Source organism: Bubalus kerabau, chromosome 2 (genome assembly GCF_029407905.1).
Source record: "Bubalus kerabau isolate K-KA32 ecotype Philippines breed swamp buffalo chromosome 2, PCC_UOA_SB_1v2, whole genome shotgun sequence".
NCBI classification, from domain to species: Eukaryota; Metazoa; Chordata; class Mammalia; order Artiodactyla; family Bovidae; genus Bubalus; species Bubalus kerabau.
The window spans coordinates 103,984,297-104,128,024 of record NC_073625.1 but is presented as its reverse complement, the minus strand read 5'-3'; the positions used below and the strand labels follow the sequence as shown (position 1 = coordinate 104,128,024).

General features: G+C 39.1%; 3 protein-coding genes and 1 pseudogene across 9 annotated transcripts; 2 read left to right on the top strand and 2 right to left on the bottom strand.

The window, feature by feature from the left end:
- Positions 1 to 35,672: 35,672 nt before the first annotated feature.
- Positions 35,673 to 51,252, top strand: NEPRO (nucleolus and neural progenitor protein). 5 transcript variants are annotated; one of them, XM_055568157.1, is made up of 9 exons: positions 35,673 to 35,841; positions 40,119 to 40,258; positions 42,619 to 42,698; positions 43,068 to 43,199; positions 43,905 to 43,982; positions 45,176 to 45,537; positions 45,777 to 45,838; positions 48,234 to 48,493; positions 50,612 to 51,252. In XM_055568157.1, the coding sequence occupies exons 1-9, from the start codon at positions 35,739 to 35,741 to the stop codon at positions 51,066 to 51,068; spliced, it is 1,674 nt and encodes a 557-aa protein (XP_055424132.1). In that variant the 5' UTR covers positions 35,673 to 35,738; the 3' UTR covers positions 51,069 to 51,252. The 5 variants fall into 5 exon arrangements, with proteins under 5 accessions (XP_055424132.1, XP_055424131.1, XP_055424134.1 ...); XM_055568156.1 differs by having other exon boundaries at positions 40,104 to 40,258; XM_055568158.1 differs by lacking the exon at positions 35,673 to 35,841 and adding an exon at positions 36,574 to 36,593 and having other exon boundaries at positions 40,104 to 40,258.
- GTPBP8 (GTP binding protein 8 (putative)) lies at positions 48,487 to 68,832 on the bottom strand. 3 transcript variants are annotated; one of them, XM_055568162.1, is made up of 6 exons: positions 68,420 to 68,832; positions 65,991 to 66,089; positions 64,175 to 64,305; positions 63,073 to 63,172; positions 60,821 to 60,939; positions 48,487 to 48,871 (listed from the first exon to the last, which is right to left on the bottom strand). In XM_055568162.1, the coding sequence occupies exons 1-6, from the start codon at positions 68,753 to 68,755 to the stop codon at positions 48,784 to 48,786; spliced, it is 873 nt and encodes a 290-aa protein (XP_055424137.1). In that variant the 5' UTR covers positions 68,756 to 68,832; the 3' UTR covers positions 48,487 to 48,783. The 3 variants fall into 3 exon arrangements, with proteins under 3 accessions (XP_055424137.1, XP_055424136.1, XP_055424138.1); XM_055568161.1 differs by lacking the exon at positions 48,487 to 48,871 and adding an exon at positions 53,994 to 55,171 and having other exon boundaries at positions 68,420 to 68,824; XM_055568163.1 differs by lacking the exons at positions 48,487 to 48,871; positions 65,991 to 66,089 and adding an exon at positions 53,994 to 55,171 and having other exon boundaries at positions 68,420 to 68,827.
- Positions 68,833 to 91,837: 23,005 nt separating this feature from the next.
- LOC129643518 (cell surface glycoprotein CD200 receptor 1) lies at positions 91,838 to 134,907 on the top strand. Its single transcript, XM_055568155.1, has 9 exons — positions 91,838 to 92,029; positions 92,422 to 92,738; positions 114,125 to 114,205; positions 122,871 to 122,927; positions 126,808 to 127,125; positions 127,245 to 127,496; positions 131,145 to 131,250; positions 131,799 to 131,844; positions 133,034 to 134,907. The coding sequence occupies exons 2-9, from the start codon at positions 92,672 to 92,674 to the stop codon at positions 133,172 to 133,174; spliced, it is 1,068 nt and encodes a 355-aa protein (XP_055424130.1). The 5' UTR covers positions 91,838 to 92,029; positions 92,422 to 92,671; the 3' UTR covers positions 133,175 to 134,907.
- A 5,756-nt stretch (positions 134,908 to 140,663) lies between these two features.
- LOC129644458 (putative teratocarcinoma-derived growth factor 3) lies at positions 140,664 to 141,227 on the bottom strand (annotated as a pseudogene).
- Positions 141,228 to 143,728: the final 2,501 nt, after the last annotated feature.

Here is a 143,728-nt window from a genome sequence, read left to right as displayed (position 1 = left end):
AAATGAGGACAATGTCAGAGACCTCCAGGACTATATTAAACGCTACAACATTTGAATCATAGGGGTCCCAGAAGAAGAAGACAAAAAGAAAGACCATGAGAAAATACTTGAGGAGATAATAGTTGAAAACTTCCCTAAAATGGGGAAGGAAATAATCACTCAAGTTCAAGAAACCCAGAGAGTCCCAAACAGGATAAACCCAAGGCAAAACACCCCAAGACACATATTAATCAAATGAACAAAGATCAAACACAAAGAACAAATATTAAAAGCAGCAAGGGAAAAACAACAAATAACACACAAGGGAATTCCCATAAGGATAACAGCTGATCTTTCAATAGAAACTCTTCAAGCCAGGAAGGAATGGCAAGACATACTTAAAGTGATGAAAGAAAATAACCTACAGCCCAGATTATTGTACCCAGCAAGGATTTCATTCAAATATGAAGGAGAAATCAAAAGCTTTACAGACAAGCAAAAGCTGAGAGAATTCAGCACCACCAAACCAGCTCTCCAACAAATACTAAAGGATATTCTCTAGACAGGAAACACAAAAACGGTGAATAAATTCGAACCCAAAACAATAAAGTAAATGGCAACGGGATCATGCTTATCAATAATTACCTTAAACGTAAATGGGTTGAATGCCCCAACTAAAAGACAAAGACTGGCTGAATGGATACAAAAACAAGACCCCTACATATGCTGTCTACAAGAGACCCACCTCAAAACAGGGGACACATACAGACTGAAAGTGAAGGGCTGGGAAAAGATTTTCCATGCAAATAGGGACCAAAAGAAAGCAGGACTAGCAATACTCATATCAGATAAAATAGACTTTAAAACAAAGGCTGTGAAAAGAGACAAAGATGGTCACTACATAATGATCAAAGGATCAATCCAAGAAGAAGATATAACAATTATAAATATATATGCACCCAACACAGGAGCACCACAATATGTAAGACAAATGCTAACAAGTATGAAATGAGAAATTAACAATAACACAATAATAGTGGGAGACTTTAATACCCCACTCACACCTATGGATAGATCAACTAAACAGAAAATTAACAAGGAAACACAAACTTTAAATGATACAATAAACCAGTTAGACCCAATTGATATCTATAGGACATTTCACCCCAAAACAATGAATTTCACCTTTTTCTCAAGCGCACATGGAACCTTCTGGGTTCCACATCCTGGGCCATAAATCTAGCCTTGGTAAATTCAAAAAAATAGAAATCATTCCAAGCATCTTTTCTGACCACAATGCAGTAAGATTAGATCTCAATTACAGGAGAAAAACTATTAAAAATTCCAACATATGGAGGCTGAACAACACGCTGCTGAATAACCAACAAATCACAGAAGAAATCAAAAAAGAAATCAAAATTTGCATAGAAACGAATGAAAATGAAAACACAACAACCCAAAACCTGTGGGACACTGTAAAAGCAGTCCTAAGGGGAAAGTTCATAGCAATACAGGCATACCTCAAGAAACAAGAAAAAAGTCAAATAAATAACCTAACTCTACACATAAAAGCAACTAGAAAAGGAAGAAATGAAGAACCCCAGGGTTAGTAGAAGGAAAGAAATCTTTAAAATTAGGGCAGAAATAAATGCAAAAGAAACAAAAGAGACCATAGCAAAAATCAACAAAGCCAAAAGCTGGTTCTTTGAAAGGATAAATAAAATTGACAAATCATTAGCCAGACTCATCAAGAAACAAAGGGAGAAAAATCAAATCAATAAAATTAGAAATGAAAATGGAGAGATCACAACAGACAACACAGAAATACAAAGGATCATAAGAGACTACTATCAACAATTATATGCCAATAAAATGGACAACGTGGAAGAAATGGACTAATTCTTAGAAAAGTACAACTTTCCAAAACTGGACCAGGAAGAAATAGAAAATCTTAACAGACCCATCTCAAACACGGAAATTGAAACTGTAATCAAAAATCTTCCAGCAAACAAAAGCCCAGGTCCACACGGCTTCACAGCTGAATTCTACCAAAATTTAGAGAAGAGCTAACACCTATCCTGCTCAAACTCTTCCAGAAAATTGCAGAGGATGGTAAACTTCCAAACTCATTCTATGAGGCCACCATCACCCTAATACCAAAACCTGACAAAGATCCCACAAAAAAAGAAAACTACAGGCCAATATCACTGATGAACATAGATGCAAAAATCCTTAACAAAATTCTAGCAATCAGAATCCAACAACACATTAAAAAGATCATACACCATGACCAAGTGGGCTTTATCCCAGGGATGCAAGGATTCTTCAATATCCGCAAATCAATCAATGTAATACACCACATTAACAAATTGAAAAATAAAAACCATATGATTATCTCAATAGATGCAGAGAAAGCCTTTGACAAAATTCAACATCCATTTATGATCAAAACTCTCCAGAAAGCAGGAATAGAAGGAACATACCTCAACATAATCAAAGCTATATATGACAAACCCACAGCAAACATTATCCTCAATGGTGAAAAATTGAAAGCATTTCCTCTAAAGTCAGGAACAAGACAAGGGTGCCCACTTTCACCATTACTATTCAACATAGTTTTGGAAGTTTTGGCCACAGCAATCAGAGCAGAAAAAGAAATAAAAGGAATCCAAATTGGAAAAGAAGAAGTAAAACTCTCACTGTTTGCAGATGACATGATCCTCTACATAGAAAACCCTAAAGACTCCACCAGAAAATTACTAGAACTAATCAATGATTGTAGTACAGTTGCAGGATATAAAATCAACACACAGAAATCCCTTGCATTCCTATACACTAATAATGAGAAAGCAGAAAGAGAAATTAAGGAAACAAGTCCATTCACCACTGCAACGGAAAGAATAAAATACTTAGGAATATATCTACCTAAAAAACTAAAGACCTATATATAGAAAACTATAAAACACTGGTGAAAGAAATCAAAGAGGACACTAATAGATGGAGAAATATACCATGTTCATGGATTGGAAGAATCAATATAGTGAAAATGAGTATACTACCCAAAGCAATTTATAGATTCAATGCAATCCCTATCAAGCTACCAACAGTATTCTTCACAGAGCTAGAACATATAATTTCACGATTTGTATGGAAATACAAAAAACCTCAAATAGCCAAAGCTATCTTGAGAAAGAAGAATGGAACTGGAGGAATCAACCTACCTGACTTCAGGCTCTATTACAAAGCCACAGTCATCAAGACAGTATGGTACTGGCACAAAGACAGAAATATAGATCAATGAAACAAAATAGAAAGCCCAGAGATAAATGCATGCACATATGGACACCTTATCTTTGACAAAGGAGGCAAGAATATACAATAGATTAAAGACAATCTCTTTAACAATTGGTGCTGGGAAAACTGGTCAACCACTTGTAAAAGAATGAAACTAGATCACTTTCTAACACCATACACAAAAATAAACTCAAAATGGATTAAAGATCTAAACGTAAGACCAGAAACTATAAAACTCCTAGAGGAGAACATAGGCAAAACACGCTCCGACATACATCACAGCAGGATCCTCTATGACCCACCTCCCAGAATATTGGAAATAAAAGCAAAAATAAACAAATGGGACCTAATTAAACTTAAAAGCTTCTGCACAACAAGGAAACTATAAGCAAGGTGAAAGACAGCCTTCAGAATGGGAGAAGATAATAGCAAATGAAGCAACTGACAAACAACTAATCTCAAAAATATACAAGCAACTCCTCAGCTCAACTCCAGAAAAATAAATGACCCATTCAAAAAATGGGCCAAAGAACTAAATAGACATTTGTCTAAAGAAGACATACAGATGGCTAACAAACACATGAAAAGATGCTTAACATCACTCATTATCAGAGAAATGCAAATCAAAACCACTATGAGGTACCATTTCAGGCCAGTCAGAATGGCTGCAATCCAAAAGTCTACAAGTAATAAATGCTAGAGAGGGTGTGGAGAAAAGGGAACCCTCTTACATTGTTGGTGGGAATGCAAACTAGTACAGCCACTATGGAGAACAGTGTGGAGATTCCTTAAAAAACTGGAAATAGAACTTCCCTATGATCCAGCAATCCCACTGCTGGGCATACACACTGAGGAAACCAGAAGGGAAAGAGACCCGTGTACCCCAATGTTCATCGCAGCACTGTTTATAATAGCCGGGACGTGGAAGCAACCTAGATGTCCATCCGCAGATGAATAGATAAGAAAGCTGTGGTGCATATACACAATGGAGTATTACTCAGCCATTAAAAAGAATACATTTGAATCAGTTCTAATGAGGTGGATGAAACTGGAGCCTATTATACAGAGTGAAGTAAGCCAGAAAGAAAAACACCAATACAGTATACTAAGGCATATATATAGAATTTAGAAAGACGGTAACAATAAGCCTGTATACGAGACAGCAAAAGAGACACTGATGTATAGAACAGTTTTTTGGACTCTGTGGGAGAGGGAGAGGGTGGGGTGATTTGGGAGAATGGCATTGAAATACATATAATATCATATATGGAATGAGTTGCCAGTCCAGGTTCGATGCACAATACTGGATGCTTGGGGCTGGTGCACTGGGACAACCCAGAGGGATGGTATGGGGAGGGAGGAGGGAGGAGGGTTCAGGATGGGGAACACGTGTATACCTGTGGCGGATTCATTTCGATATTTGGCAAAACCAATACAATAGTGTAAAGTTTAAAATTAAAATAAAATTAAATTTAAAAAAATTCTCATCAAAGTGTGTACAGAGGGAACATATCTCACCAAAGTAAAGGCAATTTATGACAAATCCACACACAACAAAATGGTGAAACGCTGAAAGTCTTCCTGTAACAGGAGGGAAAGGGGCAGGGCACAACTTTTGAAAAATGACATAGCCCAAGGACAACATAAACTGATTAGAATCCAATGGGACCAAGATGGCAGACAAGACTCGACCTTGATGCTGAATCAGCAAGTAAAATGACACACCCAGAGGTGCCATGACAGTTCCAAGGCTCTGTTAAAAGACCAAGGAGCTGGTGGTGGCCCAAATCCAAGAAATCTCCGCCCCTTCACCAAAATAGCTGGAATAGTCCTCCTGCTCACTAGCTCATGAAATTACCCAGCCTATAAAAACTAACCATGCCATCTTTCACAGCCACGGCATTCACCCTCTGTGATGGCCTGTACTCTGCAGAGTGTGCTTCTCTCTGTATCTGAATAAGTCCACTTCTTACCTATCATTTTGTCTCTCACTGAATTCTTTCTGCAATGAGACATCAAGAACCTGAGCTTCATTAGGTCCTGAAACCAGGTAATGTGGGTTTTGGCTGGGTTTGAGTTCCAGCCACTTGGGTTGAAGTCCTAAGCAGGGTTTTGGCTGGGTTCGAGTCCCAGGCACGTGGGTTCAAGTCCCAATCTGTGGTAAACGGTTTCATTCCCACTAAAGTCAAGAACAAGGCAAGGATGGTCACTCTCACTTCTTCCGTTCAACACTGAATTGGAATTCCTAGCCACAGCAATCAGTCAAGAAATAAAAGGTATCCAAATTGGAACAAAAGAGATAAAACCATCACTATCTGCAGATGACATGACAGTCTATATCAAGAACCCTAAAGTCTCCACACAAAACTGTTGGAACTAAGAAATGAATTCAGCGAGTGAGCAGGAAAAAAGGTTAATATACAGAAATTGGTTGGCTTTCTATACACTAACAATTAAGTATTGGAAAGAGAAATTAAGAAATAATCCCACTTAAAATTTCATTGGAAAAACACCTAAGAATATATTTAACTAAGGAGATGAAAGGCATTTATGCTGAAAACTATAAAACACCAATAAAGAAAATTGAAGATGACTCAAGGAAATGGAAAGATATCCCATGCTCTTGGATTGAGAGAATTAATACTGTTAAAATGGCCATATTACTGAAAGCAATCAACAAATTTAGTGCAATCCCTATCAAAATACCCATGACACTGTTATAGAACTAGAACAAATAATCTTAAAAATTATATGGAACCACAAAAGACCTAGAATTGCCAAAGTAATCCTGAGAAAAAAAGCCAAAGCTGGGTATAACACTTCCAGACTTCAGACCATATAACAAAGCTACAGTAATCAAAATAGCACAAAATAGACACATAAGCATTAGCACAAAAATAGACACATATTTCAGTGGGACAGATTAGAGAGCCCAGAAATAAACACATGCACCTATGCTCAATCTATTTCAAAGGTGGTAAGAATATACAATGGAGAAAAGACAGTCTCTTAAGAAGTGGTGTTGGGAAAGTTGGACATCTACATGTAAATCAATGAAATTAGAACATTCCCTTACACCATACAAAAATAAACTCAAATGGTTTGAGTTTCTTTGACATAAATCATAACAATATTTTCTTAGATCAATCTCCTAATGCAAAAGGAAGTAAAGCAAAAATAAACAAAAGGCGTCTAATCAAGATTAAAAGCTTTTGCACAGCAAATGAAACCATCAACAAAATGAAAAGACAATGTACAGAATGGAAGAAAATTTTTGCAAATGATGTGATGGACAAGGGGTAAATATTCAAAATATATAAACGTGTATACAAATCAACATCAAAGAACAAACAACCCAATACAAAAACTGGGCAGAGGACCTAAACAGACAGTTTTCCAGGAAAGCAGATGGCTAGCAGGCACATGAAAAGACAACACCACAAATAAATTAGCATTAGAGAAAGGCACATCAAAACTACAGTGAGGCATCACCTCACGCTAGTCAAAATGGCTATCATCAAAAAGTCTACAAACAATAAATGCTGGAGATGGTGTGGAAAAAAGGGACCCTGCAGACACTGTTATTGGAAATGTAAATCGGTGAAACTGCTATGAAAAACAGTATGGAGGTTCCTTAAGGAAACAGAAATAGTACTACCATATGACTCAGGAAGTCTACCCCTGGGTATATACCCAGAAAAAAGCAAGAGGTCTCATTCAAAAAGAGACATGCACCCCAACGTTAACTATTTACAATAGCCAAGACATGGAAGCTCTTTTATAACATAATCAAGTTTCCTTGGTGACCTGCATGGGCTGCACTTCTATTCCTTCATGCTGGGGGAATGCGCATGACCTTCAAAACGTTTCAAATGCTTCTCAGCACCAGCTCTGCCCTGAGCAGAGCCACGTGCCCTGGTAGGTCTGAGGCAAATACATGTTTTCTGGGCTGAAAATCAGAACTGTGTTCCTCAGTGCAACTTCTAAATACATGGGCATAGAAGAGATGAACATAAACCCTTACACATGCTTGGTCACTTCTGTCTCAGCCCAAGGGTGGCTCCGCTGGGTCTGCTATTGGGCCTTAATGTGTTACCAGTTTAAGAGAAACAGCAAATCTACACCCTGGGCGCTGGATGGAGACTGGTCGTGTCAGGATGCTTCCTCTTCTTGGGGTCAGCTTTGGTAGGAGTTTGGGCCTTGTGCTTGAACGTGGCCTCCCCCTGACTGCCCTGGCCAAGACCCAGCTTGACCCTGCCTGAGCCAGCCCCCTCTGCATAAGAAAGGAGATTGTAGCCAGTGAGAGGGGTGTAGGGTAAGAGACTCAGCTAAAGGTTTCTTTACCACAGTGTAGACACTGTGGTTTTGTCGGAATCACGTCCAGGTTTGTGTGCGTTTGGTTTTATGAAAAACCCAGGGCCATTTGCCCAGGAGTGAAATGAGTTGACCCAACTCAGCCACAAATGATATTTTGGCTAAAGATAAGCTCCTGTAGGGAAGAGGGAAACCTCCCTTCTTTACCTTTAAAGGCTCTTGAAGGTTTGTGTGGTCAAAGAGGACGAACACTGGACACCTGGGTCTGCTGCTCCTCTGCCACCAATGAGCTGTGTGACTGAAAGCTGGCCAGTTCGCCTCTCTGTGCTCCAGTTTCTTCACCTCTGAAATGAGTGGTGGGGGGAACGGATGACCTCTCAAAGCCCTTTCAGCTCAAACATTCTATGATTCTACACAGGGCTGTCTATGTAATTTGCAGGGCTCAGAGCAAAATGAAAATGCAAGGCTTCTTGCAAGGCAAGAATTTCAAGACAGCAAGAGCAGAACATGAAGACAAGCATAGGATCCTTCTAAGCACCGGCCCCTGTGTGCCTGGCCAGATGGTGTGCTCAGGAAGCCAGCCTTGATTCTATGGATGACCCTACACTACCCTTTTCTGATGCAGCATCTGCTTAATATAGTGGGAAGAATATGGGCTTTGAAGCTGGAAAGACTTGGTCTTTACCAGAAACTAACACAATGCTATAAATCAACTATCCTTCAGTAAAAAACAAAAAGAAAGGCTTGGTCTTTAATCTTGGCTCTGTGCACTAGTGTGTGACCTTGGGTTCCTCATCTAGTTGCTCCTTGCCTCAGTTTCCTTGTATGTAAAACAGACAAATCACACCCACCCAGAAGGAAGGTTGTAAGCATGTGTTGGGATTCAGTAAACAGTGTTGCAAGGTACTGTTATTCACATTAAACTGAATTCGATCTGAAGGAGGGTTTCATGGAGCTGTTGCTTTCTAAGGCAAGGTTATGTGCTGCTAGAGAGACTGTCAGATTCAAAACAGACTTTCTTTTGGCCAAAAAAAGTCTCGAGTGGTTTTGTTTTTTTTTTTTTTTACAGTAACTGCATCTGCAGTGCTGTGCTCCCTGGACCACACACTCTACGATTTAGGAAGTCATTCCATTCCCAACTGTAAATTATCTCCTGGGCCTGTTACTTTTTTCACTCAGTTCTCCATCCTCCCACTCGTTCCCCCTACTATTCAGGACTGCATATGGCTTTTGAGAAAACCACTTGAGTTCCACATTTGTTTCACGGCTATTCTTGTTCTCATTTGCTTTTACTTCACATGTATCCACACGTGCAGTTTTCCTCTAATCTCTCTCCTGAGGCCTCTCTCTGTTCTACTTAATATATTGGAAGCCCAAGTCAGCCTCCGCCAGGGGAGGAAATATCATTTATTCACATAACCATCCCCTCATTCATTCACTCACTCATTATTTTTTGAGCACTGATTGTGTGTGCTGGCCATGTTGCCAGGCACTAGGGATACAGAGATGAATAATGACCTTTGAGAAGCTTAAGAACTGATGGGGAAGAGAAATGAATGAAACTTGAAATACAACAAGGTAAATAGTTTCATAAAGGTTGCAGGTCTGGGGGTAGGGGGAGTATGACTCCCATGAGTTCAGTTTCCATCTGGGTGAGCCACATAAGGAAACATTTGAGCTAGGTTTGAAAGGTAAGGAGTTTTTCAGGAAAAGATACAACCATCTGAAAGGAATCCTCAGAGCTCACTGTTGCTTTGCCACCCCTTCCCTTGTCTCTAGTCATTTCCCTGACACAGGCGCCTCAGGATTGTCCTCAGGTAAGCCCAGCTTCATAGACTGGGCATGCCTGGGTGCACGGTCTCGCCCCCTTCTCTGATGGATGAGAAAGTATGGAGGTGTGAAGGAGGTATGGAGGATAAGAAAGTATGAAGCCCCTCCACCCTCCTGTTTGCCCGAGTCATGCAATTCCTCACTCCTCCCCACTCTCTCAGAGGAAGAGGTCTCTTCTCCCTCCTCCGAGACTCTAATAGCATCCCACCTCCTCCAAGATTTTATTACGTTTTCGCTCTCATAACTTCAAAATCTCAAACTCTCAAGCTCCTTCCCTTTGTCAACAAACAGATTCCAGTCTCATACAACCTAAAAACAAACACAACCTTTCTGAACCTTGCTATGCCCTCAAGCTATTGTGGTAAACTGCCTTCCTCTTACTGATACACTTGTTGAGGAAATCGGTTTCTTTTATCTCAGTCATTACATTCTCACTGCTCTTTCACTCCTCAGTTCAGTTCAGTTCAGTCGCTCAGTCATGTCCGACTCTTTGCGACCCCATGAATCACAGCACACCAGGCCTCCCTGTCCATCACCAACTCCCGGAGTTCACCCAGACTCACGTCCAACGAGTCAGTGATGCCATCCAGCCATCTCATCCTCTGTCGTCCCCTTCTCCTCCTGCCCCCAATCCCTCCCAGCATCAGAGTCTTTTCCAATGAGTCAACTCTTCGTATGAGGTGGCCAAAGTACTGGAGTTTCAGTTTTAGTATCATTCCTTCCAAAGAAATCCCAGGGCTGATTTTCAGAATGGACTGGTTGGATCTCCTTGCAGTCCAAGGGACTCTCAAGAATCTTCTCCAACACCACAGTTCAAAAGCATCAAGTCTTCGGCGCTCAGCCTTCTTCACAGTCCAACTCTCACATCCATACATGACCACTGGAAAAACCATAGCCTTGACTAGATGGACCTTTGTTAGCAAAGTAATGTCTCTGCTTTTCAATATGCTATCTAGGTTGGTCATAACTTTCCTTCCAAGGAGTAAGCGTCTTTTAATTTCGTGGCTGCAGTCACCATCTGCAGTGATTTTGGAGCCCCCAAAAATAAAGTCTGACACTGTTTCCACTGTTTCCCCATCTATTTCCCTTTCACTCCTCACCTCCTACTAATCTGGCTTTCAGCCCCTCTACCCCACTGAGTCTCATCTCTCAAGAGGCAACAGACCACCAGATCAATGAATCCACTGACCTATCTCCAGTCCTCATTCTCACCTACTCACGCAGCACTGAAACCCTAATGTGATTTATTCCAGGGCATTGTGCTCCCTGCCTCCTTCCTTCCCCCTTTCCCCCAACACCCCCTCTTCTCTTGTCGCAGACCCCTTCCCTCAGTCATCCATGTTGCCTCTTGGCCTCAGCTACAAGACTGACTCCCAAACCCTGTCACTGGGTTCCCCTGCCTCTCTAAGCCTCAAGCTCATCTTTCCAACTGTCTCTGCTATATTTCTACTAGGACGGCTCCCTGACACTCAACTGCTGCACTCATTGTCCTTTCTCTGAGTCTTTATATTTTGGTGAGTGTTGCTGTCATCCCAGCACCCAAAACCAGGATCTGAATATTATTTACTCCCATTTTTCTCTCTCCCTTGTCTCATTTCCAGTTAGGTATCAAATCCTGTACACCATCATTCTGAAATCACTCCTGACATCTTCGTTATTATCAAAGCAATGGCTTTACCTTACCCTTGTACTACTGTGGTTGCCTGGTAATACACCTCCATTCTTTCCCAACCCAGGTGAATTCATCTTTCTAAACCTTCCCCATGATGGGCTGCAATCCCCTTCCTTTCTTTAAACACTTATATTTGTCTCAGGATATCAACCACGTATTTTAAAATAACTTCTGATTTTTCTATTCAATTAAACAAATTCTTGATTAGTGCCTGGTATGTACAAGTCCCTTGATGAGCAGCTGCAGAAAGAAGAAGATAGAGTCTTTGCCTTCAAGAAGCAGAATCCAGCTTTAAGAGAAGACCATTGGGAATGGGACAGAGAATGAGAAGAACTAGAAAGGAAGAGAAAAAGGCAATGATGAAATGAGAAATTACCATGAATGTTTGAAAAATGGTGAGTAATCCAGATTTGCTGAAGCACAGAAGTCTAGTGAGGTCCAGTCTAATTTAATCTACTTGATAAGCATGAAAATCCATGTATTCCTTTAGGAAATATAGAGTAAATGGTATAACTTAGGACTTCAGCTTGTTTGAGTGCTGTGTGTATTTGGTGGGGCACACACATGCTGTGCTGGGTAATGTAGACATATGGACCTTGCTCTTAAGAAACTCACTCTCTTGACAGGAGGGGATGATTGCAACTCCACGTGGTAGACATCATTAGTACTAGTAGTGAAATTGTGTGCAGTCCCTCTGGCAGCCAGGGAAGGGAGGGAAATTATGCTGGCATGAATTGTAAGGAAAATTATCAGAAAGGTAGCATTTGATTACAGCTTTCAAAAATGAGTTTGTCAGTGACCCATGATGCACAAGGGCTGAGCTTGGGTAAAGGTGGACTAGGTGCCTCTGAGACTGTAACCAGAAACGGATCACTTTAGCTTACAGTTAGGTATGAGTTTTCCCAAAAGCCTGGCTCTGGTCCAGGACTAATATATGGTGTTTGTGAATAGAAATCTTCTAAGCCATACTCAAGTTGGAAAAACTGAGTTTGTATTATCATTACTTAATTCAGTACCTTTCCTCCCACACTCTTGCATTATGAATTCCTCTCCCACTCAGAATTGGGTTTTATTACCACTTCATGATCAGGAGGTAGATGGTTGGGCTGGAAATCACTCAGGAAACACAGAACTTCCTAAGCCTAGTTTCAACCTAAACAAAGGTTCAGTTCAGTTCAGTTCAGTTCAGTTGTTCAGTCCTGTCCGACTCTCTGCAACCCCATGGACTGCAGCACATCAGGCCTTCCTGTCTATCACCAACTCCCAGAATTTACTCAAACTCATGTCCATTGAGTTGGTGATGCAATCCAACCGTCTTGTCCTCTGTTGTCCCCTTCTCCTCCCACCTTCGATCTTTCCTAGCATTAGGGTCTTTTCAAAAGAGTCAGTTCTTCACATCAGGTGGCCAAAGTGTTGCCATTTCAGCTTCAGCATCAGTCCCTCCAAAGAATATTCAGGACTGATTTCCTTTAGGGAGGACTGGTAGGATCTCCTTGCAGTCAAAGAGATTCTCAAGAGTTTTCTCCAACATCACAGTTCAAAAGCATCAATTCTTTGGAGCTCAGTTTATAGTTGACCTCTAACATCCATACATGACTACTGGAAAAACCATAGCTTTGAACAGACGGACATTTGTTGGCAAAGTAATGTCTCTGCTTTTTAATATGCCATCTAGGTTGGTCATAACTTTTCTTGCAAGGAGCAAGTGTCTTTTAATTTCATGGCTGCAGTCACCATCTGCAGTGATTTTGAAGTCCCCCAAAATAAAGTCTGCCACTGTTTCCACTGTTTCCCCATCTATTTGCCATAAAGTGATGGGACCAGATGCCATGATCTTCGTTTTCTGAATGTTGAGTTTTAAGACAACTTTTTCACTCTCCTCTTTCATTTTCATTGAGAGGCTTTTTAGTTCTTCGATTTCTGCCATAGGGGTGGTGTCATCTGCATATCTGAGGTTATTGATATTTCTCCCAGCAATCTTGATTCCAGCTTGTGCTTCCTCCAGCCCAGCGTTTCTCATGATGTACTCTGCATATATGTTAAATAAGCAGGGTGACAACATACAGCCTTGATGCACTCCTTTCCCAATATGGAACCAGTCTGTTGTTCCATGTCCAGTTCTAACTGTTGCTTCCTGACCTGCATACAGATTTCTCAGGAGGCAGGTCAGGTGGTCTGGTATTCCCATCTCTTTCAGAATTTTCCACAGTTTGTTGTGATCCACATAGTCAAAGATGTTGGCATAGTCAATAAAACAGAAGTAGATGCTTTTCTGGAACTCTCTTGCTTTTTTGATGATCCAGTGGATGTTGGCAATTTGATTTCTGGTTCCTCTGCCTTTTCTAAATCCATCTTAAATGTCTGGAAGTTCACAGTTCATGTACTGTTGAAGCCTGGCTTGGAGAATTTTGAGCACTACTTTGCTAGTGTGTGAGATGAATGCAATTGTGCGGTAGTTTGAGCATTCTTTGGCATTGCCTTTCTTTGGGATTGGAATAAAAACTGACCTTTTCCAGTCCTGTGGCCACTGCTGAGTTTTCCAGATATGCTGGCATATTGAGTGCAGCACTTTTCACAGTGTCATCTTTTAGGATTTGAAATAGCTCAACTGGAATTCCATCACCTTCACTAACTTTGTTCGTAATGATGCTGCCTAAGGCCCACTTGACTTCACATTCCAGGACATCTGGCTTTAGGTGGGTGATCACACCATTGTGGTTATATGGGTCATGAAGATCTTTTTTTAATAGTTCTTCTGTGTATTCTTGACACCTCTTCTTAATATCTTCTACTTCTATTAGGTCCATAGCACTTCTGTCCTTTATTATGCACATCTTTGCATGAAATGCTCCCTTGGTATCTCTAATTTTCTTGAAGAGATCTCTAGTTTTTCCCATCCTATTGTTTTCCTCTATTTCTTTGCATTGATTGATCACTGAGGAAGGCTTTCTTATCTCTCCTTGCTACTTTTTGGAACTCTGCATTCAAATGGGTATACCTTTCCTTTTTTCCTTGCCTTTCACTTCTCTTCTTTTTTCAGTTATTTTTAAGGCCTCCTCAGACAACCATTTTGCCTTTTTGCATTTCTTTTTTTGGGGGGATGGTCTTGATCCCTGCCTCCTGTACAATGTCATGAACCTCCAGCCATAGTTCTTCAGGCACTCTGTCTATCAGATCTAATCCCTTGAATCTATTTCTCACTTCCACTGTATAATTGTAAGGGATTTGATTTAGGTTATACCTGAATGGTCTAGTGGTTTTTCCCACTTTCTTCAGTTTAAGTCTGAATTTGGCAATAAGGAGTTCATGATCTGAGCCACAGTCATGTCCTAGTCTTATTTTTGCTGACTGTATAGAGCTTCTCCATCTTTGGCTGCAAAGAATATAATCAATCTGATTTCAGTATTGACCATCTGGTGATGTCCATGTGTAGAGTCTTCTCTTGTGTTGTTGGAAGAGGGTGTTTGCTATGACCAGTGTGTTCTCTTGGCAAAACTCTATTAGCCTTTTGCCTGCTTCATTCTGTACTTCAAGACCAAATTTGCCTGTTACTCCAGGTGTTTCTTTACTTCCTACTTTGGCATTCCAGTCCCCTATAATGAAAAGGACATCTTTTTGGGGTGTTAGTTCTAGAAGGTCTTGTAGGTCTTCCTAGAACCGTTGAACTTTAGCTTCTGTACTGGTCAGGGCATAGACTTGGATTACTGTGATATTGAATGTTATTTGCCCACAAATTATTTCCTAAAGTACAGGGATGAAAAATGTTATAGGGCAGACCTTTCATTCAGCTCAAAGAACATAGGTTACCAAAGACTCTATACTAGTGGTGTTCAACACTTTGAGTTTGAAGGACATTTCCAAATACTAGAATTTTCGATGGCACACCTAAAGGAATTAAATGGAACCCATTGTTTCACCATACAATGTCACCATTGTTGACAGTGGCATTCATACATTGAAGTTAAAAAGATATTATTAATACAACCTGTGTTACCTGAGAGGAAGGTCACAATTGTAAGGTCAGACAATTCTTCTACTATTTTGCTCAGGAAGTATATGTTGCAGATTAGGATTGCCAGATCAAAATACAGAACACCCAATTAATTTTGAATTTTACTTAGTGAACTTTCTTTTTTTTTAGGATAAGTCTTTGTCCTATGATAAATTTATTAATCTGAAATTCAAATTTAATTGTACATCCTCTTTTTATTTGCTAAATCTGGCAACACTACCCCAGAGAGAGTGTGAGATGGGAATCTTCATTTATTCAATCAGTCTCTGTTCACACGGGCTTCTCTGGGTTGAGCAGCTTGCCTCTCTGGTTATGACTGTTGTTAAAGATGCATACAACATGGTCCCTTGACACTACACAACTTTGTCAGCTAGTGTTCAACTGAAGAAATCATGATTTGCTTTCATGCTGGAAGGGGAGAAAGATTATCTGAAATGGACTCACTAAGAGATATTGGTCTCTGATGTGGTAACTTTCTTAAGTATTCACTTGACAAATACTGAGAATCTTAGGCACTTCAGACAGAATGAAGAACTGAAGAGCTGCTTCTTAGAACAAGGAACTTCACATTCCTGTCTTGTGATGCCTACATGCTCATGGGAAGAGATTTTCAATGCTGATTTTAATATCCTTAATTTTTATCCTAGAGTTGCCCTGAGTTAGATGTGACTCCATTTATTGACTTTACCACTCTTGAGTACATGCGTGCTTAGTCGCTTCAGTCATTTCTGACTTTTTGCAACCCTATGGACTGTAGCCCACCAGGCTCCTCTGTCCATGGGATTTTCCAGGCAAGGATACTGGAGTGGGTTTCCATGCCTTCCTCCAAGAGATATTCCCGACCCAGGGATTGAACCCATGACTCTTATGTCTCCTGCATTGGTAGGAGAGTTCTTTACCACTAGCACCACCTGGGAAGATCACACTTGAGTACCTTGTCAGTGTTTGAGTATATCTGCTTACTGCCTGATCATGTTTTCTTACACATTCCTGAGGCAAAATTCTTGCTATGCCAGAATCTCCCAAAGTAGATTTTATGAGAACAGGCAGTAATACATACTGGTATAAAAGAGAGAAAGCTTTTAGGAGCATGATCCTCCTGAGAACTTTTTGTTTCTTGGCAAGTGTGCATGTGTGTTTTTGTGAGTGTATCTGGATGCACAGATGATGTGTCTCTTGGAAATTTCGGGCATAGAGAGACTATCTCCTTTCTAAGTCAATCCTAATTTTAAAGAACATTTTTTGACCAGTTTAGTCGCAAAAGCAAACACTTGAAAGATTTCAGTAACAATTTTTTGAGCAGGAAAGATGGCCCCTGCTTGCAGCTTGGTTCAGTGGCAGACACTGAAATGTGGCTTGGCTCTGTCCCTTGGCTTAGTACTAGGGTGTTATGTTCCACTAGAGGCTCTGGTACCTTCTCAGAAATGCGCCAAATCAGGCACAGACTTGCTGGCAGCCACAGCAGAGGGATTTTACTGATCCATGCCCAGCTCTCAGGAGGTAACTGGCAAGAAAGAAGAAAGCAAAACAAGCAACCAAATCCCTATACACCTTATAAATTTGACTTGGAAATTTTGCCTCAAGGCTAATTCCACTCTCTTTTTATATCTGTTTGTTGGGAGCTCATTTCTCATTTTTTCTCTAAACTCTTCCTTTTGACTTGGAAATTTTGCCTCAAGGCTGTCAAAGAGTAGGAATAATAATTTCATTTTCTTCAAGACCAGTTCTTGGGCACCGAGTCTTTAATGTAGAAAAAAATATGTCTGATTATCAACTTTTAAAAAAAGTCTTGCCATTCCCGGGGTCAAGTGACTCAGCTCCTTGAAAATAAACTTGGTTTATGCCACTCCTGACCAAAGCTAAGCCTTCAGGTCACATGATTTGTTTCCAAGTTAGGGGTAAAGGCTTGAAATCATGTGTATCTACTTTGCTGTAAGACATTGCTTTGATTATTTGAATCTCCTCTGCCAGGAATAAGTCAATTTGTCTCCATTCTGTCTGAAGTTGTAAAGCTGGGATTCCACTGGCGAGTTGGAATGTAGATTAAGTTCTGCTTGGTTTCTTAATGAAGCCAGGAGCCCTCAGAGAGTAATCTGGTCACAGCTTCTTGCTGCCCTCTGGTGGAGAGATGAGATATTGACGAAGCCACTACTGAGAAATTTGATTTCTCAGCAAAAGCTGTCAAGGTGTATATGCAAATGTCGATGGGAAAATAATTACACTTAAAGCTGTTAAGTAATACTCTATTGTGAAGCTAAATGTTATAATAAAAGTATATACTGAATGGAGTTTAAAAGGTTGCTCTATAAGAGTCTGATTTCTCAATAATGGGAGCTTTAATTCCATTATCTTTTTATTTCTGCTTGTTGGGGACTCATTTCCCTTTTTTTTTCCTTTAAACTCTTCCTTTTCATCAACCATCACTTTATGTATCTTTACATGATAATTATAAGATTTTTGTAAGGGGTTATTTTTACACATTTCCAAAAAGTGAAAATCAGTATTTGACCAGGAAAAGTATAATCCTTATATCCTCCAGACTTTAAACTGGGATTTATACCTATACATTCAGATCAAAATCCAAACCAAAACTCACTTCAGGAATTCAAATGAAACATGTTAGTCTTATATCTTCCGAAAGTTCTAAGTACAAGTGAGAGGCAATCTCCTTAAGACTTTTGCATGAAGTACTTTTAAAAAATATGCTTTCTTTTTACAGACCTAAAAATGCCAACATTTTCAAAAAGTATGATCAGGTGGAAGCATGCTTTTTTTTTTTTTTTCAAGTAAAAAGAGCATGTCGTTTTATTAAGTGTTGGTAGATTCCCCTCCCACATTTTTTTTAAACACCATGCATAACTCTCACCAAGACAGGGACTTTGCAGACTAAATTATTCTAAATAGCTATTTAATTAATGCCAAAAACACAGAATAAGATTTCAACCTGCAGAGGACCCTTTGACATTTTTTTAAAAATTAAAGCAAGTGAAAAATTACATGATGATTTTTATAATAGCAACTATATTTGAATCCTACTAATGGTGTTATTCATTAGACTCTTCTTCAGGGGGTGGCTTTAAACTGATCACTTGGGTTTCCTATATCACTGCCACTGCTGCTGCTGCTGCTGCTGCTAAGTCGCTTCAGTCGTGTCTGACTCTGTGCGACCCCGTGGACTGCAGCCTACCAGGCTTCTCCGTCCATGGGATTCTCCAGGCAAGAACACTGGAGTGGGTTGCCATTTCCTTCTCCAGGAAGGATGCTTTTTAAATTAAAACCTGTGATAGGATGCCTTTTATAATCAAGGAAAATTTTTGGAGACTATAGTATGGCTCATTAACACAATATGAATATGTATGCATGGCCTTTCAAATGTGTTCCAGTGACTTCTAGAGCTATCATGTTTCTTGAATTGAGAAATTCTTAATGCCAGGCTAGTACTTGGTTCTTATTGAAAGGCTTTTTATTCATTACTTAATTCATTCAGTATTTATTCTACAATATTTACTGAGAATCCATGTGCCAGCAGGAGGGAAGATATACAATCCCTGCATGAAGTTGCTTACAGAACTCATGACAAACGTCTCAAGAACAAAGCAGACGGCGGTCATAGTCAGTATCATAAGAGCGGGAGGTAGAGAGAAAGAAAGATGGAAGTTCAGAAATGGAAGAGGTAAGTTCCAGCTTTGGGGGGAGGAGAAACAAGGGGCCTCTGAACTAGAAATTAAAGGGCGAATAGAATTTGTACATAAAATTACTCTAGATGACAGAAATTTATTCTAAAGGAAGAATTTTTCTCAGGGAAATAAATTATACAAAGCTAATATGTGCCATTCAGGTGAATTTTACAACATAAGAATTATTAACAGTTCAGATACTGTCAATTCTTGATCAACCTCTGTCTTTGGTGTATGAGAAAATTCTGTTCTCTTCCTCAGAATACTATTCTCTCTTCTAACCAAAAACAGTAAAACAAGAGAGGAGGAATAACTGTTTTGTTTCCTTCCCTCTGTCCCTACCTTTTCCTTAATTCATCAAAGCTATTCATTTGATAAATACTGTGCACTTGTTCTTATGCCTACTTCTGCCAAGTCCTAGAAGGCAGCAGTTAACAAGCACACATGATCCTTTTTCTGAAAAAGCTTTTACTAGATGGAGACAACAATGAAGGGATTCACCCTGGGTGAGAAGAGGATCACCTTATCCATTGTAACTGGGGGAATGGAAGATAGGATGGTTGGAGGGAAAAGGGAAATTGTAGGTTTGACATTATTAAGTTGCTGCTGCTGCTAAGTCGCTTCAGTCGCGTCCGACTCTGTGCGACCCCAGAGACAGCAGCCCATCAGGCTCCCCTGTCCCTGGGATTCTCCAGGCAAGAACACTGGAGTGGGTTGCCATTTCCTTCTCCAATGCATGAAAGTGAAAAGTGAAAGTGAAGTCGTTCAGTTGTGTCTGACTCTTAGTGACCCCATGGACTGCAGCCTAACAGGCTCCTCCATCCATGGGATTTTCCAGGCAAGAGTACTGTAGTGGGGTGCCATTGCCTTCTCCGTTCTTCCCCATAATTACAGAAAATTCAGATAATAGAACTAATAAAGGGTTGGACATTGGCCAGGCAAATGTGATGGAAGTGTAACAGGGAGAGGGGATTGATAACACTGGTGTGCAAGGGACTGGGAGTATCTAAGCTATATATAAAGAAGGGTGGAGGTGGAAGGGTACTGATGAGAAGAGAGTAAGAGATTAAGGAATGGTGATCCAGTGGGGCTTAAGATCAGATTTGTAAGGAGTGACTTGAATGAGAAGGTTGAAAAGATAAGACATTATCATCAGAAAGAAATGTCTGAATTTGTGACATCAGATATGGAATAATTCTGGATGGCAGCAAGATTTGGGATATGACTTGAGAGTATGTGGCTGAAGTGAAGCGGATGTGAAGGTTACTGGAGATGAGGACAATGAAGGAACTGGGATGAAGATGACCTGGATGGAGAACTAAAGTATTCAGGATCACTCGTCAATGAAAGGGAAAGTGAATGGTGAAAGCACCTCCTCCCCACCCTAGAAGTCTGTAGCATTTCCCCCATCATCCTAATCTGACATCATGTCTCCCTCAGAATCCTGGGTCTCATGTGATCATGCCGTATGGCCACCCTTGCCGATGCCCGGAGCCCTGCTTTTCCTCCACTTTTTTGCTCCCATCACACCAGGGGCTCCACTGCTGACAGATTTCAGCTTCCACTTCCCACCTGGTGCAGCAAATGTTTCTAGGGACAGGGAAGGGTACAAGCTCCAACTCTGGCTGCCAGAGCTTGTTGCGGGTGAGGGTAACCCAAGCTGCGGGAAGGTGTGTTCCTGCTCTTTTGATCTTAATGGTGGAATGCACTTTTCTGTAACAATCCTGGAATCCAGAATTGTCCTCTAGAGAACCAATGGCTGGGACATCATGATTGGTTGGAGGAAACTGGCTTTGGTGGGCTGGTCCTAATCATCTGCTTTACCTTCACTTTAGGGGAGAATACATTCAGTTTCCAAGGATGGACTTAGGAATGACTTTTCTAAATTAGGAATTATCTGTGTTGAAATTGTATTCTGGTCCCTAAATACTTCAGAAAACAGAGTGGCAAATATAATGCTATCTATCAATGGACATTTTTTTCTTTACATTTCTATGAGCTTCTAGGAGTTGAGAGAGCTTGATTGTCAGTCATGATGCTAAAAGAGTGTGTTGAGTTTATAATTTAGATACTTTAACATTTAAACATATTATCATGTTATGGAAAAGATTTGTGTTCACTGAACATAATTCTGAAAATAAAAAGAATAGAAAACTGTACTTTCACCAATCAGAAATAAAAATTATTAATATCTTGGAATCATTTTCACTCCAGATATACATTTCCCTTTGCCCCTTCCCTGACTTGGAGTCATATTGTATACAAAGTTTTATCATCTCTTTCATTCATTTAACGTGAGCATTTCCCTGGGTTATTGCCTATCCCTAAAAAGTGATTGTGGCAGATTCTCCTAGCTGTTCATCAAAATTTATTTCCTTCTCCTTGGGCATGCAGCTAGGCTACATTTCCAGGCTTCTTTGCAGTTAGGTGTAGTTGGTGATGCCATCCACCCAAGGGGACAACAGAAGATGAGATGGCTGGATGACATCACCGACTCAATGGACATGAGTTTGAGCAAGCTCTAGGAGTTAGTAAGAACAGTGAATTCAGCCTGGCGTGCTGCAGCCCATGGGGCCCCTAAGAGTCAGACAGGACTGAGCAACTGAACTGAATTGAAAAGAATAGGAATGAATGTAATGTGTGCTATTCCTGGGCCAATGCTTTTAAAAGGCAAGTGTGTCTCCTTTATGTTATCTCTTCTTTCAGCTAGATGCAGAAGATGATAAGGCCTGAGGGGAATTCAAAGTCAAGGGAAGGAGGGAGACTACAATTTTGAATAATCATGTGTTGAATACAGTAAGGGTGAGAATAAACATCTATTGTGTTTGGACTATTATATATTTGCGAGTCTTTTTGTTACAATTTTGCCTACTCCATTTCTCGCTGTATGGATGTACCTTAATTTCTTAAGAGAAATGTTTATTAAAATGTACCAGGTTGTTGAAAATGAACCCAGTGACTGAATTGGGTCTCTCTGGGTCCACATCTCTTTGAAATATGCCTTTACTGCTTTTTCTAACAAAAGCTGGTGTCTGTTTCCGCATTCCTTGAATTTATGCTGCCCTTCTGACTTGTTTTGACCAACAAAGTGTGGTGCAAGTGGCATCTGGGAACTTCTGAGTTCAGACTCTAAGAGGTCTGACAGCATCTTCTTTTGCTCCTCATGGATCCAGCTGCATGTAAAGAAGTTCAGGTTATCCTTTAGATAGAGTCTATACAGGGGGACGGGTCCTAGAGGATGAGATGCCTTGTGGATAGAGAAACCACATGGAGAAGAAACAAGAACCCAGAAATATTGTGAGCCCTGCTAATACCATGAGAAAAGGGAGACCCAACCATCCCAGCTCACCTCAGCCATTTGAGCCATGCCAATGGGAGTGCCAGACTTGTGGGGCCTTTGGGGTCCTCCAAAGCTAGTAAAGCCCCCAGCCAACACTATGTGGATGAGAGACAAGACATCCCTTCAGATTTGTAAGCAATAAAGTGATTGAGTTACGAATATGTTGACTGCTAACCATCAATAGATAACTGATACATGATGATTTTATCTTTCTAGAGTTTTGTCACTGTAAATGACTCTCAGGAACATCTTTGTACCAGCTTCCTTGTTTATCAAGAGATTCTATGGTGTTGAACTTGTTTAAGTCTGGAAACTGAGTAAGGAGTCATGTCTCCTCTCCATTTGGGTGCTCAAATTAGGTTTCTGGCCACTGCAACAAAAATGAAGTACTATATTTTTTTGACTTTTTATTTTTTACTGGGGTGTAGCTGATTAACTGGAGAAGGAAATGGCAACCCACTCCACTGTTCTTGCCTGGAGAATCCCAGGGACGGGGGAGCCTAGAGGGCTGCCATCTATGGGGTCGCATAGAGTTGGACACGACTGAAGCGACTTAGCAGCAGCAGCATAGCTGATTAACAATGTCGTGACAGTTTCAGGTGAACAGCAAAGAGACTCAGCATTACATATACATGTATCCGTTCTCCCTCAAACTCTCTCCCATCCAGGCTGCCACATAACACTGAGCAGAGTTCCCTGTGCTATACAGTAAGTTCTTGTTGGTTATCTGTTTTAAATATAGCAGGGTGTACATATCTATCCCAAACTCCGAACTATCCCTTCCCCCATTCTTCTCCCCCACAACCACAAGTCCATTCTCTAAGTCTGTGAGTCCGTTTCTCTTTCGTAAGTAAATTCATTTGTATCATTTCTTTTTAGATTCCATATGTAAGGGATGTCATATGATATTTCTCCTTCTCTGAAGTAATATTTTAATAGGCTGCAGTCTGTTAAATTCCTATAGATACCATGATCAGTTAGCTACTACTAAAGATTCCTGCTAGTCAAAACAATTTGGTTAACATTTTGTCTCTATTGCCCATTATAGTAAATGCCCTCACCTTGCCTCTTATATTTAATTGTTGCCACCTGGCCTTTGTCATTCTGGAATCCCATCATCTTCACTGAAATCAGGGAGCCAGTTTCAATGGTGGTATCTTTTACCATCACCATAGCCTACAGAACAGAGAAGGCAATGGCACCCCACTCCGATACTCTTGCCTGGAAAATCCCATGGACGGAGGAGCCTGGTGGGCTGCCGTCCATGGGGTCGCTGGGAGTCGGACAAGACTGAGTGACTTCACTTTTGCTTTTCACTTTCATGCATTGGAGAAGGAAATGGCAACCCACTCCAGTGTTCTTGCCTGGAGAATCCCAGGGACGGGGGAGCCTGGTGGGCTGCCGTCTATGGGGTTGCACGGAGTCGGACACAACTGAAGCGACTTAGCAGCAGCCTACGGAAGACAGTCATCACAGAACTTTGTGAGGACATTGAGAGCCTGTCATTAACGCCTTTCTCAATGCCTCAGTGGAGGGAGTGACCTCTCAGAGGACGTAGTTGAGGGTGGGTATGCAAGCTGATGATTATATATCTGCTCCACCATTCCAATCTCTCTGAGTCTTTGGATTCCTTCTTCTACATTGTGCCAGGAAAAATCTAGCACAATTTTATCTTTATGGAGCATAGGCTATAGTTGGGTTCAAGTTTCTGGCAACTAAAAAAATCATTAGACACACTTCTAACTGTAAGAGCTTTAGTAACTGATATAATGACCCATATCAATACATTTGGTTTAATCCAGTGTAGAGTAACCATGGGAAACTCTCTGATTCTCTGTGACTTGAGCTGAGAGCTAATGATCTGAGGCTGGCATTTCTTATAGAAGCATCTTTGCTGCCATAACAGTCATCTGGTCCCCTTAGGGCCACAGAAGGCATTTCATCACAATCAACCACAGGTATTAAGCATGATGTCAGAACATATCATAGATACTCAAACCCTATTTCCCCTTGTTCAAAGCTAAGGGCATGCTCAAATCAACCTCAGAATCCCATTTTGAGAGGCTGTTTCCTAGGACTACTTCTTGTTCCATGAATCCTGCTAATAAAACAGAATCATACTATTCACCAGAGAGAATATAATGAGTTGGTTAAATGTTTAAGAACTGTAAAGCACACGTGTAACACTGAAGTAACACAGAGATAACTGCTGAAAACAGTTACAACCCCTGGAGCTGGAGTAAAAAGAGGATTAGGATTACCAGTTTGGGGTTACCAGAATTTAGACTTTTGGAGGAAGGGATCTGCAGAATTGGGACCCAGATCTTTGACAAGAGAGCATCATCCAGGTGCTGCTAGTACCACTGAAATGTCAGTTCTGCAAGTGTGTAAAAATGAGTCAGGGACTAGAAGCAACGGCCATTATTGGGGATGAAGAGCTGCTGCTGGGCGACATTGTCAGGAATAAGAAGACAGGAAGGAACAAGTCCCTTCTCTCTTCTTCCTGCCTTCCAATCTCCCTCTAGTGGTCAATTATCATTATAACTACCAGCTGGTAAAGATCACGTGGTCTTGCAGAATCCCAGCCCCAGCATCCCACAACAATGCACGGGATTGGAGCTGAGAAACCATAGCTGGATGGGCCAAAAAGTATGTGTCTGAATATACTGGCATATGCACACACACACACACACACACACACACACACACATGTGCACACATATACTAAGAGTTTGATACACTCTATTTAGCATTAAAAATAATTTTTTCTCATTACAATAGCAACACAAATTTATTTCCTTTAACTAGAAAATACAAATAAGCTCATAGATGGAAAAAAAAATCCATCTTACTGCTGAGAAGATAATCATTGTTAATACCTTGATTTAGATCCTTCCAGACCTCTTTCTCAATGTGGATATATATTTTTTCATGAAATCACATTGTACATAGTTTTCTAAACTGCTTTAAAATATTTTAATGTATCATAAAAAATTGCTCACATTAATACATACTTTATTTACAACAGTAGAATCCAAACTGTTCCTAGGAAGTGTCTTATGAGGTACTTCTAGGAGTCTGCACAGGAGGACTTTATGGGAGGGTGCTGAGTTCTCCCTTGCACCCTAAACCACTGCAATTCTTCTTTTATTGTTTTATACATTTGATTTCTATGTCAAGATTTTTGTGGGGAAAAATTCCCACTGCCAAAATAGTAGAAAACCACTGACTTGTGTGAATATATCACTTTTCATTTCCATGATTATAACAAAAAAGGATAACTTATCTAAATTTTTTTTCTGAAGTCCTAGAGGGACACAGAATTGATGCTTTTAAACTGTGGTGTTGGAGAAGACTCTTGAGAGTCCCTTGGACTGCAAGGAGATCCAACCAGTCCATTCTGAAGGAGATGCCCTGGGATTTCTTTGAGGGAATGATGCTGAAGCTGAAACTCCAGTACTTTGGCCACCTCATGTGAAGAGTTGACTCATTGGAAAAGACTCTGATGCTGGGAGGGATTGGGGGCAGGAGGAGAAGGGGACGACAGAGGATGAGATGGCTGGATGGCATCACTGACTCGATGGACGTGATGGACTCGTGGTGGACTCTGGGAGTTGGTGATGGACAGGGAGGCCTGGCATGCTGCAATTCATGGAGTCGCAAAGAGTCGGACACGACTGAGTGACTGAACTGAACGGAACTGAGAGGGACACAATGGGACACAACACATTTTACTCTTATCTGTTTGGCAATATCTTGAAATTATTTTAACCTGTATTTCTTGAATTGCTAATGAGATGAACAAGTTTCTATCTATTTCAATGTAGTTTTTGTCTGTGGCAGTCTTTTTTTGCAAACTCAAAATTTTAAAAGCATGGCCCCATATACTTACTTTCTCCCTAATATACAGAGCTCATGCCTCTCCCTAATATACAGAGCCCATCCCCCATTTAAAGGAAGCTCTGCTTTTATTTTTATTTTTTTTGCTGGGTTTAGATCCAACACTTGCTGAATCCAATTTACCAGAGACACTTTTATTACTTTTTTTGAAATTTTTAAAATATAAATTTATTTATTTTAATTGGAGGCTAATTACTTTACAATATTGTATTGGTTTTGCCATACATCAACATGAATCTACCACGGGTGTACACGTGTTCCCCATCCTGAACCCCCCTCCCACCTTCCTCCCCATACCATCCCTCTGGGTCATCCCAGTGCACCAGCCCTGAGCATCTTGTATCATGCATCTAACCTGGACTGGCAATTCGTTTCACATATGATATTATACATGTTTCAATGCCATTCTCCCAAATCATCCCACCCTCGCCCTCTCCCACAGAGTCCAAAAGACTTCCACACATCTGTGTCTCTTTTGCTGTCTCGCATACAGGGTTATCATTACCATCTTTCTAAATTCTATATATATGCCTTAGTATACTGTGTTGGTGTTTTTCTTTCTGGCTTACTTCACTCTGTATAATAGGCTCCAGTTTCATCCACCTCATTAGAACTGATTCAAATGTATTCTTTTTAATGGCTGAGTAATACTCCATTGTGTATATGTACCACAGCTTTCTTATCCATTCATCTGCTCATGGACATCTAGGTTGCTAAGGAAGCTCCAATTTTAAATATCCACTGCTCATCCAGAATCCATCTCCCTGCCCTCCACTCTTGGTAATGATTGCAAATTCTTCTTCACTGACACCATAGGAGCTCTCTTTCTGGGGCTCCCTCATCTTTCTGTTGCATGCTAAGTTGCTTCAGTCATGTCTGACTCTTTGTGACCCTATGGACTATAGCCCTTCAAGCTCTTCTGTCCATGGGGATTCTCCAGGCTAGAATACTGGAGTGGATTGCCATGCCCTCCTCCAGGGGAATCCTCCTGCCAAAACTCAAAAATACCATGTCTAAAGCTATCTTTATCTTCCTGGCTCAGAGAATCAAGATTCTGATCTTTAAGACAACCCCTCTACCTGAGCACTTGAGCCCACCCTTGCTTGTCTCCTCTGGGACCTAGTGTGGTGTCTGGCAAACAGCTGATGCTCAAAAACTGCTGAATGAATACTTAATGGATCTTCCTTCAGCAGTTCTCTCCCCTTCATCCCTTTAGTAGGTCCAGCTTCTCTCACTCTTTTGGCCCCATTTCCCTTAGCCAATTCAGGTGATGAAGTCATTTCCTGTCTGTGATGGTCAGTTTTATGTGTCAACTTGACTAGGCTACAGTACCCAGTTATTCAATCATGCTAGATTAGGTGCTGCTATGAAAATATTCTGTTTATGTGATTATCAGCTGCAATCAGTTGACTTTTTGTAAAGGAGATTATCCTGGGTAATCTGGATAAACTTGATCCCATCAGTTTAAAAGCCCTTGAGAACAGAACTGTTTCCCTGAGGACAAAAAAGAGAAGAAATTCCATCTGTAGACTGAAGCTTCAGCTCCTGCCTGAGTTTCTAGTCCGCCCTTAGTTATGGCCTGCCCTGTGGATTTTAGGGACTTTCCTGGCTCAGATGGTAAAAGCATCTGCCTACAATGGGGGAGACCCGGGTTTGATCCCTGGGTTGGGAAGATCCCCTGGAGAAGGAAATGGCACCCCACTCCAGTACTCTTGCCTGGAAAATCCCATGGACTGAGAAGTCTGGTAGGCTACAGTCCGTGGGGTCACAAAGAGTCGGACACGACTGAGTGACTTCACTTTCACTTTCACATGGATTTTAGATTTGACTATCCAATCCCTACAGCCAATTTCTTTCCTATTGCTTTTTTTTTTTTTGACTGGTGAGACCCTGACTGATATACTATCCTTAAAATTAGAACAAAACAATACACTGCTTATGTATTCTTACCTTGAGAACCCCATGAACAGTATGAAAAGGCAAAAAGATATGACACTGAAAGATGAACTCCCCAGTCAGTAGGTGCCCAATATGCTACTGGAGATCAGTGGAGAAATAACTCCAGAAAGAATGAAGAGACAGACCCAAAGCAAAAACAATGCCCAGTTGTTGATGTGACTGGTGATGGAAGTAAAGTCTGATGCTGTAAAGAACAATATTGTATAGTAACCTGGAATGTTAGGTCCATGTCAAGGTAAATTGGAACTGGTCAAATAGGAGATGGCAAGAGTGAACATCGATTTTAGGAATCAGTGAACTAAGACGTACTGGAATGGGCAAATTTAACTCAGATGACCATTATATCTAGCACTGTGGGCAAGAATCCCTTAGAAGAAAAGGAATAGCCCTTACAGTCAACAAAAGAGTCTGAAATACAGTTCTTGGGCGCAATCTCAAAAACAGCAAAATTATCTTGGCTCTTTTCCAAGGCAAACCATTCACTATCACAGTAATCCAAGCCCATGCCCCAACCAGTAATGCTGAAGAAGCTAAAGTTGAAAAGTTCTAGGAAAACATAGAAGACCTTCTAGAACTATCACCCAAAAAAGATGTCCTTTTCATCATAGCGGACTGGAATGCAAAAGTAGGAAGTTAAGAGATACCTGGACTAACAGGCAAATTTGGCCCTAGGAGTTAAAAATGAAGTAGGGAAAAGGCTAACAGAGTTTTGCACCGGTTAACGCACTGGTCGTAGTAAACACCCTCTTCCAACAACACAAGAGAAGACTCTACACAGATGATCAATACTGAAATCAGATTGATTATATTCTTTGCAGCCAAAGATGGAGAAGCTCTATACAGTCAGCAAAAATAAGACCAGGAGCTGACTGTGGCTCAGATCATGAACTCCTTATTGCCAAATTCAGACTTAAATTGAAGAAAGTGGGGAAAACCACTAGACCATTCAGGTATGACCTAAATCAAATCCCTTACAATTATACAGTAGAAGTGACAAGTAGATTCAAGGGATTAGATCTGATAGACAGAGTGCCTGAAGAACCATGGGTGGAGTTTCATGACATTGTACAGCAGGCAGGGATCAAGGCCATCCCCAAGAAAATGAAATGCAAAAAGGCAAAATGGTTGTCTGAGGAGGCCTTACAAATAACTGAAAAAAGAAGAGAAGTGAAAGGCAAAGGAGAAAAGGAAAGATATGCAGAGTTTGAATTTGAATGCAGAGTTTCAAAGAATAGCAAGGAGAGATAAGAAAGCCTTCCTCAGTGATCAATGCAAAGAAATAGAGGAAAACAATAGAATGGGAAAGACTAGAGATCTCTTCAAGGAAATTAGAGATACCAAGGGAACATTTCAGGCAAAGATAGGCTCGATAAAGGACAGAAATGGTATGGACCTAACAGAAGCAGAAGATATTAAGAAGAGGTGGCAAGAATACACAGAACTATCCAAAAAGTTCTTCATGACCCAGATAACCATGATGGTGTGACAACCCACCTAGAGCCAGACATCCTGGAATGCGAAGTCAAGTGGGCTTTAGGAAGCATCACTATGAACAAGGCGAATGGAGGTGATGGAATTCCAGTTGAGCTATTTCAAATCCTAAAAGATGATGCTGTCAAAGTGCTGCACTTAATATGCCAGCAAATATGGAAAACTCAGCAGTGGCCACAGGACTGGAAAAGGTCAGTTTTCATTCCAATACCCAAGAAAGGCAATGCCAAAGAATGTTCAAACTACCACACAATTGCATTCATCTCACACACTAGCAAAGTAATGCTCAAAATTCTTCAAGCCAGGCTTCAACAGTACGTGAACTGTGAACTTCCAGATGTTCAAGCTGGATTTAGAAAAGGCAGAGGAACCAGAAATCAAATTGCCAACATCCACTGGATCATCAAAAAAGCAAGAGAGTTCCAGAAAAGCATCTGTTTTTTTCCAGAAAAGCATACTTCTGTTTTATTGACTATGCCAAAGACTTTGTGTGGATCACAATAAACTGGAAAATTCTGAAAGAGATGGGAATACCATACCACCTGACCTGCCTCCTGAGAAATCTGTATGCAGGTCAAGAAGGAACAGTTAGAACTGGACATGGAAGAACAGACTGGTTCCAAATCGGGAAAGGAGTATGTCAAGGCTGTATATTGTCACCCTGATTATTTAACTTATATGCAGAGTACATCATGAGAAACACTGGGCTGGATGAAGCACAAGCTGGAATCAAGATTGCCAGGAAAAATATCAGTAACCTCAGATACACAGATGACACCACCCTTATAGCAGAAAGTGAAGAAGAACTAAAGAGCCTCTTGATGAAAGTGAAAAAGTTGGTTTAAAACTCAACATTCAGGAAACTAAGATTACAGCATCCAGTCCTATCACTTCATGGCAAATAGATGGGGAAACAATGGAAACAGTGAGAGACTTTATTTTTTGGAGGGGCTCCAAAATCACTGCAGACAGTGACTACAGCCATGAGATTAAAAGATGCTTACTCCTTGGAGGAAAAGCTGTGACCAACCGAGACAGCATATTAAAAAGCAGAGATGTTACTTTGTCAACAAAGGTCTGTCTAGTCAAAGCTATGGTTTTTCCAATAGTCATGTATGGATGTAAGAGTTGGAGTATAAAGAAAGCTGAGCGCTAAAGAATTGATGCTTTTGACCTGTGGTGTTGGAGAAGACTCTTGAGAGTACCTTGGACTGCAAGGAGATCCAGCTATTCAATCCTAAAGGAAATGAACCCTGAATAAAGGAAGTGAACCCTGAATATTCACTGGAAGGACTGTTGCTGAAACTGAAGCTCCAATACTTTGGGCACCTGATGCGAAGAACTGACTCATTTGAAAATTTGAAGGTGGGAGAAAGGGACGACAGAGGATGAGATGGTTCGATGGCATCACCGACTCAATGGACATGAGTGTGAGCAAGCTTCAGGAGTTGGTGAAGGACAGGGAAGCCTGGCATGCTGCAGTCCATGGGGTCACAAAGCGTCAGACATAACTGAGCGACTGAACTGAATTGAGTACACTGCTTGATCCTGCATCTCTCTTTTATTGCATAGACTCTGTCTTCCCTTCTAAGCTTCTAAAAACATTATCCTATATTCATCATCTCTACTCCCTCCCTTATAAATTACCCTTTGAGCTAAAGTCCCATTTATTTAACGGGTGAATTGGACATACCCTGTGGGCAGTCCAATGGGCAATCTCAAACTCAGTTATCTCATGATTCCTGCCACCTACCTAAAATGGTTCTTTTGGGTGCCACATCTCAAACTCAAGCAGTTTGGAAGTCATACTAGATGTTTAAATACCTAAATACTAGATATCTAAATAAGTCATCTGTCCATCTTCAGTCCCAGTGTTTGAATTCAGGCCTTAATCATGTCTTGCTTCAGCTTTTGTAATAGATCACATTATTATGTCCCTTCCTCTAGTCTCATTTTCAAATCCATTTTCCCAAGTGTGGCTCTTCTGATGCAAAGTGACCAAAATTGCCAAGCCTAAGATTTAGTAGCTCCTTTGCACTTTCCACAAGGGATCCCTAATGCAGACGACCTTCACAAGGACCTTTTAAAAAGCATAGATTAGAATCTTACTCAGACCTAATGAATAAAGACTACCCAGGTTATCACAATCAGCCAGGTTTGGGAATCACCTGCCTCCAGGGTAAATGCAAATTCTGTCTGTGATCTGACACCCCTACTCCTAGCTTCATCCCTCAGGATGCATCATGTTCCAGCAATACTGATTCAGCGAGGACTAATGGTTCTTCCAACCCATGTTGTTACCATCTCTCTATCAAGAATGTCTTCTCTTATCTGCTTGGGAAAGTTCTACTTGTCCTTCAAAACTCTACTCAAGCATCATCTAGTGTCTTAGTAAATATCAACAAACTAGTAAAATTGTTTATGCTAAGTATGCACAGTTCTCTGTATATAAATTTTCACCTCAATAAAGCTGTTAAGAACTTACTGAGGTCCTACTAAATACCACACTCTGACCTAAGGATTGTGATAAGCTACAATGGTAGAACTACCTTCAGTAAGCTCATATGTTATTGGAGGAGACATACAAATATAAAATATAATGCAGTGAGGTAAATTCTGTGAGTCTGTAATAGGCTAAATAATGCCCCAAACAAGATATCCTCATCCTAAGCCCCCAGATCCATGAATACATTTGTTTATGTTGCAAAATATTGTAGATATTAAGTTAAAGATTATGCGATGAAGAGAATATCCTGGGTTATTTTGGTGGGCTCAATGTGATCACTAGAGTCCTTTTAAGATGAAGGCAGGTGGAAGGGTGAAAGGAGATTGGAAGATGCTATGCTACCAATTTTGAAAATGGAGGATGGAGACATGAGTCAAGGAATGCATGTGGCCTCTAGAAGGTGAAAAAAGAAAATGAGCTCTCCAGTAGAGACTCCAGAAGGATCCAGCCCCGCCAACTTTAGTCCAGTGAGATCCATTTTGGACTTCTGGTCTCCAGAAATGTAACTGTGTTGTTTTAAGTGATCATATTTGTAGTCATTTGTTACAGCAGCAATAGGAGGCTAATACAGAGGCCAACACACAGCATATGTACATAAAGGAGTCCATAAAGAGAGTCTCTACATCAAGTTATGGAGTAAGAATGGGATGTTCAGAAGAATTACCCAGAGGTAATGACATAAGATCTTAGGGAGATTGTGTTTCAAGGAAATGATACAGAGTAGTAAGTACAGAGAGCATGTAAAGGATTTCAATTTGGCAAGGCTATTTAAACAGTAAAAATGATATTAATTTTTCTAAGAGTAAATACTGTTTGCATGCCAGGCACTCTTCTAAAGCACTTTTTAACTGTGAGCACTTTACAAGTTTGTATTTATCTTCATTTTATCTCTAGGAATACTAAGATTTGGAGGGGTTAGTTTAACTATCCTGAGATCATAGAGCTAGCAAAGGGCAGATCTAAAATCATAAACTTGTTGGTCTGTCTTCACAACCCATTAGCTGCCTCTCTAATGTGGTGGGGTCCTTAAGTAAGGCGGCAACAGGGTGAAGTGAAGTGAAAGTCACTCAGTACTGTCCAACTCTTTGTGACCCCAAGGTCTATACAATCCATGGAATTTTCCAGGCCAGAATACTGGAGTAGGTAGCCCTTCCCTTCTCCAAGGGATCTTCCCAACCCAGGGATCAAACCCAGGTCTCCTGCATTGCAGGTGGATTCTTTACAGCTGAGCCACAAGGGAAGCCCAAGAATATTGGAGTGGGTAACCTATCCTTTCTCCAGGAGATTTTCCCAACCTAGGGGTTGAACTGGGGTCTCCTGCATTGCAGGTGGAAACTTTACCAACTGAGCTTTCAGGCAACAGCATAGCTGAAGTAGATCAAGTATTAGAAAGATACTGAGGTGAGGATCAGCAGAGCTTGGAATATCTTGTTTTGGACATTGACAGAAGATTGGGTTGATGGAGAGTCAAGCAGCCTCCAATTTTCTGTGATCGTGGTTTTGTTACTGAAACGCAAATTCATGTGTCTAATGCACAGTGAGGCCAAACAATACCAAACGTTGGAGTTTGGAGTAGAGAAAGGTTTAGTTTTATTGCAGGGCCATGCAAGGAGATGGTGGTTCATGCCATAAAATCCCAAACTCCCCAAAAGCTTTAAGCAAAACTGTTTTGTAGAAAAGGAGAGGGAGGGGCATGGTTGGTTTCAAACTTCTTGGTGTCAGATCTTTTATTCTGGAGGTCAGTCACAGTCAGGTAAGGAGTCTCCTGTAAACCTCCACCAAACAAACGTTACTCTCTGTTATGACAATAAAAGGCAAAGTCTCAAGACTCAACCTTCACCTTCTGAGGTCCAGACCCTGGCTAAGAGGAGGGGGTTCCTGCACCTGCTGGCTACCCTACCCAGGAGCGTTTGTCCACCACCCAGTCTGGGTCCTCCCACCAGTGCTGAAGAGGTAGCTCTCAGCTAGCAGCTCCCTCAGGGCCAGGTCCCCAGATCCTGAACAGCAGTCATCACTGAGGAAGCCAGGAGCCCAGGATACAACTGGCCCTCAGACTCTTCAGGCCACCCAAACATCAGTTAGGGGGCCCAAATCCTGCAGAATGTAGCCCATGCAGATGGCTGCTGCTATTATATCTCAGAGAAGAAGACAGGGCAGAGGTTCACCACCACTCTGAGGCCTGGGCCCTGCCACTGGGCATAGTGAGGGCTCTGGAGCCTGGGGGACACAACCCCTAGACTGTTCCCTGCCTGCCCCTCCCCCAGTTCATCCACTGGCCCAAAGCAGGGTGAGCTGGACCAGCCCCATGGAAGAACAGTATCCGCCTCTTACCTCACTTTCTACCTGAGGACCACACTCCACTGACCCTTGGCTAAATCCCTTCACTAAGGGTCACTCATTGACGGTTATTTGTTGGGGGAGCTCACTGCAACAACAACCAAAGGCCTAGCAAGATCACTAATGGTCACTCATTGATAGTTATTTGTGGGAGGGGCCCACTATGGCACTAACCAATGACTGAGCAGGACCACTGCAGAGTGTAATGGCACACAGCAACCCCATGTGCTAAGGGCTCCACTCCATTATAGTTTTGTTGCTGCTTCCTTGACTAATGTCAGTTACAAGGTGGCTCTAGTGGTAAACAATCTGCCTACTCAGGCAGGAGACCCAAGAGATGTGGGTTCCATCACTGGGTTGGGAAGATCCCCTGGAGAAGGAAATGGCAACCCACTCCAGTATTCTTACCTGGAAAATTCCATGGAGAGGGGCCTGGCTGGTTGCAGTCCATGGGGACACAAAGAGAGGGACACGAGTGAGTGACTAAACACACACACACACACACCCACCCCATGCTTGACTAACTCTAAGTTTTCGGTGTTGCAAACGTACATTTTGCATAAGGCTCTTTATTCCATTACTTCCTTTTCTCCTAATGGCTGAGGTGCAGATGGGGGTGGATGCAACTCAACTACAGGTCTTACTTTTCACGTCTGTAAAAGGCCCTGAAGTATTTCCCAAACTATTGCGCCTCAGAGTCCCATGGGGAAGCATAAACACAAGGACAAAGCCTCAACCCATTCCGGGATTCTGTTTGTGTAGTACCGGAATGCCCCCAAAATCTTCCAGGTGATTCTGATACACTACCATGTGGATGTGAGAATTGGACTGTGAAGAAAGCTGAGCGCTGAAGAATTGATGCTTTTGAACTGTGGTGTTGGAGAAGACTCTTGAGAGTCCCTTGGACTGCAAGGAGATCCAACCAGTCCATCCTAAAGGAGATCAGTCCTGGGTGTTCATTGGAGGGACTGATCCTGAAGCTGAAACTCCAATACTTCGGCCACCTCATGCGAAGAGTTGACTCATTGGAAAAAAACCCCTGATGCTGGGAGGGATTGGGGGCAGGAGGAGAAGGGGACGGCAGAGGATGAGATGGCTGGATGGCATCACCGACTCTATGGACGAGTTTGAGTGAACTCTGGGAGTTGGTGGACAGGGAGGCCTGGCGCGCTGCGATTCATGGGGTCGCAAAGAGTCGGACACGACTGAGCGACTGAACTGAACTGAACTGAACTGAACCACGTGTTTCAGGTTCACCATACTTAGTCCACGGCTCCATGAAAGACTCCGCCCAGGGCCCCAGCCCCGCCCCCGCCCCATCCTTTGCTCTCTACCTCCCCGTGACGTCGGCTCATCTCCCCTCCTTCGGTCCCTCCATTTGGTCTGGCCTAGCTCCGCCCCTTCCACTCCCTCTCCTGCCTCCTAAGATGGCTACGCTGTTGCCGGGCCCGGAGCCGTGGAACCGGGTGAGGATCCCTAAGGCAGGGAGCCGCAGCGCAGTGACCGTACAGAACCCGGACACGGCGCTAGGTGAGTGAGGCGCCGCGCTAGGGGCGCAGGCTTTTCCGGAGGAGGCGTGGAGCCGGCGCACGTGCGCGCTGGGCGGGACTTCCGGAGCCCGCGGGACACTGGGAAGGGCCGAAGGGTCAGGGGCTGGGGAATTTGCCAATGAGTCTCATGGGGGCCCCTGGCTTTACAGTTCTTCGCTGCATCCACCGTGTCTATCGCAGGGCCTGGCAGGGGCACCGAAGGCTCGCGACCCAGCACCGCACCGAAATGGGGGAGGGGGCGGACACAACTGGTGTCAGGGAAAAGTGCTGCCTGGGAACCCTGCGTTTCACTCAGCCACCAAGAGGCGTGGTTAGCCCTCCGTCTCTGCCGCGCTCTGCCCCTGAAGGGCTGTGGGTCGTCACTCAAGCGCTCTGCAATTAAGCCGCAATTTTCCTGGGTCCCTCGTTCCTTATCTGTAAAATGGGGTTAGTTTTCCCTACCTATCACGAAGTTTTTGGGAGGATCTAAATGATTTCATTTAGGAGAGCGTGCTCTATCAATGTTTGAATGGCATTGCGATTATTAGGTAGGTGGCGCTAGTGGGAAAGAACCCACCTTTCTTTAGGTGGAAGTAAGAGGCACAGGTTTGATCCCTGGGTCCGGAAGATCCCCTGGAGGAGGGCATAGCAACCCACTCCAGTATTCTTGCTTGGAAAATCCCATGGACAGAGGAGCCTGGCAGGCCGCAGTCCATAGGGTCGCACGACTGAACTGACTTAGCACGCACACAGGTCAGTAAGAACTGGGTTGAGGGATTGAATCCTGGCTTTTCCCTCTGCTGGAGCTGGGGTGAGCAGTGGGGAATGTCTAAAGTTTCTGGGCCTCACTTATTTTCATTTGGGAATAACAATAGTACTTTATTCATAGAGCAGTTCTGCTGAAAGAGTATTATAGAGTAACAGTATAAAGTATTATTAATATAAAGTGAGTATTATAGATTAACAATATAAAGTATTATTAATATAAAGTAAAATGAGTATTTGGAACAGTGCCTGATATAGTAAATAATGATCAGTTCAGTCCAGTCCAGTCGTTGAGTTGTGTCCTACTCTTTGCGACCCCATGGAATGCAGTAAGCCAGGCTTCCCTGTCCATCACCAATTTCCGGAGCTTACTCAAACTCATGTCCATTGAGTCGGTGATGCCATCCAACCATCTCATCCTCTGTCCTCCCCTTCTCCTCCTGCCTTCAATCATTCCCAGCATTAGGGTGTTTTCAAATGAGTCAGTTCTTCGCATCAGATGACCAAAGTATTGGAGTTTCAGCTTCAGCATCAGTCCTTCCAATGAATATTCAGGATTCATTTCCTTTAGGATGGACTGGTTGGATCTCCTTGCAGATGATAGCTGTTATTAAGTATTTATAACTTATCATCACATTCCCCTCTCCAACCATCCATCCTGCCCCATTTACAGGTTAACGTTACCCCTTCCTCTGTTCAGAAATACTTTTAACAGGATTCCTGTTAGGCATGGAAATTCACCAAGTCTCTCCCCCCCTCAAGGCAGCTCATTTCTGGCCTCAAATAGTTGGGATAGAAAGAAAGTTCTCTGTGTTGTGTAAAGTTTGCCTTTGTGTTACTGCCACTTAGGATGCTACTGCTACCCTTAAGAGGCATAGAGAACGCTATTAACTCTTACATTCACAGCTTTTCAGACTAGGGGGCTGTTATCTTGTTTGGCCAAATAAGCACCCTGTGTTTAGTCAGATATAATTTCCAGTTGTCATAGTGATTTCTCTTTTCTAAATATATTCTTAAAGTGGTATTAGAGAAGTACACAAAAGTGTCCCACCTTCAACATACTTAAAGTGGTTCAGTTCAGTTCAGTCACTCAGTTGTGTTTGACTCTTTGTGACCCCATGAACCGCAGCATGCCAGGCCTCCCTGCCCATCACAACTCCTGGAGTTTACCCAAACTCATGTCCATGGAATCGGTGATGCCATCTAAACATCTCATCCTCTGTTGTCCCCTTCTCCTCCTGTCTTCAGTCTTTCCCAACATCAGGGTCTTTTCAAATGAATCAGCTCTTCCCATCAGGTGGCCAAAATATTGGCGTTTCAGCTTCAACACCAGTCCTTCCAATGAACACCCAGGACTGATCTTCAGAATGGACTGGTTGGATCTCCTTGTAGTCCAAGGGACTCTCAAGAGTCTTCTTCAACACCACAGTTCAAAAGCATCAATTCTTCAGCGCTTAGCTTTCTTTATAGTCCAACTCTCACATCCATACATGACTACTGGAAAAACCACAGCCTTGACTAGACAGACCTTTGTTGACAAAGCAATGTCTCTGCTTTTTATTATGCCATCTAGGTTGGTCATAACTTTCCTTCCAAGGAGTAGGCGCCTTTTAATTTCATGGCTGCAATCACCATCTTTGGTGATTTTGGAGCCCAGAAAAATAAAGTCAGCCACCGTTTCCACATCTATTTGCCATGAAGTGATGGGACTGGATGCCATGATCTTCGTTTTCTGAATGTTGAGGTTTAAGCCAACTTTTTCACTCTCCTCTTTCACTTTCATCAAGAGGCTCTTTAGTTCTTCACTTTCTGCCATAAGGGTGGTGTCATCTGAATATCTGAGGTTATTGATATTTCTCCTGGAAATCTTGATTCCAGCTTGTTCTTCCTCCAGCCCAGTGTTTCTCATGATGTACTCTGCATATAAGTTAAATAAGCAGGGTGACAGTATACAGCCTTGACGTACTCCTTTTCCTATTTGGAACCAATGTGTTGTTCCATGTCCAGTTCAAACTGTTGCTTCCTGACCTGCATATAGGTTTCTCAAGAGGCAGGTCAGGTGGTCTGGTATTCCCATCTCTTTCAGAATTTTCCACAGTTTATTGTGATCCACACAGTCAAAGGCTTTGGCATAGTCAATAAAGCATAAATAGATGTTTTTCTAGAACTCTCTTGCTTTTTCAGTGATCCAGTGAATGTTGGCATTTGATCTCTGGTTTCTCTGTCTTTTCTAAAACCAGCTTGAACATCTGGAAGTTCACGGTTCACGTATTGCTGAAGCCTGGCTTGGAGAATTTTGAACATTACTTTACTAGCATGTGAGATGAGTGCAATTGTGTGGTAGTTTGAGCATTCTTTGGTATTGCCTTTCTTTGGGATTAGAATGAAAACTGACCTTTTCCAGTCCTGTGGCCACTGCTGAGTTTTCCAAATTTGCAGGCATATTGAGTGCAAGACTTTCACAGCATCATCTTGTAGGATTTGAACTAGCTCAACTGGAATTCCATCACCTCCACTAGCTTTGTTTGTAGTGATACTTCCTAAGGCCCTCTTGACTTCACATTCCAGGATGTCTGGCTCTAGGTCAGTGATCACACCATCGTGATTATCTGGGTCATGAAGATCTTTTTTGTACAGTTCTTCTGTGTATTCTTGCCACCTCTTCTTAATATCTTCTGCTTCTGTTAGGTCCATACCATTTCTGTCCTTTATTGAGCTCATCTTTGCATGAAATGTTCCCTTGGTATCTCGAATTTTCTTGAAGAGATCTCTAGTCTTTCCTGTTTATTGTTTTCCTCTATTTCTTTGCCCTGATCACTGAGGAAGGCTTTTTTATCTCTCCTTGCTATCCTTTGGAACTCTGCATTCAAATAGGTATATCTTTCCTTTTCTCCTTTACTTTTAGCTTTTCTTTTCACAGCTGTTTGTAAGGCCTCCTCAGACAGCCATTTCGCTTTTTTGCATTTCTTTTCCATGGGGATGGTCTTGATCCTTGTCTCCTGTACAATGTCACGAACCTCCGTCCATAGTTCATCAGGCACTCTATGAGATCTAGTCCCTTAAATCTATTTCTCACTTCCACTGTATAATCAATCATAAGGGATTTGATTTAGGTCATACCTGAATGGTCTAGTGGTTTCCCCCACTTTCTTAAAGTGTTTGGTGTACCCTAAATGACTGCAAAGTATTCATATGAAAGATTCTTAAAATCACAATAAAATGTGATATGATATACATATATATATATACATGTTTAATAGATGTTTTCTTAATGATTTCATGGACTTGATATCATCTGTCACCATTTTCCTTCCTTCCTATGTCATTTCTTACATACTTAGAAACGTTTAATTATGTTCTTACAGGTGAAGCTGATTGTGGTGGTATTGATTTCTTTAAAACAGATAAGGAAAGTTGCTTCTTTCAGTGTATTTTTTGTATAATATACTTAATGTAGAAATGCATGTTAAGTCTTATTACTAAATATCTCTGCATTAGACCTTTGCATTGCAGCTATAATTAAAGAATGCTGTCGCATTACATTGTCACTGAAGAGCCGAACCTTAGATGCAGAGACAGATGTATTATGTGCAATCCTTTACAGCAATCACAACAGAATGGGCCGCCATAAGCCCCATTTGGCCCTCAGACAGGTAAGGAGAGAGCCCTGTATTTAAGATAAAACATTTTTACTTGGTGAAGATGGAGATCACACTGCCACTTAACTTTTGTTATTTATGGAAATTGAAGTAAATTACTTGTGATTTACTTGGGCTTTCCTGATAGCTCAGTTGGTAAAGAATCCACCTACAATGAAGGAGACCTTGGTTTGATTCTTGGGTTGGGAATATCTGCTGGAGAAGGGATAGGCTACCCGCTCCAGTATTCTTGGACTTCCCTTGTGGCTCAGCTAGTAAAGTATCTGCCTGCAATGTGGGGAGACCTGGGTTCGATCCCTGGGTTGGGAAGATCCCCTGGAGAAAAGAAAGGCTACCCACTCCAGTATTCTCGCCTGGAGAATTCCGTGGACTGTCCATGGGGTGGCAAAGAATTGGACACAACTGAGTGACTTTCACTTCACTTTCACTTGTGATTTTTAAGTGTTAAGCCCACAATCACATGTGAACTTTCATTTTTTTTTCCCTGAAAGCATTTCAAAAAACAGTCTGTATTAGAAAAGAACTATGTTTGATTCTTTCCCAGTCTTGTTTCTAGTAGGTAGATAATTATGAAAAATTTTCATTATATACAATCTATAACAAATTACCACGCCTTTGTCTACTTTAAAGATGGAGTGATTTGATCAAAACAAAGTGTTGGATCAAGAAACAATTTTCCTGAGCATAATCAAAATCCCCAAATCATAAAAAGAACAAAGTTGCAATTTATTTATTGTGGTGGTAAATAATCTAATTGGGAATATATTAAATGAGTATATAACAAGTTGTGTGAAGTGTTTTGTGTATCTTTTGAAGTTTAAGACAAAATTGGGTCCTTCTAGCTCAGGGATTACATACACAGAATAGAACCTTCTAAGTTAAGTTCCATATATGCTCATTTATTTGCTCATTTATTTTATTAATTCTCCAAGTATTTTTGAAACTTTCTATGTGCCAGGCACTGTGCTTTGTGCTAGGTGTATGGCATAATCTCCAACCTTAAACAGATTCATTTTCTTTGGTAAGTTTTTCACACACATTACTTAAAGCAAAAAAGATGATTTCTTCACCAAAGAAAGATTTGCGATTATGGTTTTTCCTAAGTTTTCTTCTCTGGAGCAGGTTTTATCTCCTTCTGAGTCTTTAACTCCAAAACCAAACTTGTTATCTCAGATTGAATATACATATTTCTCCTCCGGGCTTCCAGGTTGTCAATAAGTATAGTCAGAAAAATTTGGTGTTCTGTTTTCTCTGCTCTCCCATCCGGTTAACTGATCAATTAACACCTTCTCTGCATCTAGTCCCTTTTAGTTCTGGCTAAACTAAATTTTGAAACCTTGTCAATTTTTTGTTGTGTTGTAATTCTGACTGATCTTTCCTTCTTCAGTCTTTCCTCTACTGTGGCATGTTCACGTGTACCAAATCCTGGTTAATCATCCTAAAACACAGCTTAATTTTTAATGGTTCTCCATTGTCCCCTGAATAAAGAGCAGACCTCCTAGCTTAACTTAGCAGATCCTTCCTGATCTGGCCTCTTCAGTTTTCTTAGCTCAGGCTTCTCTGTGGTCTTCATCATCATATATGTTGTATTACAAGCAGCCTGAACTCTTTGTGAGTCTTCCTACTCACCACATTGGTTCCCTCCTCTGAGCCTTTGCTTACTGGTTCTGTATGTTTACAATGCCCAAGCTCTCCATCACTTGATCCTCATGTCTGCAGCACTTACGGACAGTAAAATTTAGTACTTAACAATTTACTATCTTGTTTTAATAGTTTCACTATTAGAAATCATGTTACTTCAGAAAAGTTTATTAATACAATCTTGAGAATAATCTTACATTTACTTTGGTCCTCTTTATAGCATCAAGCACATCCTGGCATATAGTAAGAAAGAAAGAAAGAGAGTGAAGTTGCTCAGTTGTGTCAAACTCTTTGCGACCCCATGGACTATAGCCCGCCAGGCTCCTCCATCTATGGGATTCTCCAGGCAAGAGTACTGGAGTGGGTTGCCATTTGCTTCTCCAGGGGATCTTCCCGACCCAGGGATCGAACCTGGGTCTCCTGCATTGTAGGCAGACGTTTTACCATCTGAGCCACCAGGGAAATCCAGTCACTGGTCATAACCTGATCTGAGAAATTTATTTGGCTGCATAAATTTCAAATTTTTAACCAGAAGCAACTGCTTTGGGCTACCGGTTTCTTTACCCTAAAATATGGCATTCTGTGTATTTCTATACTTTGTATTCAGTGTATTACTATACTTTGAAATTTTGAATTTGTTTTCATGTTCACATCAGTGGCTTTGCCTCTGTTACACATAAATATGTGAATTTGAGCTGGTCTTCCCCTTTCAGGTTGAACAGTGTTTAAAACGTTTGAAAAACATGAATTTGGAAGGTTCAATTCAAGATCTCTCAGAGTCATTTTCTTCTAAGTAAGTAGTCTAGTTGCTTTGTAATGGGCTTTGTGGTGGGCTGGAAACCCAGTGTCTTACTGTAACCTCTCTTTAGACTTCCTTCATTATTGTTTGAATATAACCAATTATACCTTAGCTGTACAAATTTTATTTTAATAAAGGGCCCCTGGTATTTGTGGTAAGCTCCCTCTGTTGGCTTGTGGGAAGGAATAGTGTGACACTGAAACCTGGGTGATGATAAACTATTTGAAACATAAGTGTCAGTTAATTTCAGTGAGTCATTATTAAACATAACTACCTCAATTGAGCTTAAAGCAATTCTGTACTTATTATGTAAGTGTTTTATATTTAAGAATGAAAGTAACATATTTTTCTATTTTTGTCAAGTGAAAATCAGCCTATAAACACCAAAGCATGTGTCATCCCCAGCCAACCGGTGGTGGAACTGGTGTTGATGAAGATTCTGGGGGCCTGCAAGCTGCTGCTTCGCCTGTTGGACTGTTGCTGCAAGACATTTCTGTATCCTTGAATCATCTAAAACACGTTTTTCTGAACTTCAGTTGTTTGGATGTATTTAATGGGCTTCTCAGGTGGCTCAGTGGTAAGGAATCCACTTGCTAATGAAGGAGCCACAGGAGATGCAGGTTTGATCCCTAGGTCAGGAAGACCCCCTGGAGGAGGAAGTGGCAACCCACTCCAGTATTCTTGCCTGGGAAATCCCATGGACAAAGGAGCCTGTTGGGTTACAGTCCACGGGGTTGCAGAGTCAGACAGGACTGAGCAGGCATGCAGGGATGAATTTAATAGTATTTCTGTTTGAAAGCTAGGGAGTATGTAATTTTTCATATTTTCAAAGTAGGAGTTATAATTTATGCAAATTCTTAAAATTTTGCTCTTTGGTCTTCTCTTCCTGAGAAGTGCCTGAAATAGCCATTGCCAGGGATTTCTACCTTTATTTAAAATGTATTATCCTAAAGGCATTGACAGTTAGAAATTCTTAATCTTAAAAGCTAATCCTTAGAAACCAAATTTATTAATGAAACCTCTAGCAGAGTATATATTACTTTTTTTTAAAGCTTCAATGACTTAAATAGAACATATTTTAAGGCTTGAACACCTTCAAGAAAATTCTGCATTCTGTGTGTGTGTTTTTTTCCATAAATGTAACTCAACAAAACATAAATTCCTTTGATTCTGTTTTCCAACTTTAACTTGATTCTTCAGCTTGACTGTGAAACATCTAGGTTTGCAAGAATTCATTATTTTGAACCTTGTGATGGTTGGGCTCGTGAGCAGGTTATGGTATGTATGTACGTACCTTTGAAATCCTTCATTTCTTTCTCATTTCTCTAACTCAGACTAGGTTTCTTATTAGTAGTCTTCATATTTGCTTTTCCATGGGATGTTGAAAGTGCAGAAATTCTGTTTTTTCATTTGATCAGAGTTTATTTGGGATGGATTGGGAAGCTAAGTGTTGATAGTTATGTCAAAAGACTAGGCTTTGAATCTGAATCCATGAGATCACTTCCACATTAAACTAAGCAAAAGAATTCCTAGGATTAGCAGCTGGAATTAAAAAAAAAAAAAAGGTTCCTCTAATCATTCAGCTGAGCCATTTAAAATGAAGGTGTTCCTGGGCAGTCTGTATCATTCATTAGTTTCTGCCACTAGATTTCTAATACTTAATGGCAATGACCTTCCTTATGTTTTCTAAATTCCTTTCTTCCACATGAACCACCACTGCTTTTTGAGCCATAGCTACTGACGTAAAGAACACTGGTAATACGAGTTGCAAACCAAAGAGAATTTCCCTTGCATCTCACAATATATATTATGGAGCTTATCTGATGGATAATCAGATTCAAAATCTGCCCATTTGTGATTAGCTATAATTTGAATGGAAACAAAAAAAGAAAAAAATTCTTTCTAATCCTTCATTTTCTATCTTAATCTGGATATCTCAAGTACTATTTTCAGTCATCCTGTTTTTTATTCTGCTTGTTTTTAGAGCTAACAATGTTAGAACTACTTATCATATGTTAGTATGGTTATCATGTTAGTAATGTTAGAATTACTAATCAATGTCAAACCGTATTATTCTTCCCTACAAGGAAAATAGCTTTGATTTTTTAATTTTAATAATACATGCTTATTTGAAGAAACCTTTAAAAATAGAAAAAATTCAAAGAACCTGAAATTTGCCTAAAATCTTATCCTCTAGATAAAACCACATTTAAGATTTTGGTGCACATCCTTTGAAATATCTCTCCATGTAGTACTGTATTTGGTTTTATATAACATTTTGTCCCTGGATTTTTCTGTATAAGCTGGACTAAATCTAGCTCTTTGCAAGTATCCACTGTAGCATTTTTTTTTTTTTTAATCTATAGTGGCAGACTGATAGGTGTTATTTTCAGCTTTGAATCTGTTAGTTATTATGTAATCTGCAAATTACAATTACTGGCTAATTCATGAGCTCCTACTTCTTTCCCTAGGGTTCTGTATAAAGACGTTTTAAAAAAGCTGGTTTCCTTATATGAACCATTGTTTGGATTACTTCAAGAGGTCTCCAGGATTCAACCATTGCCTTATTTCAAAGGTTTTACCTTTCCGTCTGATATTGTTGAATTTTTAGGAGAGCCCTATTTTGAAGTCTTTAAGAAAAAAATGCCTACAGCTTTTGTAGCTAAAGGAGTAACTAAACTGCTAAATAAACTATTTTTAACAAAAGAGCAATCACAGAGGTCAGGTGAAGAAACTTTACTTAGAATTTCTGAAAAAGCTAAACAAATGAAGATCAATATACAGAATAACATGGATCTTGGACAACCAGTAAAGAGTAAGAAAATCTTAAAAGGTAATTTGCTTTGATATGGCTCATACTCTTAAACTCTCTTAATTTTAACTCACATTATCTTTAGAGAAGTATGGTATTAATAATGTGTGTTTTCTAAGCTTGAGCATGTTAAGTTATTTCTTTCTGTTGTAGCTTCATAGTTCTTTGCTTGCTCAACTCCCTTTGTTGTCATGTACTTAAGAATTTGTTGATTTGAAAATAGTATGCCTAGTTTTTTTATCTGTGATCTATCTCCACAGAAAAGTCATCAGAATTTGATGTGAGAGCTTTCTGCAAACAGCTGAAACAAAAAGCTATTCAGGTTTGTCTGGCTTATTTTAATATAGCTTATGATTTCTGCTAAGTGTAGATGCCACTTACCAAGGACAGAGGCTGAATCTTACTTCTGGTTTTATCCCCGGCTCTAGGCATAGTGCCATCTTAGTTCTCAGTCTGCTTCTGAATGAGTAGAGGCATTTCCAAGGGATCTGAGTGCATCTAGTTAATTCAGTTAATAGAATGCCTTCAGAAACATTTTACTAAGGGTTTTGCTAGAATTTTAAAATGATCCTAGGATCCACCATAGGAGTGGATTATACTGCAGCTTAAGAATATGGGCTTCGAAGTCAGACAGATGGTTTGAGTCCTGGCTTTGGTTTGTAGTAATTTGTGACCTTATGTAAGTTTCTTGACCTGTCCATAGCTCCATTTTCTAGAAACAGTATGCACTTCATAGGGCTGTGCCAGTTTTAGTACATGTGAAGTATTGAGCATAGTCTCAAGTGTGGTAAGCACTTACTTGGTGTTAGATGGTAGGTACTTCCATCGTCACTATCATCATCTTTTATCATGAGGCTTCTGTTTCTTTCTATCAGCATTAGAGCTGTCAGTGTTGACCTCTCCTCAGCCAATGTCTGTAAACTCTTGTGTGTTCTGGATCTGACACGGATAAGAAGTTCTTTTACTCTCTCTCTTTTCAAAGTTGTTTTCTTCATGGGCTATTTCTTCCATTCTATTCAAAAATTCTTTTCTAACAAGTCAGTACTTTCTTGAAGGTTTACAAGGATTCCAGCTTGCATTTATATTTTGTCCAGTTTACATGTTCTGGAGGAAGATGTCGTCATCACCATAATACTTATACTGCATTTACTCTTTGCCAGGCATTGTTCAGAACTCTTTATATGTGTAAACTCTTATAATCCTTGCAAAAGTCCTGTGAGGTAGGTGCTGTTCTTTCCATGTTTCAGATGAGAAAATTAAGGCAAAGAAAGGACAAGAAATTTGTCCAGGCCAGATAGCAAATATGGGGCAGAACTGGGATTTGAACCAGGCAGTTTGGTTTCAGTCTTTGTCATTTAATATTATTTGTTGTTGTTCAGTCGCTAAGTTGTGTCTGACTCTCTGCAACTCTATGGGCTGCAGCACACCAGGCCTCCCCGTCCTTAACTATCTCCTGGAGTTTATCATTACACCAGTCTCCAAATAGTTTTATTACCTCTCTCAATAACTATAGCTCTCTGTGGCTCCTGAAACTTTCTGCAGTCCATCACTTGTTCCTATGTGAGCTGGTTCCAGCATCCCTCTTATTTATGACCAATCACTATTTTATTTTTAGCATTTAGCACCAATATGCTTAGGGTGTTTTTAGGTCAAACTTTTATGGATCACCAACACAAAGATTGATAGGTCTCTACCTTCTACTACTATTACTTGTTCTTCTCGAGAATGAGAAATTTGCAAGAAACTAAGTTTTGAACAGAAGATGGAAGCAGACCTAGTAGGTGGCATATTTCAGTAAACAGTAGTAGTTGATAAAATGCAAACTTGACTTCATACAGAAAAATGAAGTTGAAGAGACAGAGGTGCCACATCAAAAGATGGTTGAATTGGAATTGGAAATATTGCTCAGTTAAACATTTTTAACATACATTCAGCAGTCATCTGCATTTCCACATTTATCAGTAACATTTATTGATAAATGACCCTTCCTTGAGGAGGTGATGAAAAACAAGCTGTGGTAGTCCAGCATTAGAGGAAAAGGGCTTTTCAGTGATTTTGTCTCCCACCAGATAGACTTTGATCAATACTTAATTATGTGGAGTTTTATTCTTATGTGTAGGTTAAATGGGCTTCCCTGGTGGCCCAGTGGTTGAGAATCCACCTGCCAGTGCAGGAGAGGCAGGATGGATCCGTGGTTGGGGAAGATCCATGGAGAAGGAAATGGCCACTCCGGTCTTCTTGCCTGGGAAATCCCATGAACAGAGGAACCCAGCGGGCTGTAGTCCATGGGGTCACAAACAGTCAGACATGACTGAGAGACTAAACAACAGCAACACAGGTTAAATAAATATGTATGTAAATATTTATATTGTTACTTGTGTACAACTGAATTTAGCTATAGATGGGATCTGTTGTAGCACAGAGGGGGAAAAATCGTATTAGTATCAGTGAATAAAAATTTTTTTAAGCAAAAGGAAAGGAATTCCCTGGCAGTCTAGTTATTAGGACTCTGTATTTCCACTGCAAGGGGGCACCATTCTGATCCCCAATGCCAGGTGGCACAGTCAAAAAAAATTAAAGCATAGGGAACTGGAAAAAACTTTTTTCTTCTTTTAAAAAGATGTATTTTCAAATATCGATAGTGTATATCAACTTCTCTCTCTCGTTATATGTCCGTAACAGATCCAATATATTTTTTTCATCATTCCATATTTCAGGAGAAGAGCTTTGAGTTTAAATGTTCTCCATCCAAACTAAAGGCAACCAACCATTCTTCTCAGAAAGCAATAGGAACTCCCTGTGTAAAAAGTCTTGTGCAAAGATTCCGAGAGGCTGAGACTTTCACACAACTTTCTGAAGAAATCCAAATGGCAATTCTGTGGTGTAGAAGCAAAAAACTGAAGGCTCAGACTGCCTTTCTGGGTAACAAACTTCTTAAAAGTAACCGTCTTAAACATGTGGAAGCTCAAGGCTCTAGGTAGGTATATTATAAAAATTATATTCCTTTACTTCTTCTGTTATCTTTTAAGGCAAAAGTATATATATTCAGCCTTTTTAATGTCCAGTACCCTGGGGACTAAAATTGGGGTATATACTCAAAGTGCAGTTTTGTTAGCTACTTTTATTGGGCAGAGCTAAATGTATATATCATTGGGAGGAAGTAAATTTGGTCAATTGGATTTACTCTTCACCATTCCATCCTTTTATTCAAAAAGTCTATGGTATGCTAACCTGCAGATACAACTACATGTAAGACAGATTTAATCCTCATGGAGTTCTGCCTCTGGTAGGAGAGATGGCCTGTCTGCCCGCAGCTTCAGTGGGATGAGGCTGTGAGAGCAGAAGATGCTTCCTCCTGCAAGGCCACACACCAGAGTCAGTGTCAAGTAATTTCCATTCACAGGAGCTAGACTCTCCATGTATTGCTTCATCCTTTTGTGATGCTTACATTCATAGCACTGCTTAAGGATGGTTATCTTTGTGAGCCAATATTGCTTGAAACCATACATGAAGTTAGATATTTTAGGGCTTTATGTTTTTATTGAACAAATAATAGATGCCTGTGGTAACAATTTGAGACACAAACGGCCATAAAGGTCCTCATTCCCCCTTGACAGGGGCGATCACTGACCACTTTTTGCGTATCCTTCAAGAAACACTCTGTGCATCCACCATAATTTCTTACTATATTTATGGACATGTATCTATTCAGGGCTTTATAATGGTTTCCATGGATGTCATTTGTCACACCTTGTTAAATTTTCTTTTAAAATTTATGGAAAAACAATACCTGTTTTAGTAAAAAATATGATATATACTGAAGGTTTTATAGCAAGTTTTGACTAAAAGCTATGGGAGAAGTTAAGGGTTTTTACGTTACACTCTAGAGTGGAAGCTCAGCCTAAAATGGGGCTGTTCTGTTCAAGATTGTGTTTAAACTCAGGGGTAGATGAGGCAGAGATGCTAATTGAAAGTTAATCCAGAGGGTAACAAACTGGTGGTTATTTTATTAAGCCATTATTCTGCACCCCACAAAAATGCAGTGCTCTTTCATTCTGCCCTGTTTTGATGTTTTAGTAACATGTTATATTTGTACCACATTTTAAGTTTACTTAATGTCCACAATAACTCTGTGACACAGGTGGTGGTATTCACATTTTATAGATGAGTTATAAGAGGATTTTACTCAGGGAATTAGAGCTGGAGATCTTGAACTCAGTGCAGATCCTCTGATTCTTCTGTTTTTTCATCTATTTCCATGTCAGTTGGGAAGTCCACCTACCTTCTCCTCACTTAAAAATTACCACTTATAGTAAGACAAAATTGGTTTGGAAACAGAGATCATGGATTACTGTGTTAAAATGGGATTCCTCAAAGTTCCATATTGGTTTAAAAAGGAAGAGGGTACAGTAGGAGGTACAGACTCATGCTAATCGTTTGCATTCTGACTACCACAGGGAGGCAGTTAGCAGGGTGCCAGTGCACCTTGTGGCAGCGTATCCTACTCAGAAGCAAAGTGCCTAACAACCAGCCACTTGAGTTCCGAATCCCCCCATTTGAAGATAATATGAATGCTGTCATTTTGCCTGTGCTGGCATCCCTGTCTTCTCATTTTACATAAACTCCCTCTTCACTTTTATTCCTTTTTCCTTGTTCATTTCCTGTTATTATATTGAATATGAAGTCGTTACTCCAGAAATGGGGTGATGCATCCTAGTAACTTTTCTATTTGTAATTCATCTTTTCCCCAGTTCCAATCCTATTGCATTATGAATAGATTAGCAATTATCAGGAAGTAGCTCTGGCACTGAAATATGGCAGTATCTCACCATTCAGTTGCCTTGCTAGTTGAAGGAGCTACTTTACTGTGGAAGTGTAACGGGGACACATTTGCCCACAGTCTAAATCAGAGGGAAGTTGTGCTCTGAGAACAGACTGGATATGAAGCTCCTATTTCCATGTTTTTCCTTATGATTCTGGAAATTGTACAGAGGCATAGGACATATATTTTAATTGGAAATTGGTAAAAAGGAGACAAAATTTTTGAGAATGTTTTTCTGCATCTTAACAATCTAATTTCTTCTGTTCTTTAAAGTTTGCCAAAGAAGCTACAGTGCATAAAAACATCTATTTGCAACTGCCTTCTTCACGGCTTAGGTATGAAAACTTCAAAGCATCACCTGAGACGAAGAAGATCACAGAATAAATTTTCACTGCAAGGAAGGAAACAGAGAAAGTTGCAGTCGACACTTTTAAAGGAAATCCAGCAGCCCCCTCAAGGGACTCAGAGTGCTACGGATGTCATTAAAGGGAGACTCTCAGATTCTACTGTTCGTAGGACTGATCTGTACCCTAACAATAAGCAAGTGAATAGGAGAGTTTCAAATCCTGTCGTACAAACTAAGGAGACACAAACTCATGAAAAGCTTACAGAAAGCAATGAAAATGAGACGGATTCTTGGACAATGATGCAAGGAAATAAACATAATACATCAGAAACCACTAAGGAGACAGATGACATTGATGATATTTTTGCTTTAATGGGAGTTTAGAGGCTCATATGTGAAACTTTTAACCAGTTGCTCCAGTGTTCTGCTGCTTTAAGTAGAACAGCTGAGATGTGGAAAGATCTGGAAGTGCCACTTGGACTCAGAGGAGCTGCTTTAGTACAGCACTGTACAGCAGTTCATTTTAGTTCAATAAATGCTCACCATAGCTTTGTGTCATTTAATCGACAGATATTTGACTATTAGTCAACTTTTTACTTAAGACCTGAGTAATTAGGTTTGTAAAACTTTTAGGTAAATGGGATGCAGGGGTGGGAATCACCTAGGTCACTTTGACCTTAATGGCTCCACTGTAGCTAAGTGCTCTTCTGAACACCAAGGTTCGTAGCTTTTAACAGCTGTACTGCCTGTCTTCTGTATGTTAGAACTGATCATCAGTTTTGCCACTAAGTGTATTAGCAGGCAATGGTTACAACCATTATTTCATTTGTTAACCTTATCTCATAGGAGGGCATATTAAAATGCTTTTGGAATTGTCCAAAAGTTTGTAGGGGACCTTGTTTATTTGGGTGCTAATTGATTGATTCCAAATACAAATTTTTTTCCAGAAAGGATATAGAGTGACTTACGGTTATACACAAAGTAGAACTAGGTGAGAAAGTTAAAAAACTAAGGAAACACAAAATCAATCAACCTAGAGAGGCTAAAAACAGATTTATAATTGGTGCTGATGCTATCACCTGATATTTGTATGTTGCTCATACAATTGCTCTGAGAAGGTAAATCCTACATATTTTCAAATAATGATGCGAAGTTTGAGGTTTCGTTCAAATATTCTAGCTTTCTTGAATTAGGTTAATAAGCTATTTTTCAAGCAGGTTGTAGGCTTAAGTTTTATGTTTATATATATTAAATAAGCTATTTTTCAAGCAGGTTGTAGGCTTAAGTTTTATGTTTATATATAGTAATTTATACAATGCCCTAGTACATCCTGCATCTTCCTCAGTCATCCTACCGTTCTTAAAGTTTCCTTTTTGTTCTTTATCTGGCCTTTTTCTTTCCTCGTCTGTTTTCTGTATATTTTCCACTTACTTACTGTACCAGTGGTTCTCAAACTGTAGGGATGTCTTGAGAATCACTTGGTGGGGTTGTTTAAAATGCCGATTTTGAGTCCCTTCCAGAGATTGATAATCATGGCTAGGGGACAGGATCGGAAATCTGCATTTTAATACGGGGCTCAGGTGATTTTGATGCAAGTAGCTCAAAATGCAGTTAGATAAACACTGGTTTAGCTCCCTTTCCTGAAGCCTTGCTAAGTCTATCTCTAGTCACTTTTTATTAGTTTATATTTTTCCTGGTTTCCTACCAAGTGGTACAGCTACTTGGTACTTTAAAACATGGACAATACCGAGGAAGTCTCCTTCATGACAAGTCTAAAAAGAGCCATCAGCTTCTAAGATTCAAGATCCAATCCTGCTTCTGCTTTTATGTGCATGTGACACTAATCATGTGCAAATAGCAGGCTTCTCTGGGCTCAGATCCTCCATCTGAAGTAGTATTAGTGTTCAATAATCATCAACCTGTACAGCTAGAAGAGACTTTGGAGATCACCCTTCATTGTATACAACAGAGTGGTTTAGTGAATTGTCTAAGGAGGTGAAACTGGATAAGAATATAAGTCTAGCATTTTTTTTCCTATTTAATTAATGTTTCTTTGGTATATGTTTATCTCCTTTGCCCATCTGCCCCTTAAAATTCTGGGAAAAACAGTAAAGAGTTTCATGTGTCCCTAAGTTGGTAAAAATAAGGAACATAGTATTCTATTTTCCCCAAACAAATTCAGATGTTTTAAGTTTTAAAAGTGAAATCTTAAATTTACAAAACCATAACTTATCCAGTAAATTAGATTAGAAAATAACTGTTAGCATATCATAGTAAATACCAATTGAATCCCTTCCGGTGGCATTAACACACTCTGGTCACTTGTAAGAGCAGTGTGGTAGGCCTCTCATGTGTCACTTCAAATCTTCTTGGCCTCTTGCTGCAGCCACTACTATGATAACCAGTCTCAAGCAGGACTGGACGGCTACACCTTGCCTTCGCGCCTCTGACAAGCTACAGGACTGCTTGGCATTTGGGCATACACAACTTGCTAATCCCCCTTCAAAGACAATTCAGAGGCACATTTCGTAAGGTTCCACAGATCCCTCAAGATCAAGCCCTAGAGCTATGTTGTTTCCAACTCAGTGCATCCTTGACTGGCTTTCCTTCTATCTATTTCATTTCCCCTTCATTCCTGTTCCCTGGAATCACATCCCCAATAAACTACTGGACACAAGCTTTTGTCTTGGACCCTCCTTTTAGGAGAACAAAAGCCAAGGCTAAGACAAGCTGGAAAGTAACACTGGCAGGCGGAAAGATGCCTTTTAAGATAATTTTGTTGTTACTATCAATCAATATATATTTTACTTGGTGAATGCCCATATTAAAAGTTTTTTTTAAATCACTGATGGTTAGAATAAACCAGTAATATTAACTATAAAACTGAAAACATATTCAGAACTGAATTTTCTAAAAGTCAAAAAGTTGTTTTATAGCATTAATTTTTTATCCAATGCTATTGCTATAACATTTTAATATACAGCCTCACTCTGAAAAGCTAAACCACTTGTATGACCAGGTCAGTAACACCTTCATAAAAATATTTTCCACTAACATTAGTCCAAAGTAAGGCTTTATCTTTCCATTCTGAATCCTAATGGGAAGATTCCATTTATAAACTATCCCATCAACTGTTTTTTCTTGCCCTGTGCAAATCAACTTTCATACCTAAAACTTTCTTCTTTGGTCTTAATGTAGATAAAATGTTACTTCCTCCATGACAGGATGTATTCTGTGATAAATCTACCCATGAGTTTTGCTATATACTTGAATTGGTTTTGCTTTACAAATATATAGAATAAATAGATGTTCTTTTCATATTTTAATTTTCATAGCTTCTGAGGTAGAGTTACAAAAGAAGTTCAGAAACATCCAAAGTATAATAAATATCAGAACTGGAACTTGAATTCAGGTCTGATTCTGAACCCTGTGAAAGTGACTGACCTCAGTCTGAAATAAGTGGTATTTCCATTATGGACTGATTGAAATTTTATCAAGAATAATTTTTGTTATATTCAAATGATGTCTCCAAAAAAATGATGTTATAGCCATACATATAAAGACCCTGATGCTGGGAAAGATTGAAGGTAAAAGGAGAAGAGGGTGGCAGAGGATGAGATGGTTAGATAGCATCACTGACTCAATGGACATAAATTTGAACAAACTCTGGAAGATAGTGAAGGACAGGGAAGCCTTGTGTGCAACAGTCCATGGGGTGGCAGTCAAGACACAACTTGGTGACTGAACAACAACATAAGAATTTACCTTCAACCCATCTATCAGTGCTTAACAAAAAAGTAGCCCCTTTTTACCTAGTGCATTGTAATATTTAAAAAAATAGAGTAATAGATATTCCTTTAAAAGACAAAAACCCAATAATATGGCAAACCGTCATCTACACACAGTAGGGGCTACCCTGACGGCTCAGACAATAAAGAATCTGCCTGCAATGCAGGAGACACAACTTCAATCCCTGTGTCAGGAGGATCCCCTGGAGAAGGGAATGGCTACCCACTCCAGTATCCTCGCCTGGAGAATGCCGTGGACAGAGGAGCCTGGCAGGCTACAGTCCATAGGGTTACAAAGAGTCAGACTCGACTGAGTAAGTAACACTCTCACTATCATCTACACGGTAGGAAACAGATTTTCATTTTATGGACTTCTATATGGTCTTGTTTGTCAGTTTGTTAAAAACTGCTGGTATCTCTTCTAATGAACAGCATAACTCAATCATGTATAAACCTTTCTGCCCCTATAGGCACAAATTCATTCTTCCTTTGGAAATATGCAGGTTTTAAAGCTGAAGTGATCCTTCTGCAAGTTACAGATACACAACATTTAAAACAATGCTGAAATTCTGTCTTTAACTGCAGTTGGCACAAACAATTTTGAATCTTCAGCTAAATTGGAAGCCAGTAGTCTTAAGATTTCCTGTTATATCTGCTATAAAGCATCTCAGCAGATGGATTCCAGAATAGGTCATAGCACTGTGAGGGGGAAAAAAAAAAAGATCATTTTCTTCCTTACTTCAGAGGTAGTAACAGATCTGAATTCACCTAACTTAAAATCTATTTACAAACTCCTGTGAGTTCTGGGTGTGAAACAGGATGTCTTAATTTGTCCTACCTTTCCTCTCTTCCTCAGCACCTCTTGTAATATTTTAAATCTGGTGATCACATCATCTGATCTATTTCCTTCATGATTCTAAAAACTTCGTATCTGCTATTTTGCTTTTTATTTTCCAGACCAAGTTATTATTATTGTGGTATAATTGACATACAACATTAGTTTCAGGGATACGATGATTCGATATTTGTACATAATGCAAACTGATCACCACAATAAGTCTAGTTAACACCTGCCACCATTTATAGTAAACAATTTTTTTTTTCTTGTGTTGAGGACTTTTACGAAATCCTCTTAGTGACTTTCAAATATGCAATACAGCATTACTAACTGTGGTAACTATATTGTATATTATACCATCCCCATGGTTTATTTTATAACTGGGAGTTAGTACCTTTTGACCTTCACCCATTTTTCTTACCCCCAAGCTCTGCCTCTGGCAACCATGAATCTCTTCTCACCTGAGCTTGTTTTTTAATATTCCACATGTAAGTGAAATCACACATTACTTGCCTTTCTCTGACTTATGTCACTTAGCATAATGCTCTCAAGGTCCAGTCATGTCTTTTCAAATGGCAAGATCTCCTCCTTTTTGGTGGTTGAATAGTATTCCATTTGTGTATACATGATGACCCTTGAAAACTGTGGATTCAATCTGTGTCTAATCTGTGTCTATCCACTTACATGTGGATGTTTTACAATGGTAAATACCACAGTGGTACATCCAGTTGGTTGAATCCAGGGATTTGGAGGAAATATGGCTATGGCAGGTTAACTATAAGTTATACTTGGATTTTTGACTGGGCTAAGGGTCAGAACCCTTAACCCCTCACATTGTTCAAGGGTCAGCTGTACAGTACCACATCTTCTCTGTCCATTCATCCACTGAGGGACACTTGTTTTCAAATTCTGGCTATTGAAAATAATGCTGTAATGAGCATGGGGGTACACATATCTTTTCAAATTAATGTTTTCATTTTCTTCAGATATATATCCAGGAGTGTAATTCGTGGATCATATGGTAGTTCTAATTTTAGTTTTTTGAGGAATCAATACTGTTTTCTTTATGGATGGCACCAATTTACATTCCTACCAAGAGTACACAAGGATTCCCTTTTCTGTATATTCATGCCAATACTTATGTCTTATCTTTTTCATAACAGCATTCTAACAGGTGTGAGGTGATATCTCACTGTGGTTTTGATTTGGATTTCCATGATGATTAGTGATGTTGAGGATGATTTCATGCACCTGTTAGCTATCTGTATGTCTTTGGAAAAATGTCTATTCAGATCCTGTGTCTATTTTTTAATCTTTTTTTTTTTTTTTTACCATTGAATTGTATGAGTTCTTTATATATTTTGGATATTAACCCCTATTAGAAATATGACTTGCAAATATCTTCTTCCTTTGATTAGGCTGACTTTTCATTTTGTTGATAATTTTCTTTGCTGTGCAGAAACTTTTAGTTTAATATAGTCCCACTTACTTTTGGAGTCAGATCCAAAAACTCACCACTTAAGAGTGATGTCAAAGAGCTTACAGCATAATTTCTTCTAGGAATTTTATGGTTTCATGTCTTACATTCAAGTACTTTTCCATTTTGAGTTAATTTTCATGTATGGTGTAAGATAGTAGCCTAGTTTCATTCTTTTGCATGTGTTTGTCCAATTTTTCCAGCACCATTTATTGAAGAGACTGTCCTTTTCCCATTGTATATTCTTGACTTTGAAAATTAACCACTCATATATGCATGGGTTTATTTCTGAGCTCTCTATTCTGTTCCACTGACCTATATATTTGTTTTTATGCCAATACCATACTGTTTCATTACTACAGCTTTTGTGACACAGTTTGAAATCAGGAAGTGTGATACCTCCAGCTTTGTTCTTTCTTAAGATTGCTTTGGCTATCCAGGGTCACCTGTGGTTCCACATAGATTTTCAGACTATTCTGTTTCTGTGAAAATGCCATTGGAATATCTTCTATTTTGCTTTTTATTTCCCAGACTAAAATTCTGATCTCTTTAATTTGTTCTTTTTGTGACAAAGATTAAATGACCATAATAATACAGACTTTTCATGATTAAAAAAAAAAAATCACTGCCACCATTATTGTGTCTATTATTGATCTGTCTTACTGTATCTATCCATATCCATATCCGTTCATCCATTTGTCAGCATGGAAGTGAAAACATGGTTTCTTGGGATACAGACTTTTATGAAGACACTATGACTTTTATGGATGCAGGTATGGTGTATATGCGGAGAAGGCAATGGCACCCCACTCCAGTACTCTTGCCTGGAAAATCCCATGGACGGAGGAGCCTGGTAGGCTGCAGTCTATGGGGTCGCTAAGAGTCAGATACGACTGAGCGACTTCACTTTCACTTTTCCCTTTCATGCACTGGAGAAGGAAATGGCAACCCACTCCAGTGTTCTTTCCTGGAGAATCCCAGGGACGGGGGAGCCTGGTGGGCTGCCGTCTATGGGGTCGCACAGAGTCGGACACGACTGAAGTGACTTAGCAGCATGGTGTATATGGGGGCTTCCCTGGTGGCTCAGAGGTTAAAGCATCTGCCTCCAATGTGGGAGACCCAGGTTTGATCCCTGGGTCGGGGAGATCCCCTGGAGAAGGAAATGGTAACCAACTCCAGTATTCTTGCCTGGAGAATCCCATGGACGGAGAAGCCTGGTGGGCTACAGTCCACGGGCTTGCAAAAAGTCGGACACGACTGGGCGACCTTCACTTACATGGTGTATATGTGTATATAAACAGGTAAAATATTCTCTGCTGTGTTGCTAATGCTCTTTGATAAAGCTGCCTCCATACTGATTCTCAATTATAACTGAAGTTACACATGTATGGTTTAAAGAAGCGATACAAGTTGGATAGTCTACACACTAACTATGGCACCATGAACTCATTTGCAACATTTTTGTCAATTCATGATTTTCTTTGTCCTAAGAATCAGTTCTCATTTGCATGAAAACCACAGAAGCAATTAAATTGTGTCTACTTATATACTTCTTCCATACCAGTTATAAAAACAGACTGATCCCAGCATCAAACTTTAGGGGCCTTTCATCAGTTTTATTTCTCTAACTCAGTTGGGGTAGAGTTCAGACATGAAGGTGAGCACTTAAACTGTTGCTAACAGGCTTAAAGGCCAAACCTTGCTGGACTACACGTCTGCCCACACTTCCACCTTTCTCCTACCAAGATCATACAGGAAGAGGAGGAAATAAAACCTGTCTTATTTTATAGTAAGTATTCTATAACTAGATCGAATTCCCTTTTGGAGGATGTACTGGGGGTTGGTCAAGGAAATAAAAGCAAGGAGTATAAATAACTCTACTATCTGAATTGGGTCTGACAACTTCCTGTATGTGGTCAGTGTGGTATCCTGAACGTTGAAGTTCTTGAAAGCTAGCACCTCCTGTATGTTTCTCAATTCGTAAGACCTTGAGTACTGTGTAGCTTCTGCAGTACCTTAGTCACTTAGTATGGTGGCACAGTGATTCAAAGGTCATGCAGCAGAAAATGTCAGCCTATCTAAAGAAGGGAACACCTCTAAGAAGTATGGAGAATCTGTTAGTTCAGGTTGTTGGCCTGACCTTGCCATTGACTGACTTTTAGGAAGGAAAGAAACTAATTTTATTATGTGGTTAATATGTGTACATCAGTCACAATATATTTTATTTAATCCTTCTAACCATCACATTTTTCCTCAAAAAATGAAATAAGTTGCTTTAAAAGCTATTGCCAAGAAGTAGAGGAACCATGCAAAACCATGGCTGTCTGACCCTTGAGGTCCATGCTCTTTCTATATCAGCAAATGCTTCTCTGAAACTCCCTTCACTTCTCTGACCTGTAATGTATCTGTGAAACAGAGATGCTTACTTTGTGGATCAATTAAGTGTTTAGAATGATCTAGTGACATAACCTGGAGAAGGAAATGGCAACCCACTCCAGCGTTCTTGCCTGAAGAGTCCCAGGGACGGCGGAGCCTGGTGGGCTGCCGTCTATGGGGTCGCACAGAGTCAGACACGACTGAAGTGACTTAGCAGCAGCAGCAGCAGTGACATAACCTCCCCCAAGACCATCTGTTTTCAGATGGCTCTAGTTGTTCTTAATGTCAAGCCACAATAGAACTTGACTGAACTGAGAGTATACAGCTTAAAGCAGTATGAGACTACTGTTTGATCACTCCCTTGTTTTGAACACTATAATTCTAACACTGTAGCTCAAGACAACCTTGTCAGTTTTTCCCCAGCCTCATTATATTATTAAACTCAGCCTAAATGGCAACCCACTCCAGTATTCTTGCCTGGAGAATCCTATGGACAGAGGAGCCTGGGGGGCTACAGTCCACGGGGTCGCAAAGAGTCGGTCACGACTGAGTGACCTTACTTACTTACTTACAGTCAACAAAAACTTTTTTTTTCCCCAATAAATGCAGCTGTTAGGCCATAATTTGCCCATCTTGTGTTTATTTTACCTTTTTAGCTTAAGTCTCACTTCCTTCTTATTAAACATTTAAAAGAAAGCAATTATTTTTCTGAGACAATGCTCAGGGCTCCAAGAAGAAACAGGATTTCATTCGTGCCCATAGGAGTTTCCACTGTATCTATCAGACACAGACAAATGAACAGGACAAATACTTAAATGTAAGTCAAGGGGGAAAAGCATTTTGTAGAAATGAATGAAGACAGACTTCGACTGCATATTCATACAGACAATTGTGATCTGGATCAGTAGGAACTAGAATGACTGCTTAGAGGACAGTTTCATGTAATTTCTTGTAGGAACTATCATAGTGCCTTCCACAAAGAAGTCAGAGTCAGAAAATTACACAGGAGTGGCACTGTATTTCTGCTATAATACAGGTTACTTACTGTATCCAAAGTGTACACTGAAAGTAAAAACTCATGTTTCATTGCTAAACCACATCTAACAAAAATTGCTGGCTCAGGAAATAACCATCCTGTCTGCTGCTGCTGCTGCTGCTGCTAAGTCGCTTCAGTTGTGTCTGACTCTGTGCAACCCCATAGATGGCAGCCCACCAGGCTCCCCCGTCCCTGGGATTCACCAGGCAAGAACACTGGAGTGGGTTGCCATTTCCTTCTCCAATGCATGAAAGGGAAAAGCTGCTACCAATGCTTAATTCTAGCTTATATGAAGCATTTCTTTCTTACATATGGTCCTTTAAAAAGAAAATTCTTATCCTTTACAGCTTAATGTGGTCTAGGGTTGAAACAGGCTGAAGTAGAAAAATCATGAAGACACTACAGGGAAGATTCATCAAGAATCTGAAGACAGAAGAAAGAATAGAAGGGAGGAAAAAAAGTGTTGATACAACAAAGCCAATAAATTATGGCTAAGTGCAGAGTCTTCCAAACTCCTCTAATGTTAAAAGGATACCTCAATTTCAGAAACACTGATTTAATGCTAAAGGTTGTTAGCACATAAAGTTATATGTTAGTACATAAAGACAATTCAACTCTTACCTTACAGGGAACAACTGAGGAAAACATCCTCGTGTTTTAGTGTCAACAAATTTCTGGATCTGAAGCACTTGTTTTAAAAGATGTCCCTTGGAAGATTTGTCAATTTTTGTTAATACCATCTGTAGGAAAACAAATATTTAAGCATTAGAAATAAAGTACAGTTGACCCTTGAGCAACATGGGATTAAACTGCAAAGGTGCACTTATATGCAGATATTTTCAACAGTAAATACCACAATATTACATGAACTGTGGTTGATTAAATCCATGGATATGGAGCTGCCAATATGGAGGAACCATCAATACAGAAGAACCTTGAATAGGAAAGGTAAGTTAAACTTGGATTTGCGACTGAAAGGAGGGTTGGCGCCCCTAATTCCCATACTGTTCAAGGGTCAACTGTTATTTCATAATATACAGTTTTATACATTTTAGTTACAAAATTTCAATAACAACTAGGTGACCTATGCAAGTTTCTTAATTTCTCTGTACTTGTTTCCTCATCTATAAAATAAAAGCAATACCTTCTAAAGGAGCTGCTATAAAGATTAAATAAATTAATATATGCAATATATAAAGCATACACTATGTGTTTGCTGTTTAACCACAAAGGGCCATAATATCTTGGATTCAAGACCAGTGAAAAGAACCCTGGGGCCATATTTGCCGTTGCTATACACCAAATGTTTCATGTGATCACTATTTATTTTGTGGTCTAAGACACAGAAGTATTATTAGGTTGATACACATAAAACTGCTGATTTATAATCATTTTTGAAATACTGAATTGTTCTACCCTATATGTTAAATTTAAAGGAAAAATTAGAAATCAGGCTATTTGTAGGTTGTAGCCACTGTAGTTATATTCCAACTTAAATAAAGTTATACTCCAAGTAACCCTAGAATTTACTAGGGTTAACAGCAAATATAATACTTTAAATAATTTACTTACTCAAAGACAATTATATACTAGAAAAAGGTCAAGGTGTGATGATTACAAAATTAATTAAAAAGTAAAAACCTTGATGTATTTTTCAGAAGTTTTCCTGGGAAATTTCTATAAAATTAAATTTCTTGACTAATCATTTATGCTAGTTATAAAAATATATACATGATTAAAATAAAATATAATGATTATAAATCAACTATACAGCATAAAAAATATTAATGGCAGAAGGAGTGAGAAGCAGAAAGTAGAAGTCTTTCTTCATAAAGAGAAATATGCCGATACCTAATTCCTCTATCACAACTTCTTTTACAATGAAAAAGGCTAATATTTTCTTAAAGTTAAAACTGAGGAAAAAATATGATTTCACAAAATGATATCTATGATATCAAATTAGGAGTAAATTATCAAATTATCAATAAAACTGGTTGGGGAAATTTTGGGCTTTTTTTTTTTACTATGTAGACTATGTTTATCAACCTTTGGCTCCTCATAACTATAAATTATCTCTAATGTTTCAAAGGGCATTTGCAAACCCCAAGAATTCCATAACTCCACGAACACAAACAGCTTTTTGATGGTAACATGGTTTGATTTGCATTAAACTGCAAAACCACTACATTTTAGTGGTTTTCTGACATTTTTTGAAACTAAATTATAAGTTCCTCTCTGAGGAACTTGAAGATTGCCATTTAATCTGAAAAACATACAAAACAAAATTGGTAGGATACCAACCTACCAATCTGTATTCTATTCTAGGGTAAACAACAGAAAGAACTGGTAAGATATTCTCATAAGAAATTTTCTTTTCCTTAAGAATATAAACATCCTACCTTTGTATGCTGGAGCCTACTAAACTTTTGTGATGTTCTTAAATTCCAAATTAGCAAATTTTTCAGTTGTAGTTTCATTTATATTCTGATAAGTACTATCTGTCAAGCTGCTGTTAAAGAGCTACTAAGGAGTTTTAGCAAATATTTATAGTCATTTAAAAAAGAAAAAACAAACAAACAAAAAAAACAAAACAAGGAAAAGCATTTTTAATCACTAGATGAATAGAAAACTGACTATAATTTTGAGAATTTAAAAGCTAGGAGAAGAAAAAAAAAAAATAAAAGCTAGGAGAAGGAAAGGGAATAAAAGTACCACAGAACTTATTTTAATACTAATGGCTAATAATTGAAAAGACAGTTTAAAAGGTACTCCTTTATCTTTTGAGGAAGAGAGACCTACTCATTTATTAAAAAGACAGACACACAGGGAACTCATATTTCTGAGTGCAACCATGAGTCAAAAGAAATACTTACCACATAAGGTAATGCAAATTCTTCACACATTTCTATGGCAATATTGTCTGCTTTTTGAATTCCCACAACACTATCCACTAATAAAAATGTTCTCATCAAACTGTAGGAAAGCAGAAATGAAGATTAACAGCAAAGAAAAATATACTTATTCATTTCCCCCACCTCAACCTTCACTATACTAAGAAATTGTCTTTTGAAAAATTATCAGATCAAAATTTAAAAATTTCTTTAGGCAAAAGGAATTCTCAATTTACCATGAAGTCCATCCTAGTTCCAATAGGTCTCAGTGTTGGTTACGTTCAATAGCTAGACTCATTAATATTATTTCAATAGCATATACTGAACATATGACTTTCTGCCTAGAACTGGATACAAAGATGAATGAGCCCCTTCTTCTAAGAGACTGAATTCTAGTGGGAGAATGAAACAGGGACCCAGTTAACTATAAGTTACCATAAAAGTGTCTAAGTCTTCAAATATTACTTTAAAAGACTAGCAGATGACAAAACCAAACACATTACATTTTGTATTTTCTTGTGTAAGTATTTTATCTTAGCTTCTATGTAAAGATACAACAAGCAAATTATTTATAAAAATTTTTTAATACTTCAAAAGTTTAACATTAATTTTTCCATATATTCTGCAATGCTTGAAACATAGACCTGCTACCTGGCTACCTATGGAGACAAATAAAAGTAGTATTTATCGCGGCTGTGGTGTCAGAAGTAGTTTAAGAATAACCAGAATTTACTGAAGTTTATTTAAATCTGGTAAACACCACATGAACCAACAAGTTTCATTTTTAAAAACAGCCAGCTAAGAGTTTGGTATAAAAAATTTATAAAGTCTGCTGCTGTACTACTTATAGTTTCAATATAGGAAAACAATTGAATTTAAGTTTAACCTAATTTACAGGAAAAAACACTAAGCAGATAGTGTATACCTTCCTCCGAAATAGTATAGAATATTATGAGAATAAAGTATACTTTCTAGAAAAGTTATTTGATAAAACTGAAGGGTTCATCATGTGTAGAATGTTCTATTCATGCAAATATGTTTAGGGGTTAAATATAACAATTATAAGATAAAAAAAGCTTCTTACTTCTTTCGTTCTTTTAGGTAGGTTTCTACCATGTCAACAAAATCTTCAGGTGCTCTATAGCCATAACCTGGCATGTCCACCAATGTAAAGTATTTTCCAACTTTGTAAAAATTAAGTTTCTTTGTATGGCCCTGATAAAATAAATGTAAAAATAAGTTTCTTAAAATATGTCCTTTATATATTTCATGACTCAAAATATTTTCTGTTCAATCAATAATTACTTATTAAAAGCATAAAAGTATTCTGTACATAACCCTATGCAGATGACGATACAGGAAAAAGAAACAGAAGAGAAGCGGCTGGATATAAACTTAGATGATTCTACTTCCTCCTTCCAATTCATTTTTTTTTAAAGAGAATCTATATGATTTAAGAACTTCAAATTCCATATTAGAAATACACAGGCAAAATATTTTCAAGTTTTCCTATTTCATTAGTTCTCTCTCAGTGAAATCATTAGTTCTCTCTCAGTGAAAAAGTTATACTGGTCTAAATAGTATGGCTGCATTAGTCAATATTCTCTGATGAATAATATATTTCCACTTTAAAGAATTATTTCCACTTTAAATGAATTATGGCACAAACAGGATAAATTAAATGCTTACTGTCAGTCATACAGGTTTTCATAAAAACTAGATGCAAACTTTGTAGCTAGACTATTACTTGCCTAAAATCAATTTGCATGTTTTATTAGATGGGTTTGGTGCTTTCATTAAGCCATTTTTTAAAAAAGCCTGTACAACTGTAAAGTACCTGTGCAACTACAATTAATATAAAGATGATCAAAATAGTTTATTCATGTGGTTTTCTGTCCACGGACATTTATTAATTAGAAAAGGAAAAATTATGACAAACAATTTTAAAAGTCAATTGTTCAGAACTCAGGAAGGTTTTATAAATGATGCTTAGGTTCCCAGGCAGCTTGTGCATCTATCTATAGGAAAATAACCTTAGAATTTACAGATTAGAAATGTCAAGAATATAGTTCTTCCATTGTCTCCTCACAGCAGAAAGGAAACACCCCTACCTAGAAGTGAGAGTTGAACTACGACAGACATTTGATGAGGCAGGGCACAAGGGAGTAAGGATAGGAGGGTTAACAAGTGACTACAATCATCAGCGGTAGTATCAGGGAATCAACTACGTGAAGAGCCTGGGAGCAAGAAAAGATTAGTGACGCCTCAGGGAAGGGCTCTAATGTAAGGAAATGGGGGCAGTGAGCCCTGGGTTGCTGGGAACATTTTGCCAAGGATAGATAATAAGGGGAGGGGAACTGGGGTGAGGAGAAGGTTCCTTAAATATTGGTAGAGTCTGTATTATGGAAAAGGAAGCAGAGGAAATGAAAAATGACAAAAATCTACCACAGCAGACGGACAGGGATATTAGGCACATAAATTTGGCCCTGGGTAAACTGGGAAGTGCCTGATTGGTGTATATATATGAGTTGGCTAGGTATAAAAGATTATAGGAGGAAAAAAATACACTTGAAAGCTGTTACCTTTAAAAATCCATGTAAAACTAGATGAGCATTCTCATAGAAGCAAATATAGAATGACAATGAAATAACTCTTGAGAAAAGACTGGACCAAGGATAATTTCTTCAAGATACTGGCCAGGTTACTAAAATAACTTCCGTTTTCTTCAGAGAAATATGCAGGCATTAATGAAATGTCTTACATTAGCACTTGTTTGAAAGAAATCACTTTTCTAGGACCTTAGCAATTATGGTTTCTAACCTCCGCCCCTCCCCCCCATATTTATTATTCATCTTAGTCAATTCAGAGGTAGTTCAGATATGTTTTAAATTTTGACATACCGGTTTTTTGGAGACTCTAACTTCAACCTCTGGGGCAAGTGAAAACAAAGCCTTTATTAGAGAGGATTTTCCAACATTGCTTCTGCCTATAAAACACACCTTATACAAGCAAAAACAAGATAATTGAGTACTAGTTTATATGTGTGTGTGTGTGTGTGTATATATATATATATATATATATATATATGTAATCATATACTGTACTGGGTTGGCCAAAAAGTTCATTTGGATTTTACTGTACCAGCTTACAGAAAAACCCAAATGAACTTTTTGGCCAACCCACTATTAGCTGTAAAAACCTGTAAATACTATTCAGTCTTGACTAACCATAAAAAAGTAGCTTATGGTTAGTCAACCTTCAAATGTTAATATACAGCTGTTATATATTAAATGATTTCAATGTGGCAGGTGCTGTTTTAAAAGCTCTTGTTATTTTCTTATTTACTCTTTACAATATCCCTATGAGACAGATAATATTATAAATTATCTCTCTCATAAACTGTAAAAGTTTTTTCACTTTACAGGCGAGAAAACCTGAGGCAAAGAGAGGCTCAATACCTGGCCCAAACCTATACAGCGAGAAAGTGAAGAAGCTGGAAACTGAACTCTAGACATCTATATCTGTACCTGTGCTTTTAATTACACATGCCACTCAAGAACATCTGCAACATTTATTAAGAATTCCATATTTTCAAAGCTTTTTGAAGTTAACAATTACATGCGTTTCAACAAAACTGGCTCTTAAGTCACTCCTGTTTGAAATCACATTTCCCCACAAACTCTCAAAGTACACCATTACAACATTATAATTATTTCTTTCTCTTGACCTTTCTTGTTCCATTTAAGCTTTTCTCCTTTAGTGTGAGTGTAGAAAGCAACAAAATATTTCTGAGACTAACCCACTCCAGTGTTCTTGCCTGGAGAATCCCAGGGATGGGGAAGCCTGGTGGGCTGTGATCTCTGGGGTCACACAGAGTCGGACACTACTGAAGTGACTTAGCAATAGCAACCATTAATACACATGGCTTTGCTTTTTAAAAGTATTGAAGAAGGTACAACCAATCAGTGCTTCTAAATGAGGGCGGTAGCGCCCCCTGGGGGTGTTTTCGAAATTTGTAAGGGCATTTTTTATTAACATAAGGGCATTTTTTGGTTATTAATATAACTGGGTGGCATTTAGTGAGCAGGAGCCAGCAATGTTATTTATTTTGCAAAACTGTGGTCAGTCCTTCAAAATAAATTGATTTGGATGCTGTATAAATTTCAAATGTCCTACCAGATTAAATCGGATAATATAGATTAAAAAAACTAAATTAAAAAGAAATTACACAAAAGTCCAGTAATTTAAAAATGGAAAAGCAATGCTGTCACCAAATCATTAAGTGATTTATGTACTCTTAAATTATTGTAGAGTTCGAGTGGAAAAGTTCCAGAGCAATGGTGCCGTTATCACAAATAACGGAGATCTGGCGTGGTGCGATTCATGGGGTCGCAAAGAGTCGGACACGACTGAGCGACTGAACTGAGCCTTCTTTTAACAGACAGAACAAAATATTAAACTGTAGGACATGCATAAAATGCACACTCACTGAATTTCACTGAAGCTGTTTTAGAAAATCTTACAGATTATTGCCATCTATATATGATTTTTTTTGCACATAATAGGAAATTCAGATTGAGTGAAAATTATGTACTGATAAGGATCACTTCATTTGTAAAACTACTCTACTTTTTGTATTCTTCACTTTTTCCAGTTTGTCTCGGCATGTTTTCCCTACTTCAATTAAAAACAAAAATGATAAATGTTTTAATCGCCTTCTAAAGTCTTTCATATTCACTACCAATATAATTGGGCTTTCCTTGTGGCTCAGCTTGTAAAGAATCTGCCTGCAATGCTGGAGACCTGGGTTCAATCTCTGGGTTGGGAAGATCCCCTGACGAAGGGAACGGCTACCCACTCCAGTATTCTGGCCTGGAGAATTCCATGGTCTGTAGAGTCCATGGTGTCGCAAACAGTCGGACACGACTGAGTGACTTTCACTCACTTACTCACCAAAAAAATCAAACCCATATCTGCTTGCTTTGTTACAATAATGATACCGCGTCCATACAAAGCTAGTAAATCTCTCTGGTTTGCTGATAATGCAGGCAGGCATGCTAAATTGCTTCAGTCGTGTCCGACTCTGTGTGACCCTGTGGACTTCAGCCTGTCAGGCTTCTGTGTCCAGGGGATTCTCCAGGCATGAATACTGGAGTGGGCTGCCATGCCCTCCTAAGGGATCTTCCCGACCCACGGATCGAACCTGTGTCTTTTATGTCTAACTGCATCGGCAGGAGGGTTCTTTACCACTTGCATCTCTAGTTGATAATAGGTTACAGCAAAATCACAGCCCAAGCCCTCAGTACCCGCAGGCGGCTGCGGCGCTCACCTCCGGGCGGTGAAGGTCCGGGGCGTGGTCGAGACGCACCGCCGAGGTGAGGTACTCGATGCGGTTTCGGGCGGAGGCCGTGAAGAAGCTCTCCGCCCGCGCGATGTCCTCCAGGCTCGGGTGGAAGATATTCAGGTGAAGGTCTGGCCTCGAGCCCGGGACGAAATGCCCATGGAGTTCTTGCAGCGGGAAGACCAGCTTCGTCAGCTGCTTGCTCGGCAGCCGTAGAACCTCCGTGAAGGCCTGGAACGCGCTGAAATCTCGTCTTCCACTCCCCAGTTCTGTTCCCATCGCAAACACCCTACCCACGCTCTGCCGCAGCCGGTGCGCTGCCATTTTCCTCTTTTAGAAGTCCGACCTTAGGACCTCATTCCCAGAATCTGAAATGCGCGTGCGTGACCCGGCTCCCGCTAAGCCTGCTGGGAATTGTAGTTTCCAATGGCCTCTTTGGTTCCCGCAGAGATTCTTTGTGTACCAAGAGCTGGAGACAGGTGTTGACCGCAGCGGGGGAAAAAGTGGCTGGGTGCTTTTCACATTCTGGCCCTGACAACTGGGCCTTTGATTTGTATGTCGCTTTGCGGAGGTTGTTTAACTTTTTCAGAGCTGAAAAAACATATCTGGCTGTGTGAACCCTGAGGCCCAAGTGAAGAAGAAAACGTGCGAAGCCCTGATGGATTTCAGGGCGGTTTACTCTTCACAAATTTCTGGTTGTTGGAAAAACACTTGCGCAGAAATGAAAAGGGCGGGTGAGAAATGTTCAAAAAGCACATGGTTTTCAGGGTGCAGACAGTTCGTACTTCATTCCGCCTTCTCTAGAGCTGCAGGAAATGTCATTAAAATTTAGAGATTTCTTACAGAGTAAAACAAAACAAAACAAAACAGTTTACACAGGTGTTCAAGAGTTGTTTCACTGAAGTTACGTAGTGCAACCCACTCCAGTGTTCTTGCCTGGAGAATCCCAGGGACAGGGGAGCCTGGTGTGCTGCCGTCTATGGGGACGCACAGAGTCGGACAAGACTGAAGCGACTTAGCAGCAGTAGCAGCAGAAATTTCTTAAAGCCATTCAGACTCTTCAATGCTGGAATGGGAGATAGAGCGACCGTGATAAAATGACTATCTGAAAGATATTTCTACCTAAAAGACGATGGGTCTTCTAAAACCTTAGCAGCAAACAGCATAGCAAGGTTAGCTCATGATCCCTTGAGCGATTCCTCAGGTTGTTCATTGACTATTCAGGGCAGTTCTTGAGTTAATGTCACACAAAAATTAGTGAACAAGATCAAGTTCAAAAATGACTTTGTTGTTTCAGGCAACAAACTAGCCTGAAATTGCTGGCCGGCTAATTTTTTGTTGATCTTTGCATTAGGCTTTAAGGCTTTCCTCCATCCCCTAGACGCACGCCTCCATTAAGAAAATACTTTTTGTAAACATCCAGACGTTTTGGATATATAAGTTACCATGTTTGTAATTTAACTCAAAATACTGTTCTAAAGCCTTAAACATTTTTAAACAATGTATTTGAAAGTCTTTCTGTATCAATACATACTTAACATAAATGATTGTTTTTAATGGAGGCATATTATTCCATTTATTTCCTTATGTCTTATTGATCACTAATTAGGTTTTTGTTGTTACAACAGTGCTACAATGAGCCCTCATAAAGAGAGATTTTTTCACACTTGTGGAAGTAGGACACATCCCTAGAAGAGGACTTGATTGGTGCATAAGTTGTGTGCATTTCTATTTTTCATATTTCTGTGGAAAAATTATCTTTTAAAGAAATTGCAATGGAAGTGAAGTAAAGTCGCTCAGTCGTGTCCAACTCTTTGCAACCCCATGGACTGTAGCCTACCAGGCTCCTCTGTCCATGGGATTTTCCAGACAAGAGTACTGGAGTGGGATGCCATTTCCTTCTCTGGACTAATTCCTAATAACAAAATATTATAGCATCAAAGTAGGCATTATAAAAGCAGGCTATTATAATGTTGTGTAATCATGCCATACATTCTTGAACAAATTAAAAAAACATTTTTTAAGTTCATATATTCCTGATTATTAAAGAGAATAAATATACTTTATAAAAATCATGTTTTGTATTAGATTATTCACTTTAAAATGATTTATAATAACCGTTTAGTTATTGAGAACATTGACCTTTTATCTGTCATGTTTTTAAAATATTTTCCCCAACTTTTTAACTTTTGACTTTTTAATAGGATTTTGATTGTAGATTTTTAATTTGTAAGTGGCCAAACTGAATAGTCTCTTAAACATTCTAAGCTTTGTGTTATGTTTAGAAAAATTTTCTGGGGTTATAAACAAATTAACCTATCTTTTATTCTAGTGGTTTAAGTTTTTTCACAGTTAAATGTTTCATACAATTGGAGTTTGTTTTAATAAAAAGAGTCTGCTAGGAATTCAGCTCTATTGTTTTCCAAATGGTTAGCCAGTTGTCTCAACAATACTTATTAAATAGTCCATCTTTTTTTCACTGAATATGTATGTTGGTACATTTGCAGACAACTCTGAACTTTGAGGGCTTCCCTGGTGGCTCAGTGGTAAAGACTCCACCTGCAATGCCGGAGAACTGAGTTCAATCCCTGGGTTAGGAAGATCCCTTGGAGAAGGGAATGGCTTTGCATTACAGTCTTCTTGCATAGAGAATTCCCTGGACAGAGGAGCCTGGTGGGTTACCGTCGATGGGGTCACAAAGAGTTGTGCATGACTGAGCAACTAACACTTTCAACACTGAACTTTGAAAGCGCTTTCATATGTGCCATTTCATTTTTAACCTTGGGATCCCAGGTGTGGAAATAAGCCCAAGCATGAAAGACTTTTGCTAATTCTTATAAGGGTTTGAGAGGTATTCTAGGAAGCCTGCATGGGGCATTCATTGCCATGAGGCCTGCTAGTCAGAGGGAGAAAGCTAGAAATAGGAGGAATTGGCATAAGGGAAATAATTCCATTGTAGAGCTGCAATGGAAATCTTGGGGTACACAAGGAATTGTTAGGGGAAACACTGACTGAAACCGCCGCCTGACCAGGCACCAGAGTAACTATTTGCATGAGTTATTTTATGATAGGAGAGCCTGATGATAAGGAACATGGAACTAACAAGAATTCATCAACTGGAAGAATTCCGGTAAAGTCAAAAGTCAGTAGGAGACACCAGCCCATATGTCCTATCCTCCCAGGAGCTTTCTCAGTGAAATCCGTCTTGGCTGGGTGATGCATGGGCCACCAGGAAGAACCCTGTCAGAATGATTGGCCAGAGACAATCTAGAAACTAATCTCATCACCATAAAACCCGAGATTGTGAGCCACGTGACAGAACAGTCCTCCTAGCTCACTTGCCCTTCTGCTTTCCACTGGGTGCACCTTCCCAATAAAATCTCTCCCAATAAAATCTCTCGCTTTGTCAGCACATGTGTCTCCTCAGACAATTCATTTCTGAGTATTTGACAAGAGCCCACCCTTAGGCCCTGAAAGGGGTCCTCCTTTCTGCAATAGAATTCTCAAAGTCCAGGAATGTCAGACCAAATCAATATTGATGGGGATCCAGTCTGGCAGATGGATGTTGCAACAGTATTCCCTGTTTTCTGGCAACATTCTGTCTCTGATTGTGGGCAGTACCTTGCCAGGTGGTCTGTCTGGCTGAAGTAGTACCCTGGCTAACAGTTTTGAATTGGGAGTCAGAATCAAACTTCCTGGCTAGGCAGGGTGTCATATGATTCAGAAGAGGATTTAAGTCCTTGTGGGGAAAAGGAGTGTGGATTAAGAAACCAAGCAGCTACTTAGTCAGCAGATTGCAGAGACATAACTAGGATGTGAGAAAGGGCTTAAATTGACCTAGAGGCATCCTAGAGAACTGTGGAAAACCCACCCTTGATCTAGTTCCACAGCACAGAGGTCAAGACATACTCACTAAACTGTGGTAGCCCAGCGAAAGAGAAGTCAAAGTGTTCGTTCCTTAGTCATGTCTGACTCTTTGCAATCCCATGGACTGTAGCCCACCAGGTTCCTCTGTCCATGGAGTTCTCCAGGCAAGAATACTGGGGTAGGGAGTGATTCCCTTCTCCAGGGGATCTTCCTGACCCAGGGATTGAACCCAGGTCTCCTGCCTTGGGTGTGGATTCTTTACCATCTGAGCCACCAGAGAAGCCCATGGTAGCCCAGGGAAGTTGATAAATGAGGCCTGTATTCATGGTCTGTACTGTTCTATACTCTTTCCTGTGTAATACTGTAGTGTAAATTATTTGACACTGAGAGTGATAAGGCACCCCTGCTCAATTCCATCATTTGTTCATTCATCAGATATTCATGCTAAGCACTGTACTAAGTGCTGGAGATATAAGACGGAGTAAATGAAACAGAAAAGTTTCCGTTCTCATATGCTATGATCTTGAGATAGTAAGATAAGTAAATACAGGGTATATTGTTGTTGTTTAGTGGCTAAATCATGTCCAGCTCTTTTGCAACCCATGGACTGTCCCACCAAGCTCCTCTGTCCATGAGATTTCCCAGAGAATACTGGAGTGGGTTGCCATTTCCTTTTCCAGGGGGATCTTCCTAACCAGGGATCAAACCCTTGTCTTCTTCATTGCAGGTGGATTCTTTAAGCCACCAGAGAAGCCCAGAGGGTATATTAGATAGTGATAAATGCTTAGGAAAAAGCTAAAGCTGGGTAGGGAGGTTAGATGTGTATGTGTGTAGAGGCATAAGAATATTGCCATTTTAGTGTGATCTTCACTGAGAAGGTGATATTTGAACACCGATGTTAAGGAAGTAAGGAAATAACCACGTGATTTCTTGGGGGATGTATTCCGAGTGAAAGTGTGAAGGCTCAGAGGCAGGAGTGTGTATGACTTGTTTAGAACAGCGAGGGGGCCAATGTGGCCAGGATGTAGTGAAAAGATGATGCTGGCAGTGACTTTAGCTATTACTTTCAAACTTTGGCTTTGATACAGAGAGTTAAAGTGAATGTATATATAAGAAACTTTAGCTGGTTGACATCCCTTGTGTAGATATCATCTACTCTGCTGCTGCTGCTAAGTCACTTCAGTCGTGTCTGACTCTGTGTGACCCCACAGATGGCAGCCCACCAGGCTCCCCCGTCCCTGGGATTCTCCAGGCAAGAACACTGGAGTGGGTTGCCATTTCCTTCTCCAACGCATGAAATTGAAAAGTGAAAGTGAAATCGCTCAGTCGTGTCCGACCCTCAGCAACCCCATGGACTGCAGCCTTCCAGGATCCTCCATCCGTGGGATTTTCCAGGCAGGAATACTGGAGTAGGGTGCCATTGCACATCCACTCTATGTGGTTCTAATTGGGTTATCACTAACAACTCCACACTTCTGATCACAGGAGGTGGGATTTGGCCATACATACACCGTGTGTGTTATGACAATAATGATTATTTGAGTAATGTGCAAGCAATCCCAACTGAGCTGGTCATTATGTTAAAGTTAGACAGGCAGCTGGCTCTGCCATTGAGCTTCGTGTTATAATGCTGGAATTGAGGCCAACACTCATGATGGGTGCTCTCCACTGCTATGTGAAAGATGCCTATAATGCTTTAAGAGGGAATGAAGCTGACACAGAAAGAAAAACAGTACTGAGAGATGGAGATGGAGGCGGCATGACTCCTGATGACCTATGTTGAATATCATGTTCTCTGTCCCTCTGCTCTCCAATCACAGAAGTCAATACGTTCCTCTCCTTGTTTTTACTGAAACTGATTTGACTTGGATGTGATGGCAGCCATGAGTCCTGTTTAACAGACTATTTTAAGATGATATGTGGTTTCTTGTGTAAATCCAGAGCCATCAGACTACCATGCATGATAGTTTGGGTGCTCTATGTAAATTTCAATCTATTCTAGAGGAGTCATGATGAAGCTCTAGGCTTAGAGTGCCTGTGCCTGCCTACAGGTTAAGTCAGTTCAGTCGCTTAGTCATGTCCGACTCTGCAACCCCAAGGACTGCAGCACACCAGGCTTCCCTGTCCATCACCAACTCCCGGAGGTGACCGTGCAGGTGAAGCAGGCCAAACTATTACTCTCCCTTGAAATAACAGCTGAACTTTAGGAGTCTTAAGAATCTCCCTTCCACTCACGGTATTTCCTCATCCAGTGGTTACTTATGATCTTTGGTAAAGGTCAGTAATCTGGTTATGTTGTGAAAATTAACAGAGTTCAGGATGTGTTTATGGTCATCCTGAAAAAAAAGTACCTTCTGTTTGACAGTTTAGGAGGTAGTTCACCACAAAGTTAACAAGATTTTACTATTTAATATGACTTGGGAAGGTAGTACATACTTAACACACACTCCTTAGAATCGGCCTTTATTACTAAAACCAATCTGACTGAAATGCTATCATGTTTATCTAATAAGAATGGAAAGAACATAGGCAGAACAGTGGGAGGGTCTTACCATTAGGACAGGATCATCTCAATTGTTCCTTCAGGATGTCTCTCTATAATGAATGGCCATTGGATCCAGAGTGATCTCAATTTATGTCCAGGTCCTGTAAGTGTTAAGTTTAGGGAATCCATCCAAGATATGAAGAAGGCAAGCACTGTAGGCAGAATCTGTGACATTAGAGAATTAGTAAGCATAGAATATATACATAGGTTAACTCTTATTCTAGGCTAGAAATGGTTTGAAAGCTCTAGCAGAAGCAAGGGCAGTGATTCTAGAAAAACTTCTAAACTTACACAGAGAGAATGGATTAGGTTGCAGTGTCCAATTTACACAAGACCTTTCCCCACCATACTTCTCCCCTTGTTTTAAACAACAGTAATTAACATTTATTGTTTGACTGTCATGCCAGGAATTGATCTAGGTTCCAGGAATCAAATAGAAAAACATGCTTACAATCTAATTTGGATCTCAAACTCTTTTACTAGGAAGATGTTAATTTATGATGTTATACTCTCATTATATGAATGAGAGTAACATGGAAGAACTTTCCACATGTAACTTAAGTTGGTTGAATTATAATAACTACTGTCTGAGTGAATGCTATAAGTTAAAAATGCATTTAATTATTTAAATAATATTTATGTGTAACAGCTGATTAAAAAATTAAATTAGATATCATCAAATATGTTGACAAAAATTTATGGCACACATATGTAACATGATGTATGATTTGCCCACCTAGTTTCCTAAAGGAAAGGAAAGTGAAGTGGATCAGTCATGTCCGACTCTTTGCAACCCCATGGACTGTACCCTACCAGGCTCCTTCATCTGTGGAATTTTCCAGGCAAGAGTGCTGGAGTGGGCTTTCCTTCTCCAAGGGATCTTCCTGACCCAGGGATCGAACCCAGGTCTCCTGCATTGCAGGCAGATGCTTTACCATCTGAGTCACCAGGGAATCCCTCAAAGCATAACCTAATTCCCTAATTAGGTTATAAATTGTTATTCTTGAAATTTATTATTTGACCATCATTCAAGAAACATACTTCCTATAGTCCTTTTCTTTGGGAGCTCATCAAATCATTTCATTTCAGTTTGTATTCCATTAATATATCTCTAGAGAATGCCTCTAACAGAGATATATATTTTTTTCCTTCAGAGACGCTTTTTGAGGTTTTTTTTTTTTTAAGGTTTTGCCTATTGTACTCACAGATTTCTCTAGAGAGATTTGTAGATTAAATATCTACACAGACCATGATCATGTGTAGGAGGTGAGTTCTTAGAATGATTTGGGTTTGGAGGAGGAGGAGTATAGAGCTTCACTTCCTTCAAGGTTGTTTTTTTCAATAAAAACGGTTACTTTAGGTAGTCAGTTGTTCTCACTTGTAACTTCGTGTTTGATCTCTCTGCCATACTAGTGCTTTTAAAATATATTAGAACTCTACTCAACTTGTGTTTTTATATTATTCAGTTTTTGTTGTTGGAAAAAAGCATTTTGCTGTTCTCACAGATTATCAACTATATTTTACACCTTATTACCTATTAGGCAAGATCATTTTGATGGGCAAGTTTACATTGTAGTATGCCTCTAATTTATATCTTCTTTGTCTTACTGGAAGTAAATGGTGTGTTCTCTGGCATCCTGAGTAGATTAGAAGACTTTCAAGAGGCAGAGACGTTGAGAGAGATTCAGATAGTTTAATTCAGTCTCAGGTAGATTGTGTCAGGGGTTCCCAAGACCATTCCCCAAATTTGATGATTCCCTAGATAGGCTCATGGGACTCAGCATATGGGTGTACTCGTAGCTATGATTTATCCCAGTGAAAGAATAAGAAGCAAAATTGGCAAAGAGAAAGGCACTCATGGTGAAATCTGGAGGAAACCAGTCATAAGTTTCTACAAGTCCTCTCCCAGGGGAGTTGCACAGGAAGCAATGAATTCTGCCAGCAGTGAGCCATAAAACACGTGTCACCTGTCCACTGGGAACATCCGCCTGAGCCTAGGACGCCAGTGTTTTATGCTGGGCCGGCCATACTGGCACGTAGTGCTCATGTGACTGTGGTCACTGAAATTCCAGACTCACAGAAGAAAAGCAGATCTTCAGCATAAACCATATTGTTCTTACAGTCAGTTTAGGTATAGTGAGCTCTTGTTATCATTCAGGGAAATTTTCTGAATCGATTTCTCAGATGCCAACCATATAATAAAGCCTTTTTAAGGATAGCAGTCATAATCTCCTATTTTAACTCTTTTCTGCACATAAATTAAAAGGTAAGAAAGTTGTTTTTAAGTGAGGATTTTCTTATCTGCACTTATGAGATTGTATGCTTGTAGAAAAGCTATACTCCAGGTTCTGCTCTAAATACAAATTATTTTTCTGGAGATTTTTGAGAAAGGTGGGATAAATGTGCTCTAGTTAATTTAGCGAAACATAGCAAAACTAGAACTCTTTATACTGAAGGAGGTTATAATCAACCTTGCTGTGCCATCTACTTGTCATAAAGTATGGGGACCCTAAAAGCAGTGCAGTGAACATTAGTAATTGAATTAGTGATTGAACAGCAGAGCCTAGGGTGACTGAATGAATCCTGGGCTATTTAGCTGCAGTTGAGTGCAATTAGGTTCTGGACTAGTCCCTCTAACCTGCTTACTCTCCTTCATAAGCTGTACAATAAGTTGAAAAAAAAAAAAAGTTTTGTGATTACTTTTAGAAGGATGCTTGGAGTAAAGGTATGAGGCAGCTACCTGATAGGCAGATCTCATGAACGGAGGGCATAGAAGGAATGGCTGAGCCTAGAATGTAATGCAAGATGGTTTTATACTGTGGGGTACCCCTTTACTGCCCAAACTACTACAAGCTAGGGCCTAGTTCACTCTTCTTCCCCTGTATCTGTTATTTGCCAGTGTAACTAACTGATTTTACCATGATAATATGAGCTTACAAACTTGCATTACAAACCCACAAGCCAAAAAAAAAAAAAAAAAAGATAAAAGTAAAAACCAAATTATCTTCAGGTAATCAGTGAACATATCTGGTGGACAAAGAATTTAAAATAAAACCAGTGTATATTCACAGAGAGATAAGGGAGAACATGAAAAACATGAAACAGGAAGCTTCAAAGAAGAACCAGTTGGAGATATTGGATGTTGTTGCTGTTTAGTCACCAAGTTGTGTCTGACTCTTTGCTACCCCATGGACTGCAGCATGCAAGGCCTCCCTGTCCTTCACGGATCACTCCTCACCCTTCATGGATCACTGCCTTGTCGTGACGAAGGGGCTTACATAACTCAATTGGAGCTATGAGCCATGCTGTGTAGGGCCACCCAAGACGGACGGGTCATAGTGGCGAGCTCTGACAAAACATGGTCCACTGGAGGAAGGAATGGCAAACCACTCCAATATTCTTGCTGTGAGAACCCCATTAACTGTATAAAAAGGCAAAAAGAGATACTGGATAGGAATTTATTATTTTCAAGTACAGATCTCAATGGATAGACTTGATAATGAGTACCAGAATGAATAGAAACCTCCCCGCCCCCGCCCAAAATGGTGAGCTGGATAATCAAGTTAAAGAAGAGTCTAGGAAAGCACTGGAAAAAGACAATAAAATGAAACATAAAAAAATTAAGAGCTAAAGCGGGATAGAAGAGGAAATGCTGGTCTCAATATTATTGGAGTGACTGTAAAATAAATGGAGGAAAGTTAGTATTTAAAAAAATAACCATTGAAAAACTTCCAGAATGAAAGATGTAAAACCTCTGTTTGAAAGGGCTCAAATAACAGAACAGATGAAAGAAATGTTATACTTAGTCATATTAAGTTTATATTTTAGAGCACTAAGTGCAAAAAACAAATGTTAGAAATTTCCGGAGGATAAATGCAGGTCAACTACCAAGTCATAAGAGAGGGACTAAATTTTCTGAGTAGCAGCATTTTTAAGAAAATAATAAAGTAGCATTTTTAAAGCATTGGAGAAAATTGACATCTAGCTCAGTATGTTTTATTGTTGACTAAATAAGCAATGACCCACAAGAGCATATTTTAACCACTCAAAGCTAAAACTAGTCTAGATCACTTCATCTTGAAATGCAGGTCCAAGAAGAATTTGTTATCCACTGGATGAGACAAAAAGCATGTGCAGGAATGTAAATGAATACATTGCTTCTTTTTTTTATTTGAATAAAATTTTGTTAGGCAAAAAAAAAAAAAAAAAGGAAGCTGTGCTAAACTGTATGCTTAGTAATGCAGATGATTTACACTCTAGCACAAAGTTCCTTTTTAAAAATATCAAAACTGGTATCAAACAGTTTGTCGACTAGTGCTAGTTCAGGGACCATATTTTGAGTAGCCTGCTTGCAGATGATATTATGGGGTGGGTGTGGGGTGGAAGTGCACAAGACCATTGGAAAATGAACAGAAGCTTGAATATTTGTCTTGGCTTTGTGGTGGAGAGAAGTTTTAGATATTGATAAACTTTAAAACTTTATAGAAAAAATAAGCATAGATATGAATCTTGTTAAGTTGGGTTATCTACTATAAGAATAAAAATAGGATGTAGATTTTTCAAAATAGAATAAGAAAATTGAATTCTTCTAATGGAAGTATTAGAAAAAGATAAAAATTTTAAAGGCATAATAAATAGATAACTGGAAATAAGGTGGCTGAAATAAGATCTAATATCACAGCAATATAATAAATGTAAATAATTTAAACTAGCTCATAAAAGATGCTCTATTGGTAAACAACAAAAAACAAATTCAATAAAAATGCAAGGTTCAAATTCATTAGATAATTCTGTATGTTGTCTTTGAGACAAAGTTTAAAATAAAATATGTAGCATTTTAACTTCTTTTAAACTATTGGAAGGAGCAGATGGGGTGGGGCCAAGCCGGGAGGCAGCTGAGGTGATTAATATCTTGAATATGAGGAACTTAGGTATATCAACAAAGAACATAGTTAACTCAAGTAGAAAGAGAAAAGGTTAGGCAAAGCATATAAACCGTCAGTTTTCAGTTCAGTCATTCAGTCGTGTCTGACTCTTTGCGACCCCATGGACTGCAACACGCCAGGCCTCCCTGTCCATCATCAACTCCCGGAGTTCACTCAAACTCATGTCCATTGAGTCGGTGAAACCATCCAACCATCTCATCCTTGGTTATCCCCTTCTCCTCCCGCCTTCAATCTTTCCCAGCATCAGGGTCTTTTCAAATGAGTCAGTTCTTCGCATTAGGTGGCCAAAGTATTGGACTTTTAGCTTCAGCATCAGTCCTTCCAATGAATAGTCAGGACTGATCTCCTTTAGGATGGACTGGTTAGATCTTCTTGCAGTCCAAGGGACTCTGGAAAGTCTTCTCCAACATCACATTTCAAAAACATCAATTCTTTGGCGCTCAGCTTTCTTTATAGTCCAACTCTCACATCCATACGTGACTACTGGAAAAACCATAGCTTTGACTAGATGGACCTTACTGAGGGGAAAACTGAACTGTATTGAAACAAGAAAAGTGTTTATGACATAATTACACAATGGCTTATGAATTACATAAGTTTTCTGACTCTTACAAACGTATATAGACTGGCAAGAGAAGATTCAGACTTACATAATAGTAATTGAATTTGACCATCTCTGATATTTTACCAACATTTGCCCTTATACAAATCATACGTTTAGAGTTAAACTTTTTAAAAATTATTATTTATTTATTTTTTGTTGCACTGGTTCTTTGCTGCTGTGCACAGGTTTGCTCCAGCTTCCGTGAGCCAGGGTTACTCTTCATTGCAGTGCACGGGCTTCTACTGCAGTGGCTTCTCTTGTTGCAGAGCACAGACTCTAGGTGCACAGACTTCAGTAGTTGCAGCATGAAGGCTCTAGAGCACAGGCTCAGTTGTTGAGGTGTGCGGGCTTAGTTACTCTGTAGCATGTAGGATCTTCCCAGACCAGGGATGGAACCTGTGTCCCCCGCATTGGCAGGTGGACTCTTATGCCCTGTACCACCACAGGGAAGTCCAAAAAGCTTTCTTTTTGTTTTGAAGTTCTACTTGTTAAGGTAGGAGGATAAAACATACTTTATTTAACAATTTGTTACCTTAATTTATAACTTCAAAATATTTAGACATGTGCTATGTGGACCTCCATCTGTACTGTCATGGGAGCCCCCCAGATATTAGGAGTGGACATGATAAAGGAGGAAGAATATCTGTTATGGAAGATTATACAAGCATCAATTCAGTTCAGTCGTGTTCAGCTCAGTCGTGTCCGACTCTTTGCGACCCCATGAATCGCAGCACACCAGGCCTCCCTGTCCATCACCAACTCCTGGAGTTCACCCAGACTCACGTCCATCGAGTCAGTGATGCCATCCAGCCATCTCATCCTCTGTTGCCCCCTTCTCGTCCTGCCCCCAATCCCTCCCAGCATCAGTGGTGGTTAAATGGTATATTAATTTTCTACTGCTGCTGTAACACAATACCACACACTGTGTGGCTTAAAACAATTTTTGTCTTACAAATTTATTGCCTTACAATTCTCAAAGTCAGAAATCTGAAAAGGCTTTAACTGGGTGGGCTGAAATCAAGGTGTCAGCAAGGCTCTGTTCTTTCTAGACGGTCCAGAGGAGAATCTGCCTCTTTGTCTTGCCCAGTTTCTATAGGCAACCTACAATCCTTGGCTTTTATCTCCTTTCTGCATCTTCAAAGCCAGCAGAGTAACATCTTTCCTCTCTGACACTGACTTGCTTCCCTCCTTTCTCTTATAAGGATACTTGTGATTATATTGAACCCAAATAGATAACAAAATAATTTCCTCATTTTAAACTCATTAACTTAATCACTTTAGCCATGTTCTTTTTTCCATAAGAAACTTATTCACATGTCCTAAGGATTAGGACGGACCTGTTGGTGTGGGGGGTGGGAGTGTGTGTGCATTTCTGTCTGTAACAAATGAAGAGTGGGAACGGGAAGACAGGTAGAAATTGAAGCACTTGAAGGAATAGTTTCGCTTTTTACTTTATATAATTTTGTACTACTGTTTAAGTTGCTTTGGTAAAGAAGATATTACTTTTATGGGCTTCCCTGAGAGCTCAGTTGGTGAAGAATACACCTGCAATGCAGGAGACCCCCGGTTCAATTCCTCAGTTGCGAAGATCCACTGGATAAGGGACAGGCTACCCACTCCAGTATTCTGGCCTGGAGAATTCCATGGACTGAGAAGTCCATGGGGTCGCAAAGACCAAGTGACTTTCACTTCACTTATTACTTTTATAAGGATAACCATTAAAAATACATTTTGCTCCCTCTTCCATTTTTTGTTTCTTTTTAATAGAAAGTATATTTTATATTATGTGTCTCTTTGACTTTAGAAGCATTATTTCAAAAGACCTCTTAAAATCATTGTGTTTAATCCCGTTTAATAGAGATACAAACTGGTATATATAAAGCATAACTGAGTTACCTAAATATTTGTACTTGAATAAAGGGGCAATCTTTTGGAAGGATAATAACAATGGAGTAAGAGACTATATATGATTTTTAAAAAGGTGTCTTTCAACATATCACTTCCCTCAAATGAGTTCCAATCTGTGTATTGAGTCTTATTCTCAATAACACTGATATCCCAGGGGTCAAAGAGTTGATATTTGCTTCCAAATGCATCCAAGTTAAAATTTAAGTAAACTGTTGTTGTTTAGTCACCAAATTACCCAATGACATTTTTCTGGAAAAGCTTAACTTTTTTAGCAGTAATAATACGTACATGCTAAGTCACTTCAGTCATGTCTGACTCTGTGCCCCTCTAAGGACTGCAACCCGCCAGGCTCCTCTGTCCATGGGATTCCCCAGGCAAGAATACTGGAGTGAGTTGCTATGCCCTCCTCCAGGTGATCTTCCCCACCCAGGGATTGAACCTGTGTCTCTTATGTGTCCTGTATTGGCAGGCGGGTTCTTTACCACTAGCTCCACCTGGGAAGCCCAGCGGTATTAACAGCTTCTCTTTTTTTCCTGATCTTCTCACGTCATCAAAACAAATTTCATCAGTCATAAAATGTGGTATTAAAAGACAGATTAATTTGGACAAAGGTAAAAGCAGCCTACCCTTCACATCTCGGCCCACCTCCCTTCTCTCAAGAGTATCAATATCCTCCAAGATGTTCTAATGGTCAGGGTTTCCTCCCTCTGAATGGAGGTGTCTTAGGATATATATTGTGATGATCATTTACTTCAGAAGATGGAAGCATGGCTGCTATGTTCTCACTGCCGTTGGTTCTGAGGTTCTTGTTTTGAAAAATCAGGGTTTAGCTCATTCCTGATTCATTCAAGATTGGTGCATCACCAGCAGGAATTCAGTCATAATTGGCTTAGGACAAATTTGTTAGAATCAGGGCACCATTTCTTATAGGTTTGATTGGTTTATCATATTAAGCTAAGTAAAATATAGAAACATTAAACCAAAAAGATCTTATCTACTTCCTTTTTTCAATACAGAGTATTCAACATCTAAACAGTCTCATAATCTTTTTTCCACCCTAAAGGTGAGATGATCATAAAATCTTTAGAAAATTCCCCTAGACATACTTTCGAATCATATTAAACTACTTCAAAATTGTTGGCAGCTTATTAAATAAGATGAATTAAAGCATACAAGAAAGAAATGTCACTAGTAGGAAAATAGAAACATAATTTAGACAGATGTTAATATAGCATCGGAGAAGGCAATGGCATCCCACTCCAGTACTCTTGCCTGGAAAATCCCATGGGTGGAGAAGCCTGGTAGGCTGCAGTCTATGGGGTCGCTAAGAGTCAGACATGACTGAGTGACTTCACTTTCACTTTTCACTTTCATGCATTGGAGAAGGAAATGGCAACCCACTCCAGTGTTCTTGCCTGGAGAATCCCAGGGACGGAGAAGCCTGGTGGGCTTCCGTCTATGGGGTCGCACAGAGTCGGACACGACTGAAGTGACTTAGCAGTAATATAGCATAAATTCTTTCAAGGAAAAATAATGTAGGACTTATGACTTAAAATTCTTCAATCTGATGTATGGAATATCTGAGCTTTTATGTTTCATTAATATATTTCTACAAGTGACCAAAATAAACAAAAATTTTAATAGAGCAGATTGCAGAAAGTTGTGATAAAATGGAGCAGTTTCCACATGCAAGGGTTCTTCAGCTTCAGGTATCTATTTATATTTTTTCTGCTGCCCACATGTTAAAGCAAAAAAACCCCACATTTTTGAATTAAGAACTTTAGCCTCTCTCTCTCTTTTTCTGATACAATGCAGTGGAGATTGGTGGAATGGCCAAGTTAGAAAATATTTTAAAGGAGGAACCAAAAAGACGTGCTAATGGATTGTGAGAGATAAGGAAAAATTAATAATCAAAGGATGGGACTTCTGTATCAGGTAATGGCAGACAGAAATTTAGACCGACCTTCCCACTGAAGACAAGCAGAAAAGCCAGAAGTAATAACATCTGTTGGAAGGCATCAGAGAACTCACAAGGTGATGAAGAATTACCTGGTCAAGATCCCCAAAAGAAAGAAATACAGATTATTGAGGCTAGCACTCCTGACTACTTTTCCCTTGGTGATATTTGTTGATCTTGAAGAGCTGGCTGAAAAGTTAAGTAGAATTGTGATGGTTTCTTGGGGAAGGAGAGGTAGGGAGACAGAAAAAAATAAAACCATTCCTCACATAGGTTGCAACCCAGCTTTCAGGCACCTGGTGGACTAGAGAATCTGTCCTTAACATTGGGTTAAGATGATGCCAGATTACTAATGTTTAGATTCCTTGGGAGAAGTAAATGAGAATCTACTCTAGAGAAAGGTAAAATTGTACAGGGTCTCAAATTATTTCTACAGTTTGGAAAACAAAACTCAATGCTTGACACATGAGGAAACCCAGCATCACAGAAAGAGACAATAGAAGCAATAGATAATAGAGATATACTCTTAGCCACGCTGGGGCTTCCCAGGTGGCTCAGTGATTAAAGAATCTGCCTGCAATGAAGGAAATGCAAGAGATGAGGGTTAGAGGGTCCATCCCTGGATTGGGAAGATCTGGAGTAGGAAATGGCAACCCACTCTTGTATTCTTGCCTGGAGAATAACATGGACAGGGGAGCCTGGCAGGTTACAGTCCATAGAGTCACAAAGAATGGACATGACTGAGCACACACTGGCATTCTCAGATACTTTATCCTTTTTACGCTCAAAGAGACAAAAGACAAAATCAAAAGTTTGGTGGAAAACTAGAAATTTTAAAAAATGACAGCAGATTTGAAGAAAAAGAATCCAATAGACATTTCAAAACATGAAGAAAAACGCAGCAACCAAAAACTAAGCAGCAGAACTGAAGTCTGAACCCAGGAAATTCAATTTTAGGGACAAGAATCTTAGCAACTACTCTCAAAATTAGGAAAAAAAAGTTGTTAACATCCTTAAACTTCCAAATTTAACGAGAGTTTAACTAACATAAACTACTTTCTGATTAATCATTGAAAACATACCATCTTATAAAAGATAGGCAATATGGTCAAATATGTGGTTTCAGAATACACATTTTAAGCCACTGATACAATAAACTATGATCAACAGAACATTTGTTATTTCCTTAGAAATGTTTCACTGAAAATTGAATGAAATTGTAGACAGTAACCGGCTTCTATGATTGATAACACTTTTCATAGTTTATATGGTTCAGCTTCCCTGGTGGCTCAGATGGTAAAGCATCTGCCTGCAATGCGGGAGACCTGGGTTCAATCCCTGGGTCAAGAAGATCCCCTGGAGAAGGAAATGGCAACCCACTTCAGTACTCTTGCCTGGAAAATTCCATGGACTGAGGAGCCTGGTAGGCTACAGTCCATGGGGGTCTCAAAGAGTTGGACATGACTGAGTGACTTCACTTTCACTTTACTAGAAAGTTGCCCTGAAGTGATTTATTAATTTAATACTATCTAGAACATTTAAGGAGAAGGCAACGGCAACCCACTCCAGTACTCTTGCCTGGAAAATCCCATGGATGGAGGAACATGGTAGGCTGCGGTCCATGGGGTCGCTAAGTCGGGCACGACTGAGCGATTTCACTTTCACGTTCATGCATTGGAGAAGGAAATGGCACCCCACTCTAGTGTTCTTGCCTGGAGAATCCCAGGGACGGGGGAGCCTGGTGGGCTGCCGTCTATGGGGTCGCACAGAGTCGGACATGACTGAAGCAACTTAGCAGCAGCAGCAGCAGCAGCAGAACATTTAAGGTGACCCCATTTGGCTCAGTTTAAAGATTTTATTTTTAAAAATTCCTGATTCTTCTCAGAACTTGTAGACCCTTTGACCTATTTCACTATATTGTTTATTCAACAAATTAGTAGGGACAAATAATAACATTTGTAATATCTTCCAATAAATAATAATTTCAAAGGCCCACTTCAAGCAACAACTGACCAAATCTTTAATTTGTCTTCATTTTTCTTTTCTGGGGCTTCCCTGATGGCTCAGATGGTAAAGAGTCTGCCTGCAACGTGGGAAACTTGGGTTTGATCCCTTGGTTGGGAAGATCCCCTGGAGAAGGGTATGGCTACCCACTCCAGTATTTGTGCCTGGAGAATTCTATGGACAGAGGAGTCTGGTGGTCTACAGTCCATGGGATCACAAAGAGTTGGATGAAACTGAGCGACTAACACTTTCACTTTTCCTTTTCTAGGAGTCAACTTAAAATTCTCCTGTCTAGAATTTCAAATAGCTCTGCACCAGAAACATTGTGTTCCCCGCTGAAGATCCACTCTCTTTATTTTTTGGTCCTTTGGCCCTGCCAGAGACCACATCCATGGGGTCCATTATTTTTTGACTCCCTCTCAGGCCCCACCAGTGTGGAGGCCAACAGATCTGTGGGAGCCAGAGAATTAGATGAGGAAATTTGTCTCCTTAATCTCTGTCTTCCTGGTCCTGTCTGACCCACTGCCACCTCCAACCAAAGGTCCAGCTTCAGGCATCAGGGGCTCTCAGATCTGACCAGTAAAATACACGTGTATAAGAGACTGATTATGCCAACCCTGTGGTGTTTCTGCAGCAAAACTTTTGACTGTTTCCAGGGATCAAATCTTGACATGACAATGAATTTTAGTTTTCAAAAATGCCCCAGTCTGGTGATTAGGGTAAATGGCAAAGCTGTAAGAGGTAGCTATAAAATAAAGAGACTAATTCTCTTTTAGGATCCCTAACTTTGAAGTCAGTGCTTCTGAAAGAGTTCCAAATGTGTGGTGAGTAGGGGAAAGAGGGTTAGAATGCATGCCTTAGATCAAAGGGGGCAAATTTGAGTAATGGTAATAATTTGACAGAACAGAACCTTGTTAAAATAAAGTTAATTGTTGAATATGAAAAAATTAGGACTACAAATGCAGGAGATATGGGTTTGATCCCTGATCAGGGAAGATCCCACATGCCATGGAGTAACTAAGCCCGTGTAAAAAAACTAGTGAGCTTGTGCTCCAGAGCTTGGGAACTGCAACTACTGAGCTCATGAGCAGCGCCTACTGAAGCCTGTGCATCCTAGAAACCATGCTCTGCAACGAGAGAAGGCACTACAGTGAGAAGCCCATGCACCAAAACTAGAGATAGCCTCCACTTGCCAAAACTCTAATAATCAGGGCACTTTGACTAATTAGGGCAAATTATTCCTTTTTGACTCTAATAATTAGGGCACTTTGGAGATCAGATAATACTTGTCTCTTTTTCAAATACTTTGCCTGGATGTTGGGTTTATTTATATATTCACTTTGGGGGGCTTTTCTCTCGTTTTGGCAAGTGGAGGCTATCTCTAGTTTTGGTGCATGGGCTTCTCACTGTAGTGCCTTCTCTCGTTGCAGAGCATGGTTTCTAGGATGCACAGGCTTCAGTAGGTGCTGCTCATGCGCTCAGTAGTTGCGGTTCCCAGCTCTAGAGCACAAGCTCACTAGTTATTTTTACATGGGCTTAGTTACTCCATGGCATGTGGGATCTTCCCCGATCAGGGATCAAACCCATATCTCCTGCATTTGTAGGCGGATTCTTTACTACTAAGCCACCAGAGAAGCCCCTGGATATTGGTTTTTAGACAAAGTATGACTCAACTTTTCATTCTTTTCTGTTCATTTCTGTATTCTTCTGGACTTCCCCTTCTCAGTTGTCACTCATAGATGAAAATAATATAACTTCCTCTAAAGGTTTTTTGCTTCTCTGAGAATTGTCAGATATACAGAAGTTGCGAAAATCATCACCAAAGATTCATCAAAGGGTGCATGAGGGGAGTTAGGAGATGCAAACACTGGCCAAGGGGCTGGTCAGGAGTTTGAAAGGATAGGAAAATGGGTTGAGCTGTCCCTTCCCTTTCTAATGCCACAGGAAAGGGATATTTCTCTGGCCAGCACTTATCCCCTTGCCCCATGTCCAATTTATCTTTGGGAAGTGGAGTAACATGTTAGCATGTTAATATACTTCATAATCAAAATCTCAAAGTGTAACTGTTCCTGAATTTGCTAGTAAGTTTATAAAAACATTAGTTTAAGTTTTACCACCAGGGGGCAGCAGAGAGTGATCTTACTGCAAATAGCGATTAGAGACAGCAGTTTCTCTCTCTCCTCTGTCTCTCTCCCTCCCCTCCTCTCTTGCTCCATAAGTCCATCTTTCTCTCCCTCTCTCCAAAACAGACAAACGGTGAAGTTGTAAGAGTGCCCAAATGGAAGAAAGAGTGAGTGAACAGATGAACAGATTTAGGAAGTGTGACAAGTATGGGAGATGTATTAGAGTTAAGACAGGGTCAAAAAATAGGTAGTAAAAAAAAAAAAAAAGGTAGTAAAGTAATTTGCTGCATAATTAAAAGACAGATTTGGAGTGAGATTTCTTGGGCTTGAATCCTATTTCCATAACTTGTTAGCTGTGTGATCGGACATTTTACTTAGCCTCTCTGGCTCGAGTTTCCCCAGCTGTAAAATGGGGATTATAATGATTTTACTTCATAGGGTTGTTGAGACGGTTAAATGAGGCCATATTATAAAATGCTTAGAACAGGACCATGACTATTTACTATGGACATGACCAGTGAGGTCTAGCATCGATATTTTAACAAAATATAAGAATATAAGATATGGTTATTAATTTCTCTGTTCTGGTTTTACTTGTTTATTTGATATCACATACAATTTATTTTCAATTATTTCTAAATTTTTTTGGTACAATTTATGAACTTATTTTGAAAAATAATAATTAACTCTTATCTATGTTTTGTCTAACTTTTAAAGGAGAATTATGGAGGTATAGCATCAACTTTATGGTGGAAGTGAAATTTTCAAGGTAAATATTAATGACATAGTCAAATGTAAAAAATAGAAATACATGTTTTGTTAGGCTCTTTTAAGTTACTCATCAGTAATGATTTAGTGATAATGCATGGAAGAAGATCCAGGACTTCAGATAGGTCTTCAGAGCAGGATCAGGGAAGATTGCAGAGAAGTGAATTAGAGAATAGGGAAATAGGATGTGGCTAGGAGAACAGCCATTTTATGCAATCATACGTTGAATTACAGTGCCTCTGTCATAACCATGAGGGCGGGGAGGAAATAAAATAAGGAGTGGAGTGTTGTAGGGTTTGAATTATTTTAAATTCTTCACATTGGGCATTGTTCTTTATACTCCATGAAATAGTTATATTAGCACTTGGGTAGTGGTAGGACAGGGTAAACTGAGGGACTTGGGACTAAGTGTTTAGCAGCACATGTGAGTTTGTGTGTACATGTGTATATACACATGCAAAGGGAAGGGCCCACATATCTAAGCCAGAATGTTCACAGAGAGTAAAAATGACAAGGCAAGTAAGTATTGGCCCATTTCTGCAAGGATGCACATCCAGAAACTTCAGCTAAGGAAGGAAGGGCAGGCAGGGATTTCAATTCTAGGCAGTCAAGACTCAAATCCAAGAGGCAAAAGAGCAGGCAATGGAGAACAGGTGTCAGAAATAAAAGGCTATTAAAATCTGTGCAGTAAATATTCAAGATCCATGCAAAGCCATTATATGATGGAGAGGGGTATTAAGGGCAAGATGACAACATCTTCTTAACTGGTTTTAGTTGTGGGCTAAGCATGACTCTGACATTGGAGACAAAGAGATATACACCTTCCTAGAAGAAGTTTACTTCAAAAGCATTTATAGGTGGATAAATCATTTTTTTAATAAATCAATAATACAAATTCGGGGGCATTATGTCTTAAGGCAGCTCTAACTTGCCAAAGCTTACTAGGCCTTTTGTTTTGGCCACTGCAACGTTAACCAGCATGACATTGCTCTGTTTGTCTTTGTGTGCACCGATTCATAGTTAGTATTAAAGAGGAGTTGGAAGACTGCTGGAGTAAAAGGTTTGGGTTTCTGGCTTGAGGGGTATGTTTTTCTTGATCTTTCCATCTTTTGCTCTGCTTTTTGGGACTCCAGAGGCACACCTAATGAGAATCTGTGTCCTTTATATTTTTCAGAGACCTGCATATACTAGACAAGCACAGATTTCTCTTATTCTATTGATTTTCATGGCATATCTTTAGTGCATGGTTGTGCTAACAAGCTCTTAGTCTCTTTATTGTTTTGCATAAGAGGTCAAGGTGGGAGCTGGGGGGTTAGGTGAATAGGATTTTGGGATGGAAGGGATATAAGAGTGGGGAGAGAGGGTCTCATCCCTCCAAATCTATTCTGAGAATTTTATGAGATTCTCTATTCTGAGAATTCTATGGCTTTTCACACCACTCACTTGACTCTTAAAACGCTGATTGTACATTGTGGTCAGATCTGAGATGAGCGCGTCTTTAAAGTTGTTGCCTGAAATTTCAAACCAGAGGAGTTAAAGTGGAAAGAATGGAGGGCTGGCAAACATGAAATATGAGTTTTACTCCCCACTGTGTCACCAAGTCAGTTTGGGACCTCAGGCAGATCATGTAACCCTTTTGTGCCTGGTTTTGGCTGTGTCATCAAAAAGGCATTAAAATGAGTGATCATCAAGAATTTTTGCTGACCTGAGAAAATGCTCATGTCAATATAATATTAAATGGGAAAGGAAGGTAATAGACTTGATTAAGAAACTTGCCTAGTATCATCCAGCCGAGATTCAATCCAATGCCTCTTCTAGTATTCCAAGTTTGCAAACACCTGATTCACTGCCTTAATCAAACTGACTCACCGGAAGAAAAGCTTGAGAAGGGGCAGAGAGGAAATATGTGTGTGTGTGTGTGTGTGTGTATATATATATATATATATATATATATATATATTACTGTTTGGCAAGAGGCAAGATGGAACTGCTAGCTTCAAAAAAAATGCATGTTGTTTAATTTTTTCCTGTTTGCAATGGTTTCTTCCCCTTCCTGGAGAGTTTTGCCTTGCGGTAGGGAACTCTTAGCACAGAGAAGAGCTTTTTCCTCCTAAACGTAATCTAAATACATATGAATAGTAACATTAAGACAGTTTTCATTTTTATTTTTTTGGCAAATCTAAATTTCAAATGTGTGGCAACTAAAGATGAGTATTTATTTGTAATTTGATTCATATGACACATTCTAGCTCTTCAAACATGAAAGTGAATGGAAATAAATACCAAATTGTGATAGGCAGAATAATGCTCCCCTACAAGATATCCCTCACAGCTTAGTTGCTAAAGAATCTGCCTACAATGCAGGAGACCTGGGTTCGATTCCTGAGTTGGAAAGATCCCCTGGAGAAGGAAATGGCAATCCACTCCAGTATTCTTGCCTGGAAAATCCCATGCACAGAGGAGCCTGGCAGGCTACAGTCCATGGGGTCACAAAAGTTGGACATGACTTAGCGACTTAACCACCACCACCATACTATACCACTACCATGAGATATCCATGTCCTAACCTCTGAAACTTGTAAATGTGTAGCCTTACACAGGAAATGGGACTTTGCAGATGTGGTTAAGGATTTTGAGATGGGGAGGTGATCGTGGATCACAAAGGTCTCTATAAAAGGGAGGCCGGAGAGTTACCATCAGAGAAGATGTAACAAAGAACACTGGTGGGAATTATGCAGCCACGAGACTCAGAGTCTAAGTGGCCCCTAGGCAAAGAACAGATTCTCTCAGGTGTCTAGAAAGAATGCAGCCTTGCCAATACCTAGATATTAGCTGTATGGGATCTATTTTGAACTTCAGACCTCTAGAACTGTAAGGTGATTAATTTGTGTTGTTTTAAGCCACTCAATTTGTGGTAACTTATTACAGTGGTAATAGGAAAGTAACACATTTATGATGCTTCTAGAGTTGTGTGTGACTCCCAAAATCACACAAGAATTTTCAAGCAAAAATCTTTTATTTCAAGCTTGGTTACTAAGACTGTACACCTCTTCAACCTGGAGATAACTTTTAAAAGTTACAATGACTGGGAAATTTACAGGGATGGGCCAAATATAGATAAATATCTTGTTTTACCTTTTAAACGAAGTTTGTCTTGGGCACGTTCAGTGCCTTACTGTAGCGTTTATCTGTGTATAGCAGAAGTGAGAGGAGGACCAATGAGCTGAAAGATAACTCAATCAATCCGCTTCCTCTGTCTTTGCCTCAGTGCTTCATACAGGAAATCTATTGCTGTGTCAAGTTCCAGAGAAGTTTCTTCTGTTCCAAGTTACTAATCTGGCTGAAACACATAGAGGTGAAGGAAGAGGCTAGGAGGAAAGAAGTGCTGTGCTGCTAATGGGCTAAGAAGATCCAGCACGGAAGAGTCAATCAGACAGAGCCTCACCATGTCCACAGCTCCTTTTACACCTGTGTGGACGAACAGTGCTGAGTGAAGGGCAGAAAATAAGGAAACAGAAATGCCCTGCACTTGGATAACTTCTGATCTTCAGCTACGACTAATTTTGACTCTCTTCTTTGTTGCAGGTGAGTTTGAATTTTCTTTGGGAGGGTGACAGGAGAATGACAGGTGAGAAACGTGGTCACAGCTTTTCCTGAGCTTTCTTTGCCTTTCTTATGGGGGCAGAGCACAGCAAATACAATCAGAGTTATGGGGGAGGGGAGAGTTTCCTCCAAGATTAACTTCACTTTATTATTCTTACTTTCCCTTGTCTTGCTTATTTTATTTTTCATCCTACTACACTATACGTATATCTATACTTTACCCCACTGCCTACTTCCTCATCCCCCCAACACGTTTTTAGGGCGAGGCAAAATAAATTACTTTCTAGTAGCAATCCAAGTCATCTGATGAAAGCGGAATTCTTTTTGTCTCTTCTTTAACAACTTAAATAATAATCCCAATCTATTTATGTCTGTATTGTTAACAGTATAAATTAGGAAAGTTTATTGCTCTCTTGTCACTTTTGATGACCAGGCACTTTTAAAAATATAACACGTTCAGAAGTTTGGTGTTGTGTCTGTGATGTAGGTCTGTATTTATTTTAATATGTGTGGGCTGTCAGAGACTCTTTCTGGATTAGAAGACACACTCTTCAACATCTAGGTTCCTGCAAGAGTTGTGGAGAAATTGGGGCTCTTGTGGGGGTGTCCTGGTTTCACTACAGAGGGTTGGTAGGAGTTGATGTAGGAGGGAGTTTTCGGGTTTCACTTTTAGTTGATGGGAGCAGTTGCAAGGAAACATTTGGTTTAAAATTTTATAGTTTAGTAATTCAAAGAAAAAAATTTATTTTTTTCTCATATAAAGGATTTTAAAATACTGCCCGTCTTCCAGGAAAACATCTACTTTTCCTAATGTAGGTGAGCACATGTAAAGTAACTGTGCTGTATCACTGAGCTTTTCTGAGGAGTGCTTTCACATAATTTTTCTCCTTTGATCAGCACAGCAACTCAGCGAAGTAGGCATAGAAGACATTTTTCCACCTTACAAAGAAACTGAGGTATAGAGAGTTGAAATTTGTCCCAGTTTATACTACTAGTATATGACAGTCATACCTAGTACTAATATACATTTGTAAGCAACACTAAACATCTGAAGAGGCAGTTTTCCTCAATACTTAGTCTTTATGCTTCTCACTAACAAGCACCATTAAGTAAATACGTAGTTATCAACTGAATGGAGTATTTACTCATTTAAAAAAAATCAAATCATCTGAATCTTTCAGGAGTTGAGATCTTGTTGTAGAAAGGTTTTATAGAAACCTGTATAGGACCCAATTTGGCAGGGAATGTCAGCTAGACAATGAGTTATTTATGTTAAGCTGCAATGTGACTTTGGGGTAAAAGAAAAAAAAATCATGATTAAAACATAATCGATAATTTTGAATTTTATAGTTTAAAGGTTTGGATTTTAAAACTATTTCTAACCACAGCTAGGATATACTACCAATGTCAAATCCCTGAAATTTGTGCTTCTATAATTATAGTGTTATCAGAATATTTAAGAGAAAGACATGGAAAAGCAAATTATATTTTGTGCAGTGATTTGACATGATAAATTCACCATGAAATAATTCAGAATAATGATATGCAAAGCCCTTGGGGCATGAGTTTATATCTTTATTACTAATACTGCTTTGTTATTAATACTGCCAAACAGAAATAACTCACTTTATTAGACAAGACAAACTCACAAAGAAGAGAGCTAATGACTTCTCTGAACATGCCATTTAAAAAAAAAATTATTTACTTTTTTGTTTACTTATTTGCTTTTAAATTCAAGTAATGTGGTAGTTGATGGATAAGATGTATTAAGAAAGTGTCTGAGAGGGAAAAATAAAAACAATGCTAACCATCCATTGCAGAGAAAAGCTCTCTAGCCTTGTATCTAGTATCCTTCCCTCAAACTCCCTTTACCGCATGCCACGTCTTTCTTTTTATTTTATACTATTGTCTTCTAGATTTTTTTCTTGTGTTCAGATTATATTTTGATGTCCCCATCAAAATGACTTTTCTTTTATAAAAGTCGCTAATATTTAGATTATGAGTTACTGGAAAGAAATCCTTTTTTTTTCCTTCTTTGTGCTAATTTTAGTCATTTATTATTATCTTCCAGTAGGGGGCAGGCAGTCACAAGAGGAGATAAAAATCAAGGGAGGGTTGAGTGGCAGCTTTGGCAGGTTTGCAAAAGATGGAAAAAGATTAAAAGCAATGTGGAAAGAAGGTGTTTGTCCTCATTGATTTCAGTCTTCCTTTTCTAATTTGCAATAGCTATGAATTTACACATTTTAGTAATTTTTAGGTGTGGTATCCTTTAAACATCCATGCTTAAGCAATTAATAAATGGTCAATACCGAAATCAGATTGGTTGTATTCTTTGCAGCCAAAGATGGAAAAGCTCTGTACAGTCAGCAAAAACAAGACCTGGAGCTGACTATGGCTCAGAACATCAGCTCCTTATTGTAAAATTCAGGCTTAAATTGAAGACAGTAGGGAAAAACACTGGGTCATTCAGGTATGACCTAAATCAAATCCCTTATGATTATACAGTGGAGGTGATGAATAGATTCAATGGATTATGTCTGGTGGACAGTGCCTGAAGAACTATGGACAGAGGTTCATAACATTGTACAGTAGTCAGTGACTGAAATCATTCTAAAGAAAAAAGAAATGCAAAAAAGGCAAAGTGGTTGTCTGAGGAGGCTTTACAAACAGCTGAAAAAAGAAGAGAAATGAAAAGCAAGGGAGAAAGGAAAGATATACCCAACTGAATGCAGAGTTCCAGAGAATATCAAGGAGAGATAAGAAGACCTTCTTATGTGCACTTCTTATGTGAACAATGCAAAGAAATAGAGGAAAACAATATAATGGGAAAGACTAGAGATCTCTTCAAGAAAATTGGAGACATCAAGGGATCATTTCATGCAATGATGGGCACAATGAAGGACAGAAACAGTAAGGACCTAATAGAAGCAGAAGAGATTAAAAAGAAGTGGCAAGAATACACACAAAAAAGAACTGCACAAAAAAGGTCTTAATGACCCAGATAACCATGATGGTGTGGTCACTCACCTAGACCCAGACATCCTGAGTGTGAAGAAGTCAAGTGGCCTTAGGAAGCATTACTATGAACAAAGATAGTGGAGGTGATGGAATTCCAGTTGAGCTATTTCAAATCCTAAAAGATGATGCTGTTAAAGTGCTGCTCTCAATATGTCAGCAAATTTGGAAAACTCAGCAGTGGCCACAGGAAAAGGTCAGTTTTCATTTCAATCCCAAAGAAAGGCAGTGCCAAAGAATGTTCAAACTACCATACAGTTGAGCTCATTTTGCATGTTAATAAGGTTATGCTCAAAATCCTGCAAGCTAGGCTTTGGTAGTACGTGACCTGAGAACTTCCGGATGTACAAGTTGGGTTTAGAAAAGGCAGAGGAAACAAAGATCAAATTGCCAATATTTGTTGGACCATAGAGAAAGCAAGGGAATTCGAGAAAAACATCTGCTTCATTGACTATGCTAAAGCCTTTGGCTGTGTGGATCACAACAAACTGGAAAATTCTTAAAGAGATGGGAATTTCAGATCACCTTACCTGCCTTCTGAGAAACCTGGATACTTTGGCCACCTGATGCAAAGAGTTGACTCATTAGAAAAGATCTTGAGGCTGTGAAAAATTGAAGGCAGAAGGAGAGGCTGATAGAGGGTGAGATGGTTGGTATCATCGATTCAATGGACATGAGTTTGAGCAAACTCCAGGATGCAGTGAAGGAGGGGAAGCCTGGCATGCTGCAGTCCATGGGGTCGCAAAGAACTGGACATGACTGAGTGACTGAACAACATCAACAAATCCTTTAGGCATCTGCAGATTTGGTGTCTGCAGAATCTCTTATTTTGCCCCTCATACTGATAATTTGTGTCTTCTCTTTGTTTGTCAATCTGGTTAGAGGTTATTGATTGCATATATAATGTGTGTGTGTGTGAGAGAGAGAGAGAGAATAGGGCCTAAAAATTATTTGCCACCTACATTAGAGAGATCAAGCTAAAATGAAACACGTGGAGAACATTTTAAATCAGTCAGTCTTGAAATGGTGTTGGAGTTATTGAAGGCTTTCTGGAGGAGAAGGGTCTTGAATGATAGGTTTGGATAGATGGGGAAAGAAAGATAGGAATTGGGAGGGGCAGGTGTGCAGCATGATTAAAGGCAGATGATTGAGGGAGAGAAAGGACTGTAGCTTGATGTAACAGATTGTTATATGATCTCAGGAAATAAGGCTGCATTTCAGGCATCCTTAATCAGTAAACAAAGAAACTTGGAAACTGTAACTTTTGGGGGAAATAATATAATAAAATAATACTTTGGAAAAAAAATGTGGCAGCAGTATCTCATTGAGTGGGAGTGGCACTTGGTAAAGCTTTATTTTGAAGCAGGGGCAAGGGTTCTTACCCTTGAGTTTCCATTTTAGGAAGATCCATGGTATCACTGAGAGTCATTGGTGGCTAAGAAGGGAAGTTTCTTTGCAGAGGAAGATGTTAAATTCAATCTAGAGATGGCAAACACACAGGATGAAAATCTCTATTGGTACTTGGAAGTAAAGCACAATCCAGGCTTCGTGAATTATTCATGGTGGAGGATCCCACAAAAAGAGTACACATTGAGATAAAAATAACACAATAAGCTCTAGAGACTTTTGGATTTGGGTCCTAGGAATGATAATTATTTCTTCTTCTTATAACAGAAAATAAGATCTGAGAAGATGTGGGAAAAGAGACACTCTGTAATATAGATGGAATGCTTCACTTTAAAAAAGAGGACAGAAGCTCTTCTGAAATTGCAGACGAAGATGAGAAGTTGTATGTAGAGATGCTATTAGGTTGAGGATAGAAATAAGGAAATGGAAACAAATCAGAGAATTCCACAGTAGGTAAATTCCCTTCCAACAAAGTCACGAATATTTCAGTTAATGGTGCTAGTTAATAAAATAACCCAGTTGTCATTTGGTTTTCTGCTGATCTGAAAAATCAATCTGTACAGTGATTAAGAATGCAGTAACCATGGTATACTTTTGCCTCTTCCCCTTGTTGTCATCAATACAAATTTGAAAATTCCTAAATAGGATTAGGGAGCAGATCTGTGGCTACAAAATGACTTGGAACTGTGTGATGCTAATTGCTCCTAAGAATCAAACCATTACTTTTTTAAATAGTTATAAACTTTAAAAGTTGAGTTTTGAGCAGAGAAAGTTTATTAGTGAGGACTCTTGGAAGCAGCAGCTGGAAAATAGGGCAAGGCAGCAGAGGGAAAAAGTCCAGCAATCCCAATCATGACACCCTCATCTGACTGCATGTGAATTTCTGGAGTTAGAGTGGCTCCAGAGAGGCTCTGCATTGAATCAGAATGTCTTATGGGCCTCATTCCTCCAAATCGGTCAACAGATATGGACTGCTCTGGGTAAAGTTTGACTTTGCTTAGGATAACTGAGATGATTTCTGAAGGTGTGAGAACTGAAGGCCGTCTGCTGACAGTGCTCCTAATAGCAGGAGCAAAAAGTCATTCCTAAAATAGGATTCTGGGTACACGTACTATCTCCACCATAGCTGCTGTTTCAAATATTCTTCATCCCTTCCTGAATTTCTGAGTTTCTGTATGGTGCTATTTCCCTTCAACCTAAGTAACTTCTATTATCCTCACTAATAGTGTAGTCCTGCTGGCGAGGAGTTCTCTTGGTTTCCTTTTATCTGAATATGCTTCATTCTTGCATATTTATTCTCGCATATTTTTGCTGGATACAGAATTCTGGTTGACTTTTTTTCTTTCATCACTTTAAAAATGTTGTTTTACCATTTCTGATGAAAAGTTGGCAGACACTCAAAACACTGTTCCTCTTACTATAACGTGTCTTGTTTTTTTCTGGCCAAACTTTCAAGATTTTTTCTTTATTGTCAGTCCTCACCACTTATAATGTGTCTATGTATGGTTATTTTTATATTTATCCTGCTTGAGGATTACTGAAATTGTTGAATCTGTAAATTTATCCTGCTTGGTAAATTTAGGGAAATTTTTAATCACTATTTTCTCCAAATATTTGTCTACCAGCTTTCTATGTTAGAAGTTCTGCTACTTCATTGAAGGCCTTTGTGGCTAATATAGGTTTTTTTTTTTTCTTCCAGTTATTTTTTTTTTCTCTCTGCTCTTCAGATTGGATAACTTCTATTGATATATTTTAAAGTTTGCTAACAATTTCTTCTCTCATTTCTATTCTTCTGTTAAGGTCATCTTATATTTTTCTATTTTATAGTTTCCATTTATTTTGTAACTTGTTTCTTTCCTTTCTGTTGAGGTTTTTCTGTTTCTTCATTCATTGTGAGCCTATTTTCTTTCATATCACTGAGAATAGTTTAATCTCTACTTTATGGTACTTGTCTGATAATTGCAATATCTGGGTCAATTTGAGGTTGATCTCCCTTTAATGTTTTTGTTTTTTTTCCTCCTAAAAATGGGTCACAATTTCCTGGTTCTCTGTACAGTGAGTAAATTTATTTATATTGTGTCTATTACATCTTAGAGACTATATTCTGTTATATTACTTTGTTGATTTTTTTTTTCTAGAAAACATTTAACTTGGTGGAACTCAAACTAAAAACTCTCTTTTGGATGATATTTTAAATCTCAGTGCTTTTACCTTTAGTTGGTTGGCTTAAGTGTGCCCTGCCATGTGGGGCTTGGGATTAGCCAGAGATGTGCATACAGTTTATATAAGGAATTTGAACTCTCCCTTTCTGCCTCTCTCAATTTCAAGAGCCCAAGGTTGCCCCGAAATCTATCTTTTTGTTCTTCAGAAAAACTGTGGATTTTTTTTTTCTCTTAGAGTTTTAGCTATCCAGTGTCCTGCCAACTGCAGCATTTCCTGGGACTAGAAGTGATAAATATGGGAACCTTTCCTTCTTTCAAGGATTGATACTCCTAAAGAATCTTGCTTTTTCTACTTTCCAGTGGCTTCAGATAGCTTTTATATTTTGTCAGAATTTGCGGTTGTTATTGTGTTGAAGCTTACAGGGCCATAAACCAACTGGAACTTTCTTCGTCTGTCTTTTTAATATCATTGTGATTTTTAAAATATCATTGTGTTTTTATGAACTGATATTGATTTGGTTGGCTGTACTGTCTTAGATGTTGAAATTCAATGCTCAGTTCAGTTCAGTTCAGTCGCTCAGTTGTGTCTGGCTCTTTGTGACCCCATGGACTGCAGCACGCCAGGCTTCCCTGTCTATCACCAGCTCTCAGAGTTTAATCAAACCCATGTCCATCGAGTCGGTGATGCCATCCAACCATCTCATCCTCTGTCGTCCCCTTCTCCTCCTGCCCCCAATCCCTCCCAGCATCAGGGCCTTTTCCAGTGAGGCAACTCTTCACGTCAGGTGGCCTTTTTGCTTTCTAAATTTCCTCCATGCATTGACTGTTTTGTTACCTTTCATTTTTCTCAAAAAAATCTCACTCCCCTTCCCCTCATTTTCTAGATTCTTATGAATCTCTGTATTCAATTTAAAGATCTATAATGAGATATAATGTAAATCACTAGCTATGTCATCTTTAAGAACTTACTTGCCCCCCTGACCTTAAACCATAATTTCCTTATTTGTGGAATAAAAGGGATTCCTGACAGTATTAAGAAGTATTGAACTTTCAAACAGGAAGGATTTTAGAAACCTTCAAATTAAATTCTTTCATTTTATACATGAGCAAATAAAGCCCAGAAATGTTTAAGGAATTACTAAAGACAGTACTCAGCTTTTTAGTGCATGAGCTGAGCTTGGAGCTCCTCCATAGCAACAAAAAATTGAGGGGAAAACAGATGTGGCAAGTATATGTGGGAAAACCCATGATTTTTTGATGTGATATACTTGAAATAACAGCAGGCATTTGAGTGGTGAGAAACAGTGGCATAAGGACTGAGATTCTTGTTTAGGAAAAATAAGTCAAGGCTCACAACACGGACTAGCTTTTTCTGTCAGTCAGTAAGTAAGGAGGTGTCTGCCATGTGTCAGACACAATGTTCTGTTGCAGATACATAGATCTTGCTCTCACAGAGCTTAGAATCTGTTAGGAAAGGTAGATATTAAATTAATCATCACAAATAATTTCATAAAATAAAATGAGTAAAGAGAAATATAGGGTGGCATGGCAATGTGTAATTGGTAAGCCTGATCTGTTCTGAAAATCAGGGAAAACTGCTCTTTGGAAGCGAGGTTTAAAATGAAGAAGAGCATAAAACAACCAGGCAAGGAAAGTTGAGGGGATGAATATTCCAGAAAGTCAAACAGCCTATATGAATGCCGAGGGAGCTAAACTGTGACTGAAGTGATAAAACAAGGAGAAATCAACTGTGCCGAGGCCCAATTCAAGTTCTGGAGGTGGGGAATGATGGTGAAAGAGGAGCAGGTGAGACCTGGGGAAATACCTTTACAAAGGTGCCTGAGGATACAGGCAGGCTTGTGGAGAAGGAGACAGATAGGGAAAAGCATAGGGTGGTGATAGAGGTGAAGGAAGGAAGGGGTTTTAGTTGTTGTTCACTTGCTCAGTTGTGTGTGACTCTTTGTGGCCCCACCCCATGGACTGCAGCGCACCAGACTTCCCTGTCCTCCACCATCTCCCAGAATTTGCTCAAACTCATGTACATTGAGTTGGTGATGCCATCCAACCATCTCATCCTCTGTTGTCCCCCCTTCTCCTCCTGCCTTCAATCTTTCCCAGCATCAGGGTCTTTTCTAATGAGTTAGCTCCTCATATCAGGTGGCTGAAGTATTGGAGCTTCAGCATTAGTCCTTCCAATGAATATTCAGGACTGATTTCCTTTATGACTGACTGACTGGTTTGATCTCTTTGCTATCCAAGGGAGTCTCAAAAGTCTTTTCCAACAAAAGCATCAATTCTTTGGTGCTAAGTCTTCTTTATGGTCCAACTCTCACATCCATACATGACTATGGGAGAAACCATAGCTTTGACTATACAGACCTTTGTTGGCAAAGTAATGTCTCTGCTTTTTAATATGCTGTCTAGATTTGTCATAGCTTTTTTTCCAAAGAGCAAACATCTTTTAATTTCATGACTGCAGGAGAGGAAAATGGTTAATTCTGCTACTGCTGCTAAGTCACTTCAGTCGCGTCCGACTCTGTGTGACCCCATAGACGTCAGCCCACCAGGCTCCCCTGCCCCTGGGATTCTCCAGGCAAGAGCACTGGAGTGGGTTGCCATTTCCTTCTCCAATGCATGAAAGTGAAAAGTGAAAGTGAAGTCGCTTAGTCGTGTCTGACTCTTAGCGACCCCGTGGACCGCAGCCTACCAGACTCCTCCATCCATGGGATTTTCCAGGCAAGAGTACTGGAGTGGGGTGCCATTGCCTTCTCCGAAAATGGTTAATAGCATCAAAATATGCCAAGCAGTCCAGGAGCATAAGCACTGAAAAAAGGCCTAAAGGTTGACTGTAAAGGGCCTGGTGACCTTCAAAATTGTGGCCTGAATGGAAGGACGTAGGAGCCACAAGATTGCTAACCTTGAGAAGGGCATGGGTGGATAGGAAATGGAGGCTGTGGGCTCACACCACTAATTCTAGAAGTTTGGTAGCAAAGAAAAGAGACAGGATCACAGCTAAAAGGAGAAAGCAGAATCTGATTTTTTTTTTTTTTTCCTGTCAACAGAGGGGAGCCTAAGTGTGTTTAAAGGGTGTTCTCACATAAAGTTTTAAGTTGCTTAGTGATTTTTCTTTGTCCTTGCATTTTGTTAATTTACCATGGAATACTATGCCATCTTTCCCTATGGTTTATGAATCTGCCTGCAATGCAGGGAATGCAGTTTCAATCCCTGGGTTGGGAAGATCTCCTGGAGGAGGAAATGGCAACCCACTCCAGTATTCTTGTCTGGAAAATCCCATGGACAGAGGAGCTTGGTAGGCTATAGTCCATGGGGTCGAAAAGAGTGGAACATGACTAAGTACACATGAGCTATCTATTACATAATTTGAGAATATCTGGCCTTATGATTTATTTTTGTGATATTGACACTTTTGGAAAAAAAAAAGTTCATGTAGTAAGTAGTGAGTGGTAGATTCGAAATAATTAAGTCTAGTTGTTTTCATTCTCCAAAAAAAATCATTGTATCTGCCCTTTACTGACTCTCTCTTAGACGTTACTCAGAGGTTGTTCTGAGCCAATAATTTGAAGTTAGTTTCCAGACAGTCACCCACAGGGCCTAAAATATTAAAGATGCAGTGATGCTATCTGAAGCCTACTTAAACGCAACTTTCAGGGCATCTGGACGTTCATGAATCTTTGCAGGTGATTCTGATGGGAGCCATGATTAAGAACACCATTTCAGGTCTTTCTTCATCACCTAAACTATCCCTGTTGTCCCAGCTCTACAGGCTGCTCACCTTCAGATTTACCCGTCATCCAATGTGGAATTTAACTTCCCCAAATGTTAAGGTTTCTGAGAGCCAACACCTTGCCTTATTCATTCTACTATTCCTAAAGCTCTGCACAGCCACCTGACACTGAGTAGGTGTACTCAGAAAGTGTCAACCTGCATGTTTGTGTCTGCTCAGTTTCTCAGTCAGGTCCTACTCTGTTATGCCATGGACTGTAGCCCACCAGGCTCCTCTGTCCATGGGATTTCCCAGGCAAGAATACTGGAGTGGGTTGCCATTTCCTCCATCAGGGGATCTTCCTGACCCAGGGATCAAACCTGCATTTCTTGGGTCTCCTGCATTGGCAGGTGGATTCTTTACCACTGCACCACTCGGGAGGCCCAGGTATACTCAGAAAATGTTTGTCAGCCTAAACTTCCTCAAAATGTCTCTGGTATCTGTAACCACTCTTGCCCTTTATGCTTCTCTCTGAGGAACCAAGTGTCAGCCTCTTCAAAAGCAAACCTTCATTTTGCATTTGTCTCATCCCCTCCCACAACCTCTAGGATCCTGCCTGCCAGTTAGCCTCCTTCACTCTTGTAACTGCTAGCACTGCCTCTGTCTACAAATATGCTGTACGACTCAAGTACCCACTAGAAAAGTCCTTCTAGTTTCAGACATTGCCCCATCTCTCTCTTTCAGATTTGACATGAAAGGATAAAGTTACTGTCTCATTCTCTGATACTTTCAGGGTAAAAATTCTTGAAAGAGCAAGTCTACAGTTGTTGACAATTGCTTCTGCTTGGGCCCTTGCCATTGTTCTCGATTGCCTCTGTACTAACACTACTCTCTTACAGCTCTTAATGGTCTCTGAATTTTGTTAGCAAATCATAATGTCTCTTACTCCTTACTTTAAAATTTTTCATATATGTGTTGGCCTTGATTATTTGTGTCTTGAAAACTTCTCTTTCCCTGGCTTCAAGACCCTGCATTTACCTTCTACTTTTCTTCATTGTTTCTGCTAACTTTACTTCCTTCATTAAATCCCTAATTTTAAATGTTTCAAGACTCTCCTTTTGGCCTTGTCTTTAATTTCCACATCAAAGACAGTGATGTGGCAGTCTATGGGCTGGATCTGGCTTAGAGACACTTTTGACTGGCTCATGTAATATTTTTGAAATTTTGAATTATCTGCCAATATTTTTAAATTGGGAGATTTTACCCAAACCCCCTGAGATGGTATCTAGGGTTGCTGTGAGGATTGAGTTAAATGATATATATATATAAAGCACTTAATACTATGTCTGAATTCGACAAACATTCAAAAAATTATATCATAATTATCATTTTACAGTTTCCAAAGCTCTTTTATAGATATTACTTCATAACTTATTTAATTGGCCCCTACAGACCAACTTTTTGTTTTTTTCTAAGAATTAAAAACGATACCAGCATTAATATCCTAGAATATAAGGCATAATTTGGAGATATTGTGGGTTTGGTTCCAGACCACCGCAATAAAGTGAATATCACAATAAACAGAGACACACAAATTTTTGGTTTCCCAGTGCATGTAAAAGTTTTGTCTAGAGAAAAAAGTAATGTCTGCACTATACTGTGACTTCCCTGCTGGCTTATCAGTAAAGAATCTACCGGTAATGCAGGAGACATAAGCATTGTGGGTTTGATCCCTGGGTCAGAAAGATCTGAAGAAGGGAATGGCACCCTACTCCAACATTCTTGCCTGGGAAATCCCATGGACAGAGGAGCCTGGCAGGCTACAGTCCATAGAGGTCACAGAAGAGTCGGACACAGCTGAGAGGCTAAATAACAACACTACACTGTAGTGTATAAGTGTACAATAGCATTATGTATAAAAAACAATGTATACACCTTAATTAAAAAATACTTTACTACTAAAAAATGTTAACCATCATCTCACAACACAGGGTTGCCATAAACCTGCAATTTGTAAAAAACATAGTAAAGTGAAGAGCAGTAAAATGTGGTATGCCCATATCTTTGTATATCTGATATGTGTACATATTCACTATCTGTTCACCAAAAACATTGACCCTTGTGATCACTGATACACATTTGTACAACATCTACCATGAGTAGGGAACACATTTGTTTTCATTATTTAGTTTTGGACTGTGTGATGGTAATTGCCTGAAAAAAAGTTAGCCCAGCAATATGACTTTTATTAATACGGTGTCCTACTAAAATGATGCAGACTTTGTGACTATTGTCACATATACAAAAATTAGTCCCAGCAATATGGTTTTTATTAGCACTGTTTCCTATCCATATTTTTTCCCACGTGGCTAGTTAGTTCCCTCAGTATCACTTACCAATGATATAATCATTCTTCCCCTTAGGAATTTGAATTCCTATTCCTATCAGATATTAAATTCCCATAAATGTAGATAGAGCAACTGTTTCAGAGAGTAATCTGTGCAATATTACAGAGGTAATAAGTGGAAATTTATTTATTTTAACATTAGCCAAAAGGCTAGTTGATTTTGTTACTCTAAGTGTGGTGTTTTTTTCTATTTTTGTCTCTGCTAAAACTTTGGGTTTCTACTCAATGTTTTGTTTACTGAACAGTTAATTAGGTGTTGTGTGCTACTAAGTTAAAGTATTTTAAAATGTAAATAACGTTCATAAATTAAAGTATAAGAACACAAAATAGATGTATTGTGTTACCAGGATCAGTTTTTGACATTGTTATTCCATCTTCCCAATTGTTATTTGATCTTCCCAAGCCAGAGATGGAACCCAGGTCTCCCATGTTGCAGGCAGATTCTTTACCAGCTGAGCCACAAAAGAAGCCCAAATCTCTTATTTTACATTTCAGTTTCTTTCCTTTTTGGAAGCAAGGATCATGATAATTGAAATATTAAGCCATGAGACACATAAAGGAGATCGTTTTCATTTTAAAAGACATTTCATTTTATAGTCCCCAAATGGCAAGCATTTGTTTTTCTTTTCTGTTCTCCTTCCATAGGAAAATACACTTGTCTCAGGAAAAAGATCCTGAAATCATTATGGAAGATTAGATTAATAGCAAAAGCTGAAACTTTTTTTTTTTTTTTTTTTTAGCTCCAGTCTTTCTTCAGATCCTATTCCCTCCAGATACACATTCTCTGCATATAAAAGTACTTCTATTTGGACTGCTCTGTTTCTCATTCTCTTTCTTATTATGAGCGTCTTGTTCATTGGGTCTTGTATCAATTACCTCTTGCTGCATAATAAACTACCCGCAGACAAATATTAATTCTCTCACAGTGACCCAAGAGTGAGTGAGAGAGAAACCATGAGGGTAGAAGCCATAGTCTTTTTATAACTTAATCTTGGCACTGACATTCTATCATTTCTGCTGTATCGTATTTGTTAGAAGTGAGTGAAGTGAGTGAAGTCACTCAGTCGCGTCTGACTCTGCGACCCAGTGGACTGTAGCCCACCAGGCTCCTCTGTCCATGGGATTTTCCAGGCAAGCGTATTGGAATGGGTTGCCATTTCCTTCTCCAGAGGATCTTCCCAACCCAGGGATCGAACCCAGGTCTCCCGCATTGTAAGCAAGACGCTTTACTGTCTGAGCCACCAGGGAAGTCGTATCCAGCCCACGTGCAAGAGGAGGGGATTTTATAAAGACACAATTACCAAGAAAGTAGGGACCATCTTAGAGGCTGCCCATCACCTCAGTACTAGTATAAGTTACTCAAGGTACATTTTATATACTTTTCACTTATTGCTATTACAGTTTCATATACTTGTTTGATTATTTGATTACTGTGTATTATTCCTATTAGATTGAAAGCTCCATGATACAGGCATTTATTAAGGCCTAGCTATTGTAACTGAATAAATAAGTATTATTAATGCAGCTTCCAGCTTCCCTCTACCAGTCCAAAAGCTCTAACACATGTGATAGGTGGTCACTCAGACACCATCTCAGTGAAAACTACTGGTGAAAGACTGATCATCATCTTAGGAGGCAGAAAAAAAAAAGCTCATTTCCTTTACGTGCAATATTTCTCATAAAATTACTGCATTACTTTTCAGGTAGCTTTAGTAGAGAAAAAAATCACATGAGTCTGTTATTCCAACTGTTGTTTTGTTTAGTCTCTCCATTACAGTTTGCTATTTAGAAAATAACAAAATGCGGGGGAAAATTGGCTATGCTTTCAATTATTCCTACAGGGTGGTAGTACTTTTAGATTATATATCAGAAATAAAATGGTACATTATTGTAAAACTTCCCCCAAAGTTACAAAGTTTATGGATTTTCTGGCTATCATGGATTTCCACTAGTTCCCAATGTGAAAATTATTGCATTAGAGAAAGAAATATAATTAGAGTATTTGGCTAACAATTCATCTTATTTTCAGAACCTCTAAAAAAAAGGAGACAATTCAAGGTCTCTTCTTGTTTGAATCCATTCATAACTCTAAAAACTGTTGGGAAATAATACTTGTATGTCTAACCTATATCCACAACATGCGGTTTTATAAAACACAGTACAAACATACTAACTAAAATGTTAAGGTTGATATTTTAAGCTTTCTGAAGCCAGAGAGTTATGATAAAGCTTTCTGTACTGTATTGACTTTACCATACTGGTGATTAGAAAAAGTTATGTGCTCGGTATAGCTAAATAAGGTTGTTCTAGCAGTGTGATTTTGATTTCCGGGTCTTTGTGTGATTAAGATCTCAGTCTCAAAGTTGCATTTATTTAAAATGAAGCTTGAATCTTTAGGAGAAATGTAGTTTCCTTTTTACTGACTTTAAAACCTCAGTTTGTAATGCTCTTCAGATGCCTTTCACTAGTTATTCCTTACTTATTAAGAATGACAGTCTGCATTTTGCAGAGGGGAGAACTAGAGTATATGAATTTAATTATTTTAATTTGGGAAAAGAAGCAGAGGGAAGTAAAACTCAAATCTCTCATATTTTCCCACCATTGCTTTATTCAAAATGATCCAGTTCTGTATTTGTTATGATAATTTGCAGTTTTGAAGTCAGAAGCTTGAAACACCAAATGAAAAATGCAATAATTCTATTATTTGGTCCTCCTTGTATAAAATATCAGAATATTCGCACAGATTTAAGTGTATTGAAATATATTGAATATATTTTAATGTATTCTATGTTCCTCTTTTAAAAAGTATTTTGATAGTAAGTTCATTAAATGTTAAATAACAAAAAGATGACAAATAAAGATGTAAATACCACAAAAAACCATAAAAATGACTTTTAATTAGGTCAATACTAGCATAGAAGTCTCAAGTTCTGGAGAGAAATATTAAAAGAAATGTAAAAATAAAGTTCTTCTACATTATTCTCTTTTAGAGCTATATGGTCATTTTATTAGAGCATAGCCAAATATTTTAGGCTATAGTTTTGCTTCAATTTTAGGATTCTTTCAGCTTAAATTCATTTGTTCGGGCTCCTTACTGCTTGTTTGTATTCTCCCCAAACCTTGCAAATGAATGAAACAGCAGAAAATCTTTACTTTTTGTTTCCCCTCTGCATATATTAGAAATAATAATTTAAGCCACTATATCGATTAATTATGGCATAGTATATGTTCTACTTTGGTTAATAAACAGTTACTAAATCAGGGATTTTACTAGGAATTGTGAAATATTAGAAATGCCTATTTCTAACTTTTTTAGTCAGTACAGCCCAGCAAAGCACAGGATTTTGCATAGATAAAATCTGTTAAATCACACAAGAAAACCATGTGCTGTTTCTGAGAGCCTTTTTCACTCACTGGAGGAAGGCTTTGGAGTATGTGTTTGCATAGTCATGCCTGTACAGTGTCTACTGTGTGGGTGGTGTATAGTTGCTCAGGCATATGACAATGATGATTTGGGAAAGGAAACTCAAAGCGAGTGCTCCAAGTGACTAAGAGGTTTCACTAGTAGTCAAATCACAAAACAATCTTTCTTCTTAGATGGAAAAGGTTTTTTTAAACATTATTTCCAGTGCCAAGGGGTTTTCATTTGTATTTTCTTTCATGTTTATTTGTGTAGACGCATGTTCTAATATTATGTGTGTTAAAACCTGATGTTTCTGACATTGTTGTTAATTAAACTGAGGGATAATTTATATATAATTAACTGGGTACATTTAAAAGTTACAATTGGATGAGGTTTGACAGTCGTATATTTCTGTAATTACTATCACAAACAAGATAAAAAACATTTCCATCATTCCCAAAATATTCCTTCATGTATGCTAGTAGCCCTTCCTTGACTTTACACCCATCATCTGCGGGCAGCCAATGATCTGCCATTTGTCAGCATAGATTAGTTAGCATTTTATATTAGTTTACTCTTTTTGTGGTGTCTGATATGTACTCTTTTGTGTCTACCTTATTTCACTCAAAGGAATGATTTTTGAGATTCATCAATTCGTGTGTGTTCCTTTTTACTGCTGAACAGTATTCCATTATACAGATAACTTAGCTATCTGCCGATTGGCATTTGGGTTGTTTCTAGCTTTTGGTTATTGTGAATAAAACTTCTATGAACATTCATGCACAAGTCTTTGTGTGGACATATATTTTTATTTCTCTTGGGTAAATACTTAGGATTGAAATGGTAAGGTTTTATGTGGGCATGTGTTTGACTTTTGGAAAAAACTACTATAAATTTTCTAGTGCAGTTATACTTTTTTATATTCCCACTAATAATGTGTGAAAGTTTTAGTTGTTTTACATTTTTGCCAATATATATTATCAGTCTTTTTAACTTTAGCCATAGTAATAGGTGCATAATCATTATCTCACTGATTTAAATTTGCATTTCCTCTATGATTACTAATATTAAACATCTTTTTTGTGTATTTATTGGTAATCTGAATTTTTTTTTTTGGTAAAGTGTCTGTTCAAATCACTTGCCTGTTTTTTTTTAATTGATTTTTAAAATTATTGGATTATAAAAGTTCTTCACATACTATTGTTTTTTTTAGCTGTGCTGTGGTTTGTAGGATATTAGTTACCTGACCAGAAATTGAATCTGAACTTCTCTAGTCAAAGTGCTGAGTTCTAACCATTGGACAAGCAGGGAACTCCTGAAGAACCAGCTTTTAATTTTGTTAATTTTTGTATTACTTGTTTTCTGTTTTGTTGATTTTTGCTCTTCCTTTTATTATTTTCATCTTTCTATTTTGTTTTTAACTTCTTTAGGTAATTCCTGCTTTGTTATTAGTATTTAAAGCTATTAATTTTTCTGTAAGCATTGCTTTAGTGTAGCTGCATATCACAAAATTTGATACTATATACACTTTTATCTGTCCTACTTCTTTTATGTAACAATATGTCCTGGAGATCACTCCATAATAGTGTATAAAGATATTCCTCATTCTTTTTAAGGGTTTCATTGTACTTCATTTTGTGGATGTTCTATAATTTAGAAAACTAGTTCCCTATGATTTGGATTATTTCTAGTAGTCTTGCTATTACAGTGTAGCAATGACCTGTCTTCTGTATATATATTAATATATTTCAACTGTTGCCTATATAGCTTTGGGATAGTTTTTGGGAAGTGATATGGCTGGGTTGAAAGGAAAATGCTTATGTAACTGCTATTGTCAAATTTTCCATTACCGAAGTGGTAACATTTTACATTCCAACCAGCAGTATATACCTTAATTTTTTTTTTTTCTTGTCTATACTTTTTTTTTTTAATTTTATTTTATTTTTAAACTTTACATAACTGTATTAGTTTTGCCAAATATCAAAATAAATCCGCCACAGGTATACATGTGTTCCCCATCCTGAACCCTCCTCCCTCCTCCCTCCCCATTCCATCCCTCTGGGTCGTCCCAGTGCACCAGCCACAAGCATCCAGTATTATGCATCGAACCTGGACTGGCAACTCGTTTCATACATGATATTTTACATGTTTCAATGCCATTCTCCCAAATCTTCCCACCCTCTCCCTCTCCCACAGAGTCCATAAGACTGTTCTATACCTTAATTTTTAAGCCAGCTTAAGCCAGCTACATGCCAGGAAACTGTGCAAACCACTCTTTTAAGCACTGAGGATGAAGAATGAAAAACCTAGATGAAAATCCCTGCCCCCCTGGAGCTTACAATCTAGTGAGGGAGTGGTGGGTTTGGCCCATGAATTTTGGCAAATGTCTCAAATCTTCTTCCTTAGCTTGGCTATTCCTTCAGATCCAGAATTCATAATGCTTGTGCCCATATGCCTTTATAATAATCCTGATTCTATGGACTTGCTCTTGATGTGCTCTTTCAGACCTTTGTCTCTCGTTGTTTCTACAGAAACATGGCTGGGACTTGCTTTTCCAGCTCTCTTAATTGGGTTAAGTTTGGGTTTCCCAGGTGAGGCCAGTGGTAAAAAACCCTCCTGCCAATACAGGAGACTTGAGAGATACAGGTTCGATCCCTGGGTTGAGAGGACCCCCCTGGAGGAAGGCATGACAATCCACTCCAGTATTCTTGCCTGGAGAATTCCCATGGACAGAGGAGCCTTGCGGGCTACAGTCCATGGCGTCACAAAGATTCAGACACGACTGAAGTGACTTAGCATGCCACGGATAAGTAGTGTATTTATCCTAGTGTATTTCTTAGGAACCAACCCTTCGTTTCTACCCACTATGGCAAGAACTATTCGCACAAGAAAAATATGACAATTGGAGCAGCTTACAAACTGGGGTGAAACTGTAAGTTGCTCAGTTGTATCTGACTCTTTGCTACCCCATGGACTGTAGTCCACCAGGCTTCTCTGTCCATGGGATTCTCCAGGCAAGCATACTGGAGTGGGTAGCCATTCCCTTCTCCAGGCGATCTTCCCAACCTAGGGATCGAACCCAGGTCTCCCACATTGCAGGCGGATTCTTTACCATCTGAGCCACCAGCTAAGCCTAAGCTGGGTTACTATGGCCAAATTGCTTCATCAAGGTGAGTCTAAATTTTTTCATCTGTAAAATGAGGATGATATCACCTGTCGACATGGAGAGACTGAAATAAATAACATGCAAATTAGCAAAAATCTATTCCTAATATAAGTGTTCAAAAATTATTTTAAAACAATGTTTTATTAAAGTAAATAGTAGCTAAAAGGGAGTGGGTAGTGTATAAAAGGAAGAAGAAAACTGCACACAAAGAATGGCATTTAGAAGAAGGCATGAAGCCATTTGGAGGTTTCAAAGAACTACACATGGTTGGGTATTGCCATTACATGAGAAAAACTGGATATATGATTAGAACTGAGGCTGGATACTGGCAGTCTCTAACTGTGGCAGGCTCTAATTGTGGAAGGCATAAAACTCAAAGTATTCACAAGGAAATAATACACTTCTAGTGCATCTACAGTATCTGAACAACAAAGAGAAACATTTTAGGATAAAATTCAATGCACAGTGGGTTTTTTGGAGAAATTTTGAGTACACTGAAAGTGAAGTCGCTCAGTTGTGTCCGGCTCTTTGCGACCCCATGGACTGTAGCCTACCAGGAGTCAATGTCTCAGAAGCTCAGCTTCCTTATTGGCAAAATGGGAATAATGCTATCAAGCACATTTATATATATATATACACACAATACATTTAGCCTTGTGCCTGGCACATATTTCTATTCCAGGTAATTTGCTCATCTTTGATCACTGGTCAATAACAAAGCCATCATATTTAAACTCTAAAGGCTACAGTCCATGGGTTGCAAAGAGTCAGACACGACTGAGCTAATTCACTTTCAGTGTACTCAAAATTTCTCCAAAAAACCCACTGTGCATTGAATTTTATCCTAAAATGTTTCTCTTTGTTGTTCAGATACTGTAGATGCACTAGAAGTGTATTATTTCCTTGTGAATACTTTGAGTTTTATGCCTTCCACAATTAGAGCCTGCCACAGTTAGAGACTGCCAGTATCCAGCCTCAGTTCTAATCATATATCCAGTTTTTCTCATATAATGGCAATACCCAACCATGTGTAGTTCTTTGAAACCTCCAAATAGCTTCATGCCTTCTTCTAAATGCCATTCTTTGTGTGCAATTTTCTTCTTCCTTTTATTTTCCTAGAAAACTCCTCATCTAAGATTGAGCTCAAATATCGTTTATTGTAGGAAGTCTTTCCTAATCCTTTACCCCTGCTGTTTTAGAGTTAAAAACATCTTCTTTTAAACTTCTGGACATTATGTATATATCTATCCTCACACTAAAACTTTATGTTATCATTGTTTATACAGTTAATTTCTTCCCTGGACCTCAGGCTCATAGAGAGAAAAGGGTATTGTTCATTATGATGTTTCTGTGCTTAGCGAGTACTTTGCCAGGAGTTGCTACTCAAAAAATTCTTACTAACAATTTTCATTTGGAGCTTGCCTTGTAAAATTTGAACTTAATAGACACTTGTCTATGTGATGTGATTTCAACAGTGTTTAGGATACTCCTTTGTTGCTCTGGCTCAGCTGGTAAAGAATCCTCCTGCAATGTGGGAGACCTCGGTTTGAACCCTGGGTTGGGAAGAACTTCTGAGAAGGGAAAGGCTACCCATTCCAGTATTCTGGCCTGAAGAATTCCATGGACTGTATAGTCCATGGGGTTGCAAAGAGTTGGACACGACTGAGCGACTTTCATTTGTTGTTCTATATCAGCATCCAGTCAACACATCAGTGCTAAACTTCTCCTTCTTCACTGGTGCCTGAAATGTCTGTAACATAGTAAAACACCTTTTCACAACTGGAGATAGACTAAGTGCATTTAAGTCTAGAAGAAGAAATACTTTGACTTGAATATAAGACAGGAGGGTGGTGAGTGGTACTGTGGGCCTAAAATAGGGGTATGCCAAATAGGAAGGAAGATCAAGTGAAAAGTTCATACCAGGATAAATTTTTCTGAGATGTTTGCTTTCCTGTCATAATTCATGTTTTTATTGGTAACTGCAATCCCCAAATGGCCCAAGGAATGTGAAAAAAAATGTGATTTTCTCCAGGAGTGAGAAATGCTAATGTGTATTTCTCTCTTTACCCCATGTGTCTTTTCAGAATGCTTAAGTGCAGGAATGGAAGGTCCTAAAACATCGAACAACTCAATGCAGCAGCTGGACAATGGCAATCACAGTTCAGGTAATGCTCATCTTTTAATAATAATTCTAATAGAAAAGTGCTTGATGTTTTTACAGTTTTTACACTTTGAGATCTTGAATTGTCTTAAGTTATTTATAGATTATTTTATCTAAAATTGTCAAAATGAAATACTGCTTATGTTTTAAAATGTTGGTAAACTTTTCATTCTGAAATTATTTTCTGTGCCTATTTAGTACTTATTTCAAGATTGTCATCATGAAATAAATCAAGGGCACAGCACCAATTTTTTTCATTCTATTTTTAAATCATAGTTTTACTAGGTTTACTCTAGAGAACTTAAAAATATTGGCCTTAGCAGATGTTACTAATTTACTTTCTGTGTGCCCTTGCCCAGCTCTACTGTCTCCCAAATTTTTGTTTCTCATTATAGTTAACTTTTTCTTTATATTTTAAAATATTATTTTTGTAATACATTTTACATTGAGCACTTCATGGAAAAATAATTCTAGTGATTTCAAAATGCATTCTTGGACTCAATAAATATCCTTTTACACTTACTTATTTACTATTTAGAAAAATTAGATTTCAGGTCAACTGCAGACTCAAATAAGTAAAATGACTATATAAATTATTAATCTGGGGGGTGGGAAGGCACTCATAGTGCTTGAGTTTAGTGAGTTAAATGGTGCCTCCACCTCAAGATCTGTCCACCAGGAACCTACAAATATGGGTACATTTGGACAAAGGATCTTTGAAAATGTATTTAAGCTAAAGCTTTCAGATGAGATCATCCTGGATTAGTGTGGGCCCTATGTCCAATGACATAGAAAAGAAAAGGAGAAGACACAAGGGAAAATCCAATGTAAAGATGGAGGCAGAGGTTGAAATGATACATCTACAAACTAAGGAACACATAGGATTTCTGGTAGTCACTCAAACCTGGAAGAAACAAAAAAAGAATTCTTTACTAGAGACTTTGGAAGGAATATGGTTGTGCTAACACTTTGATATATTTCTGACTTCCAGAAATGTGAGAGAATAAATATCTATTGTTTTAAGGGATCGAGTTTGTGGATACATATCAAGACAGTTCTAGGAAACTAATATAATGAATAACTAATTTACTTTTCTACTGTAAATATGTCTTTAAAAACAGTCCACATGTGATTCAGTCTATATACAGATCTTCCATCACTTATGATGGCATTATGCCTCAATAAACTCATCCTAAGTTGAAAATATCATAAGTCAAAATACCTACTTAACAGGAGGAAAAGAGGGTGACAGAGGATGAGATAGTTGGATGGCATCACCAACTCCATGGACATGAATTTGAGCAAACTCCTGGAGATAGTGAAGGACAAGGAAGCCTGGCATGCTGCAACCCATGGGACTGCAAAGAATTGAACACTACTTAGCGACCGAACACAATAATAACCTAACATCAAAACTTAGCTGAGCCTTCTTTAAACAGTTGGGCAAAATCATCTAACACAAAGCCTGTCTCATACTAACATGTTGGATAACTCATGTAATTTATTGAATACTGTACCTTTTGAAAGTGAAAAAGATGGTTGTATGGGTACAGAATAGTTGTATCAGTTATTTACCCTTGTGATTGTGTAGCTGACTAGGAACTGTGGCTTACTGTGCTGCCCAGCATCACAAGAGAATACCATAATGCATTATTGTTATCCTAGAAAGCAATCAAAATCCAAAATTCAAAATACAGTTTCTACTTGAATGCATATGGCTTTTGCACCATTGTACAGTAAAAAAAAGAAGTCCTAAATCACACTATCCCAAGTTGGGGACTGTCTGTATATGTACATACTGAAAGAGTTAGACTTCTTATGTTAATGTGAAACTATAATCTTTCTAAACTTAAAAGAAAATTTGGTTTCATATGAAGAAATTGAAGACAGAAAGCATAGAACCATTAATCAGAGCTTTAAATGATTATTGTACTACTTTGGTATATACAAAGCTTCAAGAAGGACTAAATAAGAGAGATGCTTTCTTTTATAATTGAAGACATGATACTTGATGTGAAATTGAAATTCTATAGGAACTAGATACCAAATGGAGATAATAAAACTGAATGACTCATTATAGCAATTAACTAAGTTTAAAAGATGTATCCAGTATTATAAAAATGATCATAGGACTACTTCTGAAAACAAGCATAATATTTTTCTTTTCTGAAAAATATAATTTTAGCACACTTAAGAGTACACTACAACTTGTGGGTTTTATCTCTGGTATGAGAAATTGCAGGGAAAATTGACTTTCTTCCCAAGGTATTTTTCTTTAGACAGTGAATGTTGCTTAGTTGCAGGAGAATTTTGTGTCTGGTTTAAGAGGCAGAATTCTCCATGGGCCTCCAGTTCAGTTTAGTTCAGCCACTCAGTCATATTCGACTCTTTGCGACCCCATAAATTGCCACATGCCAGGCCTCCCTGTCCATCACCAACTCCCAGAGTTCACTCAAACTCATGTCCATCGAGTCGGTGATGCCAACCAGCCATCTCATCCTCTGTCGTCCCCGTTTCCTCCTGCCCCCAATCCATCCCAGCATCAGAGTCTTTTCCAATGAGTCAACTCTTCGCATGAGGTGGCCAAAGTACTGGAGTTTCGGCTTTAGCATCATTCCTTTCAAAGAAGACCCAGGACTGATCTCCTTTAGAATGGACTGGTTGGATCTCCTTGCAGTCCAAGGGACTCTCAAGAGTCTTCTCCAACACCACAGTTCAAAAACATCAATTCTTCGGCGCTCAGCTTTCTTCACAGTCCAACTCTCACATCCATACATGACCACTGGAAAAACCATAGCCTTGACTAGATGGACCTTTGTTGGCAAAGTAATGTCTCTGCTTTTGAATATGCTGTCTAGGCTGGTCATAACTTTCATTTCAAGGAGTAAGTGTCTTTTAATTTCATGGCTGCAATCATCATCTGTAGTGATTTTGGAGCCCCCCAAAATAAAGTCTGACACTGTTTCCACTGTTTCCCCATCTATTTCCCATGAAGTGATGGGACCAGATGCCATGATCTTAGTTTTCTGAATGTTGAGCTTAAGCCAACTTTTTCACTCTCCTCTTTCACTTTAATCAAGAGGCTTTTTAGTTCCTCTTCACTTTCTGCCATAAGGGTGGTGTCATCTGCATATCTGAAGTTATTGATATTTCTCCCAGCAATCTTGATTCCAGCTTGTGTTTCCTCCAGCCCAGCATTTCTCATGATGTACTCTGCATATAAGTTAAATAAGCAGGGTGACAATATACAGCCTTGAAATACTCCTTTTCCTATTTGGAACCAGTCTGTTCCATGTCCAGTTCTAACTGTTGCTTCCTGACCTGCATACAGGTTTCTCAAGAGGCAGGTCAGGTGGTCTGGTATTCCCATCTCTTGAAGAATTTTCCACGGTTTATTGTGATCCACACAGTCAAAGGCTTTGGCATAGTCAATAAAGCAGAAATAGATGTTTTTCTGGAACTCTCTTGCTTTTTCCATGATCCAGCGGATGTTGGCAATTTGATCTCTGGTTCCTCTGCCTTTTCTAAAACCAGCTTGAACATCTGGAAGTTCACGGTTCACGTATTGCTGAAGCCTGGCTTGGAGAAGTTTGAGCATTACTTTACTACGTGTGAGATGAGTGCAATTGTGGTAGTTTGAGCCTTCTTTGGCATTGCCTTTCTTTGGGATTGGAATGAAAACTGACCTTTTCCAGTCCTGTGGCCACTGCTGAGTTTTCCAAATATGCTGGCATATTGAGTGCAGCACTTTCACAGCATCATCTTTTATGATTTGAAATAGCTCCACTGGATTTCCATCACCTCCACTAGCTTTGTTCGTAGTGATGCTTTCTAAGGCCCACTTAACTTCACATTCCAGGAAGTCTGGCTCTAGGTGAGTGATCACACCATTGTGATTATCTTGGTCATGAAGATCTTTTTTGTACAGTTCTGTGTATTCTGGCCCCCTCTTCTTAATATCTTGTGCTTCTATTAGGTCCATACCATTTCTGTCCTTTATTGAGCCCATCTTTGCCTGAAATGTTCCCTTGGTATCTCTAATTTTCTTGAAGTGATGTCTAGTCTTTCCCATTCTGTTGTTTTCCTCTATTTCTTTGCATTGATTGCTGAGGAAGGCTTTCTTATCTCTCCTTGCTATTTTTTGGAACTCTGCATTCAAATGGGTATATCTTTCCTTTTCTCCTTTGCATTTCACTTCTCTTTTTTTCACAGCTATTTGTAAGGCCTCCCCAGGCAGCCATTTCATTTTTTTGCATTTCTTTTCCATGGGGATGGTCTTGATCCCTGTCTCCTGTACAATGTCATGAACCTCCATCCATAGTTCATCAGGCACTCTGTCTATCAGATCTAGTCCCTTAAATCTATTTCTCATTTCCACTGTATAACATAAGGGATTTGATTTAGGTCATACCTCAATGGTCTAGTGGTTTTCCCTACTTTCTTCAATTTAAGTCTGAACTTGGCAATAAGGAGTTCATGATCTGAGCCACAGTCAATCCCCATCTTGTTTTTGCTGACTGTATAAAGCTTCTCCATCTTTGGCTGTAAAGAATATAATAAATCTGATTTTGGTGTTGACCATCTGGTGACGTCCATGTGTAGAGTCTTCACTTGTGTTGTTGGAAGAGGGTGTTTGCTATGACCAGTGTGTTCTCTTGGCAAAACTCTGTTAGCCTTTGCCCTGCTTCATTCCGTATTCCAAAGGCAAATTTGCCTGTTACTCCAGGTGTTTCTTGACTTCCTACTTTTGCATTCCAGTCCTGTATAATGAAAAGGACATCTTTTTTGGGTGTTAGTTCTAAAAGATCTTGTAGGTCTTCATAGAACCGTTCAACTTCAGCTTCTTCAGCATTACTGGTTGGGGCATAGACTTGGATTACTGTGATATTGAATGGTTTGCCTTGGAAACAAACAGAGATCATTCTGTCATTTTTGAGAATGCATCCAAGTACTGCATTTCGGACTGTTTTGTTGACCATGATGGCTACTCCATTTCTTCCAAGGGATTCCTGCCCACAGTAGTAGATATAATGGTCATCTGAGTTAAATTCACCCATTCCAGTCCATCTTAGTTCACTGATTCCTAGAATGTTGACGTTCACTCTTGCCATCTCCTGTTTGACTTCTTCCAATTTGCCTTGATTCATGGACCTAACATTCCAATTTCCTATGCAATATTGCTCTTTACAGCATTGGACCTTGCTTGTATCATGAGTCACATCCACAACTGGGAATTGTTTCTGCTTTGGCTCCGTCCCTTCATTCTTTCTGGAGTTATTTCTCCACTGATCTCCAGTAGCATACTGGGTCCCTACTGACCTGGGGAGTTCCCCTTTCAGTATCCTATCATTTTGCTTTTTCATACGGTTCATGGGGTTCTCAAGGCAAGAATACTGAAGTGGTTTGCCATTCCCTTCTCCAGTGGACCACATTCTGTCAGACCTCTCCACCATGACCCGCCCATCTTGGTGACCCCATAGGACATGGCTTAGTTTCATTGAGTTAGACAAAGCTGTGGTTCATGTGATTAGATTGACAGTTTTCTGTGATTATGGTTTCAGTGTGTCTTCCCTCTGATGCCCTCTCACAATACTTACCGTCTTACTTGGGTTTCTCTTACCTTGGACGTGGGGTATCTCTTCATGGCTGCTCCAGCACTCACTGGAATACCTTTATTAAGCATAAAGTCTCTTCTACACTCTAGTCCACTGAGAACACTGAAACTCAAAATGCTTGAAGACCTTATTCAATTATGAAGACACCACTTAATGTAAGACCAAGCTCCTCCAATAGAATCACCTGGTACTCACACTGATTTCATTCTATCTCATAAAAACTAATGTGACAATATTCCCAGACAAGATGACTAACATGAGAATTCACTGATATGGCAACAGCTTAGTTCAGAGCATGAAGATCATTTTGCTCTGTTACTAAAAGTAACAATTTCTATGGGGCATATGAAGTGAAATCCAAAGGTAAGAAGAAAAGTCTTTAAATATCTCCTAGAAGACATCAAGCAAGGCTAGGTTCTTTGAAGTTTCCATTGATAACAAACAATCTATATCTTTAAAATAAGGAGCATGGTACTTCCTTGGCAGTCTAGTGGTTAAGACTCCTCACTCCCACTGCAAGGGATGTGGGTTTGACCTGTGGTGGGGGAGTAAGATTCTGATTGCCATGCACTGAGGCAAAAAAAAAAAAAAAAAAAAAAATTAGGGATAATGATTGGTGACAGCCAGACATGTGAAGAACTGATGCTGAAGAAGAATTCTGTTTAACAAGAACCAGAGAATATTATGGTTGGGACACTTTCTTCCAGAAACAGCAGGTCTCAGGGCTGCAAAGGCCAAAATGCTCACAAGAGAAAGCCTTCATAGGCTTCAGTAGCCTTTGTCTATTATGGTAGCCATCTTGGAACCACCAGACAGCTCCCTTTTAGCTGGGAATGGGCAGGGTTCATTGTGGTTTTCTTACTTATCAGAATCCTATTGGGTGTCCTCAGTATTGCCACTCTTCACTCAAAGTAAGGAAAGAAAGAATGCAAGGGAGAAAGGAAGGAGTTGCAACATGGTGAAAACAGAATGACTCAGCTGGTAGAGAATCTGTCTGCAGTGCAGGAGACCCAAGTTTAATCCCTGGGTTGGGAAGAGCCCCTGGAGAAGGAAATGGCAACCCACTCCAGTATTCTTGCCTGGGAAATCCTAGGACAGAGGACTCTGGCAGGCTATAGTCCATGGGGTCACAAAGAGTCATACATGACTTAGTGACTAAACCACCAACACAGAAATAGAATAAGAAATTTATTTAATTTGTAGCAGAACTTGGGGTTGTCACTGGAGATTTAGTTTATCTTTAAAAGGCAAAGTAAGCAGAATAAAATAGAATATTCAGTGGATGTTTATTGTTTGTATTTATAAATGTTGTCACTGTAAGAAATTACAACAAACAAAATACTGTACTTTAAGTCAAGAGTTAGCAAACTATAGCCCATGGGCAAAATCCAGCTGGCTGTATATATTTGTAGATAAAATTGTATTGGACAAAGCCATGGACATTTGTTCCTTTATTATATGTGCCTGCTTTCTTGCTGCAACAGCAGTGTTGAATACTTGCAACAGAGACCATATGGAATGCAAAGCTCCAGATGTTTCCTTTTTAGTCCTTTGGCAAAGCTATACTCTGTGCAATGATAGAGCTTCAGAATCTAGAACACCTAAGACATAACTTGATTTCAGTAATCCCTCTGAGGTCAACTTTGATTTCTTATCTGTTTCTGGAATAGATAATCACAGTATGAACTAAATTTAGTAGTTAGAATCTCATTCTTTGCCTTCTTTCCAACCCAGTCTAATGATACTTAGCTACCTAGAAAAGCCAAATTATTTTAGAAGCCTATTCACTGCTGGCTTCTAAGACCTTTAATTTAATTTCTCTGTTTATTATGTTGTAGAATTGAGTGGAAAATTAGAATGGGGAGCATAAAGAATATTTTTAAAAGCAGGAGAGCACATTGAATGGTGGTCTTATAAATTCAGAGGGAGATATTTTCAGGTTTTTAAGTCATAAGAAGCATTCTGAAAGTCATTGTTGTTCTTTAAAAAATAGTAATACAAACATATTTTTCAGAAAGCAAATTTGAAGTAGATTGGGACTATCTTCAGAAACTCTATAGAACTCAAGAGAAGGAATGCATGTAGATCTTAAGAACTAAGGAATTGGGAACCTGAGTTAGGTTAAGTCTGCCATCTCTCTCTGCTTCTGCTTCATTCTTCCCAAGGTTTATTAGTCAGGGTTCCTCAGAGAGACAGAACAGGATGTATGTGTGTGTTGGACATCCGAGAGAGAGGGAGAACGAGAGAAAGAGGAAGAGATTGATTTACTTTATGGAATTGGTCCAAAATCTGCAGGATCTTTGGAGACCCAGGGAAGAGATGCAGATCAAGTCTGAATGCAATGTGCTGGCAGAATTTCCTTTCCCATGAGGTCAGTCTTTTCTGTTAAACCCTTCAACTGATTGGATGAGGCCCACTCACATTATGGAGGGTAATTTACTTTACTCAAATTCTACCAATTAAAAAATATCTTTGTAGAAACATCTAGAATAATGTTTGACCAAACATTTGGGTACCATGGACTAGCTAGGCTGACACATGAAATTAACCATCATAGCAGGAAATTGGGGAAGAAAGAGGGATGAACTATTATTCTTCTGTGTTGGTTCTTGAGAAAGTACTTTATTTGTCCAGCTGTTTGAGATGCCCACTACTGGTCTAAACAATTTTAATCAAGTAGTGGCATCTGTAAAAAAGACCACATAATCAGCCCAGCTCATATGAGGTGTGCATGATGGACCAATACATTATGGCTAGGTAAGGATAGAGGCAGTGTTACCTTGTACAAAATCGTTTTAAGTATAAAATGAGATATTGTGTAAATGGGAAATCATTGATTAATAGCTTACAATGTAATTTGCAAATGTTAACATGTTTTTCCATATAATGATGTAACAGCTTCTAATTTCTGTATTTCAAGGATTTTTGTGTAATTTTAGTTATGGTTCATTGATTTTCTATCATGTTGTACACAAGCTCTTGTGGAAAAAAGAATGGTTTTTACTCTAAGTTTCTAAAATTGATTTCATCTATTTCTCTCTGAATATTTTCTAGTTTCAACAACTTCATCTACGGAAAGAAAGCAGAGCACTGTAACACTTTATGCAGAAGGTAGTATGCCTGTATTTTTTTGTTTCTTTACTTTGAGGCCAGTACTGAAGCATAGAATGCTGAGCTTCCTTAGAAACATAGTGGTCTGGACTCTGTTCTAATCTTGTACCCAGTTAAAGAATATGGTGATCTGAATGCTGTAAGATAAGTGACTTGAATGACTCCACCAATCCTCCCCTAAAGCAATTCGATTCCACTGAAAGATTATGGAGTTTTCTCTGTCATGCACTGTGCTGGGCTTTGTGGGGACCATAAAAATTAGCAAGACGAAGAAGACTATCAGAGAGCCCTCCAGGGAGCTCTATTCTGTGGGGGAACCCAGACAGAAGCCCAGATATCATACAAGCAGAAGAGGTAAGCACTCACATCAAGTGTACCAGGAGTGTAGAAAGGGAGTGGTTAAACACCAAGGCTTAGACAAGGCTTCATAGAGGACGTAGCATGTGAATCAGGTCTTAAAGAAAGAGTTATTTTAATAGAAAAATAGCATTATGTTGGGCACCTTAGAGAGTGAAAACAGTGTGAGAGATGACATGGAGGTGGAATTGTGCTTGGTTTTTTTTTTTTCCCTGCAGTGAGGGGACAATGTAGTGGGTGATAAGATTGCAAAGTGAGTCAGTGTGACAGAGGGCTTTTGAAGCCAATAGGAAGACATTCAAACTTATTCTTCAGGCAGTGAAAGATGACTGGAGGGTTTTAGAGTTGGAGTAATTGTATTATGTTGTGGAATGATGCATTTTAAGGTATGAATTGAAGGGAGAAGAGTTTTGAGACAGAAGTTAGGTGCCTGACGATGGGGGCTTAATCTAGGGTAGTGAAAGTCACTGAGTCATGTCCAACTCTTTGCGACCCCATGGACTATGCAGTCCATGGAATTCTCCAGGCCAGAATACTGGAGTGCATAGCCTTTCCCTTCTCCCAGCCCAGGGATCTTCCCAACCCCGGGATCGAACCCAGGTTTCCCACATAGCAAACAGATTCTTTACCAGCTGAGCCACAAGGAAAGCCCAAGAAAACTGGAGTGGGTACCCTATCCCTCCTCCAGGGGATCTTCCCTACCCAGAAATTGAACCGGGGTCTTCTGCACTGCAGGCAGATTTTTTACCAACTGAGCTATCAGGGAAGCCCTAAGGTAAGGCTGTGAGAAAAGAAAGGAAATGCCTCAAAGCCAATAAGAATTTGTGTGCAAAAGGCTGAATGAGACTGGAAGAGATATATAGACAAAGGATGCAGAAAAGATGGGATGTGGCTGCTGGTTTGGGAGCAAAGAAGAGACTATTTTTTTCTCAGGAAGTAGGGTGTGCAATCACCCTAGATGATCTTATATGGAGAATATATTTGTTAAGTGCCAAATCCACTGAGTGTTGTGGAGGTACTGGCCATTGGTAAATTATCATTTACCAATGATAATTTATCATTTTAATCCTGATAATTTATGAATAAGTATGAAAAAGGAATGGTATGGAGAAGGAAAGAAGAGGATGAAGAAAGGGGGGAAAATAACAATAACATTAGAACTATCAATATAGGTGAAGGGTGATTGGCTTGAAGGTCACAGAATGGAGGAAAGTGAAAGAACACAGAATATCTGCTGTGCTTGGAATCCTCACTGATGGAGTTATTTCTTGATACTGTGCCCCTATTCAAATGTGTGCTTATTTGATTACCACATACTTCCCTTTAAAAAACAGATTCAGATCTTGAGGATATATATTAGCAAAAACATTAAACCTTATACTGTTTACCAAGGTAAAGTTTGAACATATGAGAACACAAAAGACCGTTCACAGCTTGCTATCTCACTGGTCTCTTATTTTTTTGGTTTTATTTTAAGCATCATTCCTTTATGCAGATATAAGCTTCCCACAGCCAACCTCTAGCAGATTTCTAACAAGCCATATTCTTGCTTGTCTCCAAGTCTTTGCCAAGCTGGAGGTTCTCACTATGAGCTGATGTCACTTCGAGTGATGGAAACAGCATGGGTTTAACTGCCCTCTTGGCTGGCTGGCTGGCTGGCTAAGTCGCTTCAGTTGTGTCCGACTCTGTGCGACCCCATAGACGGCAGCCCACCAGGCTCCCCTGTCCCTGGGATTCTCCAGGCAAGAAGACTGGAGTGGGTTTCCATTTCCTTCTCCAATGTGTGAAAGTGAAAAGTCAAAGTGAAGTCGCTCAGTTGTGTCCGACTTTTAGCAACCTCATGGACTGCAGCCTACCAGGCTCCTCCGTCCATGGGATTTTCCAGGCAAGAGTACTGGAGTGGGGTGCCATTGCCTTCTCAGATCTACTTTAAAATCCTCCTCCTTCCTTTATCTAGTAATATGATATTTATTTAGCCATGAAATGAAAAGGCTTGAGTACATCACAGAGGAGGCAGATGACATCAAAAGAGGAGAGAGGAAATATTAAATGCAAAGCTTAGAAACATAAGCTTAAGCTTCATTCACATAAAATTTTTGTCACACCACAGCTGGTTTTGTTCATGTTAAACTGATGAAATCACTGACACTCACCTTCGTTACAGGTGACTTGTACCAGATACACCTCTCAGCAAACCCCTTTCAGTCAGGGACATGTCAGTTTATGGGAGAGCATGAGCTTCTACATTGGGAAATGTTTGCCAGTCTTAATTTTTATTTTAAAATATGGAAAAATAGGTCAATGCTATGTTTAATCCTGACAATGATATTAAATATATGAAAACAAGATCTGTGAACAAGGTTCACAGCAAACTATCAGCGAGTATTTATGTGAATGACTAGAAAGGAAGGTGAACTCATTGAAAGACTATATATTATACTATCACACATTTGCAATAAAATACTTTTATAGAAAATTTACAGAGGAAAATAATCCTTGTTTTTCATTTGATTTGTATTTATATACTATACTACTTTTTCTTCCTCTAGAAAAATACTTCTAAGCATCTCTTACAGCTTGGCATTGTCATTTTTCATTTATGTGAGATGGTCCAACTAGTGAGACCACAGATTATTTTAAAATCTGTTGATTTAACTGCTTTTGTGATTCTCTGAATAAAAACTAAATAAAAAATTCCAACTTCTCCAGCCTGAATGTCATAGCTATTTTTAATGGAAGTACCATATCTTTCCAGGTTTATGTTTGTCTGAAGTGCCACCCTTAAGAGTAGGATGCTTGGGCCTGGTGCACTGGGATGACCCAGAGGGATGGTGTATACAGGGAGGGAGGTGGGAGGGGCGTTCAGGATGGCGAGCACGTGTACACCCATGGCAGATTCATGTTGATGTATGGCAAAACCAATACAATATTGTTAAGTAATTAACCTCCAATTAAAATAAATAAATTTAAATTAAAAAACACTAATAGGCATGAAATCACACACACACAAAAGAGTAGGTATTTAGTTCTGATGTTACTGATTTTTCATTTTCATCAAAACTTGGGAGGAGAAAACCACATTACTAATAATTCCATTTTCCCCCTTAGAGCATGAGTTGTATGGTAAATCTAATAGTCTCTTTGTCCAAAAGATTAGATTTAGAACACTGTCTTTGTCTTTTAATTCAGATTCTCTTTTCTCATCACTTTGTTTCATAGATATCAAATCTTCTGATTTAATTTCATAACACTAAAAAATCATCATACATATAATACATGTTATTTTCCTAATGATACAGGAAGAAGTTGGTTAATCATTGGATGGATTTAATATTATACTTTATATATATTTCATGAATATTATTTCTTATGTAAGTCTAATATTTCTGGAAAAAGACCACCTGCAAAGTAAATTTTAAGTACAATTTCATGTAATATGTTGGGAATACATTTTGACACATCAAGCATTATAAAGCTTTTCTCTTATTATTCTCTGTTTGTGTGTTTATGTATGTGTTTCCAGTTAAAACTTCACTATCAGTACGAGTGGATACAAAAGCTGTGCTCACTTGCCCTCCTGTGCTGTGGACAAGTGTGTTGGTAGTAACATGGGAAATGGTCCTCAGAGGTAAGCCGCCCTGCTTCAGAGCCTACAGACGTGATACAAATCAGACCACGAGAGGAAACTGTACTGACAAGAGAATAACCTGGGCCTCCAGACCTGACGAGAATCCTGCCCTTCAGGTTGATCCAGTGACCATCACTCATGATGGGAATTACACGTGTCAAATAGTAACAAGTGATGGGAATTTCCAACATGAGTATCACCTCCAAGTGTTAGGTAAGGAACGTCATATATTGAGGTGTTTCAGATAACCAGATTTTGGGCTGAAACAAATCTCTGTCTAAATTCCATGTCCCATGTGTTAAGACTGAAGCATTTCCCCTACAATTCTGCAGTGCCCCCGGAGGTGACCCTGATCCAAACTGAGAAGGGAACTGCAGTGTGCAAGGCAGCTGCAGGGAAGCCGGCTGCACAAATCTCCTGGACCCCAGAGGGGGATTGCGTCACTGAGCAGGAGCCTTCCTGGGACAGCGGCACAGTGACTGTCCAGAGCACTTGCCGCTGGGGGGGCCGCCATGTGCTGAACGTGTCCTGCTCCGTCTCCCACTTGGCTGGCAGCAAGAGTCTGTCCATACAACTGAGTCAAGGTTAGTAATTTTTCTAGTCTTATTTTTGATTTTTCCGTTCTTTAGGAGGAGTTACCTTAAGAAAGAAATAGGAGTATGCGAAGAAATTTCATTCAAGGATGTCATTTCCATCCTCCACTTTATCTCCGTCTCCTCCTCAAAGGAAAGGATTATCTAGAAGAACAATACAAAAATTTGTTGTAAAAAGCCATATTATAGAATGAAGTTTATTCTACTTTTTTTTTTTAAGTTGTGTAGAGCAGCTTCCAGGATTTCAGTTGCCCTACGAGGGACTGAACCTGGGCCATGGCAGTGAAAGCCAGAATCCTAACCACTGGGCTACCAGAGAACTCCCAATTTATTCTTCCTTTAATGTTCTCTTCTGTACTAATAAATTGACTTGTATAGTGTACTTTTACACAAATATTTAAATGGTTTTAATAGAAGGATAAAGGGTAATTTTAAACAACTAATTATAATTTTATTAGAAGAATAAAGTTGCTCATAAATTACCTTCATGAATTTTCAGTCTGGTAGAGTTTTCTCCTCATGGTTTTTCCAATGAAGTTTCTTTAATGTCTTATAATAACGTCTATGATTCAGTTCATTACAGTTTAGTTTCTCTGCTCTCTGCACCCATTCTACTCTAATTTCTTGTTATAAAAATATTGTTCTAATCAGCCTAACTCATATAGTTTAAAATCTGTGTTGTCTATCATGTCTAGACAAATATATCATGTAAAATGTTAGCCCTCTCTGATTCTCCATCCCCCCTGCTCCATTCTTATAAACAACTTTCCAGAGACAAGTACTTTCAGATCTTAAAGTGTTTCTTCTAGTATTTGACTCAGTTTTTATTTTTTTTAATTTTTTTTTAAATTTTATTTTATTTTTAAACTTTACATAATTGTATTAGTTTTGCCAAATATCAAAATGAATCCGCCACAGGTATACATGTGACTCAGTTTTTATTAACAACATGGCTATGTTGCTATTTCTTAATATAGCCAATTTAAACCTAGTGTGCATGTGTGCGTGCTAAGCCATTTCAGTTGTGTTGACTCTGTGCGACCCTATGGACTATTAGCCCCTCAGCTCCTCTGTCCACGGGATTCTTCAGGCAAGAATACTGGAGTGGGTTGCCATGGCATGCTCTCCTCCAGGGAATCTTCCCAACCCAGGGATCAAACCTGTGTCTCTTATGTCTCCTACATTGGCAGGCAGGTTCTTTACATCTGAGCTACCAGGGGAGGTCTTTTCTCTGAGGCTATTCAGACTCTGTAGAAAATACCTCTCCAATCTCTTACCTTGGAGAAATAATCCTGACTATCTGAGAGTGTTCTGAGAGAAGGGAGGAGAGGGGTGTGTGTAAGTGTGTGTGTGTGTGTGTGTGTGTGTGTGTGTGTGACTATTCAGAACTCAAACTTTCCTTTAAAGACACTTCATCTCCACCCTACATTATATCTGAATCTTTGACTCTGGAATTTCTCCAGTTCATCTTCTTTGGGCCAAACTTCCTGTTTTCTGCTGGTTGGGGAAGTGTGGTGACCTGGTTGAGTGGGGTGGGAGGAGAGTTGGCAGCCTATCTGTTCTTCATACAGAACTTCAAGGAAGCTTCCAACTTTTAGTTCCACACTTCACTCCTGACATTCCCCTTTCTCCGTATTTTTTCCTCCCTACTCTAGAGTCTTCTTGGATTCACTAAGGTTTATACTTATTTCACTCTGAATTATTGGCCATTCTTCAGTTCATCTTTCACGTTAAAACAAGTTGAAATCTTTCATCTGCTCTTATCTTCATCCATAATCTCTTTGTCTTTGCAAGTCTATACTTAAAAAAAAATTCTGCGCTCAGGGCTGGTGCACTGGGATGACTTTGATGGATGGGATGAGGAGGGAGGTGGGAGGGGGTTTCAGGATGGGGGACACAGATACACTCATGGCAGATTCATGTCAATGTATGGCAAAAACCACTACAATATTGTAAAGTAATTAGCCTGCAATTAAAATTAATTAATTAATTTAAAAAATTCTCTACTGATATTTTAGTGTTAAGAAAGGAGAAGAGGAAAATGTTGGGTTTAAAGCATGATTTTCTAAAGTCCATTCTTAAAGTTTGTATATATATATATATATACACATATATATATATAGTTTGGCAGTGTTTACTGAGAAGAGTAATGCTCCCGGTTATGTATGAAGTCCGACCACTCGGTATTACAATATGACATCATGTTTATAGAATCTCAGAATTGGAGCGAGTCTCTAGTCCAGTCCCACCCAATGCAGGTATGTCTCCCACACAGAGTGGACCTTTACCTCTGCTAGTACACTTCCAACAAAAGACAGCTCATTAGTTTGAAAGAGAGGGCTTCAAAACACTATTGTAGTTTTTAACTGTAAAACAAAAATTTTCTTCTTTAAATAAAAATTCAGTGTTTAAAAACAAAGTATTGAAAGAAGGTGGACTGCAGCCTCCACTTACCTCTCTCTCTGTCCCAGCCACATTCACGCAACTTCAGGAGCACAGTCTTAAAACCTCTCAGAGTCGGCCAGGTCCTTTGCTGACTTCTCTTGTCAGATTGAGCTTATATTTCTGCCAGCAGTTAGTGAATAGTATAAAGTTGTTGACATGCATTCAGTTCAGTTCCAATGCCTTGGAATAGAGGTGACTTCAGAATTAGGGTTATTTTTCCAAATACTTTTCTTACAATTCCCTGTTCATTTCTGAATATTGGAGATGATCAATACTCTGTTACTGTAACAGAGAGATCTAAATTTCACATCTCTCCTACAGGAATTCACTAAATGAATCCTTAAGGCAACAAAATCCTGATCCAAGATAATGTCTGCTGAAAACTCAAGAGTCTGAAATGATAAAGCAATTTTATTATAACAATTATTTGAACTATTAATGGGGCAAAAGTTTTAAAAATTAAATCACAGAAATAAATTTCACGTACTATAAGACATTCTTGTAGATGTAAATATATATACATATATTTTTAAAGTAGACTTTTATTTTTAAATAGAATGATAGCAATATTGAATAGGAAGCACAGACAGTTCCAATAAAACCCTTGTTCCTACACATGCACGGTCTTCCTGTCTATCTATTGATCATCCCCCACACTGCAGTGGTACATTTGTTATAATCAATGACCCTACCTTAATGTACTATTACCACTCAAAGTCCATAGTTTACATTAAGATTCACTCTAGGTACATGTTCTATGAATTTTGAGAAATGCATAAATGACATACATTCACCATTATTGTATGGTATAGAGTAGTTTCACTGCCATAAAATCCTCTATGCTCCACCTATTCATGCCTCCATCCACCCTGACCTTTAACAATTCCTGATCGTCTTACTCCATAGTTTTGCCTTTTCCAGAATGTCATATGGTTGGAATCATGCAGCATTTAGCCTTTTCAGACTGGCTCCTTTCATTTAGTAATATGATTTTAATAGTCCTACATGATTTCATGGCTTGATAGCTCATTGCTTTTTACTGCTGAATAATGTTAAATTATTTTATTATGCCAGGGAATTATGCCAGGGAAGCCTAGCATGCTGCTGTCCATTAGGTCACAAAGAGTCATACACAGCTGAGTGACTGAACTGAACTGAGTATTAAATTATATATTCTTGTGTCTATATTTACAGGTGCTGAAATACCAGCACACTTAAAAAATTTATATATCACTGCCCCTATTTTTATTATCTTGATCGTCGCGGGATCCATTTGGCTTTTGAAAATCAGTAGCTGCAGGTACTGACTGATGCCTTCTCTTCTCCAGCTTTATTGGGTTAAAAAGAAGTCAGAAATATGGAATTGACTAGGTAAAATTAAGATTTTTAACATCAATTCTCCCATAATCAAGAAGTGTACCCTGAAAATAAAATACATGGTCTACTCTGAATGACATGGGGGATTTTTCTAGGTTATTTAGATATGCAAGCATAGTGAATTAGGCTGTCTGGGGCAGGATCTTGGGAGAGACAGTGCCTGCTATTTTGCATTTGGGAAAAGAATTACAATAATTAATTTCATATACCAAAAATGAAGTGTTGCATATATTCCATTACACAAGGTTCTTTGCATAATTTTACTTATCTTTCCAAAATTCAGAATTATCTTATTTGAATGTGTTAACTGCTAGCAGCATTCTTTACTCATATCTGATAGTTCATTTCTGACTTATTATAGTTTCTATCAAAATGAACCATAATTGTCAACAGCATACTCTTTTGTTTTCTCATTTTCAATCTGAATAATCGTGGTTTGACATTTATTCTAGCTTATTTTTATTTTTGCAGAAAATGTAAATTGAAAAAAACAGAGCATACTCCAGTTGTTGAGGAGGTAAGATTAAAAAGAATATTTGCAAACTTTTAAGCCATGTAGTCTGAAAATCTAGTCAGTTAGTTCAGTTTAGTCGCTCAGTTGTGTCCAACTCTCTGTGACCCCATGAACCGCAGCATGCCAGGCCTCCCAGTCCATCACCAACTCCCAGAGTCCACCCAAACCTATGTCCATTGAGTCAGTGATGCCATCCAACCATCTCACCCTCTGTCATCCCCTTTTCCTTCTGCTCTCCATCTTTCCCAGCATCTAGTCACATAATTTGTAATTTGCATCAATATTAGTATTTTAATTAAAAAGAAAAAATTCTAATTCTACAATACTGTAAGATGTACTTATTTTGTTAATTATCCACCAAGCACTTTTTAAACACACCCCAAATCCATGTTTTTAAGAACTGCATCCTACAAAAGACATCATGTTAGCCTCGTTTGGACTGTAATCTTTGGAGAAATTGAGTTAGTATTTCTTCTTCCTTTAAACCATCTCTAATTCTTGATTTCCTTTTCTCAATACCATCATCATTTCTGTCTTACCTAAAGTAAAAGTGAAAGTCACTCAGTCGTGTCCCACTCTTTGAGACCCCATGGACTATACAGCCCATGGACTTCTCCAGGCCAGAATACTGGAGTGGGTAGCCTTTCCCTTCTCCAGGGGATCTTTCCAACCCAGGCATCAAACTCAGGTCTCCCACATTGCAGGCGATTCTTTACCTGCCAAGCCACAAGGGAGGCCCAAGAATACTGAAGTGGGTAGCCTATCCCCTCTCCAGTGGATCTTCCTGACCCAGGAATTGAACCAGGGTCTCCTGCATTGCAGGTGGATTCTTTACCAACTGAGCTATCAGGGAAGCCCTTTTTACCTAAGTTTAATACTTATCCAGCTCTAGAATCTACTATAAAAAGTAGTTTACTAAATCTTTGACACTCTCTTCTGAAATACTCCTCACGTCACTTCACTCTTCTACATTCCTACTTTCAGGCAACTGTTATCATCTGACACTGAGACATAAATAATCAAAAAATTTTTGATAGTATATTAGAAAGTCTTGCTTTTATGTTCATGCAGACTCACAGACCACTATTGGTAGACACTAAAGTTGTGAGCACTTGTTAGAAAAGCACAGGTAGTTAGGATTTCTGTTTTTTTTTTTTTTTTCAATTGAATTTAACATTGGGTTATATCTTAGGATGAAATGGAGCCCTATGCCAGCTACACAGAGAAGAACAATCCACTTTATGATATTACAAACAGGGTGAAGACGTCTCCGGTGTTACAAAGTGAAGTTGATGGTATGAATCTCCATACTATTTATGTGCCTAGCGTGTAGCACCAGGACAAATGAATCAAGATGCAGTTACAGATACTGTTCTGATTTTCTTAGAGTTCTGGAATGGAAAGCCTATTTTGAAACTAGCTTTTCAAAGATTCTTAGAAGACAGAGACATTATAGAGGATTTGCATTTATATCTTTATACAGTTGAACTTTTAGAATTTTAGCTGTTACTGGCTAGTTCTTTAAACTGATATTACAAAGAAAGCACATGCTCCTGATAAAATATTAAAATTGTTCAGTATGGTAGATGATGAAAATCGAGTTACCTCAAATAACTTCACAGAAGGAATAATTACCAACAGTTTTATGTAATATTTGAGGAAATTTCTATGTGCACATGTCATACCTATAGGTGCATTGTATATGTATACACTTATATGCCCACTTACATATTCATACACGTATATCCTTGTCAAGACAGAAATAGAAACATAGCATAATTTGTTCTTTACTTATAGAAAGTTAATAATATAATATATCTTAAAGATCTTTTGTATCAACACAAGCAGAGCTACCTCACTCCTCTTAATGGTTATGTATAATTCCATTGTATGTAATGGAATTGAATTTAATTAACCCTGTGGTGGACATTTCGATTGTTTTGTTTTGCTATTATAAACAATACTACATAGAATGTTTCTTGTGGATTTATCTCTTTGAATGTGTTTGAACATATTTGTAAGATAATTTCCTTGAGTGAAATTGTGAGGCCAAAGGTTTTGTGCATCTTTATTACTGACTGATATGTCAATATTATTGACTGCTATGTCAAATTGTATCAATTTATATTCCCTCCAATCCTGTTTGAATGTGCCTTTTCTATTATTTTAATACCTGTAAATTGTCAACCTTCTGTTAGCAAATATAGGATTATAATAAGAATTTCACTATTTAATAAAACTGAATTTATATTTTCCTTCCGTGTATGCATGTGTGCACATGTGTGTGAGAGAGAGAGAGGAAGAACACACATGAGGACATTAGCTTCTTCTGAACTTATTAAATCTCTAGAGCGGTATTGCTAATACCTAATAATGTGATCAATTGGAAAAGTGTGTTGTTATGGTATACATTTTATTGTGATACATTTATCAAATAACAAATGTTGATTGACTTGTTGTTTTTTCAGTTTTTGAAATTTAATTTTCAGTATCATTTTTCCTGCTGTGAAGTAAACATTTATTTTTCATAATGAAATATATTTTTCATATATTAAAAATTATTAATATATTCCCAATATTTTATTCCTTAGAAAAATAGAGGAAAAACTGGAAATAGAACTGCCTTATGACCCAGCAATCCCACTGCTGGGCATACACACTGAGGAAACCAGAATTGAAAGAGACACGTGTACCCCAGTGTTCATCACAGCACTGTTTATAATAGCCAGGACACGGAAGCAACCTAGATGTCCATCAGCAGATGAATGGATAAGAAAGCTGTGGTACATATACACAATGGAGTATTACTCAGCCATTAAAAAGAATACATTTGAATCCGTTCTAATGAGGTGGATGAAACTGGAGCCTATTATACAGAGTGAAGTAAGCCAGAAAGAAAAACACCAATACAGTATACTAACACATATATATAGAATTTAGAAAGATGGTAACAATAACCCTGTATACGAGACAGCAAAAGAGACACCGATGTATAGAACAGTCTTTTGGACTCTGTGGGAGAGGGAGAGGGTGGGATGATTTGGGAGAATGGCATTGAAACATATATAATATCATGTGTGAAATGGGTTGCCAGTCCAGGTTCGATGCACGATGCTGGATGCTTGGGGCTGGTGCGCTGGGACGACCCGGGGGGATGGTGTGGGGAGGTAGGGGGAGGAGGGCTCGGGATGGGGAGCACCTGTGTGCCTGTGGTGGATTCATTTTGGTGTGTGGCAGAACCAATACAATATTGTAAAGTTAAAAAACAAACAAACAAACATGATTTAGTTAGAAAGCTACTATGTCATGTCATGCCACAAGCATTATTGAACTATGTAAGAAGGTTTTACATATTCATTTTCTCTGCGTTATAGTTAAAAATCTATGTGTTTTTTCGTGATCTGAGGAAGTAGCTGGCATAGGGCCCTGGACTCAGTAAGAAAGTCACTGGCTTTCTTACTTCTTTTATAGAACTACGAACTTTGCTTAAAACATGACTCTCATACCTTAAAAAAGGTTTGGTTTTTTTTTTTCAAAGAAAACAAACTTTCTTTAAAAAATTATTTTTTGTGTGGAACCATATTATATAAAACAGAGATAAGTATAAAGCCTTTTAGCCAAAGGAGTGGCCAGAGGTCCTGAACTTGTGACTTCTCAGTTCCTCAACCCTGCAGTGACCCCTGTGGGACCTTCCCCTTCTATGGGACATAGTTTGGAAACTAACAGTTATGTGGTAATCCTTCTACTAAACACCTATAGAATAAAAACTTGCTGGTACATTGAAAAAAAAATTAAATTTTTTAACATGGTAGAAATTAAAACAAAATCCATTCATGCTTTAATTGTGCCATTAGAAACATTTGACAGCTATTTTGTTTTACTAATATGTTTGCCTCCCTGAAGACATTTTGGTTACTCTAAACTTTATTCTTAAAATGATTGTTAATTTATTTTGGATATAAAACTACTATAGTGGCACTTGACACGTGATATTTTAACCAAACCATTTTGACGAGGTCAAGAAAACAGTCCATTAAGTTTCTGCATATAAATATTACCAAGAAGTGTGCACAATAGACATTATAACCCTGTCTTGACATTTTCTTAATTCTTCATCCATCCCTTTATTGGGATGAGGTTCACTCTTAGGTTCAATATCTGTTTAAATATTTTACATTTTTTTTAAATTTTATTTTATTTTTAGACTTTACATAACTGTATTAGTTTTGCCAAATATCAAAATGAATCCGCCACAGGTATACATGTGTTCCCCATCCTTAACTTGATAATGTCAAAACAATCATGTCAAATAACATCATAGTAAAGATGTCAAGATAATTTATAATGTCAATTTACACTTTTTAGGAAATAAATGTATTAACCTCTTCTACTACAGGGGTGTTAAACATTGTTGAAAATCCGAATTATGTGGGGAAATACAAAATAATAAAGATTCCCCAATTCCTCTCTAGATCTGCTGAACCAGAAAATCTAGTGATTGGACTTAGTGTGTCAGGTTTTCCAAGAAGCAGAAGGTAATATGGAGTTCAGTTCGGTTCAGTTCAGTCGCTCAGTCATGTCCAACTTCTTTGCGACCCCATGAAGTGCAGCACACCAGGCCTCCCTGTCCATCACCATCTCCCGGAGTTCACTCAAACTCACGTCCATCGAGTCGGTGATGCCATCCAGCCATCTCATCCTCTGTCGTCCCCTTCTCCTCCTGCCCCCAATCCCTCCCAGCATCAGAGTCTTTTCCAATGAGTCAACTCTTTGCATGAGGTGGCCAAAGTACTGGAGTTTCAGCTTTAGCATCATTCCTTCCAAAGAACACCCAGGGCTGATCTCCTTTAGAATGGACTGGTTGTATCTCCTTCCAGTCCAGGGGACTCTCAAGAGTCTTCTCCAACACCACAGTTCAAAAGCATCAATTCTTTGGCACTCAGCTTTCTTCACAGTCCAACTCTCACATCCATACATGAATACTGGAAAACCATAGCCTTGACTAGATGGACCTTTGTTGGCAAAGTAATGTCTCTGCTTTTTAAGATGCTGTCTAAGTTGGTCATAACTTTTCTTCCAGTGTTACTCACTTATAAAAGCATCTTTTAATTTCATGGCTGCAGCCACTATCTGCAGTGATTTTGGGGCCCCTCAAAATAAATTTGCCACTGTTTCCACTGTTTCTCCATCTATTTGCCATGAAGTGATGGGACCGGTCAAGCAGGAGACGGCAAGAGTGAACGCTGACATTCTAGGATTCAGCAAACTAAAATGGACTGGAATGGGTGAATTTAACTCAGATGACCATATTATCTACTACTATGGGCATGAATTCCTTAGAAGAAATGGAGTAGCCATCAAAGTCTAAAAAAGAGTCCAAAATTCTGTACTTGGATGCAATCTCAAAAACTACAGAATGATCTCTGTTCATTTTCAAGGCAAACGATTCAATATCATGGTAATCCAATTCTATGCCCCAACCAGTAACACTGAAGAGGCTGAACAGTTCTATGAAGACCTACAAGACCTTTTAGAACTCACACCCAAAAAAGATGTCCTTTTCATTATACGGGACTGGAATGCAAAGTAGGAAGTCAAGAAACACCTGGAGTAACAGGCAAATTGGGCCTTGGAGTACAGAATGAAGCAGAGCAAAGGCTAATAGAGTTTTGCCAAGAGAATGCACTGGTCATAGCCAACACCCTCTTCCAACAACATAAGAGAAGACTACACTTGGACATTACCAGATGGCCAACACCTAAATCAGATTGATTATATTCTTTGCAGCCAAAGATGGAGAAGCTCTATATAGTCAGCTAAAACAAGACCGTGAATGACTGTGGCTCAGATCATGAATTCCTTATTGCCAGATTCAGACTTAAGTTGAAGAAAGTGGGGAAAACCACTAGACCATTCAGGTATGACCTAAGTCAAATCCCTTATGATCATACAGTGGAAGTGAGAAATAGATTTAAGGGGCTAGATCTGATAGACAGAGTGCCTGGTGAACTATGGATGGAGGTTCGTGACATTGTACAGGAGACAGGGATCAAGGCCATCCCCAAGAAAAGCAAAAAGCCAAATGGCTGTCTGAGGAAGCCTTACAAATAGCTGTGAAAAGAAAAGTGAAAAGCAAAGGAGAAAAGGGAAGATATACCCATTTGAATGCAGAGTTCCAAAGAACAGCAAGGAGAGATAAGAAAGCCTTCCTCAGCAATCAGTGCAAAGAAATAGAGGAAAACAATAGAATGGGAAAGACTAGAGATCTCTTCAAGGAAATTAGAGGTACCAAGGGAACATTTCATGCAAAGATGGGCTCAATAAAGGACCGAAATGGTATGGACCTAACAGAAGCATAACATATTACGAAGAGGTGGCAAGAACACACAGAAGAACTGTACAAAAAAGATCTTCATGACCCAGATAATCACGATGGTGTGATCACTCACCTAGAGCCAGAATCCTGGAATGTGAAGTCAAGTGGGCCTTAGGAAGCACCACTATGAACAAAGCTGGTAGAGGTGATGGAATTCCAATTGAGCTATTTCAAATCCTAAAATATGATGCTGTGAAAGTGCTGCACTCAATATTTAAGCAAATTTGGAAAACTCAGCAGTGGCCACAGGACTGCAAAAGGTCAGTTTTCATTCCAGTCCCTAAGAAAGGCAATACCAAAGACTGCTCTAACTACTGCACAATTGCACTCATCTCACACTGTAGCAAAGTAATGCTCAAAATTCTGATGGGACCGGATGCCATGATCTTAGTTTTCTGAATGTTGAGCTTAGGCCAACTTTTTCACTCTCTACTTTCACTTTCATCAAGAGGCTCTTTAGTTCTTCTTCACTTTCTGCCATAAAGGTGGTGTCATCTGCATATCTGAGGTTATTAATATTTCTCCCGGCAATCTTGATTCCAGCTTGTGCTCTCTCCAGCCCAGGGTTTCTCATGATGTACTCTGCATATAATTTAAATAAGCAGGGTGACAATATACAGCTTTGACGTACTCCTTTTCCTATTTGGAACCAGTCTGTTGTTCCAGGTCCAGTTCTAATTGTTGCTTTGTGACCTGCATACAGATTTCTCAAGAGGCAGGTTGGGTGGTGTGGTATTCTCATCTCTTTCAGAATTTTCCACAGTTTATTGTGATCCACACAGTCAAAGGCTTTGGCATAGTCAATAAAGCAGAAATAGATGTTTTTCTGGAACTCTTCTTGCTTTTTCGATGATCCAGCAGAAGTTGGAAATTTGATCTCTGGTTCCTCTGCCTTTTTTAAAACCAGCCGGAACATCTGGAAGTTCATAGTTCACGTATTATTGAAGCCTGGCTTGGAGAATTTTGAGCATTACTTTGCTAGTGTGTGAGATGAGTGCAATTGTGCGGTAGTTTGAGCATTCTTTGGCATTGCCTTTCTTTGGGATTGGAATGAAAACGGACCTTTTCCAGTCCTGTGGCCACTGCTGAGTTTTCCAAATTTGCTGGCATATTGTGTGCAGCATTTCCACAGCGTCATCTTTCAGGATTTGAAATAGCTCAACAGGAATTCCATCATCTCCACCAGCTTTGTTCATAGTGATGCATCTTTTGGGGGTGTTAGTTCTAGAAGGTCTTGTAGGTCTTCATAGAACCATTTAACTTCGGCTTCTTCAGCATTACTGGTTGGGGCATAGACTTGGATTACTGTGATATTGAATGGTTTGCCTTGAAAACGAACAGAGATCATTCTGTCATTTTTGAGATTGCACCCAAGTACTACATTTCAGACTCTTTTGTTGACGATGATGGCCACTCTGTTTCTTCTAAGGGATTCTTGCCCACAGTAGTAGATATAATGTTCATCTGAGTTAAATTCACCTATTTCAGTCCATTTTAGTTTGCTCATTCCTAAAATGTTGACGTTCACTCTTGCTATCTCCTGTTTGACCACTTCCGATTTGCCTTGATTCATGGACCTAACATTCCAGGTTCCTATGCAATATTGCTGTTTACAGCATTGGAACTTACTTCCATAAAAATGAAAAGGCAACTTATAAAATGGAAGAAAATATTTGCAAACCATATTTATAAGATGTCAGTATACAAAATATAAATAAAGAATTCATCCAACCCAACAGCAAAAACAAAGCAAAGCCAACAACTTCAATTTAAAAATGGACATAGGACTTGAGTAGACATTTTTCCAAAGACATAAAAATGACCAGATAGAATTTTTTTCAAGGAGACTTTATTCTCTACAAATCTTTGAGAGAACAGGTGTTCTTGTCTTATACAGCTTCCTATAGATGATAGAAACTTGCCCTTCAACTTTGCTTTTTGACTTGCTTCTCTGCACCCATCTAATCAACTAAGTGATCCATTTATTTTCTCAACTCTCTCTCATTTGCTCTCCGTTTTCTACCTAGTCTCCCAGGGACACATGTACACCTTCCATTACTCCAGCATCCTGTCTCTCACCTCTTAAAACTGCCCCTTCTCTTCTCCTTTGCTCCCATTACAGATTTTCTTTCCTTTCCAAGAAATTGCCTTAATTAATTTGTTCAACTCTATTCAATGCTTTATACTCAGTTTCACATTGGGAGTAACCTTTAATAATCTGAAGATAGAATTCATTTGTTTAAAGGAAACTCTTTATAAACCTTGCTAGAAATACATGTATCAGAAACACAGAAGTTCGGCATAATACATGGCTTACTATTTTAAAGTAGTTTTTTGGAGAGGGCAGGGCAGAGGAAAGTAGCTGGTACTTTAAGGAAATGTTAGAGACCATAGGGAAATGTATTCACTCTTTCAAGACAACTAACATCATCATCTCTCAGTTGGGTCATTGGAGGGACAGCCTCTTCCGGTCATGAAATTTGCATGACAAATGTTGATTGCAAATGTGCGTTAATAACTGTATAGCAAGGAAGATTCCAGGTAGCAGAAAAGCACATGCAGACAACATTAATTCTGGAGTTCCAGCAGTGATGAGGTGTTCATCACAGCCGGGTAGGAATCACTGAGGAATGCAGCGAAACTGGCCATGCCAGCATTTACACATGAAACACTTCATGGGCAACCAGGTGTCATGGGGCATAGACCCACACACTTCCCTTAGTGCATGTCAAGCTCACGGTTCTCTCCACAGAGGGAGAATAGGTATAAAAGGACCCCAGAATGCAGGTTCTCCCATTCAGGGTAGCAGGTTCTATTTAGCCCCTTAAGGTTCTGGATTCCCACGGATTATGTAAACTGGGAAGGCCAATGATGAACCATTATCTCTGAAGGGCTGGTCTCCCTGTAATGGATGGGTAAGTTTACGGTGGCTCAATCCAGCAACTAATCCCAGTTCAAATGCTTTGGAAAAGGCCATGATCAAAATCACACTGGAAGAGATGTGCTCCATCTTCCCTTGGTCCATGGCCCACAGATCAGTGCTAATAAATGTTTTGACTATAACCTTCAGGGAGATTCTCCTTCCTCAGCCATACTTGACTTTCAATTTTTTTTTAATTGAAACTTTTAGTGAGATAATTATAGATTCACATCCAAGTGAAAGAAATAACACAGAGATCTCATGCACCATTCCCGGTTTGCCCTAATGATAACATTATGCTAAATAATAGTATAATATCACAACCAGAGGACTTCCCAGGTGGCGCAGTGGTAAAGCATCCATCTGCCAATGCAGGAGACATGAGAGACGCAGATTTGAGCCCTGGGTCTGGAAGATCCCTTGGAGTAGGAAATGGCGACCCACTCCAGTATTCTTGCCTGGAAAATTCCAAAGATAGAGGAGCCTGGTGGACTATAGTCCATGAAGTTGCAAAGAATCGGACATGACTGAGCACACACTCACAACCAGCAAAGTGCCAGTAGTAAATTTAATTCACCAATTAAAAAATCCAAACTTTTATCTTCAGATGTATTGAGGAATGATCTATCTGGTGACAAGAATCTGATCCCAATGCTTTTTTTCTACAAGAAATTTTCATTAATCGTTTCTTTGGGTAATCAAAGTGAAACCTATGTTAACCATTTGTTAATAAAACAAACCCAAATGAAAGGATTACTGTCTGTTTAAGTAGATGTAAGGAGAATTTATCGGAGAAGGCAATGGCACCCAACTCCAGTACTCTTGCCTGGAGAATCCCAGGGATGGGGGAGCCTGGTGGGCTGCCGTCTATGGGGTCGCATAGAGTCGGACACGACTGAAGCGACTTAGCAGCAGCAGCAGTAGCAAGGAGAATTTATAAGCAGAAACTCATGCCCCTCAGTCTTCACTGACCCCTTTTACATAGAAAACCCATGTTAACACTGCAGTGAATCTGTAGATTGCTTCTCCCACCCCACCACCCTCTATTTTGTGGCAGAAGGCACCATATTCTAAAATGTTTTAGCCAGAAACAGAATAAAGAAAAAAGAAATAAAGCAGAAATTATGAAGTAGAAGAGGGTAACATTATCTGCAGGGTGTGAACGTGTGAGGGTGAGTGTGCAGGCAGTTCGGGCAGAGGCAATGAGGACCTGGCCTGGCTCACAAAAGATCTGAGCTTGTGGAGTGGGCAGAGGTGTCCCTGTCAGGGATGGCATAGCACCAAGGCCATGTTCAGAAAAAAGCAGTGGGGCAGCTGTGGCTGGAGCCAGGTTGGAAGTGCCTGAGAAACGTCAGGTGCAGCATTATCATGGTACCTGGTCCCCTCCCTATCTGTGGAAGTGCAGGGCTTGTGCATAGGACTTGCTGGATGGATCAGAGTAAAATTGCACCAGCTGGGCTTTAATTCCGGATTGCAGACTGATCCCTAGCCCCAGCCCAAGTTTGGCAGGGGGTCATATGAGTGGAGAACTATTAGTATCATGGTCTTTATGAGTGTTTTAAATACTCTGTATTTTTTGTATTAAAGTGTATACTTCTAGAATGAGAGATCATGTTTGGCTTCTGTCACAAACCACACAACAAATTACCAAACACACACACACACACACGACACAATGCAAGGGAAGGAAAGCTATCCATGAGAAGATCATCGTGTCTATCCTGGTTGTACAGCTCTGTCATTGATCAAATTAGGATAAGTTACTTCTCTACTTCCCCATTTATAAAAATGAATATACTGATGCATGTCTCATAAGACTCATTTAAACATTATCTGGGATATAACTCAATTGATTACAATTAGATCTGAATAGTGGGTCAAATGCATATATTTCTCTGGAGAGAAATAAATGTATATAAGCACAAATCAGGAAGTTCAGTCATTATCACCTAGCTCTCCAAATAGGAAATGCTTCCTCTTAAATTTCTCGTAAGCTGCAAACACAGTGGAGTTAAGAGAGCAGGGGATTTCTCATTAGTGCTTATGTGGGAGATCAGGAGAAGAAAAAGACTACAGCTAGGTATATGGAAGGAAAAGAGAGAGGTAAAGATAGGAAGAAGAAAAAGGGAACTCCCTTCAGAAAATGTCTTCAGCTTTCGGGATACTTTTCACAATTTTTCTCCCTTTCACAGCTGGTGAGTCTGTTGGGAGTGGTGGTAGGGAAGGGCGAAAGGTACTGGAGTGAAGTAGAGGAAACCATGTTGAGAAAGATACTTTAGATTGTTTTCCACCAGAATTTTTATGTCTTTTAAAACTCTCAATTTCATTCTTCTCTTTCTAGTTTCCTTGGGTAACAATTTTAGAACAGTCCTTGCATGGGGATCTAACGCTTTGCATTTCTAATGAGCTACCAAGTGATGTTGATGTTGCTGGTATGTAGATCAACACTGAGTAGCTAGGTTTTAAAGAAGTCTTGTTTTTTGAAATAAGACACTTGAGATAATTCTAAGATTGCATCTTTATGCCATTTGCAAAAAACAAACAAACAAAACAAAAAACCAACCCTAAAATAAAGCAAAAACCAAAAAGGA

Excerpts from the sequence above, each read along its gene's own strand:
- NEPRO (XM_055568156.1), top strand. The coding sequence starts at position 35,739 with ATGGCTACGCTGTTGCCGGGCCCGGAGCCGTGGAACCGGGTGAGGATC. Across the intron at positions 40,259-42,618 it reads CCCATTTGGCCCTCAGACAG|GTTGAACAGTGTTTAAAACG; the intron begins GTAAGGAGAGAG and ends TTCCCCTTTCAG. Across the intron at positions 45,538-45,776 it reads GAGTAAGAAAATCTTAAAAG|AAAAGTCATCAGAATTTGAT; the intron begins GTAATTTGCTTT and ends CTATCTCCACAG.
- LOC129643518 (XM_055568155.1), top strand. The coding sequence starts at position 92,672 with ATGCCCTGCACTTGGATAACTTCTGATCTTCAGCTACGACTAATTTTG. Across the intron at positions 92,739-114,124 it reads GACTCTCTTCTTTGTTGCAG|AATGCTTAAGTGCAGGAATG; the intron begins GTGAGTTTGAAT and ends GTGTCTTTTCAG. Across the intron at positions 114,206-122,870 it reads CAATGGCAATCACAGTTCAG|TTTCAACAACTTCATCTACG; the intron begins GTAATGCTCATC and ends AATATTTTCTAG.
- GTPBP8 (XM_055568161.1), bottom strand. The coding sequence starts at position 68,755 with ATGGCAGCGCACCGGCTGCGGCAGAGCGTGGGTAGGGTGTTTGCGATG. Across the intron at positions 66,090-68,419 it reads CGGACCTTCACCGCCCGGAG|GTGTGTTTTATAGGCAGAAG; the intron begins GTGAGCGCCGCA and ends TGCTTGTATAAG. Across the intron at positions 60,940-63,072 it reads AATTTGCATTACCTTATGTG|ATGGTATTAACAAAAATTGA; the intron begins GTAAGTATTTCT and ends GTTTTCCTACAG.